At 52.0% G+C, this 110,709-nt stretch overlaps 6 protein-coding genes across 6 annotated transcripts; 1 reads left to right on the forward strand and 5 right to left on the reverse strand.

Annotated features, from left to right (window-relative positions):
- Positions 1-44,198: 44,198 nt before the first annotated feature.
- On the reverse strand, positions 44,199-44,741 carry NEUROG3 (neurogenin 3). Its single transcript, XM_050305686.1, has one exon. The coding sequence runs from the start codon at positions 44,739-44,741 to the stop codon at positions 44,199-44,201; it is 543 nt and encodes a 180-aa protein (XP_050161643.1).
- An 11,131-nt stretch (positions 44,742-55,872) lies between these two features.
- TSPAN15 (tetraspanin 15) lies at positions 55,873-72,902 on the reverse strand. The gene is made up of 8 exons (XM_050305680.1): positions 72,396-72,902; positions 67,606-67,791; positions 65,602-65,676; positions 63,617-63,712; positions 61,883-61,999; positions 58,767-58,814; positions 57,332-57,448; positions 55,873-56,884 (listed from the first exon to the last, which is right to left on the reverse strand). Exons 1-8 carry the CDS (start codon positions 72,489-72,491, stop codon positions 56,732-56,734), a joined length of 888 nt encoding a protein of 295 aa, XP_050161637.1. The 5' UTR covers positions 72,492-72,902; the 3' UTR covers positions 55,873-56,731.
- A 3,945-nt stretch (positions 72,903-76,847) lies between these two features.
- On the forward strand, positions 76,848-86,041 carry TACR2 (tachykinin receptor 2). The gene is made up of 5 exons (XM_050305694.1): positions 76,848-77,522; positions 80,868-81,062; positions 83,754-83,910; positions 84,457-84,653; positions 85,846-86,041. Exons 1-5 carry the CDS (start codon positions 77,125-77,127, stop codon positions 86,039-86,041), a joined length of 1,143 nt encoding a protein of 380 aa, XP_050161651.1. The 5' UTR covers positions 76,848-77,124.
- A 4,410-nt stretch (positions 86,042-90,451) lies between these two features.
- TYSND1 (trypsin like peroxisomal matrix peptidase 1) lies at positions 90,452-92,501 on the reverse strand. The gene is made up of 4 exons (XM_050305652.1): positions 91,507-92,501; positions 91,290-91,423; positions 91,018-91,203; positions 90,452-90,930 (listed from the first exon to the last, which is right to left on the reverse strand). The coding sequence occupies exons 1-4, from the start codon at positions 92,499-92,501 to the stop codon at positions 90,719-90,721; spliced, it is 1,527 nt and encodes a 508-aa protein (XP_050161609.1). The 3' UTR covers positions 90,452-90,718.
- Positions 92,502-93,810: 1,309 nt separating this feature from the next.
- Positions 93,811-98,657, reverse strand: SAR1A (secretion associated Ras related GTPase 1A). Its single transcript, XM_050305684.1, has 7 exons — positions 98,581-98,657; positions 98,155-98,229; positions 97,224-97,343; positions 96,677-96,742; positions 96,240-96,343; positions 95,590-95,721; positions 93,811-94,961 (listed from the first exon to the last, which is right to left on the reverse strand). Exons 2-7 carry the CDS (start codon positions 98,210-98,212, stop codon positions 94,845-94,847), a joined length of 597 nt encoding a protein of 198 aa, XP_050161641.1. The 5' UTR covers positions 98,213-98,229; positions 98,581-98,657; the 3' UTR covers positions 93,811-94,844.
- Positions 98,658-99,422: 765 nt separating this feature from the next.
- Positions 99,423-110,168, reverse strand: PPA1 (inorganic pyrophosphatase 1). The gene is made up of 11 exons (XM_050305682.1): positions 110,062-110,168; positions 109,819-109,883; positions 106,631-106,684; positions 106,075-106,194; positions 104,305-104,391; positions 103,902-104,028; positions 103,315-103,442; positions 101,766-101,851; positions 101,468-101,537; positions 100,327-100,366; positions 99,423-99,767 (listed from the first exon to the last, which is right to left on the reverse strand). The coding sequence occupies exons 1-11, from the start codon at positions 110,123-110,125 to the stop codon at positions 99,736-99,738; spliced, it is 873 nt and encodes a 290-aa protein (XP_050161639.1). The 5' UTR covers positions 110,126-110,168; the 3' UTR covers positions 99,423-99,735.
- Positions 110,169-110,709: the final 541 nt, after the last annotated feature.

A 110,709-nucleotide genomic window follows, 5' to 3' on the forward strand; every position in this document is an offset into this window, starting at 1 on the left:
AAAACCCACCAAAAACAAGCACTACAAAACCCACAACCATCCAAAATAACCCCCAACAACAACAACAAAAAAGAAACACCCACAACCAGTATTTTGTCATCTTTAGACCTAGGTTCACAACAGGTATCTCCAACCCTTTCTCTCTAATGGGCAGCTACACATACTTTGCTAGTAAGGTCAGTAATATTGAGTATTACCTACCCAATTTGGTATTTGTTTATAAAAAGTATTAAGTAGCCTATGGAGCAGAACAATTCCTGCCCGAGGAGCTCCTCTAACCCATTGTAGAGTTATAGAATAAAGACACATTTGATCCTTTGGGAAAAGGGTTATGAAAATACATGGAAAAAATGTACTGTCCACGCACAGTAATATCATGGCTGTTTTCAATCACTTGGTTTCCTACAAAACAAAGGGACTCACTGCACAATGTGAACTCAGAGCATTGGTAGCAGCGAGCAAAGTAAGGAAGAAGCAGAGTTAGCAGTATCTGGTTGGGGGTTTATATTTTCGTAACCCTAAAACGCCTGGGCTCGTTGCTGCCTCCCTCCCATCAGAGCCAAACCGGCTTCGTGCAGCCGCAGGGGTGGGAACCTGTCCCCGGAGCTGTGTGGGAACAACCGAGCGGAGCTGGGCTGCGGCAGGGGCGGGAGCCCAGCCACCAGCAGCTCCTGCAGAGGCGGGGTCAGAGCCTTCAAGGGAGGATGAAGCAAACCCGCGCTTTGCACGGTTTGGGGCCAACCCTTCCTAAAGGCCGGTCACCCCTTCTCCCGCACTCCCTGCAGAGGGAAGGCTTTGCAGGAGGACAGTGAGGCAGCAAGTGGTGGACACACAGTTAAGCTGCCCACGCTTCTCCCTGTGTTCTCAGCTAACCTCTCACCTTTTGTTCAGATGACGAGGGGAATGGCTCCGAGCAAACCAGGCTCTGCACCCTTCTTCGTGGAGGAAGAAACTTCTTTCTCGCAGCAGGAGCGTTTCACAGCCAAGAAGCATTTCACGGAGAGATGTTTTGCTTCTTTTCAGCAGTGGTTTAGGGTTTTTGTTAGTTGTTGGGTTCTTTCCTCCGTGTTTGGCTCTCGTTTTTAATGGGTTGTGTTCAGTGCCACTGCAGTATGCAGAGACAGTCATCTCTACCAGGCTGTTTTTTGCTGTTATCTTGGTTCCTGCAGAGCCTGGGTGGGAAAGAGATGGTAAATTGAAAGGAACAACATTGCTACAAATAAGAAAAAGCCTCCACCCTTACAGCACTATTCTCCAATATCTGGAAAGCCTAAAAATTCCCAGAGCAGCCTGAGAGAGATGTATTTTGCTCAGGACTGAGATGTGCCTACACTGGGAAAGCTGCTTTGGAAATTTGGTGAACTGGGAAACCCCTAGTGCAGAGTATCACTACGGGCCCTCAGCACAGCTAGAGCAATACAAAGCGTTAGTTGTAGCAAGGAGGTTCTCAGAGTGAACATTCAAAATCTGCTCAGCTGGGTGGAAAAATAGGGGTGAGCTTTGCAGGTGTTAAATCAGCAGGGCACACTGTTCTCCAGCACACGGCTGGGGCTCTGGGGAAGAGCTCCCCTGTTCCCAACATCAACTGCCCCTCAGCCCCTCGCTGAGCAGCAAACCTCCCTCTGGTAAGGCCAAGCTCAAGCACTGTGTGCTCAGTTAGTTACTTGTGCAGGAGGTGCTTGCCAAGGGGCACTGGCACATGAGGGACTGATAAGCCAGAGCAGTGATTTGCATTTGGATTTGGCATTCAACAGTTTGGTGTGAAGCTACTGCTGAATGCCTCCAGCCTCACTGCACAGCTGGGCTATCCTGCCTCCCCCTCACCTCTGACAGGTACAGAGTTCCCACTAATCCTCCACTGCCCATTTCCACACACATCCCTAAAATAACCCTTCGCCTTTGACAGATGCAGATTAGGCTCAAGCTGCCACCCACCTGGGACAGCCGGTCCACATGTGGGGTGAACACGTTGTAGGGTGAGCTGGAAACCCCAAAATCCTGCCTAGGGCAGGCCAGATGCCACGTGCATATGCAGAGGCGGGCAGAGCTGTGTCACAGCTCTGTCTAGGAAAACCAAACCCTACAGTGCCGGAGCAGGCGGGAATCCCTGTGCAAACAGCTGGGGAACCCACAGCAGCTTTGTACGGACTTTGAAGTTAATGAATCAGAACTGGGAGGACTGGGAAACCCAGACTAAGTGTCAACTGCACTGGAGGAAGCAAAAATAATGAAGCGAGGTTCCCCTAGAAGACTGATTGTTTTGGAGTCCAGAAGCGAAGGAGAATGGATAGAGCGAGCTCAGGAAATTGAAAACAACTTTGGGTAAATACTTCCTCTCACTCCAGCACTTGGTCTTTTATCAAAGCTGATTCAGACCCTGACAGCAGTGCACAAAGCAGTTCTGCTCCATCGTAATGCAAAAGACAGGCTCAGCAGACAGGAGGTTAGCAGCTAATGGAGCGGAGTCGGGTTCAATTTCCCTGGAAATTGCTCGCAGAGGAAAGCCAGGAGACAAGGAGCACTGCTAATGTCCTTCTGCAACTCCACTGCTTCCCCTGCACGGGGCAAAGCCCTCACTTGTGCCCTCTGCCTCCCACTCCACAGCTCCCTGCAGGTCCCCCCTGCACTCCAGTGTGAGGGAGAACAAAGCCAAAGCAAAGCAGAAAGGACACGAGCTGCCATCCCTGGGAGCAGATTGATGGTGTCAGGGAGCACCCACCACAGTTGCTCTCATAGCACCTGAGGTAAATCCTCATGGCAGGGTAGTTAACCTGCTTTATTCAAAGCAGCTCTATCAGTAAACCTTCAGCCACCTCTGGAGTCTCTTCCAGCTTGTTGGGATTTTACCTGCCACCAGGGGCTTGTCTCCTTCTAGCAGCATTGCAAGGGGACTATGCAAAGATGCTTTTCCATCCCAAAGGCAAGCTTGGCAAGACCAGTTCACACGATGGCTGCAGTACTCCAGGATGTGCAGTGGCAGTGAACTGCATCCCCATCAGCCTGGGGACGCAAGGGACATGTCTGAAGCTGAGTGCCAATAAATGAACTTGTTTTAAGAGAAAGGGTCCAGTTCTTCTCGCTTGGGACTCATTAAAGTCAATGGAAAAAAGCTCTTTTTAGCCTCCTTAGTCTTTGGCACTTGGGTCTCACGGCAGCTTGACGTCAGTGTAGTCACTCCAGATTTATGCCAGTCCAGAAAAAGGGAATCCATTGTGACAGGTCCCAATGAGAAGAGGGGAGAGCTGGGTCCTCTGGCCACAAAACTCAGTATCTACAGGGCAAAGCCAAGCCCCCATTTTCATCACAGGCATCTGAAACTGCATCATGATGCACTGTAACATTCTTCCTCTTTCTCCTCGATAAACCAGTGCTATCCACTTTGCGTGAGTGCTTCATACCTGCTTCAAATCTGAGAGGCCTGTTACTGATTACAAACAGCAGGGAGTAAAGCATATATGCTTAGTAGACCAATATGAAGTAGTAAACACACCTTGCAATGGCCCTTGAAGGACATTTGCCTGAAATAGTGGTTCACTTCCTTCAGGATCAAAATATTTTTTTTTTTTTAATTTGGCCATATGCTGCTACCAATGCAGTGAATAAAATACACTTCTCTGTTTAAAAGGGGTCAGCAGGGAGAGAGCATGGAACCCCTTCTTTGCAGGCATTGCTGCCCACCACCCACCTTGCAAATTACAGAATCATTTAGGTTGGAAAAGTATTCCAGGATCATTGAGTCCAGCCTATGACCAATCACCAGCTTGTCCAGCTAAACCATATCACTTAAGTGCAGTTCCAGTCGTCTCTTGAACACCTCCAGGAATGGGAGCACCAGCTCCCTGGGCAGCCCCCGTTCCAATGCTTGACAACCCTTTCGGTGAAGCCATCCTTCCTGAAACGCCCATCCTGCCCGTGTCAGCGGATGCTGCGATGGATCAGGGCAAAGCCACCACAACCTGTGTGATCCGCAGAGAGGTTTGCCTTTCCTGAGGGCTCTGCTGCACGTCAGCAAGGAGAGAGCTGCCTCTCACAGGCACGCCGGGGAACGCTGCCGGGCTGAGCACACAACTGTGCCTGCTCATTCGGAGCACGGGGGGTTAGCATAGAGGCTGAAATATCACGCCTATCAGCAGAGCCCTGCGGACAGAAAATAGCCGAGGATCTGGTGGCAGTTTCCTTTCAAGACGTACAGGAATAGCAGCACACATCTCTGCCGGATCATATGGACTGAATTCCTCAGCCCAGTTCTTTCAGCTTTGAATTCTTCTGCAAACCATTTTTTCCCCCCTTGGTTTGTTTGTTGTTTCGGGACCACGGAATTACCAAGAATGGTTTATATTGTATAACCACCCTGTCCTTATTGCATTTCGGGGAGGAGACACATCTAATTTGTACTTTAAATTGGCTTCTGGGTCAGACAGTCGTGCCTTCCAGATGGAAAATCCAGTTGCACGCACCAGCAGATATCCCAGTGCATTCAGGTCCCAAATCAGCTTTGTCCAAAGCATGCCCTGGCATACAATTTGGTTTTTTACAGCTAATGGTCACTTCAGTTCCTGGTGAGGCAGCATCGCTTTCCGTCACCTGTACCAGTTCAGCTTTCAGCCCTGCCTCGCTGTCCTGTTGTTTTTCCTAGAAGCCTATCCGACAGCTGCAGCAGCTTTGTAACTGCCAGATTTGGGATTGGTCTCCCTGGGAAAGTCCTTTCAGGTTGCCTTTCCCAAGAGTGACTCTCTCTGCTAGGCTTGCTCAACCTGTTTTAACACCACCCCAAATCAAAAACAATTCTAAGAAAGCAAACACCGTGCTGCTTTGGGATTTGAATGGCACAAGATCCTCTTGTCTCCTGCCAAGGCAGAATCAAGGATACGTTCAGCCCTGGTTTAGGTTACAGTCAGGGTCTGGCCAGTGGCACGTTACACACGGGACACTCGCACTGCTGACAGCCACAGGGTGTTAAAATGTTGCCTTTGACAGTGACAAGGCTGAGCTGTCATTTGCTTCGTTGGGGACTAGTGAGGTGAGGTGGCAAGTGCCTTGAGGCAGCCCCCAAACGTGGCTTGGAGCAGGTCTCCGAGCTGCCCTGTTCCATGTGTCCAGTTTGGGGAGCTGCTGGGAACAGCAGCTCAGGTTGAGATGAACAAACTTTACCTCCCAGGCAGTGCAACGCCAGGGGCTGACCACTTGCAGGGAAGCAGTGTTGGAAGATACCCATCATCTGCAGCAGTGGCTGGTGTAAGCTCACATAAGAGCTCAGATAGACAGTCTGGGGCTTCCTCTCAGTCCCCGTGACATTTTTTTGTCCTTTTAGCCTTTCTGTTGCAAGGCTGTGTGGCCTGATGGATTGACAATGTGGTGTTTTTCCCATCTGTGCCACTCTGCTGCTTGGTGGCCTTTGGTGAGCAATGAATGCCTTTCACTGAGTCTTCCTTCCTTCCCTCTGCAGGGAAATAAGGCTACTATAAGTTGCTTTAAGATAAACTACTGACCAGGGTCAAGGAAAAAAAAAAAAAGGATGAATAAACCATCAGCCACAAAGAGTTTCAAGCCAGAGTTATCAAACCCTTTCCGTGCAAGTCCTGAACCTCATGGTACCCACAAACACATCTTCCTGATCATCTGAAAAGGCTCCTGTCACCAGGCCAGTATTTAAAAGCCTGCTCACGTTCAACTCAAGCTGACAGAAGAACAACCATCCCATTGCAATGCCTCTGTGCCCTTCCTAAGTATCTTCATGTTTTCGGGGTCTCTGTCAGCCTAGCAACGTGCATGGGACCGAAATTACCTTTTTGGGGAAAGGCTGAGAACAAGCTTCCTTGGGGCCATCATCTCTGGGAGACCAGAGCTGCAAAGATCAGGTGAATGTCAGTCATGCTGTGGATGGGCAAGATCACTCCTGGAAGGTTTAGTGAAGCCCATGCCTAAAAGCCAGGGCTGCAGCTAAGAGCATTTGGGTGGACTCGGCCCTGATGGGCCTCACAGCAAGCACTGCCTTACACAAGAACACGACCACAGTGGCTGGCCTGGATGGAGAGGCTCAGCCAGGCACATTTCTTGTGTGGGAGAGCCAAGGTGTTGAGCAACACCCAGCAGATCTGCTGCCAGGTCTCCACTACACAGCCTAACAGTGCCCACGCATCTCCCGAGTCTCCATTTCCCAGTACCTCTTGTAGGGACGCACATTTAGCAAAGAAGTGTAAACCACCATCAAATCTGAGTGGTTGCACTTTACAGCCACTTCAGCTCCGGCCCAAACAATTACACAGAGTCCACAGTAGCAAAGACCAGGGCCGTATACTACTTTAAAGGAGTAGTTTGTTTTGGTTTCACTCCCCTGCCCAAATCTCTCTGAAACTGCCCTCTGTTTGTTTGGGATATTTGCAGGCATGCAATATTTCCCTGGCTGACTTCACATGGGACACTGTGGTCCTAACAGGCTCTGCCTTGGACTCCTGTGCTGCTGTGGCCAAGTCCTTGGACTCCTCTGCAGAGTAAATCAAATAATGTGTGCAAAACCAGACATGAAAAAAAGTAACATATGCAGAAGGACTGACATGTTAAACTATGAGCAATCACTGCAGGTGTGCAAGAGAGTTCCAGGGCTGATACTCAATTGCTGCACTGGATTAAATTTAAAAAAAAAAATAAAAACTCTGAAGGACCAGGCGGCTACACAGTAAGATCCAAGTCAAACTCAGGCAATTCCCCCCAAAAATTCACCTTTTGGAAAGTGTCAAAACTGCAGCGCAGTGAACCCAAAACCGGTCCTGAAAACTCCCAGATTGTAAACAGCTCCTCCCAGGCCCTGTCCCCTTTGATGCTCCCCTGACACAGGCCTGGGAGGCCTAGCAGCAGGGACTAGCAAGAACTGGTTTCTGAAAATATGGAAAACAAGTTTCCTGAGGGAAAAGAAAACTCAGGCTTGTTTCACTTTAAAGGTTTGTTTGTTTGGTGCCTTTGGAAAAACAAAAGAAAACAGTGATGGTTTTGATAAAAAAAAATATCCAAATGCAGAAAGAAATAATGAAAAATAAAGTATGTTTTTTGACAAAAACATATTGGCCAACCATGCTGCTGCATCTACGTCAGATGTGCCTCAGCACCAGCAAGAGTCCTCACAGACCATTGCTGGCAACAGTCACTGAAAAATCCCAGCCTGGCTTGGAGGTCATACCTCCACTATTTATATTAATTGTCTGCAATTTCTGTCAATGGTATGATCTCGGTAGCAGGCATATTTATCAATCTGTCAACGCTGAGCTATTGTCTGCCACACACCAGCTCTCTCTTCTTGCTCTGCCTTCATATAGACAGCAGCAGTCTGATACCTTTTTCCACTCCTGCCCTACCACGTCAAGAAGCATCCACTGGGGATCAAAACCTCCTTCTTTCAGGGAATTTATTTTGTAAATACCCTCATCTGACTGATTTCTTGGGGCTCCCCTTCCAAAGAGCCATGCAAGGGTTGCTGTGTGGAGCAGTGTTTGGAAGTGCATAGAATCACAGAACATAGCCTACAATTGTTTGGATTGGAAGGAACCTTAAAGATCATCCCATTCCACCCCCTGCCATGGGCAGGGACACCTTCCACCAGCCCAGTTTGCTCCAAGGTCCGTCCAACCTGGCCTTGGACACTTCCAGGGATCCAGGGGCAGCCACAGCTCCTCTGGGCAACCTGTGCCAGGGCCTCCCCACCCTCACAAGGAAGAATTTTTTCCTAATACCTAACCTAAATCTCTCCTCTTTTAGTTTGAAACCAGTCAGTAAGCAGTTAAGTATTGTTTCTGGTGAAAAGCCATGGCTGTGCTAACAAAATCAGTCCACCAAGTTGCCTCATTCTCCCAGCCTCACAAGGACAAAACCACAGTGAATGATCCAAAGAGGTAGTCTTCAATATCCCCTTTTAGCCCTAAACCAGCTAATCTGCACATTCATAAACTATATGTGAGTCTACAATACACCAGAGGGAGGGATACTTTTCTTGGCAGAGTTGTGTCTCAGTTTACATCACGATAGCAATAAAATTATGTTATCTTCATTTAACTTTGCACAAATCTATCAAATCCAGGCTATAGTCAAAACCAGTTGTCTCACAAAATACATTATCGGTTGCAAGTGCCAAAGCAACTTTTCTTCCCCCTTACTTAGACAAAACACATTCTTGCCCCAGAAAAGGAACACATTGTGGGGGTTTTTTTTACATGAAAAGAGAAACCTGTGAGCTTCAGCGCTAAACCTGTGTTGTCATCAGAGCATCTAGTGCCCTGAAACTGAAAACCCATCCACACACTTCCCTTAACGCTCTTTCAGTGAGGAAACCGAACTAAAACTCAGCAATGTGAACTGGGGTCCACAGGGCTCGAGCTGACACCTCGGGGTCTGTCACTTGAACCCAACAGCCACACAGATGAAACTCACTGTTCTGGGCTTGTTTTCCTCCTTTTCCTCGTATAGATGGCGCGACCCAAGCTCAGGCCGTGCTGCGCTGGCGGTGCCGAGCTGTCACCCACACGTCGCCTCAGCGGGACAGGGACAAAATGGCGGGCACGGACCTGCCCCTTCATGGCGCCTCCGCAGGCGGCAGGGGAGGACCCCCCACTCCTCCGCAATCCGCCGGTGCTCACAGGGCTGCTCCTCACTTTTTCCCCCCACCTCGTTCCTCTTCGTTTTCCAGCATTTTCCCCCTTTTTTATCTCAGTTTCCCCAGGGCACTGCACCAACAGGCTGTGAGGGCTGCAGATCTGGCACAGCTGGCTGGAACCGGCCATGCCTGAGGCAGTTTCCCGCCATCCCCCACAGAAACAACGCTGTTGCCATCCCTGGGCATTGCTGCCTCCCCTCACAGAGACCCCTTAACCCCTTACTCTGCCATCCCCGAGCAGTTTCCACATCTCCTCACAGAGATCCCTCAACCCCTCTGCCACCATCCGGCAGTTTCCACCTCTCTTCACGGAGACCTCTCAGCCTTCCCCAGGCAGTTCCCAACTCTCTTCACAAAGACCCCTCAGCCTAACTGACAACCCCTCTGGGCAGAGGGCACCTGCTCACCCTTGGTGGTCTGGATATCTGGGATAAACTGGCTCCTGTGCTCAAGGAGCAGCCCCAGTTCTTCACAGGGACTACTGAGGGCTGTGGCACGTCGCCTCAGACAAAGCCGCCATCTTCTGAGGGTCTCACCCGGCGCACATGAACATCCCCCGTGCTCGATAGACCACTCTCCCTGCCTCGGCCCAAGTTTCCCCAAAATGACAGAAATTAAGCTGTAAAGGCTACCCTTCATTTCCCCCCACACACACACTTCCATGTGTTTTCACTTCAGCCAAACAGCAAAAATACTTCCTGGCAGCTGTCTTCAATTGAGGGCAGGGAGGGAGGTGAGCTGTGGAGAGGAGACCCGTGGAAGAGACCTGCACTCTTTAAGCCTCTTCAGAAGGAGTAGAAGGGGAAGGGGGGAGGGAAGGTGTCATTGCTCCATTTTTGATGTTGATGATGCCAAGGACAGCCACAGGGAAGGCAGGCAGTGAGTGCCTGCACCGTTACCTCAGGTTCTGATGGCAAAGTCCGGGCATCCAGCGTTCCCTGCGCATGGCTGCTCCTGCTCCGGCTGCACCGAGGAGGGTCCCTGTGGCCGGCATCCGAGAACCTACGTAAGAGGTAGAGAAACTTTGCAGAAACCTGTCTGGAATAGCAACTCACTGACGAATTCCTCCAAGGTGCCCGACTGCAAGAAATGGTACGATGGTAAAGGTGGTTTTCTGCCTCGGGGGTGAGGAGGTGCTTTCACACACTGCTTCCCAAGCCTCGGAAACCACGAGTGTCCCTCAAAATGCCTCTTCCCTATTGGCAGTCTCCTGTACTAGGTCTGTAGACCCTGCTGGCAGCAAGAGGCGTAAGGTGATCCAATCTTGGCTTTATTCATGTTTTTCTGCAATGAGCTCTCACCTCTCCCAGGGATCTCTGCTCACTTCTGCACGCTAAGGTGAAGGTACTAATCAAACAAGGAGAATCCCTCCCACAATTAGCAGAATGGATACCGGTGCAGAAGCCAAACCTGGAACAGTAACCTTAGCAAACACCATTCTGGCTTCATCACAACACTGCTGCATGGAAAAAGCACAGAGGCAACACACACGTCCCCACTGCTGTGTACTCACATGCAAGCTGGAGAGCCAAGGATTAACCTCCCTGGCCAAAACCAGGAACGGGAGGCAGGAGTTGCAAGCAGAAGATCAGAGCTAGAAAAATCGGAGACCTCAGCAAGGTGGAGACCAGGATCCAGACCTGCTGCATGTCAAGGAGCACTTAGAGCTGGGTTTAGAAACTGAGCACTGGACAAAAACTCAACAGCTCCTCTCTGCTGGCAAGGGCGCATGCCATCACACTCCTGTGCAGAGTTGGCCTGAACCACAAGAGTGATATAAGATGGGGTGGTGAAGTATCACCTATAAGCAACCCTTGCTCTTAGAAGCTAATTTCACCTCACCCCTGTTCTCCACATGCACACATAGAACTTATATTCTTCTCTTCCTTATTTTCTTCTCTTTCCATCTGCAGGATGTGAGGTTTTCTCTTCAATATTACAACCCTTTCAGCAGATCCAGTTATACTTTTTTTCATAACCTCGCTGAGACATATTTAAAAGAAAGGCAAAACAAAACCAAACAACAAACAAAAGCCAACACCAAAACCCCCCAAGCCTCAGCACAAAGCTGTTTTCCATGGCATATCCTCCTGGTTTCCCTGTTCCTATCTACAAGAACAGCTTTTCTGCCAAAATCACCCTGTACCAAAAGCTCACATTTATTTACACTTGAAGCACACTCCTGCTGTGTTCCAGCCTCTGTGTTTAAGTACAATGGCATCGTGAAAAGTGCCTGACATTTCCAGAGAGAAAGCCCAGTAATTAACAACCATTAGAGCACCAGTTAATTGCTCTGCATGAGTTAACTCTGCACTTGCAATTCCAGAAAACCTCATCTCTCTTTTATGGACGGCCCCCACCCCCCCCCATCTATAAAAGCCAGGTCCCCCCAGCCCCCTCTAGGCCATTCCAACATTTTGTTTTCCTGAATCATGGGCCTGAAGGGCAAATGTCCTCACACATGTTTCATCATGCCATAGGAAACAAAATATCTCAACTGGGCACCTGCTTCACTTCAGTTCCCAGAAGAAACCCCCAAAACCACTAAAACATTCATCACAGTTGAAAACAGATACATCCACGTTCAATACTCAGAGCTCTGCCTGTGTGGGAACATCCAGAAAATCCCAATTTTACAATATCCTCTTCACCTTTCACCTTACTCCACGTCCCCAGCCCCATGCTGGGAGAAGCTGAGCCCCACCTTTCCACACAAACTCTCCTCCTTAGCCCTTACACCCACATGCAATCAGGAAAGTTGCTCTCACTGCCACGCTTCCCGGTGGTCCCAATTAATCCCACGGAGTCAGAACACAGCACGTAATCAGGAGCTCGCCCGCACAGTCGGCAACTGGGAGCCCCAGACACACTGTATTTATCTGTAAATCAAAGTGAAGCTAAGCAGCTCCCCAGCCCTGACAGCATTGGTGTGTCTCCCAGAACGTTTTACAAATTGTTTTTATGACATGCTTTGTGTCTTTCCACGTTGGACATGTTTACTCAAGGGCTTCTTCTGAAAAAAATGCCAAGGACTGCCCGTTGGGACCAGAATAAATTCAAGAGGATACGCCATCCTATTTATTTTTTTTAATCCACCTATAGCTATTGTGTTGTTTAAAGGACTGAGAAGAGTTTTGTTCCTGGAAAGCTTTTCAATGCTTTGATTTCTACTTTTTCCCCCTCTCTTCTTTCTCTGCAAAATGCCACTTGCAATTGCTGCCCTTTTTCTGCTGGGTGATTATGCCAAAACTTCTACTCAAAGGCTTTTGGCAAAATTTTGCCCTCAGATATGCACATTCAGCTGCCAGTGAAATTAGTGGCCTGTTTGCATGCAAGTCGGAGGAAGGAATTTGGCTCCATCGGCAGCATTTTCTGAGCGGCCACAGAGTGCACGCACACCAATTTTCTGGACCCCTGCTTCAGACACCATGGCCTGGAGGCAGCCAAATTCCCAGACCACTTCAAGTTGCATACCAAAATGTTCGCAGTGGTGAGTGGTGCAGGACGCATACCACAGCCCCCGGTGCTGGAGGGAGTGTAACACATCCCCATGACGTGCCAGCATGGGAGCTGCGTGCTGCCTTTGCTCTCCAGGACCTCACCACCTTCTTGGGCACAACCCAGCTCAGCTGCAGGTAGGGACAGCGTGGGTGAAAGCTGCTGTTACACATCAAAAATGTGAGTTACCCACACACTGAGGATCTCCCCGAGGTTCTGGTGGGCTCCTCAGTGATTCACCTCATGCAGGAGCAGCTCTCTTGCTTGCTTCCTCTGCTTGATGGCGCAAGCCCACAGGCTCAGATGTCACATCCCATCTGCCACCCCACTCAAAGGCAGAATTGCTCCCTGCCGGCAGATACCAATGGAACTCCGACATGGGTTCAACACCTATGGGACAGCAAGTGGGACACTCAAGACAGGCTGTATCCTCTGTAGCACTTGCAAGGAATTAAGCTGCTTGCTGGTGGAAGGAGGATTGGTTTCATCCTTCCTGGCATCTGGAAATGTATAGCTACTCTTCCACGATCTGCTCTCATTCAGGCTGGTACCTCCAATGGTGGCAGGACAGAGGACCCTCAAGGGTGGCTCCTCCAATTGTCTCTGGCAGGAAGGAGAGCAGGTCCCAGGAAGACTCGGGTAACAACTCAACTGACACTGTGCCCAAAAGTGGGACAAGGCCAAGCTCCAACCTTTCCCACAGACATATGTGCATTAAAGGGTGCCCACACATTTAAATACACACAGGCAAACATAAAACTAACATCCCTCAGCCCTCACTGATTCTAGTAAAAAGGAATTAGGACGGATGCTAGCCTTGTGCTTTGGGATCCTGGCGTGACCAAGCTGTTTTGGGGAAGTCTGACTCCTCCTTTCCCTTGCGTGCCTGGTGGTCTCCAAGGACAAGCCTGCTGCTCTGGGGAAATTGGGACGGAGGAAGCAGCGCTGTGCACGGCTGGTCCCCATGTTACTTCTGTTAGTGGCAATGAATGGTAATGAATTCCAAGATGGGTGGAGGGTGGAGGAATGAACCAGCCCAACATTAATCCCTTTTGTTCGTTCAGCTAACAGCATAATCTCCAAATGTCCACAGACAGTTCTTAAAAAAAAAAAAACAAACCAAAACAACAACAACAAAAAAACGGATAAAGAGCAAACGATGTAACATGTACGACTCATTTCCAGGCTGAAGGCCTTCCTCATATTTCTATCTGTGTTCCAAACTCATCAACCCCTCCTCCATGCTGAGACACAGGGAGAAAACAGCATCCCTCACCTAGGACCCAGCCAACATCCTTTTCAAACCTGATTTTTTCCTCTCTTAGGTTTTGGGAAACAACCTGAACATGCCCTGAACTGAGCTGTTAGTAGAGATCTCCCAGGTTAGCTGCTGAACTATGAATAAAGCATTTCCAGTTTACAGAAGTTACCTTTTCATCAATAAGGTTTCTTAACACCTCTGGACCATCACATTCTTCCAGAAAAACCCAAACAACTCAACAGTTAAAGGCTGCTAAATCTTTCAGTCATTCAGTTGACTTTCTTGGCCCTTGCCCTGCAGTTCCTGTTCTGCAATCTCCATGAAGCTGATCATTCAACAAACACTCCATGCCATCAACAAGAGCATCAGAAGGTGACTTTGTAGGAACACACGGGACTTACAGACCTATTTTAATAGTGCAAGAGTTTCAGACCTTCTGCCCAGGCAGTGCCCACAAGTGAACCTCAACAGCTTACCTTGATTCTTGACCTGGAAATAACTCTGTCCTTCAGAAGTCTCTGTACCTCAGTAAATGTCAGGGGTTCTTTTTTTGTACTGAACCTGTTCTCTGGCATCCAAGCAGTCCCAGTGGAGCTGAACGAAAAAAACCTCAATAAGCTGCTCAAATAAAAGAAACAAGTAATTGCCCCCAAAGGAAGAACCTTTCCAGTGTCACGGCTACACAGCACAATGATAAAAATGAGTAAAACTGGTCTCAGTCTCTGTTGACTCTTGAGACCTGGATGGATTTTGTTGCCATCACTTTGAACTGAAGGACACAAAAGACCTCATTTATTCTTCCTTCTTCGTTCCCTGCCATAAAAGCCAGGAAATGCAGTAATATGGCATTTCCAGTGCCATTTCGTTCTCTTTGTGCCTGAATTATTTTTATTTCCCAAGGCAAATGGAGAAGCGTGAGACAAGCGTCCGTCCTTAATTCCAAATTTCCTGTCGTTGCCCAATTTAAACCATAGATTTAATGTTGTTAGGACAACATTTTCTTCTATATGTCTTACTGTTGATGTTAACCACTTGCTGTTTATTTCCTACAGCAGCTGGGAACCTGGAAACATGTACCAAAAGGACTGAGTCACCTCCCTGTCGTCTGATGTTAGCCTTGAAACCTGGACATGGCTCAGTAAGGACATTCTTGCCTCCAAAACCAGAAGCCCCTCACCACGGCTGAACGTGGACCTTCAAAGAGAAGAAACAAGTAGCAAGGAGCCCTGCCAAACTGGGGAGGGCCAGACAGTCAGACCTTAATCCCACTAAATGGAAAGTGGATAGCCCTGGAGGGAGGGGAGCTCCTGCTGCTCAGGATTTCAGTCCTTTTCGGAGAACAAGAGCTGGCAAGGATGGGGGAGAGCCACTGCCTTTATCTCCTCCGCAGTTTACACTGCCAGCTGGAGGCGAGCCCCCCCGCAGCAGCCCCTGGCACCAGGCTGGGGACCCCTCCGTGGACTCAGCTTGGGTTAATAACATCCATCTTCCCTGGGAGCTAGGGATTTGTTGTGGAAATGCTGCCAAAAGAGCCTAACTTTGGCTTCTCTTCCCAAACATTTGTGGAAAGGCTGCAAAGCATCTGCTGGGACTCGATGCTGAAGAGAAGCCCAAGGCAAGCAGGGAGCCCTAACCCTGTTAGGATTGTGGTTCCTGCCAGAGATGTGGTGCAGCATCAGACCCTGGGATGGGTAGAAGGTCCTCTCCTTCATTCCCTCCTTTTTTTCTCCCCAAAATCTTCTTCCCAACAAAAAAAGGGGAAAGGCTAAGATCTAAGGGGCCCATAAGGCAGGAGGGGTGAGAGCTCGAGGATTTCTTGCTGCCCATTCCACTTTTGCACCTCTCCCTTGGTAAGGAGAGATAAGCAAGGCTGCAAGAAAAAATAGATAATTACCTTCCTATTTTTTTAGGGAAATAAAAGAAAACAAAGATGGAGGATATGAGGCTGCCAGCAGGAAACCAGGTCTTGGCAAAGTGAGGTGTAATGAACAGAAAACACCAGTCCATAGGGCTCTCCACAGGGGATGGTCACAACCGTAATGGAGCCATCAAAAAATTATTGTTTTCCTTACAGTAACACCTCAAGCTCAATTTACTACAAAGAAGAGAGAGCTGTAAAAGACTGGGAAGTCTCTTCATCCACTGCTGCTTCCCAGGGACTGCATGAGGCCAGTTCAATTTGCACCTTTTATCACCCCCGCCTGTGTTTCACTTGTTTGCAGGCATCCTCTCCCTGAGGCAATAAAACCAAAATTACTGCAGAAAGCAGAACGTGGAAACTGCTTGCTTGGAATCCAGAGGGGCTTTACTGAGGCAAGAGCTGCCAAAAAGTACTTGTGGACCCCTCTGCCCCACGCACCCAGCAGCCCCTGATGCCACTAGCACCCTTCACACAGCTTTGGGTGTCCATTCCCTGCACTGGAGCACTACAAGTTGAGCTCCCCCATTTCCATAAGTGCCCTCCAACCCATACATTTCCTTCTACCTCCACTTGAAAGCCCCTGCCCGACAGGAACCTGGAGGCTGAGCCCACTGACACAGAAAACTTACCAGTTCTACTTGGTTTTTCAGCTTGCAAGCTTTTTCCCACCTTTGCTGCTTGCTCTTGTCCTGGAATTATAGACCAGCCCACCAACTTACAGCCCATTTTAGGGCCCAGCTGCTAACCCAGAGAGCAACAAGCTCCTCTGTAAACTTTTTCCATCATTTTTCTTCTCCATTTCTGGGAGATAAGGGTCCACACACTCCCTGCCTCTCTCCCACCGCAGCACTGCCGATGATGAGAACTGCCTCAAGGAGCTGGTGCAGTCATCAGCCAGGATGCATAGCAACTGCATGGAAAGGCAGCAACAGGGAAAAATCAAGACTTTCCCAGGTGGGCTGATCAGGGAGGATTTTTAGGTGTTTGTGTTTAGATCCACAGGCAGCCAGACGCTACCCCCAGCTCACTCCAGCATGCCAAGGGCATCTTTTTGCCCATCATCTGCATGGTCCTGTATAGGTGAGAAATTAGACATACAGGCAGCCCTGCTTCTGTGGGCTGATAAACTGCAGCTCTTCGGGCTGCTGTGACCTGCCAAGCACCCCCTCCCTGACCCAGCACTCCTCTCCCACTCAGCTTTGCTTTCAGGAAAAATTAGGCTGAGTTTCAAGCAAACCTGGGCTGAGCTTCAAGTGAGCCTGAGCCAACTCCTGATTTATGCCGTCAGCGCATTGTTTGGGGTCAAAGCCATAAGACACATGGAGGCTTTGCCTTGTTTCTGCTCCAACCTGCAAGCACATCTGAGACACCCTGGCTGTGGTTCTCTGCTGGCAGTGGCCTGGATCACAGCACAGGGCAGGACTCAGCTGGGAGCAAGAGGCAGCAGGTCTCAGGGGCCAGGCTGGAGCAAAGGGTTAATGCACAGGATCCCAAGTCTGGCCTGGGCAGTTATTTCAGGGTCATGCTCCAGAATGATGAATTCTCAAAAAAAACCAAATCTCACTGCAGGGAAAGATGCTGTTAGTCTTAATTTGGCAGAGCTGCACCTTAGCAAGTAACCCTTTTTTGCCTGCAAGGGCACTGCACAAGTTTAGGTGGGAAATAGGTTTCTGGAAGCTGTAGAGGCAGCCAGGCTGGACATCACCCCTGGTTAGTGGGGTGCTGGGCCAGGGCATGAAAAGTAAAGCTCAACTAGGAGAATTCTTCTTCATTTAGGGACACTTTTGAGAATAATCGTATTTTACAGGTGCTGGAGTATCAGAGGGCCATCATACACGGCTGTCACTCCACAGGTGTAAGACACTAATGATATTCAGCTTTGCCCCTTTCTGTCTCCTCCCAGCCCCTTTTGAAACCCCTTTCTCCACGTCACTTCTTGCAAGGCAGGACAGAGGAGGCTTGCCCTGGGCACAAGGGCCCAGAAAAGCCTCTGACATGGTTCCAGAGCAAGGAAAGGGGTGCACATCCAGAGCCCCCTCTGTTCCTCACACGCTGACTGAGACTACTTGTACCACATCGCTGCTGCCAGAAAGGCAGTTCATAAGGCAGGAAAAGATGTCTCACCTCATAGCAGATCTCCCAGGTGAACTGAAGAGTAAGAAGAAAGACTTTCTCCTCTGGAAACCTCTATTCCTCTCCTACAAAATTCACAGAGAAAGGATTTGGCAACACAAACCCCCAAAACAGCTTGAATTAGCAATGGGAATGGTAAATTAAACAAGTATCAGGGCACTGAGATGCGAACTCCCCCCATTCTCGTGAATTTTAGCAGCAGCACAGGTGGGAAAATTGGCCAAGCTTCACAAAGAGCATCAGCTCCATGCCAAAATTCCCATACACAGGTGGCATATTGGTGTGACAAACAAAGTGCATACAAGCCACAGCATCAACACAAGAGGCAAACCGTTGTCTGCAGGGGCAAGCAAGGGGTCTGTACCTGCTTCCATGGCAAACACTGGCCTGAAAGTGGCCACCAAGAAGATGCCGTGGAGGCTGCCACCTCAGTGGAGGAGGACAGAGGAGAAGAGCTCTTCTCCTCTGAGAATTTTGCTCATTTCTGTGAGAAAGTTTAGCTTGCTGGGTGGTTGCATTTATATTGTGGCTGAAGGACTTGCTCCAAACTGGAGACCAGTAAGTTAAACAATCTCCCCAGCTTGTCTTTGTGCTACAAACATGTTCCACAGCGCTTCAGTAGTTTGGGCAACAGTGGGGCTGTGTGTCATGTATTATTTCTGTCCATCTGGAACACGCATTAACCACAAATAAGCAAATTTGCTTGTTCTTTACTGCAAAGAAAGAAGAGCCTTGCCAGAACAATGCTCATTTCCACCGATGACAGATGTTTTGGGCACGCTTGGGTACGGACAGCTGCGTGTGAACCAAGAGTCACCCTTCCCTTCCTCCATCCTGAGGAACTGCTGAGTCTTATGGGCTGAGATTCTGAAAAATTAGAGAGGGGGAAAAAATATTTTTTAAAATCAACCTTTATGATGACTCAGGCTTTCTGGATTTCTGACCCAGTATCCCCTGTGGAGTGAAGCTTACCCGGTGGCTCTCTGTTCCTCCTTGCCCTGCCAGTTTTTGCAGCTCTGGGCAGCTTGCAGGCGAGGTGGAACGAGCTGCCCAGAATGGCTGCGTGGTTGAGAATGGAGGCACAGGCACATACAGGCCAGGCCCCCTGCAGACCATCTGAACTGGTGCTTGGAAAAATCCCCAAATCTGGGGAACTGCAGACTTCCTCAGGTGCCAGCACTACGTTCTCTGTATCCATACTCGCCTTCTCCCCCTCCTTCTCACACACACACACAGACAGGCGGCTGCTCTCTCACTTCCAACCTCCCACACGAGCCAAGGGGGCCAAAATGAAATCAATAAATAACCACTGCTAGCTCCTGCATTTTCAAAGTGGCGCAGGGGGATTTGAGTACATGCAACTTTCATTAACCTCATTTAGAGTCAAAAACGTAACACCTTGGCCACCGCTCTGCAAACCCCGAGGCTTTGCTGCAAGCCACTGATGCTGGCAAGCCCTTGCTGTTTCTTTGCCCAGACCAAGGCTGGGGTTTGGGACTTTTTCCTGTTGTTTTGGGGTTTGGTTTTGGTTGTGGTTTTTTTCTTTTTTTTTAAAGAGGAGCAGTTGCCTTCCTGAATTTCTCGTCCCCCCCTACCCCGTATTGTTTTTGATGGCTGGTTTTATTCCGAGGGGATAAATCTGCAATCCAGGACCATCACAGCCCCATATGTCAAGGCTTCAGCACCAGGCTGACAAAGTGCTCCGTGCTTTACTGCTAACCTGTGTCTGCTTGGAAGGGGCATCCAGACAGCCCTGTTTCTTACAGAAGTTATCTCAAAAACTCATGAGCCAGGAGCTCCCGGCTCAGTGCAGGAGACGTTTTAGGCACAGACCCTGCTTCCTCTACCCAGGCTTGTACATATGCATGTGTTTATTCCAGGACAGGGGCAGAAGTCAGTAAGAAAATAAAACTGACAGGAGGTTGAGGCTTTGGAGCCTCTGAGACGCTGCCCCATTGGAGAGCGCATCCTCTCCATCATTCCACAAATCCAGGGGATTCCCACAAAGAGCTGCAACACAGCAAGTGCTGCCACCAGAACAGGAGAGCAGGGAGCTGCATCCCACCAGGGTCTGGCAATCCAAACACTGCTGCCTCCCAGCCCTACAGGCATTTGTCATTCCTGTTATAAACAAACCGTTGCACCAGGTAAAAACCAAGGCCTTGCTTGCTGCAGCAATTACTGCAGTCCAAGAGCAGAGGATTTCTTATTTTTTTTATTTTTCCAGCCTTGATAGGCAATGGAAGCAATCAGCAAATTAAAGCAACCCTAGTCTTCCTTGCCTTTTTCTCCAGCTGGCACCAAGCAGCTCTCCAAGCCCCACCTCAGTAGCACATTGCTGGACATTTACACCCTGATCACCCCAGACCTTTGATTGCGTATTTTTAGAGAAGCTTTAGATGATATGACAATTCTCTTCCTTTTTAGGAAGTCCTTTTCAAGAACACTCATTTCTAATTGGGGCTGGGTGCAGAAGAAAGGATCCTTCCACAGGAAAGTGCCTTCAAAAAGGCACCCAAAATGTTCAGCAACAAGCTTGGGAGGCAGGTGAATTGTTCATAGAATCCTAGGACGGTTTGGGTTGGAAGGGACCTTAAAGCCCATCTCATTCCACTCCCCTGTCACAGGCAGGGACACTTTCCACTGCACCAGGTTGCTCCAAGCCCTGTCCAACCTGGTTTGAACACTTCCAGGCATGGGAAAGCCACAGCTTCTCCGGGCAACCTGTGCCAGTGCCTCACACTAAAGAATTTCTTCCCAATGTCTAAACTACACCTATACTCCTTCAGCTTAAAACCATTCCCTTCTCTCTGGGGAACTGTTGCAGGGTATTCTTTTTACTTATTTTCTCTTATAATCTTCTAGGAAGAAGACAAAAAACCCATAAAAACCAACAAACAAAAACAACAACAAAAAAAACTCAGAGAAAATATTTCCTTCTTTAAAATAACAAAACAAACCTAAAAGTTTTTGTAAGAAAAATAACAAAGAAAGGAACACATACATGTAACTGAAAACGACACTTCAGGTAAAGACACTTCCATAAGCATTCACTTCCTATGGAAAAAAAAACCAAACACAAAACCTTTGTAAGACTTTTGTCAAAGTGTTTTTAAACAAATGCCTATTGTTTAGAGAAATTCAGCTGCACCTCGAGCAGTTTAGCACATGTGAAGAAAGTGTGCAGGCTGCTGGCAGAGCGGCTTCTCTGTCAGAGCACTTGCAAGGATTTAATATTAAAAAGAGCAGCTATGGGCTCTTTTCCCTCTCCCTCAGCATCACCAGTGTGGATGATGAATCCATGGGGCGAGCCAGTGGAAAAAGCTTTGTTATGCTATGTGTTAGATTTAAAAAAATTTAAAAATTACACATAGACTGGTTTTGCTCAATGAATGACTTGTCCTCGGCTGAAAGCAAAGCTTTCAGGTCATGCCTGGAGATGAGTGAACAAACCCCCAAAATCTGTGTTTGTACACATGGATGCAGTTCCATACACCTGGAGGTAAAAGAACAAGTCCATCTACGCAGAACAGAGCAACTGGCACAGGAAGATACACGGTGTTGTACACAGCTGTGGAGCAGTGGAGTTTATGAAACCCCATTTACTACATCCTCAGACACCTGGCTTAGCCTCTCTGGTGTCAGATACAAGTTGTACTCACATAGTGTTCCCCTCAAGCACAACATGGAGAGGTTGCCTTTTTTTTTTTTTAACCTTTTTCTGAGGTCACCCATTTTCCCCAAACCCTGAGAGAAGTGAAAAGGCCCAGAGATTTCTCCCTCCCTGCCCTTAGCTCAGGCTGAAGCCAGCCAGTGGGGAAGACACATCAGACACCTGCACACAGAAGTGCTGCTGTGATATCCCACTTCATTCCTGCAAGCAGACCAAACCCATCACCAGACACAACTGTGTGTAAACACAGTCTCTGCTCAATTATGCACCTCCATCCAGACACAGAGTGAGATAAATGACGCTACGAGACACTATTTGTGGTGCGGGAGCGCAGGTGAGGTTCTGCCTGGAGGCACCAGCATCCCCACACACCTCTCTCGCCATCAGCCTTCCCCTTGCATAGCACGGGATCTGCCGTCCTAAAAATAGTCAGTCGTCCGACAGCTGATCCGCACACAAAGGACCCTCCGTATCCCAGGAATTTCACATGGCTGATGGACAGGGGAGCAGCCCTGCTTTGTGCCCCGAATGCCGCTGTCAGCCCGTCTGTCCCTGCCCAGCACCGCAGCGTCCCCACAGCTGAGCTCGCTGCGAGCCCCGGCAGCCCCGCACGCCCCCGCAGACGCCTCTGCCCGTGCCCTGCTGCCGAGAAAGCCGGCGTGGATTTACACCGGCATGCACAAACCTGGGCTCTTATTCCAACACACAGGTCTCTCCATCCGTTTTCCTTCTTCAGCCTAAATCTGTTCTTTTCACCAAGTCACTTCGTGGTGGTGCTTTACAACTTTACATCCGTGCAAACTACTCAGGGCAAAACCTGCCTGGTGCAACAGCAAGCTAGGAAACAAACCCAGACCCCAAAAGGCACAAAACTGCCTGAAAGGCATCAAAGTGCTGACTCGGGCAATGCTATGAAAATTAGGGTGGTTTTGGAAGTAGTCAGCAAACTTGAAAAGGACTTGATGCCTGCTGGTGCATCACTCTTAATATTTTAGCATTTTAAGTACCCCTGTATTGCTGGTGCTGCTATGACAGAATATTATCACAACACCTCATCGTGGCCACAGCACCTTTAGGCTGCTGGTTTTGTTCCTGCCCTGAGACAAGGCAGGAAACAGGGTAGAAACTGAGCATCTGGGCACAGCAGCACCTGAAGGGGAAACACAGCCCAGCCAGGGAGGGAAACAGGGCAGGAAAAGCCCAGATGAGGCTGACCAGAGGGCAGGGGGACAAGCCAGGACCTCACACAGAGCCCAGTCCCCCTGCAGGAGCAGTGGATAGGGCTGGATAAGCCTCGACCTGGGGCAGCACATGGCAGGTATCACCATAAATTACCAGGGACAGAGCTGGGACAAGCAGGACACCATTTTAGGAGAGCGAGAGCCTTGTGTAAGAGCCGTCTGGGCAGGCAAGGCAGGAGCCAGCGGCTCCAGACTCTGGCTGAGGGGTGAGCAGATACCAGGTCCATCCAAGTGCCACCTGCTGTGACCAGTCAGCACCGCAGAGCAAGCCCACTGCAGATGGACAGAGGTCCATAACAGGCTGATAAATGCCTTATCTCATCATTACGTTATCCACATGCGCTTAAATCCCAGGGCACATTTCAGCGGCTCCCCAGCTGCAATTCCCCGCTCTCGCCTGCCAGGCTGGGCAGCAGAAAGGTGCGAGAGCTGCTCTGACACCAAACTCTCTTTGTTGTCTATTTATACCCTGCCCTCTGGAAGCAGCTCACTAGCGGCTGTCACTTGGCGTCTTATCTCCCCTCGCTTTGCAAACTGTCTCCTGGCAGCCCCACCGCACCCCTGCCGCCGCCGGGGAGGCTGCTCCCTTCCCACTCGCTGGGGTTTTGTTAAAAAAAAAAAAAAAAAGGCATCATAAGGCACACAGATTGCACTGTTTGGTTAAAAAGGCAGGGCTCGACTCTTCTTTATCAAAGGCATAAGGACTTGCCAGCAATCCCGAGATCCAAGCCGTGGCCTTCGTTTCCTTCCCGGCACGCAGAAGTTGATGCCTCCTGCTGCAAAAGTGGCAGGGCACTGAATAAAACTCATCACAGCGAACTCTGGCAGTCCCTGCTTACGTAGCCTTAGATCTCAAAGCCCTCTTAAAAGCATTTCCATAGAATGATCCTCATTTTGCGAAAGGGAAAACAAAGCACCCATGTACACTCAAAAGCCATGATCCCAAAGCCTTTGAGCCTGTAAGACATGAAGAGCACCAGGACAGCAGTGACTAACCCATGGATGCATCCCTCCCTTTGTATCCCCCTCTGGCAGCATTTGAGGCCTATTCTGTTCTGCAGGGACTTCCAACAAAACCAAACCACGTTCACCAAGCATGAGACAGCATTTGACTCAGTCCAGAGAGATCTCCCATAAAACCATCTCACCAGCAGTGGCTGGTGCTACGATGTGCCTTCACACAGGAGGCCCACAGTGGTACTGGAGCCCAGCACCACACAGGGACCTGTCCCAGGGAAGGACTATGGTGCACTCTGCTGGGAACCAGCCCTCTGTTAATCCCAGTTCAGGCAGCAGACAGGCACCGAGGCACCAGGACTTAGAGACAGGGGGTTTTATGAGCAGCCCATGTCTCTGCACCCCAGGGAGCTTCCAGCTGTCTTCTGGAGCCACTTGCAAAGCCACAAGGCCAGAAAGTGTCAGCTGGGGCTGGGGGAGCCCTCCCTCCACGGGTCTTGTTGCACAGTCAGCTGGTGGGGACAGAGGAGGGTGAGCAGGGCAGCCATGGGAAGCAACAGGGCTGCTGGCAGCTGTTTGTCACAGAAAAGCAAAATGGCCAAGGCAGGGAGTGGGCAGGGAGCAAAGCAAAACTGGGTGCTCTGGCCCAGGGGACGGGAAGGCAATGGGGTGCCAGGGACAAATGACCCCCCCACAGCAGCAGGGATGAGTGCAGGAAGAGTGGCCACCTCCCAGGAGCAGAGAATCATCATAGAATGGTTTGGGTTGGCAGAGACCTTAAGTATCACCCGTTTCCACCCTCCTGCCATGGACAGGGACACCTTTAACTAGACCAGCCTCATCCAGCCTGGCCTTGAACACTGCCTGGGATGGGGCAACCTGTGCCAGGGCCTCACCATCCTCACAGGGAAGAATTTTTTGTAACATCTAATCTATATCTCTCCTCTTTCAGTTTAAAACTGTTCCCCCCTTGTTCTATCACTATTTGCCCATGTAAAAAGTCACTCTTCCCTCTTTTTTGTAAGCCCCTTTAAGTACTGAGAGGCAGCACTGAGCATCACTGGGGACAGGCTTGCCATCAACCCAGCCACGACAGCCACTACTGCAGCTCCCCCAGCATCCTCTTCCTTTCACCCAGATGGGTCTTCTCTCCTCACTATTCATTCCTCCTGCCTCCCAGCTGCCTGTCCTCAGAAACAGACTGGAAATGTGGTCCCAGCTCCGAAAAGCTGCTGCCATCTCCTGGAAAGAGGCTCCTTCCCTAGAGAGTGGTGGCAGCGTGCTGGGGCTGCCGGGACACTTGCCAGAGGGGGCCTGTGGCCACTGGCACCTGCTGCTCTGGGGATGGGCTGATCCTCCCCTACAGTGTCACACCTCTCACCCCAGTGACCCAGGGTGATGGCAGAGAGCAGGATTGCAGGATTGTGCTGCAGAGAGAGCAGGGGACAAGGGCGGGGGTCACCCTCGATTTCAGCACAGGCTTCAGGAGCAGGAACACGCTCCTTCCCAGTAACTTTTAACCAGCACAAGCAACACTTGGGCACCAGGGTTTCCTTCTCCACCTCCCAACTGCAAAATCAGAGACTCTGAGGGAATGAAACAGTGCAGAATGGTTTCTCCCACACCAGGCACCAGGACCCCATCACTATCAGGAGGCTGAGGGGGAAATCGTTGCAACTCCCTGGGTCTCCTGTCCTCTGCAGCACCCCTTGGGCTACGCACAGCTACCCAAACTTCAACCTGCCACTTCCACAACTCCACACAGAGATAGCTGGCAGTCCCAGAAGCCTCTCTCTGGCACTGATATACGTTTTCATAAACACATCTGTCAAACAGGGTTGGGATGGCTTTTCTTTTTTTCCCCCCCTAAAAAAAACCAAACCAAAACAAAATCTAAACCATTCCTTCCTGAAGCCACCGGTCTGAGGGGTTCAAATTGCCCTCCCCGAAGAGCGGCGCCCGCCACAGCACAGCTGAAGGCCCAGGAGCTCCAAGCTGGCCCCAGCCAGCGTCACCAAAGTATTTATATCCTTTTATTGTGCTTTAAACCAGTGGGGAGAAACAGGTGCAGAGCTGTCTGTGAAACAGTGGCCAGCAACACTCCCCCCAAACCTCAGGCTGTTATGTACACCAGCACAGACAAACGCATGAGGGAGGACAGAGCCAGGCCTTTTAAATCCCTATCATGGATAAAATCAGTGAGGAGGACACACACCAACATACAGGAAAGATCTGATGGGTAGATTAAACTCTCACAGGCAATACATATGACAAAGGCACCCTGTTTCAGTCCATGCAGCCATTCAGAGGGGTCACAGCCAGCTGAGGACACCCCCACATGCCCAAGGGGGTCCTTCCTGGCTACTTCAGCAAATAAATCACTGCTGCCCTTCCACTGCCACCCCAGGAATGCAACCTTAGGGGGACCTGCTCTCTCAGAGATGCTCAGGACAGGATGGAAAGGCCATTTGTGGTGTACACAGAGCTTGGACAACATCTCTTACCTTGTTTCTCAGCCTGCAGTCCCATGGGGGTCTGCTGGGGTGCATCTGTCGTTCCTCTGCAGCGAGGTGGGGATGTCTCCTTCAGAATAGAACAATTCTTCTGGACACAGATCAGCTCTGCCCACTTGAGATTCTCTGAAAAATCCCCTTTTTTTTTTTCTTAGGAGGTGGTTGGTTGGCACCTATTCTTAGGCTACCCCCAAAGAAATCTCCTTTTGAAAAACAGTCATGGAGCTGCAGCATCCTCCAGGAAACTGGAAGAGAAGCATGAGTGTGTAGTTTACTGCCCTCACCCCGGGCAGGGTGTCACCATCTAACCCGCTATGAACCTGACCCAGACTTTCCCAAGGCAAAATTAAGGGACAAGTGAAAGACAACAGTAGCTTTTCAGCCTGAAGTCGGCTTGAACAAAAGTCAAGTGCCCTCACTGAGCAGATCAGCAGTGCCACTGCTCAGGTTGTGTTTGGGGACACCTCCTAGCCCTGTCCACCCAAAAACACATCAAGGGGACCACCAGGTGACATCTTCAGGTTCACAGCTGCCTGGCCACCCCTCACTTTTCCTTAGCACAGGTGGAGGGTGATATTAAGATTAGCAGTGTAATAGCCCAGTGCCTCAAGCCTGCCTGGCCTGGGGCAGCAGCGTTCAGTGGAAGCACATGGATGCAGCTTGTCTGGTTTTCATGGCAAGCACACAGGAAGCCTTGGATTAATGGATCCAGCTTCAGTACTTCACTGCTAGAAATCAAAGCTGAGTTTAGCTTTGAAACCCACGTTTTATGGGCAGAGACATTACCCAGTGCTGCACCGTTCTGTGTGACTCCAGAGCAGGATAAAGCCAGGTGCCACTGTGACAAATACTATTCAGCCTTTACTGAAAATGAGCCCTTTTCCTTCCCTTTCTTCTCGAGCAGGGGAGATCAGTGTCAGTGTCCCCTGCAGGCGAGCACCTCATAAATCTCCCCTTTGGAAAGCAGGGCAGCCCCGCTCGGCTCCCGGGGAAGAAAGCAGGTATTGTTCAGGCCAGGCTCAGGTGCACCACGGGGAGCGTCTGCGCCGAACCCGGCCGTGTGTGCCGCGGGACAGGCTGCTGGGACAGCCAGGGACTGCAGGTTCCCTCCCCCTCCGGGCTCCAGAGAATAGCGCTTCCAGTTTGCACATCGCTTCCAAGAATAACGACGCACTTTGTAACGTGTGAAATGGAAATACCGGCATCGGGTTCACCTCCACCGCTCCTCCTGCGCACACGACAGGGGTACACACGGCTGGGCGAAGCCGGGGGGGTTCCATTTCCCCCCCTGCCATCCCCAGCAGGACAGAGCAAAGCTTTCATAGCCCACTTGCCAGCATCCTTCTCCTAGACTTCGAGGCAAAGCTCCGGGCACCTTTCTGCCCGGGTCTGCAGATCTGTGTAACATCTGGCTCAGCAAGGGGAGACCCCACTCCCCTGTGTCACTGCCATGGGGAAAATGCTTCCTCTCCCATCACACGCCTCCCCTGGGAAACAAAAAGGTCGGGGGAACCAGAGGGAAATTTATGGGCTTCCCCTCCTAAAAGACTTCTCCAGATGGGTCTCCAATGGTGGAATTTTTTTTCCAGGTGAAGGGAGAGCGAAGGAGAGGAAGGGAGATGGATAAGGGCAAGACAGCAGGTCACATTTTTCTGCTCACAGCAAGCGCTCAGGCAGAGGGGCCAGTGAGTGGCCAGGCTGCTACTCCCCCTCAAGCCATGGTGGGCATCAGTTGTTGAGCTCTACAGGGTGCACGAAGCTTGCTCAGGCTCTGCACTCTCAGCTCACACCAGACCAACAGCAGAAATCCCCAACACAGCAGCCAGCAACTAGAGTTGCCCCGTGGAAAAGCTCCTTGTGCAAACAGCAATATTTTTTGGTGATTTGAAGCAATAACCCAACCGGGGAATAAGCAGCATCTTAAGGGGAAGAGGCACAGCACTGCAGAACACTCCAGTTCGGCCAGACCCACAAGCACCAGCCTTGCCAAACCCCAGCGCCTCCCTGGGCAGCAGGGTCAGGGGTGACATTATTTCAGTGCCCCTGCTTCTCATACCAGTCACCTGCAGGCAGCCGGCACAGCAGGACGTCAGGCATCGTCCAGCCTCCCCCGGATCGCCTGTCAGGAAGAGGAAATGCCGCGCATTTTGCAGCTGCTTGTACCTGCGCCAAGTCTAAATGCCACCCCTAAAAATACCCGCGGGCAGGAGAGCCGTGCCCCCGGCCGCTCACCCCTCCAGCCGGGCCACCGCAGCCGCGCGGTTGCTTTCGAATGAGGCAGCAAATTGTGAAGCAGCTCAGCGAGACCCACCCTGGGCTTTCGCTCCTCCCCAGAAGGTGACAGCCCAGCGTCACCCACCACAAGGCAGCAGCAGAGCCACGGTGACACACTCACTCTGGCCGTGGGCAGGAGTCAGCATCCCAGGAGCTGCTCTCGGCATCCACAGGACACCCCTGGGGCTTTGACTAGTGTTCCTAATGAAAATAAGCTCCTGCCATGCTTCTGTCTGATCAGTGGCCAGCCCTGTTTTGCTTTAGCCCAAACAACTTTGACCCCTCTGGCCAAAAGACCCCACAGGCACCCAGCTGGCTCCCCAAAAACCACAGCCTCCACTCCTCACTTAGAGACAGAGCAGTAGTACCTCCTACGGGAGCATTTCTCCCATGCAGAGCAAAGCTGCTCAGTTTGCATCAACATCCAGGCACAAAAAGCATCCCTCAGCCCCAGACAAGTGCACCCAGCACACCACAGCCCGGCCAGAGCAGCTCTCCTGATTAACTTTTTTTTTTTTTTTTGTAACTAAATAGTGCCTTATTTCCAGTTCTGACTTATTCTGGATAAATCAGGATGAAACCATCCAGTCACTAAGAATTACACCTTCCCATTTCTAGCTGCTTTTCTGCCCCCTAAGAGAGGCAGGAAGAGGTGGTTGGGACAGTTCAGGGAGGCATTAGGCACCCCAAAGCCCCATGACCCTGGGGGGACAAATGGAAGGGCTGAGCTGGGCGTCATCTCCCTGCAGCCTGAGGCATTCCTCAGGGGGATTTGCACCTCTCAAAAACTGGCACAGTCAGAGGGCTGTTGCGCTGCTGGCACTGGGCAGGGAGAGCTCAGCAGTGTCTCTCACCTTCCCTCCAAAACACATCCCTGCAGCTGGTGGTACCCACACGGCTCTCCCTGACATCCTGCTGAAACCAGGGGGAGTTTTGCCATTTGCTGTTAAAGCATTGCCACCTCCCACATGTCAGGGTGCTACGCTTCAAGAGCGCCCACACCCAGTGCAAAACACCCTGGGAGTCTTGCCAGGGGCATGAAAGGCAAAGCTTCAGCTCCGCAGCCCCTCTGAGGGCATCATCTGCAAAGGCAGCAAACCCCACCTCTGCCTGAACCCAAGGCACAGAACATGAACAACTTTCCTGCACAATTAGCGTAGGGAATTTAAGGGTTTAAATGTCAGGCTGGCTAAGCAGGACTCCACAGTGCTTATTTAGAGCAAAATAATGTACTTCCTTCTGTGCAACGCACTCCTGTCACCTCCTTGAAGCCACCCCGAGCCCTGCTTGGACATCTGGACTGAGCAGGCCCACCTGATGCCTGTGAGCATCCCAGGACAAAAGGCTTCTGTGAGGAGGAAGCGGGTGTCCAGGGGTGGGAGTGCAGAGGCCTCCCGGAGCACATGTACAGCTGCCCCAGATCCAAAGGGATGCACCAGCACGACGGGGAAAATTGATGATGATGAGGGAAGTCCATCAGGCTGCGTGCTGGCCCCGCAGATTGATGGCCTCTGCAACTAGCCACACATAATGGCCAAGTTCAGGCTGCAGTAGCCGGGAGCTGAAAGGCAACAGCCATAAATAAGCTGGGAAAAAGAGGGAAGACAGAAAGCTGGCAGGGATAAATAAATACTCATGCTGCAGCGGGGCTGGGGGTAGGTGTGAGGGGAAGGGCTGAAGCACCAGGATGGGATCCAGCCCACATTAGGATGGAGATGCTGCCACAGAAGTAGCTGCTTTGGGGTGAGATCTCCCCACTCAATAACACTGAGTTATTTCCTCCCCAGACCATCTTTCCATCCAAAATCACAGCCAGCTGCCAAGGGGGCCATGTCACACATCCTCCCCCAAAATCCACTGTGGGGGACAAGAGTAACCAAAGTGGCTCGGGACAGGGGATTTGAGGGTTATAATCCCAACATTACCTAAGCTCCAACTCAGTCTGATGCTTCCCCCCAGGACCTTCACATCTCAGCAAGTTTCTCCATGACTGACCTGACCAGCTTGGCTTCCCCCTTCACCTTCCCCAGCCAAAAGTACCTCAGACTTTTTCCCCCTTTCAGTTATAGCCCGCTAATGAATAGGGGAGGTGGGGGGAGCGGAGGCAACGGCGATGGAGTTTTCCCTCATTGTCCCCCATCTGCTTCGTTCAGGACAGTTACTCCTCTCCGGCATAAATAAGCCCTTTTGCATTTTGTTGTTGCTCTCTTCTCCCGTCTCCGCCGTTTTGTCAGGAAAAACCTTGCCCAAAGAGCCGCTGTGATTTACTGCTGCGTTAACAAATGTCAGAGCTCGGGAGCCTTGTAGGAACCGCTCGCTGGCAGCCTGCCTGGACAAACATACTAAAAGTCAACCCTGGCGTGGATACTTGAGGAATTAGTGTCCATACAAAGATGCATTAAATACAGGGAGAAAGATGGGGGATTTTTACAACGGAGGCTTGAAAGCTTCCTCCGGGCTGTTTAACATATGGTGCTTCTTCGCTGCACCTGCCCCTCACAAGAGCAGCTCCTGGATTCCCGTCCTTGTCACCGGACCCCAGTGCCACTCGAGTGACAGTTCCCAGTGGGTGCTGCTGGTCTGGCAGGGGCTGAGCCCACCTGCAAGGTGGTGGTTTGCACATTTGTGTTTCGACAGGTAAATTTGCCCCCAACCCTTTCTGTCAGATGGGTTTTGCTGGTGGTGGGCACATCACAGAGCAGCCCCTGCTGGGCCAGGCAAGGTTCCCCACTTGCTACCAAAAGTATATTTTTCAATGCAATACATAGAGGGAAAATAATTTTTTTTAAAAAGTCCATAAATCCAACGTTTTGCTCATGAAATCCTTACATCCAGCTCAGCCGTAGGGGAACCCATCATGCACAGGGTAACCAGGCAGAGAGAACCATTAGGAAAACAGACTCACTGGCAAAAATAACGATGTTTAAGAACTCTCAGCATTTCCTCAGTGGTTGCCAGCAGTTCCCCAGCCCTGCCTGTGTTGGCTGGACCATTGCTGCCCTCAGGCCAGGCCAGACCAGCCGTGCATCCCACACAGCCCCACCGCTGTTATTGTCGTTTGTCCAAATCCCAGGTGCTGCATTAGGGAGGAATATTTTGCATGCATGCTGCATGTGTGTTTTAAAACTTAATTCCCCCTCTACCACCTTCTGCTCAACAGATTTGTCCAGCATCACTGTAGAAAGCAGCCCCGTGCCAGAAGAGACACACTCAGCCTTGCAAAGCGTGGCCAGGCGATGTTCCTTGGCTGATGCCAAATTTCCAAAAAAACCCCAAAAACCAAACCCAAAGACAGAATATAGAAAAATATCATGTCCTAAAATTAAAAACTGAAATAAAATAAATACCCCCTGGGGCTCTCAAGTGCACAGAACATTTTTTCCAAGCAAATCCATTCCCATACATGCACTGCCTGGGGTGTGGCAGTGCATATGTGGGAACGGATTTGCTTGGGAAGGAGAGGTAGATGGGGAAGGCTCTGGAAAGGCATTTACATGAACTGATGTGCTGTAAATCTCCTGTATTAAGTGGGATATCATGACCCGCAGTAATTTAGCAATTTCAGAATCATCACACTGACCCAGCTGACACAATGTTACCTTAGTTTACCTCTACCTCCTGCCTCCAAAGCACAGCTCCTACCCACGAGGCAAGACTCAGAGGAGCACACTGGAAATAGAAGGATAACTAGGAAACCTCTCCTGGGTATTTACGCAGATGGCAGGCAATGGAGAAAGAGCTATTTCCCATCCTGCCTGCATATACCCTCTCTGAGCAGGGCCAGCAGAGGTGAAGCCGTCCTGCTTCCAGCCTGGATCTTGTGTCCTCACCACAGAGGCTGGCCTGCACAGGCACAGCCTGGAGTGGGAAAGGGAAGATCCAGCCAGTCCCACCTGCTCACACTCCCACACCACTGGCCTCACGTCTGGCATAGCTCACCATTCCCAAAAACACATTTGCTGGATGAAACCCTCGCCTTCCCACACCGTGATGACTTTTCCCCCACCCAGCCTCCTCCTACCAAAAAGCTGCTCCTCCATCAGGTGGATGCCAACGGCTCCGGAAGGGGCTTTAATCTCCAAAACAGCTGGGATGTAGGAGGCAGAGAGAGCTGTGAAACAGCCCTTCAGCATGGCAGGTGACCCATCTCCATGGAGCAGGAGCTCAACACTCTCCCCAGACTTTCACCCTTCCACACCAAGCTGCAGGAAGGAAAAGTACCCCCAGGCTGGGCTTAAATAAAGCCAGCCCATGGGTGTGGGCAGGCTCCAGGTGAGGCTGCCATGGTCATTAATGCCAATTAGTGCCCTCAACTAATTACTATCCCAGGGGTCCTGTCCAAGGTGGGGGCCTCAGGGAGTCGTCTTCCCCTGTGATGCACATACCCCTTGCATTGTGTTTCACTGTGCCTTGGTTAATCCCGCAGCCAGCCCCTCTGGGCAGTTGGCTCCAGAGCAGGATTAGTGCACGCAGACTTTGCCCATCCCCAAAGCGCAGGCCAAGCTCACCCTTGCTCTGCCGAGCATTCGCTGGCAGGCTGAGCTGAGCGGTAACTCTAGGGCAGGGACTCAGGGCAAAAAGCCTCTTTATTTGCCCTGCCAGGCCAATAAAGCTTAGCTCAGGTATGAGCCGAGTCCTGAAGCAGCTTAGGGAAAGCAGCTGCTCTGGCTGCACTTCCTGCTGCAGGAAAGCCCCGGCACCTCTGCGGGGCCGCCGGTCCCAGCCAGGTCCGGCACATCCCGGCGGCACCAAAGCCACCTCTCCACCCAGCCCGGGCTGACAAAGCCCAGCCTGTTCCTTGCCTTCCCACCGTGCCGTGCATCCCACCAGGCTCCCCTCTCGCTCTCCCGAAGGAGATGACTCCTCTGTGAATGGGACCCTGTTCTGCCCTCGCTGTGGGATGAGCGGGAGGGTTTCGGTCCCCGCGGCACTTCGTAACTCGGGGTTTTACGAGCCCCCAGCCTCTCCGATTCCGAGAAGCTCTAAAAAGAGACTTTGATTTCCACAGTCTGGTTTTTCTTTGGGAATTAAAATACCTTTCATCATTGCACGCAGCAGAGCAGAGTTACAGAAAAGGGGAGGGGAGGGAAATTAAAGTAATTGGGGGGAATTACTGGAATGCACAAGGCCTCTCTGGGCGCATCCCTGCCACAGCAAAGGAGCTTCTATGCCATCTCACTGTGGCAGGAAAAGCTCTGCCTGGCCAATAAGCATTTCTCAGCCTTTTGGGGACACAGAGAAGCCCCTCTGCACAGACCCAAGGTAGAGGTGCAGTGGGGAGCCCTTGGCTGCTTGCCCCCAAAACCCAGCTCGCCGGTTCGTCAGAGCCTTTACGAGCCCCTGGACTCCCACAGAGCAAGGAGCAGAGCCATTTAGTCCAGGTGAAAAAAAATTTTCTGCTGAAAAATAAGGAAAAAAACTACTTGTGAATGCTGACTGGAGTTAATAAAATCATGAAAGCCATATAAAGAGTAACAAGTGCTGAGAAAGGGCTCCTTAGCTTCTATTTTAATACAAATACTAGAGCAAAATTACACTGCTATGCATAGGTGACTGAAGTACACCCATCTCACTGATTTCTTTTTTCCAAACCAGGAAGGCTTTAACCCTGCTCAGCCAGCCTGGGAGCTCTGCCATGGTGGGAACCCATCTCAGGTTGTTCTGATGGAGGCCACATGGTTTGGCCCCAGAGAGCTGAGCCCCACAGCCAAGACTTTTTTTTAACCTAAATTTTTTAAGAATCTTTGTATATGTGTATAAAGACATAAAAAGAATTGGGAAAACAATCTGGTTTCTAGAAATATGAAAACACTGGGGCAGTGCCTGCCTGGCTGATGCCCCTCCAAGGTGTCCTAGAGGTGTCCTGGAAGAGCACAGGGCTCTGAGGGTGAAAGCAAGGCTTTACTCCAAAATGCCCTATGGCAAAAGCACTGCTTCCCAACCCCACTTCTGGCCTAGCCAAACTCTGTTTCCACTGGTGAGATTATCCTGGGAGGGGTTATACCAACAGTAATCATGAAGCCACGGGGTTCCCCCGTCTGTGTTTTACAGGGCTGACCTCTCCGGGGTGAAAAGTACAGCAGCCCCCTCCCCTCCCAGCTGCTTGGATTTTTAATTTGCTTTTGTAAATCCCTGTCCCTGCAGCAAGGCCGGGTCACCGCTGTAGCCCTACCTGAGCCGGAGATTTGGGTGTGACAGGGAGAGAGGAGCCGGCAAAGAGCAGCGAGCAGGAGCAGAGCCGGCACCAGAGGGGACAGACACGCTGCCCTCCCACGGGAAAAGCCATGTCAAAGCCAGGAGGGGTGGAAAGAGAGGCGGCAAACATCATCAGGGGACCAGCTCAGGCCATGGGAGGCATATTTTGCCTGTGCTAGAAGCAACGCATAGTCTTTCCCCCTCAGACGCCTCCCCCAGGTTTCCCCACACACTCACTTCTGCCTGGGCCAGCCTGCTTGGGAATAGTGCAAATGCAAAAACTGAGCAACTTGCCCAAGTAGTAAATAACTGGCTTAAAGTAAAGCTAAATAAGTAGCTTAAGAAGCACGGAGGGAGCTGCAAACTGTCCCGTGCAGTCCCTGCAGTGATGGGTCCTGACGGGACAGCCACAGCCACGCCATGGCACGGACCTTCAGGCCAGGAAATGGTCTAAATCAGGCTCCTTCCCTGCAGTATCCTGGGCTGCTTCCTGAGATATTATTGTTTTCCTTCACCCTCTTGATGTATTGTCCTGTAGCACATTCGGGGTTCCCCAGCGTGTGCCAAGAAGCCGCTGGCTGTGACGCACCAGCCTGTGTTTAGGCGGCTCCTTCCTGCGGGAGTTGGGAAGCGCAGCCCCCACCGGGGCTCCCCAGGGTTCCCCCACCTTCTGGTCCAGGGAGCCTGATGCATTCGTTTCTCACACCATCAAGGGGTGTGAAAAAAAATGACAATTTGAGGGAAAGGGGCGGGGATGAGCAGCATCTCTGTGGCCCTGGGAATGGTGGAGAGCTGTCTGCAGAGCAGAGCCCTGTTGTGCCGTTCCGAAATGTAAGCCATCCCCTGCGTTTTCCTGGATTTGGCCAAATAAAGGTAGGGACTGGGGGAAAAAAAAATAAAAACAAGCCCCACCTTTCCTCAGCCTGGTTCCCAGGCAATAAAAATACCTCGGAGCGGGAGCCCTGGCTTCGCAGCTCGGCCAGTGACGGAATCATGCGGCAAGCCAAGGCAGCAGGGAGCTCACCTGCATTGCTTGGCTTTGCTTTCCCATAGGGTGGATTTTGAGGATCCCAGTTCCACAGCAGCACTGGCAAAGGCCATTTGAGTAAGGAAATTAATGCTCCCATGGACCCATTCTCCTCCTCCTCCCCGGCCCTCCCTCCCACCATCCATTGCCTGCTTGCAGCGCTGGTGAACCCCTGCAAACTCCCAAAGCTCGCTTGGGGATCCTACACCCAGGGGCACATTTTTCCAAGCATCTCTCCAAATATATATGTCAGCAGCAGAGAGGGGAGGAGAGCAAGGGAAAAAAACCACTATTTTGTGAGCATCCATCTGTTTGCAGATCGTTAATTCTCCCTGGGGAGCCCCAGAGCTCTTTCATCTGCTTTTTGCTAAGTTTAGGTCAGGGAGGTTTTCGGGTGCAAGTGTGGTTCAGGGAAAGGCAAAGGCGCCCTGGGCTTTAGCAGATCACTGGGGAGGAATTTGGGCAGGCAACAGGAAAGCTCTTTCCCCGGCTGGGAGGCATCCAGTCAGGACAGAAACAATCCTGGCTGCTGGAGGCTTTTATAAAAGTAAGAATAGATGTTTACTCTCAGGAAAGCGAGGAACGGAAAAAAGTTATCAACACCATTGTTTGCTGCAAATAATTTCACCTTCTCCAGTCATACGATGCATTCAAAAAAACCCCTGCTCCTTCTTAGGTAACATCACATACCGGAGGCAACTACGTAGCACCTATGTAGCTGAGCTCACTCCTGGCCGTCCCCGAGGGCTCGGTTTGAGCCCGCCCCACGGCAGAGCCCGTTTCCCATCACCTCTACATTTCTTTCTCGCTCCCGGCACCTTGTGGCCAAGACAACCTGACCTGAGATCACGGTTTTCCAGACGAGATGTCCCTCTGCGGCTGCATTTAGGGGCTGACAGCTCTCTAACTGCCGTTTATGAAACACCCTGCCACAGCCCGGAGTGCAAGAAACTGCAAGAAACTTCTCAGCGCTCAGCTAAGAAACCCTTTCTAACACTTGCTGGCTGCAGCATCGTTTGCCTGGGGTCCCTCCCCCGGACTGTAGTGGGGTTTGGGGGTTCACGAGCAAGCTTAGGCAATCTCAGAGCAGCACGGGACCGAAAACCTCCCCAAAATACCGCTCTCTAGGCAGAAACTGTGATCTGTCCTTCTCTGCGACTTCCCCGGCTCGTTGCTCCCGGGGAAGGGTCCTTGCCGGTCTGAACCGTGGCTCACTGCTTTTCCCTCGGAGCGTTGTGGAGGGCTCCTTCCTCTCCCGATGTGACCCAGCATCGCCTCCCCTCTCCCCTTGCAGAACCCCCTACAACCCACAGTTCCCTGGAAAAGGCAGCGCTCCCAAAGCCCGGCATCCCGGCCCGTGTCCGGCCAAGGCCAAGGGCGCAGGATCCCAGCACCACCTCCTGGTAACGCGCAGCCCTGCACGGCCCGCGGATCGCCCAGCAAGCCACGGGGACCATCTGGAGGGAGAACTGCCCACACCCCAGTCTTTCACGTGTCTGGCCAAGCACGGGCATCTTTCCCTTCCCCCGGCACCGCGGGGCGGCTGCGGGCGCAGGACCCCCCGTCGCATCCCCCGGTGAGCGGCAGCTGCCTGCTGCGGGGTGAATAGCGGCGCGGCTCGGCCGAGAGGCGACCGAGTTTAATTGGAGATGAATGGGCACCTCCCTGCAGCCCGTGACATTTTCATTGCGGGCTAACAAGGGGAGAAAAATCCAATTAGGTAACAAAGGGGGTCCCTAATCGGCCGCGCAGCCCGGCGCGGGGCAGCCAGGACAGCACAGCATCCCACAGGGGAGCAGGGACAGACCATGGGAAAACAAGAAAACCGTCCAAAGGATTCCTCCTCTTGTGATATGGCAGAGGCCATACTGCAGGATGCCAAGTGCGCCCAAAAAATGCAGTTACAAAGTTGCTATTTGCACCCACAGGGTCTCTGAAATAAAGCTAAAGTGTCCCAACATGAGCTGGGCAGGGCAGGGCAGGGCAGGGGCATTTCCCTCATACAGAGTCTGAGGGCAGGGGTAAGTAACCTGCAGCCAGGAGAACGCTGCCCCTCAAAGAAAAGAGTAATAAAATTTGGCAGACTCCTCCCGTGGCACCCACCCAGCACCAAACGTTCAAGAAAACCCAGTTCCAGGAGGAGCAGGTAAGGAATGAACCGCATCAGGGTTCATTACCAGAGCAGCTTTTTCACACCACAAAAGGTTTTGGATAACTCTGGGTTGCAGTTTTCCCAGCAACAGGTGCCTTTTCACGGTTTTAACGTGTGCAGCCAGAAGTACCATTTATCTCCAAGCTCTGGTGCCTAAAGTGGGGGTGTTGGGTGGGATTGACAGTGGGGCTCATACACAGGCAAAACCCCTCCTGCCAAAATGCAGGGACACTGGGGCATCACGGGCTGTAGCGAGGGCATAGCAGCGCACTGGGAAAGGCAAGGGGGGCAGGCACATAAATAACAGCTGGGGTTTAAAGGAAGGGTGATAAATGGGAACTCCGCACTCCCTCGGGAATTATTAACGGTGGGGGAGGCTGGAACCTTGGCTTTGCCCCAGGAGCTGGGCTGTGTGGAGAAAGCCGATGGGTGGGAGCGGGCAGGGGGAACAGATGGCTGGGGGAGGCCGGGGTCCAGCCGGGAGCAGGGGCTCTCCACCGGCACAGCACAAGGAGCTGTGCGGGGGTACAGCAGCTGCATCTCCCACAGGACACAGCTGGGCTGCGTGGGGGGAAGGACCCCCTGTGCCCTCTCCTCCCCGGAGCCCCTCAGGTGCTCCAGCCACAGCTCCAGGTGGCCACCGCTGAGTATTGACCCAGCGCTATCTCAGCTCCCACCTTATCAGGGCAAGAGCCAGCTCTGGGCACCAGCACCTGCCCCATTAATCTTCCCCCTGTCCCGCAGGCATGAGGTCTCGGTGCCTGAAACAGCCTGCCCAGGGAGGGAGCGGGAGGGCTTGGGCCCTGGTGCCCAGCATGTGGGGATGATGGATTGGTACCTGGGAGGTGACAGAGAGAGCGCTTTTCTTTTTCCCTTCGGCTCTTGCCATCACCCCTGCCCTGGGGTGCGGGCAGGGCAGGTGCCTTTATACCTGGGCATATCCGTGGCAACTTTTTCCACTGAAATTTGAGCACTGGAGAGTGGGGATGTGGTGCCCTGAGGAAGAGAGAAAATGAGCTCCACTTGCAAACACAGGGTGGGAAGAGAGGAGGAGATAATTTCCTTGCAGTTTCTATCTGAAATAATGAGCTGACCCTGGGCGAGCAACCCACATTCCGCCCACAGAATTTTAGGCTGGAGATGGAGATGGGATTCCCCTTGCCAGGGCCAGCTCCAGGCAGAGCTGCACAAAGTCCAGGCAAGATCACATCTGAGGCCCCAGGAAAATGAGGTAAAGCGTCATAGCTCCGGTTTAAATGAAAACAAAGGGCAGCGATTCTTCATGGCTGCAGCTGCACAACTCCTGGCTGCAAGGGTTAAATGCAGTCAGAAACATCTGTGCGGGCCATTAAGCACAAAACCTCCAGTGTGCCCCTCAGGGAGGGAAGCCCCATGTTTTGACCAGGCAGGAGCCCCATGATGAAGGGGGCACTGAGGTGGTTCCAAATGCCTCACCCCCAGCACCCTGCTCTCACCTGTGCCCCAGCAAACACCGCTCTGGAGGGGCATGGAGCTTAGAGGGGCCAGAAAGCTGCCAGCAGGAAAATCTCACAGCCCTGCAGGTGAGAGAATAACCAGGGAGGCAGGGCAACCCAAGCAAAGGAAACACTGAGCTTTTGCCATAAAACCCACCCAAGGGCACTGTGTGTCCAGGAATGAAGAAAGGTGCTGGGGGTGCTATCATGCACCTCCTCCTGCTCCTCCTCTGGGAAGGAAGAACACCACTGAACAGTAGAAGCTGGGAAGAGTCTAACTTTCCAGCCAAGGACTTGGATTCACAAGCAGATAGGACCTGCTCAGAGGTTAGTCAGCACAGTCTAGCCCAGTTCCAAATATAAATGCACATTGATTTGCCCTTTCCCTCTGCACTGTGAAGTCCACAGCTCTGAAAGGGCAATGTGCAGTGGGTCGGTCGCGTTAGAAAGCAGTGCTGTCCCATCAGGCCTGTGATGAAAAGCCTCTGAGCAAAGGAGAGGACACTGTGGGCCATGCCAGTGTCTGCTCCTCAGGGAGCTCACCGCTTGGTTGATGCTTTTGCCCTCTCCTTAAAAGCCCCTTAAACCCTCAGGTTATGTCTCCTCTGACAGAGAAAGGCCCGTCTCTTTTGGTGAGGGCACCACATGAACCCCAGGCTAGGCTTGAAGGTGGCTTGGGGGCTCTGGGACACGGTGCCATACCCTCTCCTGCCCTCCCCGTCCGGGCAGTGCAGACACGATGGAGTTTCCCCCTTCCTTACACAAGCTCGGGATCTCCTTTCAGCCGTTCCTCTTTTTTTTGTATTGATTTTTAAAAGGGGGCACTGCAGCTTTAAAGAGCTTCCCAGACTTGCCTTTGTGACCGGAGGAGAGGGTGGGGTGGTGGCGGAGGTGGGGACCCAGAAGAATGAAATAAAGAGAAGTACAACAAAAAGAAGTTAAAAGTGTGAGTGACAAGTTTTCGGCAACAGGCTTCAGCCCCTGTGGGGTCGTTTGGGCGAAGAATGGCAACAAATGAACAAATGAGCTGGATTTTCATGCTTGGTGGACGGTGAATGAATAAGCATCTTTTAAAACCCTATCAGGAACTCTTTGGATTGTCATTATAGCTGAGAGGAGCGGGGCCGGGGGGGGGGAGGGAAGGCAGACTTTTGAAGGCTGATCATGTGAAAGAATCCCAATTCTTTGCCTTTTCTCTGCCGGCAAGCACGGCTACGCAGAAACGTGCGGCCAGTGCGGCCACAGCCGGGCATCCTGCCATGGCCCAGCACAGGAGCACTGCTGGGGGACACTGGGGTGCCCCGATGCCCTTTGGAAGAGGCGAGAGGCTCTGTTGTGCGTGGAGGAGCCCCCGCTGAATCCCAGTGGCGTGGAGGGGACAGGCATTGGTTTGCAGCCTCCTCCTCCTCCTCCTCCGGGAAACCTGACTGCAGTGTCAGAGGCAGACAATGTGAGAGGGCAGGAAGCAACTCACTTAAAGCCGTATTTAGAGCACAGAGTGGAGGCCTGAGGTCAAAGGAATTGCCCTGGGATTATGGGAATCACCTTCATTTTCTTGCCAGCCTTTAGACACGAGGGAGCCAGCGAGGAGCAAGGAGGAGGGGGATGAGTCTGTCGCTGAGGAAAGGACCTGGGTGTTTCCCCTTTCCTGGCCCTGACAATGAGCCTGGCCTCTCTGAGCCATGCAAATAATTTACAGCCTCTATTTTCAACTGTTTGTTATCCCCAATCCCCCATTTTAACCTTGAGCAGAACAGGGCATTGGTGAGGAAGCTGCAGGAGACTCCGTGGCCAGAGTTTGCTGAACATCCCCACAGATGGAGTTCAGCAGTAAAGTGCAGCCATGGGGGAGAGAGAGACAGGTATATAAAGTCTCCTTATTTCTGTAATAAATGATTCTATTACATACTGAGCAAAATCACAGAATTGTAGAATCGTTAAGACTGGAAAAGACCTTTAAGCTCATAGAGACAAACCGATGTTTAGACCATCTTTTTCTCCAAACAGAGACCTAAAACTGAATATTGGAGGCATGAAAACATTAGCTTGTAGTGAAAGGGGTTCCCCTTGGCTGCAAAAAGAAAAAAAAAGAAAGTTGAGTTCACCTGGCATGGGATATCAGCAACCAAACCTCTCAGGGCCCAGGCTAAGTTGGTTTTCAACCTGTTGCCTGCAAGTATGTGAGGGCACAAGCCCGTGCCTCTGAAACGGTCGTGGTCCCAGCAGCCACCTGTTTCTTCCACATCAAAAAGTCCGGAGGCCATTACAGCAGCCGTGGTTATAAAAGCCAGGCACTGGCGCTGGGACAGCCCCGTCAAGAGAAATGAGACCATCATGCACTAAACATAGAGAAAAGATAAATGGAAAAGGAGTCTTTCAGTCTTCATTATCAAGTTTCCATGGGTTTGCCAAAACCATAGCAACCAGTTCAAGCAATGATTAACCTAATAATGTGGAGGCAAAGGAAAAAAACAGTGCATTCAAGCCCCTAAAGAAGTCACTAGTTCTCTAGAGGTAGTAAATCTGCCTGCCTCCCCCCACACACACACATCCACCCCCAACATACAGCCCCACGGCTGGAAGACCAGAAGCATCCTAAGTCTCCAGAGAAAAGAATCACCAATGCAGTAAACCCCAGCTAAAGTGACCACTTTCTGAAAATACAGCTGTACAGACATCTTTGTGGACTTCTGTAATACCTGCTCTTCACTGAGCTCTCGTGCTCTCCTTGCTCCTTTTCTTGCCCATATCAAACCTGAGCTCTCTTTTGCAATTTTTTGCAAAAATGCTACTTTTGCAGGTAAATGAGTGTGTTGTGATCCACTTCGGTCCCACGGCACATGCAGATAGAGAGGGCAATGTGATACCTCCTGTAGGGAGATATCAGAGGGGAACTGGACTAGCAGGGAAAACATTAAATGATTTTATCACCCAAATAATGACGGTGTTTCGCCTGTGGCCACACACAGAGACCTTGGGGCACTTTGCAGACTGTTAGAGTGCGAAAACAATACACAATTCAGCCAGAAATGGGGGAAGGGGGAGGAATACTATTAGGTCTTTCATTCTGCCTATCTGATCTACGACACAGATAGATCACGTTCAGGACTATAACAGTACACACAGAGATAGGCACACAGCCTTTTCCTAGTCCTCAACCTTGCCCCATGGCCTGGGTTTCTCCAGCAAAGTGGGGACAGCTTCTCAAAGCAGTGAATAGGCAAAGCAAGGGGGCTGTGCATAGATGGACGGGTCTCAGGAGGCAGCAGAAGGAGCAGATCTCCAAAAAGCTGAGGTAGAAAGTGAGATCTGCTCACCTTGCTTGTCAGCACGGGCTGCCCTTGCTCCCTTCTCCCGGGTGCGTGGGGCACCTGCAGTTCCTCCCCGTGGGACAGTTTGTTGACCGAGGCTGGGTCAAGTGCACAAGTACAGGTCACCGCTTCTCCAAAATGCGCTAAACCCCATGTGTTTTCTGAGCTGCAAAGTGTCCTGTTAGCACTAGGGTCGTTCCCTTTGCCGCAGGACTGGGGGATGTCCCCAAGAGCCCACCTGAACGCGCAGCATCCCCCCTCCAGCCTGCGCCCGGGCTGACTGCAGCAGCTCCCAGGAGACACGCACCGGGAGGGGCTCCCCATCACGCCGTGCCGGGTAGGGCAGACCGCGAAGGCCGAGCCCCGTCGAGGGGAGCACCGCGAAGCGCCCCCGGCCCGGCCCGCGCCCGCCGCCGCCTTCAGCACCATGGCCAGAGCCCGGTGCGGGACGGGGCGCCGGGGCCGCCCCGCGCATCGCTCCGCGCACCCCCAGCACCCAACCCTCCCCACGCAGGGGGGTCTCCCCCACTCCAACCCGGATCTCGGGGAGCGGGACAGCACGGAGGGAGGGGAAGGGGGGGAGGAGCGCCCCGCGATTGCCGCCCCATCGGCGGGGCGGGAGTTGACGGAGCGGCGGGACAAGACCCTCGGGATGCCGGACCCGGTCAGGTTTCACTCTCGCCTCGTTTGTTGCGGTACGGGAGGGGGAGGTTGTTGTTGAAGGGGAGGTGTTTGTGCGTGAGTCTTTGTTTCCAGTAACCAAATTTCTTTTGTTCTACAAATTGCCTCAATAGCGTCTCTTTGCCGCGGGCAAACGGGCTCAGCGGAGAACAATTAGCATCACAATGGGCTTTTGGCCTCGCAGGCCGCTTTGTCTAGCGGCGGCCGCCCCGCCGGGGCACCGCGGAGAGGGGAGGCGGCCCGGCCGTAAATCTACCAGCTACAAATTGAGTCCCGGCAGGAGAGGGCCAAGAAGGGCTCGCGGGATTCATGCTGCTTCTCTTCTCGCCGTGCCGTGGGAGGTAGTGCCTTTCCCACCTCCTGTGCTTTTAACAGGCCTGACGTCTCCCCCCCCGCCTCCCCGCTCCAGCCCCCGTCTCAGGGCTGCAGGTTCCGTCGGCTGCCCCCGATTCCGTGCCTGCCCTGGCTAAACTCACCCCCCGGCAGGATGGGGTCGGCCTGTGCAGACGCTGCCCCGGGCACCCGCAGCGCTCCGGGCGCTGGAGCTCTGTGCCCCTGGAGCTCTGTGCGCCGGGGACGAGCTCCAAACAGCCCCGCAGCCGGGCACAGCTCACCTGGAAGGGGTGGGACAGGACCGGCCGCAGGCCTGTGGGAAAGGGCACCTGCAGAGAGAGGCCGGATTTAAATCCGCGCTGGGCCCCGACGGGCACACGCCGGAGTGCGCACAGGCACACAGGGCCCCGCCGCTGCTCCGGGCACACCGCCCGGGGCCCCGAGGAAACCCCCGCAAGGCCAGCCCTGCCCTCCCCGGAGCGGGCTGCGCTCGGTTGCGAAATCCCCGGAGAACCCTCGGTGGAAAAAACACGGCGTTGCACAGGTCTGACCGCGACACGGTTTATTTTTCCTCTTCTTCTTCTTCAGAAAAATCCAAAACACAGCCGGGGCTACAAACAGCTGGACCACCGCTGCTAAAAATACTCTTATATACAATATACATATTTGTTACGAAATATAATCAATAAATACCGATAGTGACAAATTAATATAATTTACCGTTAACGAGTACAAAACCGTGATTTGTTTTTGTCCGCCCGCTCCCGCTGCGCTTTTCAGCCGAGCGGGGCGGGACGGGACGGGGCGAGGGGGAGCGGGGCCACCGCCGCCCCCGGCGCGCAGCGCGGGGAGCCCCCGCCCCGCCAGCCCTTTGAAGGCCACAAGCAGGGGGACAGCGGCCGCAGGGGGGGCTCACAGAAAGGCGGGGAAGGCGGCGGGGCCGCGGCGCAGGGCGGCGGGCGGCGGCGCGGCGGGGCAGGGCGAGTCCCAGGGCCCGGGGGAAGCGGTGGCGGGGGGTGGCGGCGGCGGGGGGGGCTCGGGCAGGCTCTGCTCGGCCAGGCGGAGGCTCTGCGTGAGCGCCCAAATGTAGTTGTGGGCGAAGCGGAGCGTCTCGATCTTGGTGAGCTTGGCGTCGTCGGGGAAGGTGGGCAGGACGCTGCGGAGCGCGTCCAAGGCGGAGTTGAGGTGGTGCATGCGGTTCCTCTCCCGGTCGTTGGCCTTCATGCGCCGGCTCCTCTTCTGCTTGCTGAGCAGCCCCTCGTTCCGCGCCTTGCCGCGGCCCCGCCGCGCCTTCCCCTTCCTGCGGGCCGCCGCCTCCCGCGGGGCCAGGGCGGTGCGGGCCGGCGAGGAGTCCCGGCTGCCCGCGGAGCCCCCGCCGGCCGCCGGGGATGGGTCCTCGGCGCCGCCAAAATACGGTTGTCCTTCGTCCGGCGAGCGGTCGCTCTGCGGGGCCATCCTGCGAAGCCAAACCTGCTTTGGCCGGCCCGGGAGAGCCCTCTCCCCCGCGGCTGTGCCTGCTGAGCCCGGCCGAGGCTGCGGGACCAGGAGAGCGGCTCTGGCTGCGCGCCCCGCGCCGCTCCCCCCTCCCCGCGGTCCCTCGAGTGCGGGCAGGAGAGGTTGCGTCGCCGGCACACGACTGCCGTTAAGCCCCTATATATAGGGCCGGCAGACAATGGGGATTTCCCGGTCGGGCGGCGTGTGCGCCCCCCCGCCCGCACCCACCCCTTGGCACGCTTTTATCTTATCAGTCCGACGGGAGCGTGCCGGGCTCGGCACCGCCCGCCGCCCCGGCCCCACCACGCGAGACCCCGCCGGCTCCCACGCCGCGTGGTGCCGCGCCGGGACCCCCCGCCCCTGCCTACCCCCTCTCCCCTGGGACGGCCCCCGCCCCCCAGAGCTCCCCCGGGCCGAGCCGCCGACCCCGCGCAGGGGGGGCTGCACCGCGGCCGGGGCGGCCGCACGCTCCGGGTTCCGCGGGGATGTGGTGGTGGTCGAGGCGGGGTACAGGGCCCCGGCGGGGACAGGGAGCTGCCCAGCACCCAATACTGCCGCGGGGCAGCGCTGGGCCCCGGGGTGGCCGGGGACGCACGGCTGGGCCAGGCGGGGTCCCCTCCGGTGCCGGCCGTGAGGACCCCCCTGGTCCCGTTCCGGCTCCGCTCCCCTTGGCAAAGCCACAAACACTTCCAGCGGCTCTGGTGCCGCGGCGTACTCCCGGGATACCCCCTTCGACCCCTTACGGGAGCGAGTGGACCTCGCCACCTCCAGTCACCCCTCTCCTCGGCCCTGCAGAGCCGGGAACAGCCCCGCGCCCTTGGCGCATCGACCGGCAGAGCTGCGGGCTCTGCTCTGCGGGCGGCGAGCGCCGGCACCGGAGGGGACGGGACACCATTCTCCAGCCCCCACCCGCGTCGTGACTTTGCTTCCCCAAGGAAAACGGGGGCTGGATCCCGCAGGGAAAGGGCCCTTCCGAGCCTCGAGGCCGCCCCCGCGCCACCAGCCCGGCGCTGGGCCCCGGGGGGAGCCGCGCTGCCCACGGGGCTCGGTGCGCAAACGTGCCGGGGATTTTTGCGCACCGGCTGGGGCCGCCGGTGGGGAGCGGCCCGGGCCCGGGACACCTTTCCCCGGCGGAGGGCGAGGGGCCGGGGGCGGTGTGGCCGGGCTCCCCCTGCACGGCACGGCGTCCCCGGGGGTGTGGGCAGGGCCGCCGGGAGGGCGCAGCCCCGACTGGGCAGGAGTCCCCCCGCTCCTTCACCAAAGCGGCGCGGCGGATCCCGGCCGGGAATCCCGGGGCCGGGAGAGGCCGGAGCGGCCCAGTTGGGCCCCGGCGGGAAGGGCGACAGCTTCCCCAGCCCGGGCCGGTCCTCGGCCCCGCGGGGTGGCCTTGGCCGGCGCGGTGCGCGGCGGTGCGGGGCTGTGCGCTCTGCCTTTCCAGGAGCGCGGTGCGGCGGGCGAGCAGCCCCGCTGGGAGGGCGGGGGAGCGATGCCGAGGGGGGTCGGGCGCCCCTTCTCGAGGGGCGGCTCGGAGGGCAGCGAAGGATGAATAGGAAGGGCCCGGAGGGGTTGGGGGTTTTTTTTTGTGCCTGTGCAATTGGATGACAAAAAAATCTGGCGAGCGAGTTTCCAAGCCTCAGACTGCCCACTTCAAACGTCCTTCAAACAAAAGCTGAAGAGGAAAAGAAAGCCCCACCTGGTACCGCTGTTTGCTAAAATAATAATAAATAGATTTCGTTTAATAAATAATTACAAGAGATTGTAAAGTGGAGTGCTTTGGGAAGCATTAATCATGGGGCTGGGGGCAGACATCACCTGCTGGCAAACAAGACAACTTTATTGTTAAATCACCTTCCCACTGCCACTTTCCGATAACTCCCTCCCGTCGCCACAAAGCCCGATCGGGGATGTTTACTCATAGTTAGCATAACAAGCACCATAATGCCACGAACGTGATAAAAACCTGCGGGGGCACCGCGGCGGGCTCCCGCTCACACCTGGCCGGGCCGCCCGGCGCAGAGCTGGCACCCAACGGCCCTTCCAGGAGGGGCCCTGCTGCCGTTTACATTGGCCTGGTTTATGCTGCTTTATAACAGCTTTACTGCAATCCCTATCTCCCGGCCCTATTTGTCTTATTTTATTGAAAACATATGGTAACCAGAGCGGCCCCGGCGCATCCCTCGCCTGCCAGGCGTCGGGGACGTTTGGCGAGCCGGGGCTCGGCCGCAGCCCGCCCGCCCGCCCGCCGGGGGCTGTTTGCTCTGGAGAGGGGAGGGCAGATAAGGCTGGGCTCGCTCCCGATCCTGGAGGTGACCGTAGGGTCGGGAGACCGCCGGCCTCTCCGCGCCCTCTACCCACCCGTGGCCAGCGGTGCGCGCCCGCGGGGCCGGTGATGCGGCGGTGGCAGCGGCGGGCGCACGGCGGAGGCACCTGCCCCGGGGCCACCCCGTCCGTCCCCCGCTGCCCCGGGCTGGGGCTGCTCAGGAGGTACCGTGATTTGCGGTGCCATATGTCGGGCGGGTCGGCGGAGCAGCTGCTGCCCCGGCCCTACCTACCCGGCGCATAATACCTGGGAGCCGCAGCCCCGCGTCCCCCTTTGAGAGGGCAGCGCGGCGGCGCCGGGCCCGCGCCGCTGTTTTGTGACTTTATTGTGGCGCCCAACAGATGCACGCCGGCCTCCTCCTGCCCCTCGCCCCGGTGCGAGCGCGCTGCTCGGGACACAAGGAGCACAGATGCCAGGCGCAAGGTGCACCAGATGCCCCCCTTTGTGAATTCAAACAATATTTCTCCCTCTCCACCCCCCTCCTCCACCCCCGTCCCGCGCCCCCGCCTCTTCCTACAAGAACGAGAGGAGAAGGGGCGCAAAAATATATAAAAACACCAAACCAAGCAGGAGAGGAAAGGCGAGCCCTGGCAAGCGGCGGCTGGAGCGCGTCCCCAGGAGCCGCCCGACGGGGCGCACGGCCGGGCGCGGCCACGGGGAGGGAGGCGGCCACGGGCGGGGACCGGGGGTGCCCGCAGAGGCGCAAGGAGCATCCTCGGGAAGTCATTCCTGGTGAGCACCGCCTGTCCCTTCGATGGGCAGCTGAGGGGTGAGAAGTTCCAGAGCAAGCCAGTGGGACCAGTCCTCAGCATTTGTAACCTCGTCGTTCACCAAAATGTTCCCTGGGGCCAGAAGATGCTGCAAGGTCTGGAGTACCTCTGCTACGACAAGCTGAGAGAGCTGGGGTTGTTCAGCCTGGAGAAGAGAAGGCTCTGGGGAACCTTCCAGTGCCTAAAGGGGCTCCAGGAGAGCAGGAGAGGGACTTGTGACAAGGGCATGGAATGACATGACAAGAGGGAATGGGTTCACACTGACAGAGGGCAGGGTTAGGTGGGATATTGGGAAGGAATTCTTCCCTGTGAGGGTGGGCAGGCCCTGGCACAGGTTGCCCAGAGAAGCTGTGGCTGTCCCATCCCTGAAAGTGTCCAAGGCCAGGTTGGATGGGGCTGTGAGCAACCTGGTTGAGCAAGTGACATCTCTGTTCATGGCAGGGGGGGTTGGAACTAGATGATCTTTAGCATTCCAATCCAGTCCAAACCATTCTATGATTCCATGCAAGGAGAAATAAGCCCTGGGATGAGGGGATGCTGTCACTGCACCAGAGGAGGAGAAGCCCTGATAGAAAGCCCAAGAGTTTTCAGCTGTGCAATCCCACTCTACAATAAACATCTCTCTGTGCTTATGTGTCCTTAAAACAACCTGACAGGAAATGGCTTGATGAGGCTGCAAGAGCAGACAGCTGTTCTGACACTGAGACCTTTTGGGACAGAATGCAACAATCTTTAGCAATGCAAAATCCTGGGTTATTTCTGGATAGGAGAGAGGAAAGGAGCAGAAATACCATGAAGAGGAAAGTCAGGGAACAAATGCCAAGTAGAAAAGGGTCAGTTGGATACCGGGCTGTGCTGCCAACAGGTGGGTGCTGTGAAACCTGTTGCATTAAAGTATTTACTCAACCCTCCAAGCACCTGCCCAGGCAATGGAAGATGGTCCTAACTTCTCTGGGAGCCAGTCTCTTCCCATCATTCCCAGCTCTGCCAGGCTTGTTCTACTCCCCATTTGTGGCAACGGTTCCTTGCCCCAGCCTATCTCTCCTGCCAGAAAAAAAGGGTTTCTCCTCTGCCCTGATGACAGCCTGGGCAGAGGGGATGGGTTACACATCTCCCTCCCTTAGGTTTTCCAAGTGCTTTAATCTTTACAACCAAGTTTCTGGTGAGATCTGGCTGAATCCACCACCACCACTGCATTCCTCTGATGGCTGAATGAAACACATGCATTCAAGCCCTCACCTATCTTCAACTCATCAGCAGCTCCAGAGGCCCAAAGCAAACCCAGTACCTGTGTATCTGCCTGCATGGAAATCTCAAAGAATAACTGTAATCAGACATTTACTGTCTCCTCAGCTACAACTGAACATGAAGTTTTCATGACAGGACATCTCCAGCTGGCAGTGGTTGTCTTCAGCTACCAGTTGGACAACACAGACTCGAGGCTTCAGTATTCATTTGCACCAACTCCCTTTTAGCCACCAACAAATAGTTACAGACCGTGGATGTGCTGAGCTCAGGCTGCCACCTTCCTGAATGGCACTTCATTCCTCCAAGGATAAAAATCTAACTCCTGGCACTTTGATGCAAGGTGAGGTTATAAGCGCTGGTCGTACTGGCTCTCTCTGAAACTCCTCACCCCCCTCATCAAACAGACAGATGGTGCTTCCTGACCTCCAAAAATAACTAAAGATGTGCTTTTCTCTCTCTGATTTAGGGGCTCCACCAGTCAGATTTTGAACATACCAGAATGCACCAGAGAGCTGGCTTCTGAGAAGCAAAAAAAAAGTTGCTAAAAGCCACGAGTTTGGAAGGCAATCCCCCCATCTGGTCTGGAGAAAAGGGCAGAGGTGCCCTGATGGACTCACACATGGCACTAACCCCTCCCTCTCCAGAACTTCACTGAAGCCCTCAACATGAGACAGAGCAAGATGGAGGGCTTTGACCCTTTTTTTGCCAGCTGAAGTTGGTGCCAGGTCGCTGGGAGATGTGCCCAGCGTGGTGCAGGGGTCACTGCTCAAGCCAAACCGCTGCTGCCAGGAGGGACGTGACTCAGAGTTGTGGTGTGGGTTATTTTGCCCGCTGGCCCCGTGTACTTGCCGGTAACCGGTTCAGGATCCTCCCGTCGCCATTCCCAGCTGTGCCATCCACACCTGGCCACCTACAGTGCTGTGGTGACCGTCCCACAGGGCTGAATGTGCTTGCAGCCCCCACACCAATCCCAGCAACACTCCATCCCTGACCTGTGCCAGCCCGGCCTCTTCCCACCTCCTCCTTCCTTTCAGCCTCAGGAAGCATCACCCCTTCCTCTGCCCCAGCCTTGTCATCCCCTGCTCCCTTCCCCACATCTTTGTGCCCTTCTCCTGGCACACCTTGCACCTTCTGGGTAGTGTTGGTGCCTCATCCCAGCTTTCCCCATCTATCCCTGCCTATCCGCACACACCCTCTCCCAGCTCTTCACCCAGCACGTGGCTTAATCTGCCGAATTCCTCACCTTTGAATTGGAGCTTTCTCCTGCCCTGCACTGCTGCAGTGGTGGTGAGAAGTCAAGTTTCTATCCACCCAGGACCGTTTTCTTCCCTGAGTCCAGGTGTATAATGAACCTGGGGAGCCCAAAAGCAGCACAGCCCCTCCTGCCAGCCCATGCCAGGACCCCTGCAAAGGTGAGCAGCCAGCCTGACTTCTGTATCTCAGTAAGAAATTATGTATTTACAACGAAAAAAAAAATAAATATCCATGTATTTTCACACAAAACACTGCAGTTGTGACCCAGAATTTTAGCTGCAGCCCAGCTCTGCAAGACAAGGCACCACACCAACCTATACATGCGATTTTGGTGAACCCACAATCTAAACTCGTGCCAACAGGTTTCAGTGGGAGAAAGGCAACGATCCCAAGGCAGGTAACAGCAAGGAAACCTCCAAGCACTCACTGCCTGCGTGCAGCCAGAGCCTTGGAGCCATCTGGGTGGCTCTGCCAGCCCCAGCTGCAGGGAGGGGAGCTCAGGACCAGCCCTGCCCACAAAGCTGGGCTTGAGCACGACCTGAGGGGGATACTTTGGCCCATGTCATAAAGGGTCCCAGCAGCTTCCTGGGTCTTATCAGCAGCCTTATCATTTTCCTTCATTACTACACTTCTTCAGTCCTACTATGGCTCCTCCAGGCACCCAGCCCCAGCTGCGCTCAGGAGCTCCAGGGTTCCAGCATTTTGGGGGCGTCTCTGGCTCCAGCAAAGCCCCCGTGTTCAGGGACGCGTTATCTGACATCCTCTCATCGTCTGACATCCCCTCACTCTGGGCACTACGCCTCCCTCCCCCAGCTCTTCACCGCAATCCCCACCGTTTTCCACCATCATTTAAGTTTCTAAAGTAATTTCTTTTTTCTTTTTTTGTCCTTTTTTTTTTTTTTTTTTTTAAGCAAACCATCCACCATATGTTCTCCCCTGAAAGGGGTAATTGTTAACAGATCATTAAAACACCGTGGCGAGTGCTCTGAGATTCCTTCCCTCAGTCTTAAGCATTATCCCGTCTCTGTCACCCTTTCAATGCGGCTTTGAGGGCTCTGCTTTTCTAACTTCCTCCTCGGGGAGGGGCGAGGGGGGCGGAGGGAAGAAGAGAGAAAGAGCCACTAAAACGACCCTCTTCACAGCTCTCCTCCTTGCTTTTCAATGTTTGGTTTTTTTTTCGACATCCAACAATAATTAGGGTGGGGGGCTGGCGTGCCGCCGCTGCTGTCACCAGGCTGGGGGTGGCAGGGCCACATCTTGCCCCGTTCACGAGGTGCCAGGGTCGGGATGGCAGGATGAGGCGTGGCAGGGGTGCTGCAGGCACCCCGTGGGCACCGACAGCCTCTCCTTCCACTGCCGGGCAATGAGGCTGCTCAAACAGCACATCCCATCCATCCCCGTCCCTTTGTCCCTGCTCCTGGCATGGGGGGCGGTGGGATGACCTCATGGCACACACACATGTACCCTGGGCTGAGAGAGAGAGAGTATTCCTGGCAGAGCTCATTTCCTCAGGTGGATCAGATGCTCCCTGCAGCACAAATACATGGAAATAACCTAACAGCTGGCTGGGAACAGAGCTAAGCCCAGAGATGGAGCTGTGAAGGGGGCTTTGGACATTTCACCTCCCTTTCCTGAAGAACCAATGCTATTTTAGGAAATGCCAAATTATGGGAAGCTGGGGACCACTTCTACCTGAGCCACGGTCTCAGCTGAGGGAAGCACAGGCACAGCACCAGCATCTGCCCCCTTTGCTGGGACAGGAACCTTCCCAGAGCTGTGCCCACATGCTTCCCAGCCCCATGTGCAGGGAGAGGGAGCCTGGGAGGGCTCCTTGGATGAGCCAAGAGGACTTGCAGCTGCACAGTGACTCACCACCAAGAGAAGGGCAAGGACAAGACCCGAGTGAGGCAAAGGCACACTGCACGTGCCTGATTCCAGTGTGAGGGCTGCCAAACTCACCACGAACACCAGATGAGCAGCAGCAGTTCTGGGGTTGAGGGTCACCTCCTGCAGGCTTGTGCTGGGAAAGATCAAGGCTTCCAGAACTCACACTGAAGTTCCTTACCTGCATCGTGTCGCCTTCTGCCATGGATTCTGGCCATCCCTCCAGAGGGCCACGTTCCCTGACTCATCACAGCCTGCAGTCAAGCTTCAGGCACGGTTTGCACTGCTCCTCTGGCACAGCCACTTTCCCCAGCCCCGGCATGAGGCCCTTTGAATTTGCACTTACCCATCCCAGCCAAGGAGTGTGCAGGCCCTGAGAGCACACAACATCCACCCTGGGAGAGGTGGGCAGGAGGCAGCTGTCCCAGCCAGCAAAACCCAGTAATATTTGAAAAAACACAGGATCTTCAGAGTCCTGCACACAAATGTCTCCAAGAACTAATAGTCCACAGCAGCTCAGCAGCTCTGCCAGTGCCTGCACGTAGCTCCAGGGACCCCAGAGAGCTCCTTCCTCATCTGACACCCCAGTGTGTTTCCCCAGCACCCTCCAAACCCCTCAGGGAGATGCTATGCTTATTTTAACCCAGGAAGCTGTAGCCTCAAGCTGCTTTGCTCCAGACGGGGATCAGCCCTGCACGGATCCCACTGTGGAGTCCCGGAGCATCCCTGGGAGCGCTGGGGCAAGAGATGCTCAGCCAGTGCCAGGAGCTCCTTGTGCTCACCCAGGCAAAACCTCCCACCCCAGAGCCCGTGGGGCTGACCCACAGAAAATCTCCAAGCAGGGCTGAGCACCGTGATGGGGCTGGAATCAGCAAACCAGTGCCCAGTGGGATGAGGGAGCGTTGCCCTGGTGTGTGCACATCCCAGGCACACTGGCTCCTTTCCAGGATGGCAGCTTTCACCTCTTCATCAAGGACAAAACTTTCCATGGAAAAAAAAGTACCTCCTTCAAAGAGTATGTTGGAAACAGGCTGGAAACGGACAGGGCTCCCACTTTCCTGAGTGGATTTAGCAGCTGCCTTTGCCAAGGGCTCTTCCTGTTGCTGTAGGGCCAGATGTCGTCCCTGAGAGCTGCAGAGACACCCATCAGGCCTGGAGCTGAACTTCCCCAGCAGTACTTCCATCCCAAAAGAGATGGAGCTGCATCAGTTTTTAAGCAGCAGTACAATGGACTGAAAGTTAATTCTGACATGATAAAGGCACAGTCATCAAATGAGGATGAAAACCCAAAGCAACTTCACACGCCACTGATGTCCCTGGGGTCCAGCTGATCTCCCTGGCCCAGCAGAGCCCACAGGATATCGCAGTGAGTGGGAGCACCTGGTCCCTGTGGTGCAACACCTGCATTATTTCATGTCAAAAAGCAATTCCTGAACCCACACAAGAACCTTGGAATGATCAGCTGGTGCAGAAAAGTCATGAACCCTGGGAAGTCCCACTCAAGGAAAGGGCTTTAGGAACACAAATTTGCAAATCCCCTTTTAGCTAAATGGTTTTTTCGACCTTAAACACCGATTTCTTTTTTTCCCCATCGAGGGGAAATTAGCTCACCCCACCTCTGAGGCTGGTTTTCCAGGTGAAGGTGTAACCAGCAGCCGTATCCTGAGTGTCCCTCACAAACAGATGATAATCTCGGCAGAGGTTCGGGGCCAGCACAAAGGGGCTTCTTGAAGCAGGGCAGGGGAAAGGGCCGCTGGAGGAAGCCTCGTGCTGTGTGGACGCGCTGAGCAGAGATTTAATTCCAGCCAGGAATTCCATTTAACTCGTGCCTTGAGAGGTGACACATCCGCACCAGCAGAGGGAGAGCTGCTCGGCGTTTCTGCTCCGGATCCGTGCTGATTAAAGGGTTTTATCACGGTACCAGCAGCAGCACATACAGCACATACCGTGCACGATGCTCCAGCCAGGCACCCCAGGTCTGTGCCTCTGTGGCCTCCAATTATTTGAAATACAGAGGCAAAGCTCTATTTCTAGCTGAATGGCGATGGAAAGCAGGAGCACAAGGAGGATGAGCCCCGGGAAGCTCACAGTTGTCAGGGCGCTTTAAAATTACACACACAAAAATCCATAGTTCTGGAATTCTGCAGAGCTGCCTCAGTCTTTTCAACAGCAGGCAAGGAGCATTTTTTTTTTTTTAATCAGGTTAAGGATGCATCTGTGAGGAGCAGCCCGGCCAGGAGGACGGGGATTGAATTAGATCAGCATTCTTCACCCATTCAAAACCAACTTTCACGTCAGCTCTCTGGAAAAGGCAGCTGAGCAGAGAACTGCCGCATCTCCCTCCTCCAGCCACCTCCCAGCAGGCATCATCCTTCCCTCTGGTCACCATGGGGCTGTGAAGCCAAGAGTTAATTTCCTCAAATCTGAGGGAATGGGGAAGGGTCAAGTTTTTGAATCAACTTATTAAACTTCTTTGAACCAATTTATTAAACAAAATCACCCAGGCTGACGTCGTGATTGTCAGGTAGACACCGTTCCCATGCAAGCACTGTGTAGGATAACTGGGGATGGCTGAAAATTCAGTACAGCCCACAAATTTCCCTGCTAAATGAGAACTGCTCTCTGGTATTCCCAAAGACTGCCCTGGTTTTATTTAAACCACCCAAAGTTTAACCATGCTTCCATCACCTGGACAGCTTGTATTTCAAGCCACCACAACATTTACAAGACACCAAGAGTAAAGAAAAAAAAAAAAATCACTTCTGTCATCAAAGTAAAATTCCCACCTTCCCAGCTCACTCCACCACAAAGCACTTTCAGCTTTAACTTACCCATCCTTCTCCAGCAGTCAGCTCCGTCCTCCCAAGCTGCCCCTCCTTTCCCTTCCTCCCTTTGTACACAAACCCACCCTGAGAACGCACCTCGTTTCCAACCTTACCAAAGCGTGTCAATCAAGACAGACCCCGGGAAGATTTAGGCAACAACGACGTGGAGCAATTGGACCACGTGCAGGACCCGACACTAGAGTGTGCTGTGTAGGAAATAACGCCGCGAGATCTCCCTAGAAACCAGCAGGAACACCGAAGAAATGGATGAGTCCCTTCTGGGGACTCATCATTTCCCCCTGGAAATGCATAAAACTTCCTTGGAAGTTCCTGGTGAAGGCAGAGAGCTAAACAGAAAACACTGAATTTTGGAAAAAGGAAAGCAGAAAAAATGTCCAGGACAAGGAAATAAAAACAAAACAAAACAACAAAACAAAAACCAACAAACACAAAACAAAACAAAAACAAAAAACCACCAAAACAAACAACAACAAAACCAAAAACCAGTGAGGAGAGTAATATCAGATATTGCTCTATTTGTCTTAGTGGACTGTTCAGAAAAGCAGAGGTTTATATTCACAACATAAACCTGCTTTATTCTCTTCCCTTCTTTGGTTTATTTGAAGTATCAGGATAATTAGGGTTTGCATTTTGCCTGCAAGCCTGGCTGGGGCTGGAGAGACTGCAGAGAAATGCTCAGGACAAAGGAACACCAACAAAAACCCCAGAGCTCTTGGTGACTCCCAAGTATTGTCCCCAATTCACTGAGAGAAGCAGGCGAGGCACAGATGTTCAGCGCCTCTCCAAAAGCCCAGGCAGGCAGCACCACCCAAGCCAGAATCACAGCTCCACCTATTTCCACCTTGGGATCTCAGCATCTGAGGGACAGGCTTAGCTTACATAAGAAAATGAAAAACATATTAGACAAAATCTCTGTGGTTTGTTTGGTTTTTTTTAAGAAAAACAACTTACTGTTTTTATTTTGACAACAAAATTTAGAAACACTTTGACATACAGAACTCCAAAAAAACCCCAGAAAGTCATAAATCACCCAGTTAATTTACTAAAGAGGAAAGATACAGTACATCCAAAACTCAAAACATCTTGTGAGTTTATACAAAATCCAGACGGTAATAAATTGCATTAAAAAAATATATCAAGCGTTACCTGACTGATTCCACGTTGGCATCTGCCCCGTTATTCAAAGGCACAGAAAACTGAGCAATGAAAGCGATCGGCATCACATCCATCATTGTCAGTAAAGTCACCAAGATTAGCAAAAAACGTTTAATAATCACTGTGTAGATCCATAAGAAATCTCTCTTGGAAGGAGTAAGAAAATAAGGCTCGGAGACGACAAACCATTTAAACACGACACATCCCCAAGGCGCGAAAAGGCGCTTCCCAGAAACCGACGACGTTCCCGTCTCCCCAGAGCAGTCGCCCTGGGCTTTGTTTATCGCTCAGCAATCACTCAAAAAGAAGATTTTAATGATCCACAAACCCACCTCCCCGGCAGCGATCCCGCGAGGGCGCTGGGCCCTTGCTGGGGGCGTCTGTGGGCACGCCGAGGGCACCGTGGCACCAGCAAGCGCTGCTCCGGACCGGGAAGGGTTTGCCCGGCTCTCACCGCTCTCAGGGTGCCCAGGGTCACCCCGGGTAGCACATGCAGCAGCCAGCCTTGCCGAGCTCGGGCGCCGGCCTGCGCCGCGCGTCGTCGAAGAGCCGCTCGCCCAGCTTGTGCTCCGCGATGATGTCCTCCACGCGGGTGACGTACAGCAGGGACAGCAGCACGCCCAGGAACTGCCAAAGGAAAGGGTCTCTCTGCTCAGAGCTCACGGGCACAGCTTGCCTCGTGCTGCTCTCGCAGCAAGGCTTTACGAACTGCATATATGCACATCAGGTATATGGGCAGTGGTGTGTGTAAATATCTAACCTATCTATCTGTCTATACATTCACTTTGCGTATAAATGGGTATAAACGGATCGTTTTTTGTGAACTACTAACTCCCTGTCCTTTGGAGCGTTAGAAAATCTCAGTGGACACAGCCTGGGGAGGGAGGAGAGAAAAAAGACCCCCAAGCAAAAGAAAATTACCCCACCGAATCCTGCAAGGTGTGGCAGCAATGCTGCCAAATCACCAGAATGCTGCCTGGGCTTACCAGCTGCGTTACAGCAAATGGGATTTCACCTAGTGTAGCAACAAATCAGACGCTCCCTTCAGTGGGTAAGGCGGTGACCCCTCCCTACCTGGGGCAGCAGTATGCCGAGCAGCACTCCAGCCATGATGGTGTAGTTGTCCAAAAACCAGATCAGCACCGCGTTCGTGCACCCTCGGACGTAGATGACATTCTGAACGCTCAAGCGCTGCAAAACAGCAGAGTGAGAGTTCAGCAGGCAGCTCCACCGCTGTGTGACACACGTGGTGGTCACTCAGAATTCAGGGAGGCACATCTGGTTTGCCTTCCCACCTCTTTAAACCCACTGCGTTTAACAGAGACGTCATCACTAATCCTTCCATCTGTTCTTAAGTTGTTCCACATCTGCACAAGTTACCTTTCTAAACCTTTCTTTTTTTAGGTTGTTCCACACCTAAATAAGTTATTTCATTGCTTTAAACCTGTTTTTGCAGCCACTTTTCTACAAGAAATAACATCCAACTCTGATTTGAGACCACTTGGAAAGCAGAGAAGTCTCCCTTTAGCTTTCGTCTGTGCTCCTAAGCTGAAAGTACAGCAGTGGAAAAATATAAATTGTGGACCAAGTGCTTTGCAATAGACTCTAAAAAGGGCAGGAACAAGAGGGTTTGAGACTCAGTCCTGCAAGCTGTGCTGCTCCGTGACCCCAACCCATAATATGGAAAGCACTTGAGGCTGCAAAGGGTCCTAAGCAGATGAATGGGGTGAAGTTAAGCATATGCTTAAGTGCTCGGGGCATTGGAGCCAGGCTGGAGCGTTCAGGTGATTAAGCCGTAAATCAATTAACCCAAATGAAGACAAGTTGTGTGTAAAGATAACCAGTAATCCCAAAACCCAACAACCGAGGCCGGCATTGTGCTCCAAGTGCCTCAAATGGGCTGGGGAGAGGGGCTTTCCCAGAGCAGCCCCCCACACCAGCACTCCAGAGCCAGGAGGGGAGAACTCAGGGCAGATCCAATTACTGATTTCCCTTCTTAATCACTCTGCAATTACTGCCTCGAGCTGGCAGTCTCTACTCTGGAGTCACCAGGGCTATTCCCAAAAGGGAAAGCTGGAAGGAGGAGGCCCCATCCCGCTCCTGGAGGGAGGACAGGGCTGCCAACACAACCTGGGAAGAACCGCTCTTCTTCCAGGAATAACTATTGCAGGCCTAAAAATAAAAACCCCACTACTGGGATATAAAACACTTTAGAAACAGCTAAGTTGGCTTTACTAACACCAGTTTTACTCAGTGAGAAACTCTGGCTTGGGGAAGTTGTCATCAAACAAGGAATCGTGGAAAATATTGAGAAGGGGAGATACCACAATCAAACAAGATTAGCTTTTTTAATATGTGGAAGTTATTCCAGAAAAAAAAAATCATTTTAATTGCTGATTTAACTGTCTGGCAGATTGAAGCAAGGCAGAAGGCAACTTTATGACTGACCAAAAACAATGCAGGGAAGCAGCACCCTCTGCCACGGCAGGGCGGACAATGGTTACGTTACCTCTTGGTCGATGGTTTTGTATCCACACATAGTGTTGATAATGTCTGTCTGAAAAGAAAACAACAGATACAAACTGCAGCAGAAAACAAAAATCACAAAAACCATTATTTTTACTCTTCCTGTGTCTGCCCAGCCCATACAAAACCACAGACCAGGGTTATTTCCCAGTCCGACACCAGTTTCTTCCAGCAGGCCCAGGGTCAGATTTAGTCAGAGCTCTACAGGATTTCAGAGAAATGAGCACTGTCAGTGTGTCACAACACATTTGAGCCATATCTATCCAACAAAACCAGTGTGGCATCAGCATCAAAGAGAGCTACAACACAGCAGTTTCCACAGAACGAACAGCTTGGGTTTCACTTTAAAGCCTTAATAACTTAACACATCTTACTAAGAAAACCAGTGGTTAACATAAAATGGCCTTCATGCCATCACAACGACAAATCTAAGCTCAGAAATATCTAAGCTTCAAATAAGGTCCAATACTACGAATGCTTGTGTGAACATTTCACAAGACTGAGTTTATTACAATGTAATTTTATATACCACTACTTATATGAATTGAAAATTCATATATTTTTAAAAAGCACTGAGTGCTTGCATTCACCACAAATTACTAACACATTTCTTGTAGCCACGTAATATTTTTCTGTGGGTTCCAAAGTTTTACCTGGCCTGGCAAAGCTAACCTGAAAATACCCCCCTCACTTACAAATCATCCAAAACATAAAGCCCACCAGCATCAAAGAAAGCAGCGAACAAAGCCAAAGACATGGAAGAAAATGAGAATATGGAAATGAGAAAAATAAGGCAGAACAAACTGTGTGATTGATATGGTTTGGGTTGGACCATCCAGTGCCACCCCCTGCCATGGGCAGGGACACCTTCCACCAGCCCAGGTTGCTCCAAGCCCCGTCCAACCTGGCCTTGGACACTTCCAGGGATCCAGGGGCAGCCACAGCTTCTCTGGGCAACTGAATACCCCCTCCCCCAAAATTAAAACAAGATGTAGGAATGACGATTTCTAAACGCTGCTGGTCTCTGAGTGGGGTAGCCTGGCATCCCCAGGTCACCTTCCCAAGAAGGAAAAGAGGTGTTTGCCAAAGATGGAAGATGGGCGCTACAAAAGGGCAGAAACAGCAGGCAGGGTCGAAGTTCTTAAGCCCCCAAAATCTGGGCTCCCACCTTGAATAGACAACAACTGTACATGACCACAAGGAAGGCAGTCACATCGTTTCATTTGAAACCGCATTTGCCAACAGCACATCGTGGCATAAGCAGGGCTTATAGATGCAGCAGGGATAAATGCATTAGAAACAGAGGATTATAGGCATTTGGGACTAATTTTTACCTGCTACACTAGTGTAAGTCTTTCATAAATACTTTGACTTAAACACAGTTCCTTCAGAGCCCCCCCAGCGTGAGCCTGGCTCGTGTTAGCAGGAGGCTTTTTAAAGAGGATCAGAATCCAACCTCCAACATTAGCAGGAGTTTTCCATGACTACAAAGCCAATGAGTAATCACAAACCCTATCTGCGGCTTTCCAGGAAAGAAACCAGCCTGTATTTGGAAGCATTTGTCAAACATACAAGATTTATGCATCCTCTGGTTGGCTTTTTCCCCGAGGCAGCCATCCCTGCAGCCCGGTGTTGGTGTCACCCTGCCGGGCAGCGTCTGCGCCGCTCGGACTCCACGAGGCCCAGCAATGCCACGAGTGTGGCAAAGCCCTGAGCCCCAGTGCACTGCAGCATCCTTGATCAGCAGCCTGTGCTTAAATATGGAGTTTGTTTGTGATTTGGGTGGCTTCTCCTTGCCTTTCAATTCACCTCCCTGAGCTTAACACTTCACAAGCAGCCTCGCCCCTCCCATGTCCAGCTGTCAGTGAACCACACGGAGAGTGTACTCCCCATTTTCCCTCGGAGAAGTTTTTATTTTAGTGCTTTCCCTTTCCTGAGGGCAAAATCCTGGGTTATTCTGCTCCATGCAGCTGCAGATCAGCAGACACTACGTTCATATACACAAATATCTCACTCTCAAGCACCCAAGACTCAAAGCATAACTGTTTAGCTTTGGTTCCTGAGAATAAATCAAAGCTCGCCGCAGATTTAAACAGACCCTTTCTCACGCACCAAAAATGCGTAAGCACATGTAATAAACACCTTCACATGAGACACATTTCTCAGCAACACCTACTGACGCAGCCATTGCGTTTATTTTCGCTGTTTGTAATTAAACAGCCGTGCTCAAGGCAGATGTTGAGAGGGCAGCCCAGAGCAGGCACCAGCAGCTCTGCTGTCTCCTCTTACACACACTCAATTTTCTCTGTCTCAGTTTATCTCTGTTCTTTGTTCAGAACAAAGATAAAAAACCCAGCGAGGCAAGGATTATTGCCTGGGCTGGTTTTAAACTGAGGAACAATCCTTCATCAAATTCAACATTGTATATATCCCTCAAATGAAGGGCAATGAACTATAAAATTGAAAGATATTTTTATGAAACTCAATGCCTGCTCCTCCTGCCGTCAGCACCAGTTAATACCAGTTCATCAAAGATGGAGAAACTGGTCCAGACCACCCCAGTCCTTCCAGGATTTTAGAGAGTGGGAAGGCAGGTGGTTTTCAAGGACAGGTTAGGCCAGAGCAGCAGCCCTGGTCTAGACCTGTGCCCACAGGCATGCCCTGATCCTGAGGTCAGTTGCCCACATTTCTGGAGTAAGCTGGATGACGAGGTCACTCTGGGTTTTAACTCACACAGCAGCTGGTGCACATCACTCCAGCCCCCACCCACGGAAGCAATCAGGGCCCAGGCTTCCTGGCAAAGCTGGAGCAGCAAACCCTGGGGAAAACACCAGCAAAACTCAACTTCAGGCAGCTCTCATTCAGGCCAGCCATGAGTTCAGAGGAGCTCCCAAGATCCCTTCTGGGGCTGCGCAGTGGGGTCAGTACGACGGGGCAGAGCCAACACATCGAACCCCTTTTATTTTCTCCTTTTCAAGCAGTCAAGACCCACAGATCCATCAGGGGAGGGAAGGACCCATTTTCCTTCACTTCCCACCCCAGAATTCCTAAAGCAGCCTTTCTAAGTGAACCCCATGATGCTGAGGGGCCAGGACTTACCTTATTTCTGATGCAGCAAGTGTAGGGCACCCCACAGGCCAGCGGGCCCGGCGCCCCACAGTTGTGGTACACGTTTTGGGACCAATCCTTGTAATCTTCCCCACCACAGCACTTAAACTGGGAAAAAAAACAGCACAAAACTCAGTGATCTTCAAGGTCTTTTCCAACCTAAATGGTTCTACGATTCTAAAATGTTAAAGGGGAAGTAGGTGAAAAAATCCTATCTTGAAGTCTTTGAATAAGTAGAAAACAAAGTTAGAATAAAACAATTTAAAAAGCCCTGAGCCACCCAAAAAATTCTGTCATTATATCAGCAAGGCATGTATGAATGTACATGATAGACAGAATTAAAAAGAATTAAGGGTATAGGTGGCACTCCTCCATCACTCATCCAGCTGTAACCCGGGGTGCCAGAGCAAAGCACCGGTGGCTGAGTTCCACTTCCCATCTTTTCCAAGTTGAAAAATTATCTTTCCAGGTCTGGACATCACTAAGCAACACTTTTAAATTCATTCTATCTTGACCTGTAATAAATTCCCGCAGTTGTCTGAAGGATTATGACTACATTTCCAACTGGGTGTAAAAGACAAAAGCATTGCTATGAGGCATAAATCAATCTCACCAAAACATTAGGGGGTGTGATTTAGAAGAGCTGAAATCTGCCAAACAAATACTGTAAGTTTACGCTGATTTCATACAAATATTCACTTTATAATTTAAACAAAGGGAAAAGCAGCAGTTCATTTAATCAGTAAGATGTATATTGGCTGTATGTATCCATAATTTTGGGCAGTGCATGGAAACTTTAAAGCATTATGAAGTTCTAGTGACAGAATTTCCTCAGGATGGTTTGCTTTTGACAGACTTTCCATGCTAACTTTGTTTTTCAAAGCAGGCTGCCATCTCCATAACGATGTCCTAAAACACATGCAACACCTCCTAAGTTAATTTTTTTTTTAATCACTACTTGGCAAAGCCATGGACATCACATGGGCCCTGACATCACACTTCTAAACATTTTCTGCTTCTTCTATAGTCTCTGAACCGCATGGCAGAACTCTTCAATAACCCCATAAACATTTCAACAGACCAGCCTTATTAAAGAAAAAAAAAAAGGCTGTGAGTCAACTCCACGTGCCATTAAGTAATGCTCAGCTGGGCTCAGCAGCACTTCTCAAGTTTAATAACAGGTATATGCACTTCCACGGGCATTTCCTTCCACCAACCACCTTGTCAGAGAGCTCTCTGGGTGCCCTCGAGCGACAACACAACACGTTGTGTTCTAACAGCCTAAATGCCACCTCATTTCTCTTTATCCACAGTGCCTCCTGTTAACAGGATGCTTCTGAATCTCCTGGACCAGCAGAAACGCTGAGCTGCAAGGCCTTGGGTGGAATTTAGGCTGAGTTTCTCTGAGTCCAGCCGTGGGGTCTCCATAAGCCCAACGTGTTTGTAGGATCTGACCCTGAGCATCTGAGTGGCACCTGCCAAGGCCAAAGCTGCATTTTGGCCCCCTGTTTTTTATCAGTGACGTGGAGGGTTTTAAATGCCAGCTGGAATGCTGGGTGAGCCCTGATCTCAGCGACACCAGAACAGGGGCACACAAGATCCCACCCCTCTCATCACTGAGAATTTGATTATCACATCACTGGAAAAACCCAAAGCTGTCGCCAAGGACCCGCTGCATGCTGGCACCAAGTCAGTCCCAGGGAAAAAAAAAACCCAACAACAAACCTGCTTTTGAACAGAATCCATGATGTTCTTGAAGTCTAAATCATCATAGTAATTCTCAATTCCTCTTCTGATGTTATCGTTCAAAAACTTGATTGTCTGTAACAAAAGGGAAACAAGGTTCGTGGGTTGCACACACAGAAACAAAATCGGAACAGCAGGTTAAGGTGACAAGTGTAACTGCTGGAAACAAAAAGAAAAGGCTTTTTTCTTTAAGGAAAACCCAAACCCTAGTTAAAACCAAATCCTAGCTCAGCCCTGCAGGGCCCAACCATCTGTTGTTTCTTGTGGAAGCAGCCACACTGCTGGGTTTGGACTCTCCAAGCATCTCCCAGACACGGTCCAGCTATCCCCAGGCAGGATCCCTCCCTCTGGGCCCTTGGGATCCTCACCACCACCTGGGTGACAGAACAGTGGATCTTGGGTCTGCACCACAGCCCGAGCAACAAGAGCTGACTGTGTCACCACCACCTTCCATGAACTTTTATTTTCTGTGAATTTTCCATTAATTTGATTTTCCAAGGAGTCCATAACTGCCACATAAGGAGCTTTGTTTCACCTGAGGCAGAAAAAAAAAAAAAGGGTATCTGCATGTTTTACAGCGGGTTTTTTGAGAAATATTGGCAGATATAAGATGGACTCTCCTCAGCACGGCAACTTAGAAATTAAAGCAACAAATTTTCAAGATCCAGCACAATCACAGCACAGTAAAAACAGGGCCTAATCATAACCAGAATGTAACGACTTCCCTTTCAATCCAGCTGCTAAAATACCCAAAGCTAAAAATCCTTACAGGTCAGCAAACCTGAAATACAACCACTCATCTTCTCAGTATTACAAACTGCAACACTTACACACAAACCAGAACAAAAAAGCATTAGCACATCGGTGATGACAAACAACAATTTGCAGGACCATCCTGACTGGCCAGGAACCTCATTTAGACCCTACAGATCTGAGAGGGCAGTGGAGAAAGAAATGGGGGGAAAAAAAAATCAGCGAGACATGCAAGACAAACAGCACCTCAATAAAGGCTGCTACCCTAAGCTTTTATAAACACTTCCTTGTCCTCCCCATACTGACCCAAACTTCTCCATTAACCTTGAAAAACAAGGAAAGAAACCTGTCCCTAAGCACAGCTGTCCTGCTTTTGTCCAGCACGGAGTAAGAAGAAAGCACCAGCCAGAGACAACATAGCACTACTTCAAAATAACAAAAGAGTTATTATTTTTTTAATCTTTTTTTAAGTTGTTGTTGTTTTGTGGGTTTTTTTAACATCACATGTATGTATGGCTTTTGTGGAAAATGAGCTTGGTAGGATTTTGGGGTGGGGAAGGAACGTCTTGTTATTCAGCATCTCCTTTTAATGCTCATATTTTGCCAGACTAGAAAAACAAGTCAAAGCACAGCAATCTAGTACTTGCCATAGCGAGCACATTTATGTTTTAAAGCATTTCTAACTGAAAAGAACAGCATGCTGCTTTCTGTCTAGAAAAATCAAGGTTTTAATACAGTAATAGCGTGCTTGTGAATGATGGGGTCTCTTACATAAATTAATTATGTTGCTTATGGATGTGGGCAGGGAAAAGCTGCCCTTCAGGTTAGGTAAAACATTTTGGCCGCTAAAAAATAACCAAGTCTCCAAACCCACCTGGAAACTTCCCAAATCAGCAGTCAGACCCAGATGGCAAAACAGGAGAAAGCACTTTGTAATACACAAAGAGCTGGAAACTTGTTTTGCCTGTATTGCACACTCGTAGTTACCAGATTTCCTCCAAACTCTTTGATCTGGAATTCATCTCCAGAGCAGGAGGCAAATCCCACCCTCGCTGAACCCTGGAGGCCCTGAAAGGCCTGGACCTGTCTTCGGACCTCCATCGATTGCTGCTCAGTGACAACTTTAACACCTTTTATTTTGCACACCTGGAACTTCGTGGCTCTTAAGTCACGTTCTCTGTGAGATCCAAACCTGAAGACAAGGAGCTCACCTGGTTTCTGAAGATCAGGGCCACCACTCCACCGGTCAGCTCGATCAGCAAGCAGATACCAAGGATGTACATGAACTGCAGGAAAACAAGTGCAAGTGACTCATTAGACAGAACAAACCCCAATTATTCCTTCAATTAGCGCCCCTGAGTCTAACATTCAGTTGCCAAGAGATTTGGCTTCCAGCAAACGAGATGGCATTTTAAAGAAGATGATAGGAAATTGTGGGTGTGTTCTCATAAAACTCCGCACGTCACCAGAAAGCCATTTTTCCTCGCTTGAGTTATTCTGGGTTTTGCCCAATTGGCAAACACGTTGTTTGTCTGCTTTGAATGGTCTCAAAACCATTAGATATATTTATCATGCCAAGATACTTCTTTCCACAACAGCACCCCAGAGAAGCACACTGATGGACTGCTATGAACCTCACCAAACTTCATGTTTTTATGTCTCCTACAGAACCAGTGCTTACCTGTTGCTGCCAATTAGTGGGTGAAGCAGCAACCTTAAGATAATCCAAACCACCTTCTACTAAATTGCCAGCACTAAATCAAAGCAAAGTTCCAGGCTTGGTACCTTTTACTATGCTGCTGTACACATTTATCTGTGTGTGTATCTATCTACACATGCTCACAGATGCACTCACACCACACGTGCACCTGTGGCTTCTCATCAAAGCACGTGCAAAATACGAGTAACACGAAGAAATCCACAGCACCATGAGATGGCTGCAAAATACCAGCACCTGAAATGTTTTTCTAACCCTTCAGGCATAAAAGATGGTTGTTATGTGAATTTGGGTCTGCCTGTGGAACAGTGAACTTCAAGGGAGCGGAGTGTTATGATCCCTCGTCTGAAAATAACCCCTAATGCTCTCCTCTCAAAGCTGGTTTAACTTCTGTGTGCTCTATACCCAGTATCAGTGTCATGAATTCACCAGGCAGGTATCTTTTCTCCTGCTAAATCTGGAATCAGCCTAAGAGGCAGGAATCAGGGACCTGCTTTGTTAAATACCCAACCGGGTTTGCTACCAGAACAGGAACGGAAAATGTTCTCAGCATCAGACACGCCACCACACTCAGTGTGAAAGAAGCCTAAGGATGGGATCTCAGTAAAACTCCAGCATAACTTCCAAATCCACCATTACTTCTGGCTTTGATTGTTGTGGTCACCCACAACATACCACGTATTCAGCATTTCATTGGACTGAACTGGCATGACAAGGCCAGGCTGGACTGGGTTTTGAACAACCTCGTCTAGTGCAAGGTGTCCCTACTCATTCCAAGGGAGTTGGACTACATGGTCTTTAAAAGGTCCCTTCCAAACCAAACTATCTCTGATTCTGTGGAGGCGAAAAAGATGTTTCCCCACTTTATTTTTAATTAGTCGCACGTGCAACTTCCATCTGCAACCACAGCGTTAAGCAGGAATTCCCCTAAAATTTACTCTTTCCCAGGCACTGGAGAGAAAAACCTTGTCCCTTTCATTTCACCCTCAGGGCCCTTCTCTCAAATCCCCAAGCTACTCAGCTAGCCTTGTACCACACACTTCCACATCTACCCCTACATTCCGCTTCCCGGGGGAGGACAGGCAGACTCCAGCCACCACCAGACATCAGCCCGAGCCAGGATTTCCTTCTTGAGCTGCTTCCTCCAAGCTTCAAATGAGAAGCCAGTGTCAAATGGCATGTCAACAGCTGAGCTTGCACAACATACACACCGACTGACAGTAGTCAAGATTCCTGGTTATTTTCCATAAAAACCTTAACTACTGGGAAGTTGGTTTTCTCAGCGCCAGGCTCGCGCCCTCGCCGGTCACTGTCTGCTGCCACGGGCTGCTGCTCCCTGATGGAGGGATCACTGCCATTAAATTCAGATTTCATTAAAATAAAGCAACTTCACTAAAACATTTTTCAACGCAGACACAGTTATGGGGTGTGAATTCAGAGGGCACTGAAGAGCGGAAGCAAAGCACTGGAAATCAGGGATAAAAATCACAGCACTTACAGCTTGCAGAAGGCACAAGTTGTCCCTCAAGGAAGCCAGCACACCCACAAAGGACACCAGGAACATTATAACGCCCAGAAGTATTAAAATAATTGCTGGGGCTAGAAAGGCACTCTCTAGAGTTTTGTACTTCTGCCTTTCGATTTCTGCGTAAATCCCCACGGCGAGGACGAGGGCTCCGATGATCTGGAACAGAAACAGAGGAGAGCACGGATGTTATTCCTTCTCCCAGTAAACACAGGCGTGACATGTTGTGAGTGCACAGGAGCCTGGGACTGCTCACTTCAGGATTCATTATAAACAGAGAAACACCCAAAGCAGAAGTTCAGATAAAGAGAAGTTAAGAAAAAAACCATCAGAACTCAAAGACTAGGGCAGAAAAAGAGCTGTGTTGGAAATAAAAAAATCAAATTTATTCATTTCAAAAATATTTTAGCATGCTGGAAGTTAAACAAACTGAAACATACAGCACTGATTGAAATGTAACTTATTGCTCATCTGAGATCACATGTATTACATATATGAAAAAAACTGCCGTGGCATTAATGATCCTCCTTTGCTTGTCTGTTCTTCTCCCTGTGTATGTATAAATATATATATATATTTAACATAACAGTTTCTAAGCCCATCTGCAAACAGCTTATCCATCCCTTCATACCAGCTCCTATTGCATTTAGGCTCAGTAAACACAGCCAGGTATATCCTACACCTCCACCCCTACCATCAGGAGAAAGGCACTGGATTAAAAAAAAACAAAAAAAAAACCCAAAAAAATCCAAGTTTGAAGTTACTCTCACGTTCTTGAGCCTGATAAAGCCAGAAGTGAAATACGAAGAGACATATTTCATTTAAAAAGGCAAAGATACTTCCATCAAAATAATTAGTTAAGTCAAAATCACTTATTACTAAGCCTATGGCAGGCTGCAAATAGCTTTGAGTTATGCTGAATTAATTAAAATTAAAAATAGCCCACAATACTTAATCACGAAAATTGCAGTGGAAAAACTTTCCTGCTGACTCCAACAGCCAGACACATCCTCAGGGAAGAGACCAGATACAAATCAATCATTTTGGCTATGTGATAAACAACATTCCTCTTTCCTGACATGACATTTCCACGGGTCTGCTCCCTGCACACCGACCCTTCTTAATTACACTTCTTCATTTTTAATTTCACTTCTTAGTTTTGGATATGAACACGGTATATCCCGGGCAAAGGGCTAGGTGAACACACAACATGATTTACAAGAACGTGAGCCAAACAGCTGGAATACTTTTTTTAACTATGAGATGTCTTAAAATAATTAACAACATACTGGAAATCCTCGACGTTCTAGGGGAATGAATAATATCCCCAAAGGACAATATGTGGGGAGTGCCACCAAGTTGTCATTTAAAAAGCCAATTCTCAGGAGGGCTCACCCATAAGAATAAATACACTGAAGCTATTTAAAAAGCAACTTAAAATTTGATGGGAGCAAATTGAGAGTGACTCCCCCTCTGACAAATGCAGAAATTGTGCTGTAGTGATGACAGAAGAGAAAACACTCTGGGCAGATAACAGGTAACAAAATTTATAACTGTAATTGGTTTGTTTTTTTTTTATTACCAGATGGTCCATTTGCACTGCCAGTTTTATTCTTTAAAGAGATTGGAGGTTTGGGTAATACGTTATTGATTTCTTTTCAGGCAGATGACAAAATAAACAAATCAGTTAGAAATTTTTAAATGCAGCTCTAACAGCTGAGGATGGAGTCTCAGCACCACACAAACCTAACACAGCCTATAAAATTGGGGACTGTACTTGTACACACGACTCAGGAGTTCTATTATTATTATTATTGTTAATTTTTTTAAAAATTATTTTAAAACCCCAAAACCAGACTCTCCTGCAAACGCTGAAATACCATTAACAAAAGCAACACTAACTCTTGCCTAGAAAAGTAAAAAAAAACCCAAAACATTGGACATAAACCATAGCTATTAAAGCTTGAAGAGGATTATCAGAATTTCAGAAGAGCGCTGTTTCAAGACCAGAACTTTTACTGAACTTTCTTTTTCTTAACCATGGTTTTCTCATCAAAACATCAAATTTCAGAGTTTTTTGCTTGTTTCAGAGATTCAAAGGCGCCTGTGAGTAAAATACAAGGCACATTTCCACTTTAAAAACCTTAAGATACATAGACACACGTAACATCTCGTACACATCTCTCTTCACCCCTTTTCATTTGCACTTTTGCTCACACACCCTCCAAGATTTACGCTTTTATTATCTTCTACTTTTTTTTATGCATTTAACAAAAATCTTTTGAGCCTTTAATATGGTCAAACCAGCAGCAGCAATTATTTATGACAGGCAGATGTGGTAACCTAGCAGTCATCCCACCCGAGTCTCCTCTCGGCCCTTCCTGTGGCTGGGGCTGGAGACACAACTCTTATGTAGGGAACTCACTGATACAGGGGCTGTTTACATCCTGCATCCTTCCTAACAGCTCCCAGCTTGGCAATTCCAGCTGTGGACGCAGGAAAAATTAACTGGCCTTGACTCACATTAGATCAGCATCCACCAGCAAATACCAGGGGACTTCTCCGGGGCTTTTGCATGCACAGAAGCTGCTTTCCCAAGAGAAATCAAAAGCATTTATTTATTTATAAGCAGAGGTTTTAACCCTGTATTTACAGTACTTATTCTTAAATAAAGCAGCCGTTCAACACAGCAGCACCTTCTGTTTAAATTGCTGGGTTTTGCTTCAGCCAGGCGAGAAAAATTACATTACAGCTACATTCACCAGCAGAAGAGTTACCTGGAAAAGTTACTGGGATAACCAGTTTTTTAAAAAGTGCTGGCTAAGACCCATGAGAAGACACAGGGCCTGCAGCAAACAACCCCTCCGACACTCCCAGTGATGCTTTAATTTCCTCTCTGCGCTGGATAAGGCTCATTATTTAGTTCCTGGTGGTTTTAAAGCCATCCTGGGGATTCGAATCTGGGCGTTCATCGCTCGTAATGTACCAGAGAAACAGCTACAGCAGGGAGGGAATTGAATGAACTCAGCATCCAGCAGGTCAAAGCCCCAGACGGCCACAGAACATCACAAACCACCCGAAATTTAAGCAAGCCAATACTCCACAGCCAAACTTTTACTTCCACTTACACCAATTAAAAAACAAACAAACAAACCAAAAGAAACCAAACAAACAAAAAAACCCCATCAAACCCCCAAACTCAGCAAGAATAACACAGCTGAAAAGAGAACCGGGCGAGTGGCATTTACAGCTGATGAGATCTGCCTCGCTAAGCTGGAATGAAAGGGAATTTCGCGAGCGGAGCCCACAGGCTGCCCCTCGCACAATACGGGGCGTGTTCGGCCCCAGCGCCGGGATGATGCCCAGCGCCAGCCTTCCTTCCCCCGAGCTAAAGGCCAGCATTCCCATCCTTCCTTCCCCCTCCCGCAGCCCCCATCCCTCCCCCTCTCCCTCCCGGAGCAAACCATCTCCCCGGCGCAGCCGACAAAGGGAAGCTCTTGGTTATAAACAAGGGCAGAGCATTGAAAATCCACAGCGAGCAGCCACAAAGAGTAAATAAAATCCCTCGGGCTGCCTGAAAGGGGCTTTGTCCTCCGCGGGCGCTCCGGGAATCGCTTCAAGAAGGGCCCTTTCTCCGCCACCAGACGGAATGCTCGCATCCCACCACCACGCAGGGCCCTCGGTGCCCACGGGAAGCGAGGAGCAGACAACGAGGAGCTCGGCCCTCCGCCGGGGAAACGGGGGTGGGAAAATAACACTCCGAATTTCTCCCTCCCGAAACTCGCACCTGCGGAATGGAGGAACGCAGGAAAGTGTCGTGTCAGGAGCCTGAACCCGAGGGTTGGCTTGTCTGCTCAGACAGACAAAAGATAAGATATTCAAGATCCCCAAAAGCCTGAATTGCACCCGAACACTCCGTGTTTCAATCTTTTTTTCATTAAATCGTATCTTTAATCAGACAACCTACTATCAGAGCTGGTGGATCTAAAGGTCTCCTCCCACGCAGCGCACTAAAAGCTTTTATGATCCCACTTGGCAAACACCGTGTCAGACAGAAACAGGCCGGCCAAACAGGAGCCCAAGCAGCGTTGAAACTGAAAAGGCCAGAAAGAAATCCCGCCTGAGCGTCTCCGACATCAGCACAGCCCGGAGCCGGCAACACCTCAGGATCCCAGAGCCCGTAAAAGCATCTTTTAAAATCATGGTGCTTACAAAGCGTACTTAAAAAGAGCCCCAAGGGCTCCTTCCAGCACGGGGGGTGCCTGGTCTGGGTAGATTTGCCACATGTCAGGAGTCAGTGGTCGTAGCCTGGCCCCTGCGACTTAATGGCTTTCTCCAGCACCTGGATGAGGACAGCAAGTACCACACACCTGTAACTCTCTATAGCGTCGCAGCCTCACCCCGCCAAGGCTCGGGAGAGGGCTTATCCCATACACGGGTGAGTGACGTTGTAGGGCAAAGGCTCTATTTGCCCACCTCCCCCGGGGGAAAGAGCCGCGTTTCAATACGCGCACGGACGACTTTTACCTGCCCGACTTCCAACTCCTGCAGCTCCCCAACCTCCAAAACCAGTTTGTCAGTCCCTAGGGAAGGTCGGGGCGCTGCCACGGGTGTGACACCCGCCACCTCAGCCGCGGAAACACCCACCGATTGCCAAAGCCCGGGGCCTGGCGCAGGGGGACCCCGCTCCGTGCCCGGGCGGGGGGGACGCGGGACTGCCCGCTCCGAGCCGAGCCCCCCGCACAGCCCCGCCCGCCGCTCACCCAGAAGAAGGTGGAGTAGGTGATGAGGCTGAGCTTGAGGCAGAGGTAGGAGAGCCGCCCGCAGTACCGCGCCTGCTCCGGGTCCCCCGCCGCCATCCTCGCTCGCTGCCGGCCCGCGGCACCTGCCGCCGCTCCCGCCGCTCCCGCCCCTTCCCGGCTGGAGCGGGGCGGGCCCGGGGGCGCCGCCGCTTCCGGAGCGGGACCGGCGGGGACACACGGCGAGCGCCGGGGAGGGAGCGCCGGGGAACCTCCGGCTGCGGCTTTCTTCGTTTTTCCGCCTTTTCTTTTCTTTTTTTTTTTTTTTTTTTAATTCCCAATGCCGCCGGCAAACACGCCTGGCCGCTCGGTCGGGGTTATCCCCGCAGCCGGTTATCCCCTTTTCAGCAGGAAAAGCAGATCCGGCCGCTCCAGCGCTGCCGCCAGAGCCACGCGGGCACCCCCAAAACCTCCGCGGTCGCCGCTGAAACAGCCCGGACAAAAACACTTCGGTGGGAAGCTCCTGCTGCCGGGATTCTGGGTCGAGCATCCATTAAACACGGCAAAGCAGGGTCCCTGGGCGCTACACCGGCACGGTGGAGCAATACAGGGGCATTTACCTTTCGTTGTAAGACCCACGCGATTGTCCAGCACGTCCTGCAAATAACAACAGTTAAGTGGGCGTTTTGCACTGGCCGCTTTTTTTCTGCCTGCACCGAGGTTCATCCACGTCCCGCTGCTGGGACAGCGCTGGGTCTGGCACGGCGATCATGAACTGCAAACGCCGTTCATGCCTCCGAGATGAAATAAGCCCTTTCAAGCCCGCAGCGCCGCACTCCTGTCCCACAAAGGGCTATTTTTCCCCGGGGAAAAAAAAAAGTCTCATTCAAAGTGGCAGACAACTGTCACGGAGTTGGTTGTTGCGTCCTGGCCCGGAGCAGGGACAGATGGCGTTGAAAATCAGCGTCTGGTGTCAGAGGAGATGAAGTCAGGGCAGCATTTGTCCTTAAGTTACCTAGGAAAGAGACTGGAAAACCCCCGAGCTGTGTGCGTAAAACTGTGCAAGCAGTCAGTGACACGGCATTTCGTTAGGTCATACAATATACCAAAACCTTGTTTAGAAAGGCTAAAAAATATCCCTGGAAAATTCTGCTGTAAAAAGCACCATGGCTTTTCCATGCAGTGCTACATTCTGCTTCTGGGAAACAAATAATCCAGCCCAGGACCCATCCGGTAGCTCTTTAATGTTTCTGAAAATAATACAATGCCCCAGAGCATTCGTCCTCTAAAACGTCACAACTTCCATTTTTCAGACAGATTTGCAAATATCCCTGACACTTACCAGTGGTGTGCAGCCTGGAAATAACATCACATACCGTGGAAATAACATTAGAGTCTGCCACAGGTTCTTCAAGTCTCATGGGTGTCATCCCCATCCGAACATGTTCCTGTCACTTAGACATCTTCCTTGTTTGAGTATTTACTTAAATTAATAGTTTTGGTGTGACTTTCTTAATGCCTTGCCTTGTCATTTGTGCTGATTTCTGCAAATAAAATTTCAGGGCAGGTCCAGCTGGATGGGGAAGCTGATTGAAAGGAGTGTCCGTTTTCCTGTTGTTTTCACTCTGAACGGAGCCAATGCATCAAAACAGGTTCCTGTTATGAAACTGTATGAAAATAATTGACTAACCTCTTTCTTTGCCTAAATCCCAGACTTTGTACATTGAAATGACATAACTTCTGGGCACAGTTAGTACAGTTCAGCAGCAAACAGTGGTTAAAAGTAAGATGTTATGAACTGCCTGTGGTGCTGAGGGTCCTTCTTGGTTGTGTTCTCTCCCTCTCAGCCCAAGGCAGCACAGAGCAGCAGTTTTCCAGCAAGGAGTCTGGCATCTCTGCCAGCATTGAGGCAGATCCTGCATTACAGCATCTGCTCCTGGGACCATCCCATAGCTCAGCTACTGATGGTTTTGTTCGTATTAAGGATCAGTAACTTCCACATTTCCTCACTCATCTCCAGGGCTACCCTACCGGGGTTGTCCCAAGGACAGTCATCAAAAGCTATGGACTGCAGAACATTTGACCCAGGGAACAGGAACGCTGCAGAAGAGGAACTGAACCCACAGCCCTGCATCAAAGTGTGTCAGAAAGACCCAAAGCTTTTCAGAGCTACTAAGAGGAATTTTTCTGCTTCCTTCCAGCCCGTGCCTGGCTGATAAAGCTGCAGGCCAGCTGCACTTTCCCCCACCCAAGGTGGATGCTCATGGTCCTGCTCTCAGACCTGTTCCCTGGACAAAAGTTCTTCCTCTCAAAGCAGTCCAACTTGCAATACAATTAAACCCTCTACTGCCTGTATTACCTTGTATTATGTTTCCAAAACACAAAACATTTCTCAGTCACCCTTCCTGACCTTGCAGACCTGCATCTTTTGTTTGCATCTCTCACCCTTTGCTCAGACCTGGGATCAGTGACTCAACACAGGAACATTTGGCCTTGAACAATCCTGCCCATAATAAAAACAACAGTGAAAACAGCCAAACCCAAAAACCCTTCTCCCAGATAGTCCCCTTCTCTGGCATAACTCCAAAATCATTGGAGAGATGAGTTTTACCCCAGGCAAATGTGACTTCCCTGAAGAATTTGGAGCCCACCTTTATCAGAAATCACTCCAGTTTTCAAGTCAAAAGGTTGACAGCACACACTAAGTCACTGGCAGGGCTCCAGGATGATAACCTTGTCAATGCACAACCAGCAAAGGAATAAAAGGTGTGGGTGTGGATAAAGGAAAGCAAATCCCTCCTGACTTGTACAATGAAATATTGACCAAAGGGTGACTGTTCTCCGATTATCACCCAAGTAACAGATCAGGAACCAGGGCAGACGGTTCAGAAGAAGGTTCCTAGGAAACCTGGACACCCTGACCGTCTTCAAGTGGTTTCACCACTGGAAGGTCATTAAGTACAGTCCTTTTTCCAAGTGTTTGCTTATGCTTTGCTTTCCATGACTGATAAAGCACTTAAGCTGCGCTCTCACCTAAACATAGGGAGGGTTTTGCTCTGGTTCTCCTTGGAATTTGCAGAGATTTGAGAGGTGAAGGAAAAGAAAAAGTCTGAAGAACGCTATTATCTGGTGAATTCATGTTGCAAATCAGGAACAGCCCTCCTGGAGACTGTGTACAGAAAGTGAAAGGTCCATAAGCTGCTTAATGAGGCGTCAGCAGAAGACTTTGAAGAAGAGCCTGGAACAGCTTTGCAATGCATGCTGGAAGATATGGACAAGCGTGGTTTTGCAGTTCCTGGGTAGGGAAGTGAGTGGGATTGCCTGCAGGGAAGTCTATTGTGAAGAGAAGGAGATATTTAGTACCACAGGTGCTGATTTCTTACAAAACAACACTTGGGTAATATCATATCTGCTTTAAAGAGTTGCAGGGGTTAGGTGATGGGTTATCCCAAGGCTGCCTCCAGAAATTAATTAAGGAAGGAAAGAGTCCAGGCTGAGCTGGTTGAGAGGATCCTGAATGGATAAATACTGCCCTGTTACAGGAGAGCCTGGCACAAGCTGCAGCTCCAGGACCTGGCAAACTACTGCCCTCCCAGCACCCTGCATGCTTTCTGAACCCTGAAAAAAGGTTTTCATACCTGAAGCGCTTTCAGCTTCCAGGAGAGCAGGCACGAGCCAGTGCCAAGTACTCTTGGAAAGCTCAACCTCAGTTTGTTGTTTATGTTTCTGCTCTGAACTTAAGAGCTGGCAGCGAGCAAGAACCTGTGCTCCGAGCAGAGTCAGGGCTTCCTCTTCCCTGTGAGGACCCGAAACTTCTGCTGGTGTGAGGGCACCACATTTCTAGAGCGCACCCTGGGAAAGGGGATGCAGCCACCTAAAAAGAAGGGCCTTGCTGAATTGCATTAAATGCGGCTTCTCTCTTGCTGTGAGAGCTCGTGGCAAAACCAGGGAGAGTCCTGGAAACTCAAGGATTGCAGCACTGGTAAATCTGGCAAAGTTTACCTTTGCACTTATGCCTGTAAAATCCTGATACAGCAGCATGACCATTTCAGAGGTTATTAAAAACAGAAGGGGGGGAGGAAACTTCAAGTACCACTTTGCCACATTCCATTTGATGTCAAACTGGTTGTTTAGTTTTTCCCCAGAAGAGACTCCACCTCCTTTCAAAGTCCCCTTAAAACCTGTAGAGATTTTATCCCAGTGCGACTCCTGCCTCGCATTCAGCAGTTACACAGGGAAAGAGAAGCAAATGTCCTCAGTCCCGCTGCAGAGGATTCAGACACCTGGTTCTTTGGAAAAATCCCTGCCCTGGAAACGAATTTCCACTTGGGTTGAAGTGTTTTATGGCTTGATACTTCTATTTATATTTTCTTGGCCCTAAAAGTAATCTAAAGGAAGACACTGCTTGTCACTGACCTGGAAAAAACACTTTCCTTCCCTCCATCTTTTTTCTTCCTTTTCAGAGGAAAAAAGAAACTTAAGGGAGAGAGATGTTTGTTAGGTTTTGCTCTTCAAGTGGAGGTTAAAATGCCAGGGAAGAAGGAGGACACCCTCGGCATCGCTCATCTCCTCCTGGAACTGCACTGCACCCCTTGGAAAACAGGATGAGAGGACGAGGCACCTCAGCCTCGTGTCTTTTCAACAGCCCTCAGTTACCTGCACAGAAATTCACACCACCAGCATCTACTGCAAGAAAACGAGCAAATGCCAGAAGATTTTCCTTTACACTTGCATGAAGTAGAAAGCCACGGGCATGTTGCCTGTTTTTAATGCCAGCAACGTTTCACAGGCTGACTCCCTCGAGGACAGCGGCAACTGGACGTGGGTGACCCAGTTCACCCAGCCAGGGTGGAGAATTGCTCTGTGGGCTATCACCTATTCCTTCATCATCATCACATCCATCATTGGCAACGCCACCATCATCTGGATCATCCTTGCACACAGGAGAATGAGGACTGCTACCAACTACTTCATCGTGAATCTGGCTCTTTCGGATCTGCTGATGTCTGCTTTCAACACCATCTTCAATTTTATTTACGCCAGTCACAACGTCTGGTATTTTGGCGAGGAATTCTGCAGGTTTCAGAACTGGTTCCCCATCACTGCAATGTTTGTGAGCATTTACTCCATGACAGCCGTGGCTGCAGAGAGGTAAGAGGAGAACGGAGAAGACAAGGTCCAAAAAATCCACTGTAAATCATAAAAAAAAAAAAAAAAAATCACTGCAATACTTTGTGCAGTTTGCCCCTACATACCATGTCAGGGGCCTTATCAGCAAAGTGGGAGAAATACCAAACTATGGGGTTTGATGCTAATTATGATGTGATCTTCTGTCTTATCCCTGGCCTGAATCACACCCAAATCTGTAACTAGTGGAAGTGGCTGGTATTTTGTTGTTCCCACATTACTGACCATAAATTGTTTCCCAGTCATCCTGCAAACTCTTCTGTGGGTTTTAGGGTTTTTTATGTTGTTTGTTTTTTTAAACCATCAGAAGGATATTTCCAGAGAAATGAGAATGTGCCGTGGGACCCTGAAAGTATTAGCATCCTCAATCCTGCTGTGAGTCCAGCAAAACACCACAAATAATGGGAATTAGATCAGAAATGGCAGAGTCTGCTCCCATAGTTCACTAGAATGACTTATTCCAAGAGGGAGGGAAGTAATAACAGTGATTTTGTTTGACTTCTGGGGTAATTTGGTACTTTCATAATATTCTCTTCCGTCTGCCAATTCACGTTTACTTGAGCTTAAATTTGTGGAGTCTGACTGTGTTTACAGCTCATTGTTAAATAACATGGAGCTGTTTTTCTTTTTAATAGAAAGTGGCCACAAGTTCGTGGGAATTTCCTCTCTTACGGGCGATGGTGTGTACAAGAAGTAGAGGAGGTTAAGCTCCCTTCTAGGCTTTCTACCGTCCTTCCTTCCATCCTTCCTGTCTTCCCTCTGTTACTTCCACTCTCTGCCTGGCACCAGGAATATCTCTGCCTTTTCCATCCCGTGTCCTTGTCTTCCCTGGGACAGCCAGACCCAGCACCCAGAAACACTGGCAGTCCTTCACCAAACCCTGCTGTTGCCTTTGCAGTTTCCTTCAGGTTTCCTCTGTTCCTTATCAAGCAAGGGCACTTCCAGCTCCCTGGGGAGGGGAGCCATCCAAAAAGCTGTCCCGCCCCGCTCGCAGCTCGTTCACACCGGCACAGGCGGCCTCAGGGAAAAAAAATCAATACGCGTATCTCACCAGACAAACAAACTAGGAGAGGAATGAGGGCTTTCCCCCTTGTGTAATTCCCGCTGAAGCCCGCGCCGGAGCCGGGGACACGGCCCAGGACAGGACAGGACAGGACAGTGGCCCCTGCGGCCGCTGGAAGGAGCGCTCACAAGCGCAGGGATGGGGATGAGTGACGTGTCTGTCAGCCTGCAGCTGTCCAGATGAAAGCACCTATACAGCCAAAAATCTCTTCAGTCACGTGGCACGGACCAGAAAGAAAACTTGGCACCTCACTGCACTCACCATATTTAGCTGTTCTTTGCTTAGCCTTAAAATAGACCCTGCCACGGTCCCCTGGAAACTCGCCGCTTCCATTTATTGTTGTGAGGACTTGCCCACTCAGGCTCCGCTGTTTAACTTCGATAAACAATGTCTTTTGAAGCATTTTTTTTGTAAGGAAGGAGGCTAAGGAGTGACAGCTCTGGGTCATCTTGGTCTCTGTGGAAAATTCCCTGGTGATACTGGGTTTAGGATCACTCTGTTTCCCCATTCCAAGCTGCTCTGTGTCCCGGAGCAGCTCTTTCCCCTGCAGTGCTCCAGGCACAAACGTAGTTTATCAGTTTCCCAGTTAGCAAAGGCTCCTAGGACCTGTTTGGAAAGTGCACAAGCGTGCCCAAAATGGTGTTTTGTCTATATGGGGGGAGGACCAGAGAAAGGGTGCCAGGGCTGTGGTCCCAGCATCCTGGGATGTCACACGGAGCAGGGCACGGAGAGAGAGCACAGGGAGCATGAGCGGCAGGAGGGCAAAGGCAGTGCTGCCACACAGCAAGAGTGGCCAGGAGATCTCAGCAGGTTTGGTAAATCTCCCAACTTTAGCTCTCCTAAAATCCCAGCTCACCCCTGGCCGAGTGGAAAGCCTCCATTCAGCAGCCCTGTAACACTCTGACGTGGGCTGTGACAGCACAGGGACTGGAATCATCTATTCCCAGGGCTTGCCATTCTCTGAGAGCCACAGATGATCATTTCAGGCACTTCTGTGGGCAAACACCCTGGAGAATATTCCACTGGATTCCTCCCTGACCAGACTCGAGCACTGTGTAACACTGCTCACAACAAGCTAATGAAAAGTGAGGTGACATGAAAATTTTATAGCTAAATAAGGCTCTGCTGCCCTGCAACCCTGTCCTGCAGAGCTCCCTCCCACCGGCCTGGCCAAGGGACAGCACAATTTGCCATGATTTTTGCTATGAAAACTCGGAGGCAATAGGCATTTGCCACTCTGTTTTGCCTTTGTAACAACCATGACAAAGAACAGGGGAAGCATGACAAGAAATGCATAATTGATTATGTACTTGTTACGACACCGCGTGTTTCCACACAGGGAACTTAAAACCAGAGAGTGCCCCGGGGCTCATGAGTAATCCAAGAGTCAGAAGTGCTGTGAGGGCTCTGAGCAGGTGTGGGAAGGAGAGGTCAGCACTTCCCTTCCGCTGCAAGCACAAGTGCTCCGGCATTTACAGACAGGGGTGGAACAACACAAGTTTTCCACAGCTAAAAATCAGAGGGGAGAAATTCAGGGTAGAGGATATTCAAGACCCCAGTCTGCTCTTGTGATAATGAGGCATCAGAGATCAGCATACTTAGGAGGAAACACCATACTTGGCTGTGGTTTTTTGGGTAAAGAATTTGAAAAATTAATTTAAGAAGGGAAAAAAGAAAGAGAGAATACTTTTTACAAGGGCCTTGCATGACAGGACAAGTGGGAATGGCTTCACACTGACACACAGAGGACAGGGTTAGATTGGATGTTAGGAAGAAATTCTTCCCCTGTTAGGGCAGTGAGGCCCTGGCACAGATTGCCCAGAGAAGCTGTGGCTGCCCCATCCCTGGAAGTGTTCAAGGCCAGGTTGGACAGGGCTTGGAGCCCACTCAGGTGTCCCTGACCATGGCAGGGGGTTGGAACTAGGTAATCATTAAGGTCCCTTCCAACCCAAACCATCCTGGGATTCTATGAAAAATTCCATAAGGGAAATATTTGCAAAGACCACATGCAGAAGACGTAAGATGACTGCTTCCTCCCCAGACCAGAAGCATCCACCCACATGGGTTTAATACATCCTGCCCTAAGACCTTGCAATCATTCTCTTCAGAAAGGATCCAGTTCCATGATTTATGGCCTGGAACCTACCAAAATGTCTGTATTAATAAAGTCCACTACACAGTCCTTGCTCCATGTGCTGCACAGGTTACCAATGTAACTACGAAAGCCTTACCTACGTTTCTTGCAGGTACATGGCCATAATTCACCCCTTCAAGCCCAGGCTCTCTGCTGGCAGCACCAGGGTCATCATTGGGATAATCTGGCTGGTGGCATTCGGGCTGGCCTTCCCGCAGTGCTTCTACGCCGAGATCCTGACGGACAACGGAACCACGAAGTGCATCGTGGTCTGGCCCGATGACGTCGGATCCAAGCACCGGCTGACGTAAGAGAAACGATAAATCCCCCTCAATTGGGGCAGAAGTTCACTAAGGAAATTAATTCCATCTCAAACTGCTGGTTAGGGGGAGTGCTGGGAGAGAGGGGCAAGGGAATAGAGGGCTGGGCAGCCAATCTACGCTCAGTTAAAGCCAGCTGGGGGAAAAAGCTCCCAGGTGATCATGGTTCAGGATAAAGAAGGGCCATGTGCCATCCTGCCCTGCTTTGAAAACGGGTCATAAGATCTAGAAACCCCAAATACAGAGTTTGGTGGATTTAAGAGAAGCCAGTGCCAAAAGTCTCTAAACAAGCAGTAAACGCTGGTTGCGAAAATTTTGGATTTTCTTCCCCCCCGGGGCAGGAGGAAACTGGGCATCTTTAATGCTGAGAAGCCATGCAGTTAGTTAAAAATTATGCTGCTCTTTGTGAGGAGAAAAGGAAAATAAATCCTTAGAGGAGCATGTTTCAAACATCCCGAGGTTTTTTTAGCCTGATCTATCTGAGCACGCATCTGCGCTCCCAGAAGTTCCTAAGCCTCGCAGAGATTTCCTCCTGCTTTAAAACAAGATTGTTCAAACAGATGAAACAAGCCATACCCCACATGGAGGGGATCTGCTGTGATTACTCGTTATTCAAAGCATGTGATACACAGAGCAGTTTGAGAGATTTATCAAGCAGAACGTATTTATGCAAAGTAGTAATGGAAGAACTGCGGAAAAGGAACAAAGCCATTAATAAAGTGGAAACCATTTTTCAAATCAAAACCAAGTGCTAAACTCCCTGAGTTCACTCTGCACGCTTTTGCCCAGCTCCATGCACATTTTTCCTTGCTCAGCCCTAATCTCTGGCAGAGAGCTGGGTGCCTCCTAAGGTTAGTTATTACCAAACTAACAGGTTTTCACACCAGGTTCTTTCTGGGATCTCCAGCTGAAGAGCAGCAGCTCCTGACCACAACACATCATTCACTAACTCACTGCCCCTGAGCAGCCTCAGATCTGCAGGTGTCAGCACCTCTCCTAGAGAGGAATTTGGAAGCCACTGCTCCCCAGAAATCATACTGAGTGATGGATTTGCTGGGACAGGTGCCTGCAACACAGACCATGGAGAAAAAACCACGTGCAGCCATTCATGTGCTAGACCAAATAATGAGGGACAGAAATACTAAGAAACTCAAAGAAAACCCAAAAGAATGGAGAACTGAGTTCTGCTGTTGACTGTGGGTCCTCTGAATCCTTTGCAATTGAGTAAAACCAGCCTTCAGGATTTCTAGACTTCAGAACAAAGGAAAATCCTTTTCTGCGGGAAAAATGTGTATAATTATGATTAGAAACAAGTAAAAAAAATCACCCTAAACAATGCACTGTGACTGCCAGTGCCTGAGAAATACTGGGTATGAAGGGAATGAATCCGTAGAAGTTTAACCAGAATAAAGAATCTTAACCACAGAGGATTTTTTTTTTCTGGTGACAGCTTAACTTTGCAGTGAAGCAGTAAAGCTACAGGACTAAAAGTTGCTTTTTGCATGTCCTCAAGCTTAGCAAGAGGATGTAAGCTTACATTCTCTCCTCCTCCCTGGATGGGAACCCTAAAAGGGCTTTGCTGCACTCCACACACATCATTAGACCTCCAAAAGCGACACTGCTCTGAGGGCAACTGGAAAAGGAGGAAGACAGGCAGGGACAAACTTGCCACATTTCACAAATACAGTATTTTTCTGTATGCAGCCAGTGCTCTGGTATTTGCAGCCACCCCCAAGGAGCAAACACCACCGAGGGCCCCCAACACCCATTTTGCCAGCACTCTCAAAGCAGCTGATTTGGGAGTAACCCCAGAGCTTTGTCATACTGAGAAAGACCATTTGCACCCACCCAGCCTTTTGGGGTCACTGCCAGCGGCGTGTGCCAGAGCCCTCCTGCCTAATCCCAGTTTTCACACTGTTTATGTTAATTTGGCAGCTGCTGTAGCTGAGTGAGCAGGTTGTTCCCTTCCCATAAATGGTGCTTGCTTAAAATAATCAACCCCCAGCACGAGGGAACCAGCAGAAGTTTGTGGGGTAACATGGAAAGCTGGGAAGGGCTGAGGTAAAATAGGAGATGTCAGTGCTTTCAGCTGGAGCAGTAACCATTAGCCTGTTGGTGATACCTAAGTGTGCAGACAGAGTTAGAAACAGAAACAGCCAGCTACACAAAGACAGGCAATATTCCTTCCCCACTCTCTGCATCTTGGTGCACACTGTCAGCAGCCTTTTGCTGTCCCCGATCCAGGTTTTTTCCACTGTTGCCACTGTTGCATTCATCAAGTTCCTGTATAATTTTTGGACTATTCCTTTTCCATTCCTGTGATTTGAAGGTTGGTAGTTTCACAGCCACGAGTCTCAGCCATCTCTCCCTCCTGACTGCAGTGGGATAGCAAAGATCAGTGCAGGTGACCACAGACTGTCACCCTTTGGTGAAAGATAAGTTATGTTACTCTGTCTTGAAAGAGCAATGAATCCAGCCCAAGGACTCCTCATCACACCACAGGAGAGATGAGGTTCTGCTGTTTACAGAAGTCTCTGTAACAACGTTTGTAGTCAAAATTTCTGCTTTGTGGCTGAAGTTGATGGGAGCCAGCCACGCATGTCCAAAAGACAATTCCTGAAAGAGCCCTCCGAGAGCCATTCCGACTGTGAAAAACCCTGCTTGTCCTTCTCTTTCAGGTACCACATTGCTGTGATCGTGCTGATTTATTTGCTGCCTTTGATGGTGATGTTTGTTGCATACAGCATTATAGGAATCACTCTGTGGAGCAGCGCAGTTCCAGGCAACCACCTCCACAGGGTCCGCTATGAACACCAACTTAATGCCAAAAAAAAGGTCAGAAGTGAAACTTAAAATTAATTCCAAAATGGAGCTTGCGGGTGGTACAAAATCTCGTGGGATTGGGCACGAAAAGTTAACAAAATATTTTGGGCTGGGGGTAAAGAGCATCCCCCAGCAAGTTTGAAAAAAAAAAGGTGATTCCTTCAAGGAACAAAGGCTCACAGCACTCCTCAGAGAGTAGAGCCACGTGTTGCAGGATAAACCAGGGTAAAACTCCTGACAGGGTGCAGAGGTTTCAGCATGACAGCAGTGTTCTCATTTCCCCACACATCTCTCCGTCGGAGCTGCAAGCAACTCCTCTGCAGGGATTCCACTCGGTGCACCAGGAAACATTTGCTTTAACTCCCTCCCTGTTCCCAGTTTCCAACACCAGGGCTGGTTTCTTTGCCGTAGCAGCCCAGGTCTACATTCCATGCGTTGCACTTCCTGAGGGCAAACCAGATCCAAAACAAAAGCAGAACTTCCCATTGCCCCAGAAAGCTCAGACAATCACCCGGAGTGACAATCACCCGGAATAACCCCCTGGTTTTGTTTTCCCAGTTTGTGAAGACCATGGTGGTAGTGGTGGTCATTTTTGCTGTCTGCTGGCTGCCCTATCACATCTACTTCATCCTGGGGAGCTTTAAGGAAGACATCTACCAGCAAAAGTACATTCAGCAGGTGTATCTTGCAGTCTTCCTCCTTGCCATGAGCTCTACCATGTACAACCCCATCATATACTGCTGCCTTAACCAGAGGTGAGTAGTGTGCTCGTGTGTGTGCACAGAGAAAACAAAAACCTCAGCCTGAAAAAGCATAAAGCTCTGGAGGTGAGAACAGCTGGGATTTTTCAACTGCAGTCCATGCCCTGAGTGAACAACTTATTTTATACTTTGCTGATAATGTGAGATGGGGCACACTCTGAGTGAGATTTTAACTCAGCCCTCAAGATTTTCTGCCTCGGGATAAAATGCAGGCAAGCCCATGTAAAATCAGCCACGTTTGCAACCCAGTTCCACACGCAGACTATTCTACTTCCAAGGGAGGCGTCTGTAATCCCTGCGGTGCATCTGCTGAGCTCACGCTGGGCTGGCTCAGCCACCTGCTCCTCCCAGGCCACCCCCCCAGCACAGCCCTGAGCCTCCCCCAGTCCCGGGGAAGCAGGAGCAGCCCAGGGGGGTCCTGCTGCAGGTCCCATCTGAGCACGGACGAGGGAGTCCCCACGAGGCAGCAGCTGGGAGAGCACAACCCCATCGTGCCAAAAGATGTCCCTCTTGCTCTGTGCTGGTGTGTCGGGATGCAGAGCGTGGGAGCTGCTCCGGCTGCCCGTGCATCTTCCGTGCCAAATCCTGCACCCATAGCCCGCCTCTCCCTTCAGCCTGGCTGCATGCAGTGAGTTCCAGGATGACCAAATGCTCAGCTCCAGAGGGACGCTGAGAGGCTCGTTTCGAACAGCACCCTGCCTGTAAGCTTGCAAAAGAAGACAGTTTTGCAGCCCATCTAGCCAACCTGTATTTAACATGGAACACCTGGACACGCCCTCTCCCTCCTCTCTCAGAAAGCAGACGGCTTCCTCATTTAATTATTCATGTTTTTTTTAAAAAAAAAAAGCTTCCAGTGGGTAAAAACTGGTATTTTCTTCAGGTGCTCTGTGTCTCTCAAATGCTGTTACCAGCATGGTCAGCCTCATCCACTGAGCACATCAGACAGCCTGCCATTTCACTGATCTTATATATTTACTTAAAATATATGGAAATCTGATCATAAACTCCTATTGCACCCCCCTCTGTGGTTTTATACATTTAGCTCTCCACCTCACTGCTTTGATTGCAATAGAAATTATTTTATTTCCATGGTCATCCACAGGTAGAACCGAGTCACGAGTTTGTTCATTCTCTGTGCAATTAAAAAGATCATTTCCCCACTGAATTTCTTTTCTCACATTCACAGGTTTCGTTCTGGTTTCAAGTTGGCCTTCCGGTGGTGTCCGTGCATAAAAGCAACCGAGAAAGACAAACTGAAACTTACGTCCCCCTCTCTTTACCAGACAACCCTCAGGAAGTTAAGAACAAGAAGTTTCAACACAGAAACTCAGCTGAATGAGAAAGAGGAGACATCATTTACCCTCACCCGACTGAAGCTCTGATTTCCTCCTCCCTGGTTCTGGCTCTATCCTCACACACCATGTCAGAGCAGCAGATTTGCAGAAGCCCAAGGCAGCTCTTTTTTTTCTGGAGCAACTGTTTCCTACAGGACTTCTTTAGATGCCATCAGTAGTAAGAGCAGCCTGCTTGGTAACGCTTCTGACCATGTAGGTCCAAATATCACCCAGCTGTGGACGTAAGTTTGGATCTCCCTTACATCAACAACCGCGATACAGAACAGAGATCACGCCCGTGAGGTCAGAAGAGCAGCAGACCTGAGGCAGTGCCCATCAGTGGAACAGCAATTATTCTCTTCCACATTATCAGCAGCCAGGTGTGGGCTGGCCTCTGGTTTGGTCAGTGCTCATGGATCCAACCTGAATCCTTTCCCTCCTTTTTAGTCCTAACAGCACCCTGACCCATCCCTCTTTTCCCAGATAGTCCCTTCATCTTCTCTTTCCAGACCTACCCCATATTTATTCTCACTGCTCTTCTCTTCTCAGATATGAAAATAAAGGCTGAAACATGTCATCTTCCAAGCCTGAGGCATTATGTGCAGGCATGCAAAACAGGAGGAGCTGAAATATAAACATTACATACGAGTAATACAGCACTTAATACTGGTGTGCACCTCATAATCACCTTCACCTCTCCCACAGGTTTGTAAAGAATATCACAGAGCCAAACCTTAGTAATTAAAAAGCTCCTATAGTGCCAACAAGATCGTTATTTGAAATAGTCCCCTTTGCTCTGTGAAAGCAAAACTGCAAAGTGCTGCCAAGCTTAAATTCTCCAGTAAATCCAGAGAAAAGATTTGTGGCTTGAACTGAAAGAGGACTCAGGGATATGATTTTCCAAGGCCTATTTAAATACAAGAACCCGTAAATACATCTTCCTTGTCCACTTCTCCACCTCTCTGGCTACTGGGGAGAACAATTATGTTATGCAAAGGCCCAACAAACTTGTCCCACTCATGGGACAACAAGAGCCCGGGGCTGTATGCCCTTCTGGAAGAGTTCACTATTTTATGTCATTCCAGCAGGTGGTTTCTGGTACAGATGTTACCTGGCCACCTGCTCCTCCCAAGGCACCCCCTGTGCAGCCCCTGACAGGCACCAGTGTCTGCTGACAGCTCAAGGCACAATCTTCCTCTTGTTCGGTGCAGAAAGCAGAGGGTGATTTCTTCAGGTTGCAAAAGGAATTCCCTGTGCTCTGGCAGATCCTGAGGTTTCATCCCGCAGAAACAACAGTTCCGGGAGCAAAGACACTCAGAGCCCCTGTTACACTGGAACGTTTGAAGAATCTCATTTCTAAGGCAAAGGAATGAACAAAAAGCACAGAACGGGGTTCAGAAGTTCAGAAACACTTTATTTTGCCTTCTGCTATTTTCTTAAGAAAACAAAACAAAACAAGGACTGCTTGTTTTAAAACTCATTCAAAAGGCTTCTGAGAGAACCCCCAGAGGAGGAAGGAGCAGATGACATTACAACAGTGGTATGCAAGTGGTCTTTCCCCCAGGAAATATAAGATTTTTGTGTCCATATTGCAGTAATTACATCTTAACAATTAAGAGGACTGTGATTTTATTCACCAAGCCTAAAAGCTTTAAGAAAGACATCTCAGTCATTGCTTGGATAACATTGGAGACATTTCTTCAGACAGTTATAGCGTGTGATTCACTTGGAACAGTTTCCTAGGGGTAAGAAGTAGTCTGGAAATGAAAATCCCACCAGGTCTCCCTTTGGAAAAGAACTGCTGTGTCTTATCAAGTACATCAACCGTGGTCCACGGTAGGAAAAGTTGCGCTGTTAGAAACACAAACTCACTCCCTATTTGTTATGAGCTGGATCCAATAAACAAAACGACCTATGCCAGCATCTCCAAAATTCACAGCCACCCTGAGACCAAGTTTAACTTCCACTTTTCATTCCCCTCTACCCTGCCCTGAGCCTTAGCTCTCAGTTGCCAAAGAGCTCCAAAGCCAGGTGCCCAGGCACGGCTCACACCACCCCTACAGCACTGCCCTCAACGAGCAGGCACAAGATCTGCAAACCTTCCAAGCAATTCAAATGCAACGTGTCCCCTGTGCCCAAAAAGCTCTTCCCAAAGCACTAAGCCACCAGCCAGCAGCACCTCTTCCAGAAAGAGCCACTAAACACCGGTTCACGCACATCAAAAAAGTTTAGTATTTTCACAAGTATCACGTAACACTAGTACCAGTAACACCAGTAAAAGGTTTAGGTGTGTTTTTGAAGATGCTGCGGAGCTGAAATTATTTGGTTCATTTTTGGATCACCAGATAAATGGGGAGACGTTGATACCTGGTTTTGTTTTCTTGAAATACATCACACGCTAGAATAGACCAGAAACGTTCCCAGATGGACAGCTCTGGCTCTTGCATTGTGACTAAAAGGCTTTAAAACTCTTTCTGCAGCTTTCAAAATGAAAACAGTTACACAAGAGCAGCACCTGAGGAGATTTTTCACTTCACCGCGCTGTCCTGAGCTCAGCTCAGCCCTCCAGAAGCCGCAGGACGGGTCATTCCCCGAGGAATGCGGAGCTCCCCATGAGACCCCGCACGGAACGGGCACCGAGCGCTCCCCAGCGAGCCCTGCCAGCCCCGGGAGCCGAGCCGAGCCGAGCCCCGAGCCGAGCCCCGAGCCGAGCCGAGCCGAGCCCCGAGCCGAGCCCCGACCGCCACCGCAGCCCCCCAGCTCCTCCCGCCGGGCCCCGCACAGCTCCGGGGACTGCCGGTCCCGCCGCGTCCTCCGGGAACACCGGGAGAGACCGGGAAAACGCGGGGGGGGGGGGGCGGGGGAAAACCCGGACTGGATTTTTCCCGGAGTACGGAATGGGGGAAAACCCGGACTGGATTTCAGCCGGAGTACGGAATGGAGGAAAACCCGGACTGGATTTCGGCCGGAGTACGGAATGGGGGAAAACCCGGACTGGATTTCTGCCGGAGTACGGAATGGGGGAAAACCCGGACTGGATTTTTCCCGGAGTACGGAATGGGGGAAAACCCGGACTGGATTTCTGCCGGAGTACGGAATGGGGAAAACCCGGACTGGATTTTTCTCGAGTACGGAATGGGGAAAACCCGGACTGGATTTTGGCCGGAGTACGGAATGGGGGAAAACCCGGACTGGATTTCTGCCGGAGTACGGAATGGGGGAAAACCCGGACTGGATTTTTCTCGGAGTACGGAATGGGGGAAAACCCGGACTGGATTTCTGCCGGAGTACGGAATGGGGGAAAACCCGGACTGGATTTTTCCCGGAGCACGGAATGGGGGAAAACCCGGACTGGATTTTTCCCGGAGTACGGAATGGGGGAAAACCCGGACTGGATTTTTCCCGGGGCACGGAATGGGATTAAAAAAATTTTTAAAAAAGGGGAAAAAAAGGAAAAAAAAGAAAAGAGTCAGCCCTCACGAACAAACAGCGGCGGCTGCGCAGGCCCGGCAGTCGCGGCCCAATCAGCGCTCGAGCGCGTCCGTCCAATCGCAGCCCGCGCTGTCCCTGCGGCCCCGCCCCACCCGCTCTGCCCGCCCGACCCGGCCTGGCCCGGCCCCTCCGCTCGCCGCAGCCCCGGCGGGCGCTGCTGGGGCCGGGGAAAGGCGGGGGGAGCTCCGCGGGCCCGTCCGGGAGCTCTCCCGGGACAAGGGGAAGGGGGAGCGGCGGCGGAGCCTGCGGGGACAGCGGCGTTCTTGGAGACGGGCAGGGCGGGGCCGGGCGGCCAGGGGGCGGGGCCAGTGCGTGCAGGGGGGCGGGGCCAGCACCATCCCGCCGCGTTTGGCTCTGGGCTTTGGGGTTCTTTTGGGCTCGATTTAGGTGCGGGTTTTGGGGGATTATGCACACTGTCCCGGGTCACAGTCCCGCCCCAGCTCGCTGCACCTGCTGCGCTCCCCGCACCCCTTGCGCTGCTGCAAGGGACATCCCGGGGGGCTGCAGGACAGGACAGGCCCGGCCCGGCCCCTCCGCGCGGCCCCGCCCGCCGGCGGCGGGGGAGAGCCCCCGCAATTTCACGCAGGACGAGCAGTGGCTCTCTGCTGACGTGGTGCTGGAACTGACCTCCCTCCTCAGCGCTGTGCCCCCACTCCAGCTCCTGACTCTCTCCAGGACCCCAAGAATATGCTCCCACTCCAGTGTTGGACAGCCTCCAGGACCCCAAGGATATGCCCCATGTTTTCAGTTCCTGACCCTAACCAGAACCCCCGGACCCAAAATAACCTCATCCCCACTCCCACAGAGTCCTGAGCCACAGCAGGACTCATCTGCCCTCCCTATCCTGGACCCCAACCCTAACACCGACCCAGTCCTATACCCCTGACCCAGAATATCCCTTGCAGAACCTGTTCTTCCCCTAGTCCAACCCACACCCCAGCCAAGACCCCCACCACCACCCCCCACAGCCGCTCAGCACCACGGGACACCAGGGCCTCAACTCACAGCATTTATGGCTCAGGGGAGAAACTAAAACAATACAAACCCCAAATCTCCCCAATTTGGGCCTGTCAGCAGCTGGCAAAGGCACTGTGTGGTGTCCCTTGCCTCAGAATGCCCACCCTCCACCGGCTCTGTGGGGTCCAGGCGCTCGGGCCCCACAGTGAAAAGGGGCTGCAGCAGCTCCACCCCTGGCACCTCGGTCCACGGCACAAGCCCCCTGGGATGGGGGGGTCAGAGCTTGCTGGAGGGTCCTGGCTGCTGCTGGAGCTTCCAGGCCGCCCGCACCCCCTGTGCCGCGCAGTTGAGCCCGGCGAAGGCACCGGGGTCACGGGTGCGACGGTACCGCACCACCAGGGGCTGCAGGACCGTGATGGGGATGCAGAAGTTGAGGTGGGGGTAGGTGGCCCCTGCACTGTTGTCCCGGGTGTTGCTGGCCACAATCCCTGGCAGGGAGAGGAACGATGCCCACGTCACCGGGTCTGGCCAGGGGGCAGCCACGGGACCCCCTCCCCACTGCACCCCCGGCTCACCCATGAGGCACCCGCTGCGGGAGGAGAGGAGGGGGCCACCGCTGGAGCCCCCGTGCACGGCGCAGGTGGTCTGCAGCATCACCGGCTGCCCCTCCACTGCCACCACGGCCGAGAGGATCCCCGCTGTCACCGAGGGGCCGCACACCCGCCCCAGGGCACCGAAGCCCACCACGCTCACCTCTTCTCCTGGGGGCGAAAGGGGGAGGCAGGAGGTGGGTGCAGAGGGGGTAATTTCCCCCCGCTACACCCCGCGTCCCCCCCCCGTCGTTTACCTGGGAGGAAGGTGTCTGCCAGGCACGGGGGGAGGAAGCCTGGCACGCTCTCCTCCAGCTCCACCACGGCCACGTCAAAGGGGGACGACTCCTCGGTGGCAAACACCACGCGTCCCCTGAGGTCTGCGGCATCCCTGAGGACAAGGCAGACGAGATGTCATAGGGGGGGACTCGCAGGCCCGGGGAGGGGGACGAGGCGAGGCGCGGCCGCGCTCACCGTCCAGGGCCAGCTGCCGGCGTCACACGGAGCGGGGTTCTGGCCATCACCACGTGCCGGCAGGTGAGGAGCATCCTCGGCGCCAGCAGCACCCCGGAGCCCCACGTCGCGCCGCACTCCACCAGCGCCGTCCAGCCCAGCGGGTCCCGCCCGCTGCTCGCCGGCACCGCTGCCACCCAGGCGGGCACGGGCGGCACCGCGACCGCGGCCTCGCCCAGCACGGCGGCGCTGCCGCGCAGGATGGCGGCGAGCGAGCAGAGCAGCGTGAGCCCGACCCACTCGGCGCCCTTCCAGCACAGGGACGCGGCGATCACGGCCACCACGCGCGGCCCGCCGGGCGCGGGCACGAAGGCGGCGCCGCCCTCGGTGCCGGGCAGGCAGCGCGCGTCCGTGAGCACCAGCGCGTTCTCCTCGCCCGCCAGGTTGCTGACCACCCCCCGGCTCAGCGTGTTCAGGAACAGCTCGGGGCACAGGTCTCCGAAGGGGGTCCCGCAGGCCAGCAGCGCCTGCCCCTTCCGCAGGCAGCCCGCGCTGCCCCGCGCCGCCCACCCGCCCGCGGGCTCGTCCAGCGCGGGCACCCGCAGCCAGGCGAACCAGGGCAGCGCCCGCGGGTCCGCACCGCCACCCTCCTCATCCTCCGCCGCCGCCCCGAACCGCCACCGCTCGGCCGGCCCGAAGCCGCGCTCCAGCGCTCTGCGGAAGGGCGCGCAGGGCACCAGCGCCAGCAGCCGCGCCCCGAGCTCCCAAGGCGCGCCCCGCTCCCCGGGCACCAACACGCGGGGCCGCGGGCACGGCCGCAGCGCGCTGGGCGCCAGCGCCGCGGGGCTCTCCCAGGCGGCGGGGCCGGCGCGCAGGAAGGGCGCGAAGGGGGCGGCAGGGCAGAGCACGATCGCGGGCCGGCGGCTCAGCACCACCCCGCTGCAGCCGCCGCGGGGCCCCGCAGCCCCCGGCGCGCCCCGCACCCGCACGGCGCAGCACGGCGGGGCCGCCGCCATCGCGGGCACCGCCGAGCCCCGCCCCCCGCACCGCCCCCCGCGCCCATTGGCCGCCACGCAGCCCCGCGCCCTCCCCATTGGCTGCGGCGCGGCGCGCACGTGGCGGACACGCCCCCGAGGGACCCGGCAGGGGGGTGCGGGACCCCCGGCCCGGGACTGACACCGGGACCTTGGCCCGGCATTGACACCGGGATCCCGGCACGGCACTGACACCGGGACCCCGGCCGGCATTGACACCGGGACCTTGGCCCGGCATTGACACCGGGACCCCCGGCACGGGACTGACACCGGGACCCCCGGCACGGGACTGACACCGGGACCCCGGCACGGGACTGACACCGGGACCCCCGGCACGGGACTGACACCGGGACCCCGGCACGGCACTGACACCAGGACCCCCGGCACGGCACTGACACCGGGACCAACACCGGGACCCCGGCCCGGGGCTGACACCGGGACCCCGGCCCGGCATTGGCACCAGGACCCCGGCCCGGGACTGACACCGGGACCCTGGCCCGGGACTGACACTGGGACCCCGGCATGGCACTGACACCGGGACCCCGGCCCGGGACTGACACCGGGACCGACACCGGGACTGACACTGGGACCCCGGCATGGCACTGACACCGGGACCCCGGCCCGGGACTGACACCGGGACCCCGGCACGGCATTGACACCGGGACCCCCGGCCCGGGACTGACACCGGGACCCCGGCCCGGGACTGACACCGGGACACCCAGCACGGGACTGCCCCTCGATCCCTGCTTCCCACGGCAACACCAGGTCCCCGGTATCCAGGGACCCCCATGTCCAGGCTTGCTCTCCACCTTCCCGAGGGCAGCATCTCCTCCGGGGGCTCACTCGCAGCAGGAACGAGCATCAGACCTCCACCGCCACCACCAACAGAGGTATCAGGACCGGCAGAACCACCCTGGGAGAGACAAAATCCCCCCAAACACCAGGAGCCTGAGCTGAAGCTCCCCCCCAGCCCCTTCCTGGTGGTCTGGGCCTCAGCAAGGGGTTGTTACACTAGAGCAAAGCCCCTGTGACCCACCAACCAGAGGTGACTCTTCCATCCTGCCCGAGTTTCACTCAGTGGCTGCACCACAGAGGTAATAGAAAATATAGAATAAATAGAATACCCTGAGTTGGAAGGGACCCACAAGGATCACTGAGTGCAGCTCCTGGCCCTGCACAGGACACACCAAGAATCCCGCCGTGTTCCTGAGAGCGTTGTCCAAACCCTCCTGGAACTCTGCAGCAGCTGTTCCGACCGCCACAGCAGGGCCCAGCCAGTGCCAGGCCAGACTGAGGCTCCTGCCCCCTGGGAGGAGAAAGACACGTCTTTATTGAACTGAAAATGAGTGCCAGACAGTAATGAAAGTCCAGACAAAAGAAGTCCATCGAGAGTATAAAAGGAACCGGTTTAGTCTACATTAATAACCTCATGATATGCAAATGTCAAACACCTCCATGCTACAACAACCAAAACAGCTTTGTGGTTCTCACTGCAATGGTGCAGACAGAGGACCCGACACCCTCAATGGGGGGGTCTGGCCTGAGGGGGAACCAGGCAGCCCCTTCCCACTGTCAGTGAGCGCCGGACACCACCCCCTAAAACCTGCACCGGGTGCTCCTCTCCAACTAGGAAAAAAAAAAAAAAAAGAATAAAAATCCCTGTAAACTAAAGAAGCTGGGATTGCACACCTCAGTCCCAACGGCACGTCGTCGTCGGTCAGCGTGACACAGCACAGCCACCCTACAGCTCAGTTAAGCCCAAATGCTATGTTTATTGAGGACTTCTAATATCGTGATACCTTGGTTCAGTAATTCGTGAAATACCTAAATACCGTTAAATATATTTTTTAAAAAACCCTAAGCCAGACTCTGGACTAAACAAGATGAACGTTAAACTAAAAAGTTAGGAGGGACGCCGCTTACATTAACACTTTTTCCTTTAAAAAATATAATTGCTTTTTCCTTTTCGTTTTTTTTTTTTTTTTCTCTTTTTTTTTGTTGCTGTTTTTTTGTTTTTGAAGTCAATTGAAACCACAGTGGTGAGACGTGCTCTCTTTTTCAGCTGTTACGGTGCAGCGTGCAGAGTTTTGACTTCCCAGACCGGAGCAGCACCGCTGCCAACTGAGCCGACAGGGACAACTCCTGCGGAACGGCGCTGCCTCCCCCCGCCGCGTGGAAAAGAGTGGTGTCACCACTGTGCCATAAGGGCAGCCGGAAAACCAAGGAGTCTCTTGGTCAGCGCGGTTGGAAAGCCTTCCGCGTTCTAATAGAAAAGTCCATAGGAAGCTGTGAACGGGATCAGTCCAGAGGAGCCGAACTCTCGTGTCAGTCAATGTACTGCGATAGCCAGCGGAAGCCCTCGCCGTAGCCTTGCCTCTTGAGCACGCTGCACATGAACACCTCCATGGGGCGCGCGTTCAGGTCCTTCAGGGGCACGTTTCCCTGGGGAAATCCAAACGGGAGTCAGAGCCGCGCCCCTGGAGCCCTCAGGGAAGTGCCCAGCGAGCCACCACCATCCAGGGACGCCCCTCTTGCAGCCCCCTGTGTTTTGTACAGCTCTGGCAGTTTCAGATCTTGCCCGAGGGCATCGTCAGCGTCCAAGCGTGGAATGGTTTGGGATGGAAGGGATCTTAAAGACCACCTTGGTGCACCTCCCTGCTATGGGCATGGGCACCTTCCACTAGCCCAGGTTGCTCCAAGCCCCAACCAGCCTGGCCTTAAACACTTCCAGGGATCCAGGGGCAGCCACAGCTTCTCTGGGCAATCTATGCCAGGGCCTGCCCACCCTCACAGGGAAGAATTCCTTCCCAATATCCCATCTAACCCTGCCCTGTGTCAGTGGGAAGCCATTCCCCCTTGTCCTGTCACTCCAGGCCCTGGTAAACAGTCTCTCTGCATGTTTCCTGTAGGCCCCCTTCAGGCACAGGAAGGAACCATCATCATTACTATTGAGAGAATCCTGTGGACAAACTCCCAGTGGGAGCTGAATGAGTTTCTGGATGGAGCCTCACTCTGCAAGGAAAACAGGCGAGCCCTCACCTCCATATCCAAGGCCTGGATGCCTCCCTACCTTTCCCGTGGTCTGCCCATAGAGCCCAAAGATCTCCCGCAGTTTCTCCTCACTGATGGCCTCGGGTCTGTCGATTTTGTTACCCAGGATAAGGATTGGCACGTTGGATATTGTCTCGTCTGTCATAAGGGCCTGAAGGGCAAGAGGGAGCAGGAGTTGAGCAGAGGCAGTAAAAAAAGAGCTGTTGCTGGAAGAAGGTGGTTTTGTTTAAGCTCTGTGGCCAACAAGGGCTGTTTTTTTGGTGATTCCATGCTCCTGGGGAGGACTCACAGAGTCATTTAGGTTGGAAAAGACCTCCCAGCCCACCGAGTCCAACCTGTGCCCAGCCCAGAGCACTGAGTGCCACGTCCAGTCGTTCCTTGGACACCTCCAGGGATGGGGATTCCACCACATCCCTGGGCAGCCCCTTCCAGTGTCTGCCCACCCTTTCCAGCAAGAAATTCCTCCTGATGCCCAACCCAAACCTCCCCTGAACTCAGGAGCCTGTGCTCCACACAGAGTAAGGGCATCCAGGCTTCTCATTGGAAGTGCCAATCCAAAGCATTAGACTCTCAAAACACACTTTGCACAAGTTCCAGCTCAAAAAAAGGACTATTATTTGTAATTCAGGGTCTTGGGAAAGGGGGGAAAAAAAGAGAAGCATTATTTACATTAAGCTCAACTTTGGATTCCATAAGCCGTGAGTGATCTGCACAGTCCACCAGGAAGACAATCCCGTTGATGGCAGGCAGGTAGTTCTTCCAGACCCGGCGAGCTGGAACACAGAGGGACAAACACAGCCCCATGAAAACATTGTGCTTTTTTTGTGCATTAAAAAAAAAAGGGAAAAGGGCAGAAACCCCTGTTTAATAACTTCTAGAAACTCTGAAAGATCAGCACTTCAAAATAAATTCATATTGGAGTCCCCCACACCTAAAAATACTTCAGGCACAACGGAGCACGAACTGGTAGTGCTTCCTTCCAAACAATCCCACAGACAGGAGGTTCTTTCCGTGCATTGCTCCATAAATAAGCCCAGGTAGTGAATAATTAGGCACTGTTAATTGCTGATGCTTGTCAGTATAAATTTTTGGTGGTTTTTCCTTACCTTGTTCATGTCCACCAAGATCAAAAGTCGTGAAGGTCATTCCAGCAATCGTCAGCTCCTCTGATGCTGAAAAAAGGGAAAAGCCAGGGATTCAGGAAAATAAACAAGCTGTCACAGAATTCCTTGGGGATTTGCCTTGGCATCACATATGCTTCTCCAATAGGGAATTCCCTGGATTTCCTGCAGAATTCAGTGACTGAAACAGAGCTGTTCAATAAAATCATGAGCGGGAGAAAAGGATTTCTCCGGCCTCCCACTGAAGCCTTTTCATCTGCAACGACTATCATTTACTGTGCTTTTCATCAGGAAAATTCTCCTTCCCCATGACAAAACCCTGTTGATTGAACCACAACAGTTCCTGGGTGTTTTATCCTTCAGAGGAAAACACAAATCCATTCAGCTCGGGCAGCTGCAAACTCAGCTGAGGTTTTGAGACCCTCAAAGCCCCAAGGGCAGAGTTTAGGCCACCAAGGTGCCCTTCCAACACCACGTCCCCAAAGTTCCAGAGGAAAAGCTGCGCCGGGAGGCTTTTCCCAGAGAGACTTACTGGGATGTAGCGTGGGGACGTGCTGACCCAGCCTGTCATCTTTGAGCATGTGCAGCAGAGTGGTTTTCCCTGCGTTATCCAGCCCCAGGAACACCAGCTTTCCAGACTTCTTGTACAGACCTGCGAGGAAGAGGAACGAGGCAAGAGGAAAACTCCAGTGGAGCTGGAACACTGCTGTTTTTAGGGAAGCCCTTCTCCCAGAGCTCTGCTGCCACCTGTGCACGCTTCCAGCAGGGAAAACACAACGCAGGCTTTTCCCAAGGCAAAGCATGCTCGTGTTTACAGCAAGGGGCACCCCCTAAGCTTGTCCTTCTGTGAATATTCCATTCCTTTCCCCCCGGCACTTGCCAGAAGAGGAGTGTGCAGCAAAGTATTATGGGCTGTCTGATGCCTCAGCAGGGTATTTTGGACGTGAAAACTGAACAAACTCATAAAATACAGCAGCGAGCTGCTCGGGAGAAGGGGCGAAGCAGGGCAGAGCGTGCAGTTCCCTTCGGATGAGCTGATTTTGGCCGCAGGAAAGCTCCCTCAGGTTTCTCCAACGGGATTTCTCCCCATCCCACCCCTCTCACCCCTCCCTCCCAGGGGTGCTGGGGACAGCGGGCACCCCATCCTTCTGCAAGGAGTTTCTCTGGAGCTTCCTCTGCCTGGGGCTGAGCAGACCCAGCTGCCCCCGTGCTTCTAAAGGGCAAGAGAAACACACAGCGGGGGCCAAATGCCTCCAAACGCTCCCAAAGTTTCTCCTCATTAGTGTAAAAAAAACCCCTTTATTGCCGTGCAGCCTCCCCACCACACTTTACCCTGTCCAGAGCTCCACTTTAGGCCCCCCAATCCCTAATTCTGGGGGGATGTGGGCACCGGGAGATGCCAAACCTAACCCGGGGCAGCCGAAGCATGGTGCGGGGAGGGGTGGGGGACACCGTGGCATTACCTAAGAACTGCAGGACGCTGCTGAAGCCGTTGTAGAGCCATTCGAAGATGAAAGACATCGCTGGAGATGAATCGCCTGCGGGACGCGGGGAGAAGAAAAACCCCCAAAACGCCGGAGTTACGAAGTGAGGGGGAGGGTGGGGTGGGGGGTGATGGGGGTGATCGAGGGCCGGGAGTGGGGCGGATCGGGGGCTCAGGAGGATCGGGGAAGGGGCACAAGGAACGAGCCGGGCCCGGGGGTGCGAGGGCGCTCCGGCCTCAAGGGCGGGCGGCGCGGCCTGGCCCCCGCCCCGCCCCCGCCCTGCCTGCGTGTCACCCCCGCGCCGCCGCCGCCGCCCCGCGCCCGGCCCCGCCGCCCCGCCGGGCCCCTCCCGCGCCCGGCCGGCTCCCCCGCCGCCCCCTCGCCGCCCCCTCGGCCGCCGCTCACCCCCGGCTGCCCCCGGGCCGCCGCCACACAGCCCCGTCCGCGGCCGCCGCCAGCGCCCCACGGAAACGCGTCAGCGCCGCCCCGCCCGCTTCCGGCCCCGCTGGCTCCGCCGCGACACCGCGACACGGGTTCGAGACCCGCCCCAGATCGGGGGTACCGGGGTTCGAGACCCGCCCCAGATCGGGAGGGAACGGGGGTTCGAGACCCGCCCCAGATCGGGGGGTATGGGGGTTCGAGACCCGCCCCAAATGGGGGAGGGAACGGGGGTTCGAGACCCACCCCAAATGGGGGGGTACGGGGGTTCGAGACCCGCCCCAGATCGGGGGGTACGGGGGTTCGAGACCCGCCCCAGATCGGGGGGTACCGGGGTTCGAGACCCGCCCCAGATCGGGGGGTACCGGGGTTCGAGACCCGCCCCAAATAGGGGGGGAAACCGGCTCTGAAACTCCCCTGCCACCCCACCCTCTTCGAGGAACAGGCCACTGTGACACCCCATAAACCACCCCCCCCACACACACACCCCATCACAGCCCCCAGAGGTCAGGACAAGAGGATGTGGTCTTGAGGTTTTAGGTGGGACAGCGGGAAGAATTTTTTTTTTTTTTTTTTTTTTTTTCCACGGAAAGAGCGGTTTTAAGCGCTGGGAGAGGGGTCTGCCTGGGGGGAGGTGGCAGAGGCACTGTCCCTGGAGGTGTCCACGGAACGGCTGGATGTGGCACTCGGTGCTCTGGTCTAGTCGGTGACCACTCAAAGGTTGGGCTCCTCTTCCAACACAGATTTCTCTTCCAACCTAAATGACCCCTCGGCCCCAGGGAGGGGAAGGAGGGGGAACGCCACGGCAGTTGGATTCAGTAGTTTTTTTTATTTCTAGCATCCATACACGTACCGGGTTGAGCGATCTCCCGCCATGATTTTAGAGCACACCGCACGACCACGCGCAAGCAGGGTGTTTTGATTTCATAAATTAATGTCTTCTAGCCTTCACTGGACCCCAGCACAGCCGACACGTCACTGCTAGGTGCGTAATTCTAATCAGCAAAGTTACAGGCAAGGTCTCCTGGTGGACACTGAAGCTATTTTTTTTTCTGGGCTACTCCTGCACGTGGCAGCTCCCCGGTGGGAAGGACGCGGCTGCCTCAGCGCCGTCCTCGGAACTTAGTTTTTCTCGTAGTAGAACCACTTGTCAACTGTGTGGGGCAGAAAAAAAAAAGGAGTGGGGTTAGTCCTCTGTGAGCCTGACACCTGGTTCTTCAGGAGTCACGTGGCACTCTGTGTGTGTGTGTGTGTCACCCCCAGCTCAGGGGCTGCTTCCCGCTCCTGCCAACAGCTCCACAGCACGGCAAACAGGTTCCTGCACAGCCCTGTTTACATGGATTTGTTTTCCCAAGGGAGTCACCCACGTTCAGGCTGCCATTAGGAGCATCCACGACTCACTTCAGGCAAGGACAGCAAGCCAGAGCTAGCTCAGCTTCCCACTGGCTCAGCTGACCCTTTTCACCTGGGACTCCCAAGACATCCATTTTCCCACCGGTTTACTCCCCAGGAAGGGATTGGAAGTGACAGCCTGGCTCCTCTTCCTGCCACGCAGCGGTGGGCTCTCAACACCCTCCTTAGCTCGGCCCTTAGGCCTTGCTCTGGCTACAGCAACACCCAGATTTCACTTGAGACCCCCATTTTCCTACTGATAATTCCTCCGAGGAAGCCCCAGTTCTGCACTGGGATGTACAGGCGGGTTTTGAGACTCACCTTCGGGTGGGATCGGGTTGGCAGCTTTGCCTGGCGGTGCCTGAAACAAGAAGGGTGTTTGTTATCAGAGAGCAGCTGCTGACCCAGGCTGCCCTTACACCACGAGCTCTCCACACACCGCTCAGGGCTGCACCAGTCTTCCCCGAGCACCATTTGAGATCCTGTGGCAGCCAGCGCTGATCGGCTGTGAGGGAATATCTGAGCAGCATCCTGCCATCCCCGCAGCCTCCCCATTCCAGAGATGCCCCACGTGCCAGAGGTGCATCCATAAAAAAGCAGCTGCAGTGCCATCTGCTTCCCACCAAGAGCAGTTACCACTCCAGCATCTCCACAGGTGCAGGCAGCTGCTTTTTTAATAAACCTACAACGTGAAGGGGGATTAGAAGCGCCAGGCACTGGGAAAACTCTCCTCTGAAGAGCTTTCAACAACCAAAACCAGAGAAGGGTCCCTGGCTGGTGACACTCCCTCCACAAGGGCTGCGCTTCCAAAACCACATCAATTAAATTAGGATGCCACCAGAGGATACCAGCACTTTAAAAACAAAGGTGATGGTTTTAAAAGTCTCTCAGAGGCTACAGAGAGTTTCTTGGGTTTCCAGTAATGTTTCCATACACCGAGGCAAGATTTGCATTTTGATTTTCCTGTCCCATTCCTCTAAGCCCTTTCGGGTTGCCAACAGCACTTCACAAGCCTATGGAGATGCAATTAATTCCCGAGGCTGGACAGGAGTACTACACAGGCAACATCAAGCTTTCCATTCCTAAGGATGCAAAGTCCCTGGCTGCAAGGCTCTGGGGAATCACCCTCTCTTTTCTCAAAGAGAGACCTGCTTGTGAAGCTCTTGGAAGGCCAAATATTTATCCGCCCTCCAAACAGCTGACAGCCAAGCTGTGGTTCACAAGTTCAGCCCTTAACACAAACTCTGTTTGGGATTCCATCTCCCGGATGACTAAGGGCAAGGAGAAGCCTCTGGAGGAACGTCTGGATTGCTCCCCCTCCACCCCGTTTGACCAGGCAGGGGTGCTGCGTTCAGTCACCCCAAATATTCTGAGCATGCCATGAGCCATTCACACGGAGAGGGCAGTTCACACAGACTGTATCATTTTTTCCCGGTGTCTGGGTGCTCCAGTTTGTACTCACTGCATCCACAGTAGCTTTTGCACAGTCTTGGCCGCAGCAGAAGGGGCTGTCAGACACCGTCAGGTTCGTGCTAGAAGAGAGAGGGGCCTTGTGAGAACGTCCAGTCCCAGTCCCTACCCCAGGAGTATTAAATAATGGAATATTAAGGATCATTGTTAAAGCTGCCAGGTTGAGGTGGAAGGCCTAGAGGGGACAGCCAGCAGCTGACAGAGAGCATGGCACCACTCAGGAAAGGGAGTTCTGGGGTTGTTTGTCCAGGCAAAAAGAAAGGTGCACAGTACCCTGAGCATGCACCTACCAGTTGATCTCCCCCCCGTCAGTTTTCTTTGCTATTAAAGCTTTCCAGTGCTCGTGAGTGCCCTCGATGACGTTCACAGCGAAAGCCTGAGGGTGGAGATGAGAACAAACACCACGTTACGTGGCAGCACTAGACCATTTCCTCCCGACTGCCAGTCACACAGAACAATATTTATAGGCTGATTGTAGATAGTTCTGACTGTGGAGGAGGCTGAAAGACACCTCCTCTGTCGCTGGGCTGTTCAGGAAGAGCAGCAACCTCCCAGTGCACCACAGCTGAAACAACCAGCATTTTACAAGGAGAATTGTTTTGCTTTCGAGATGGGAGGATACACCAAGGTCACCGAGCGAGCTGGAGGCCAAGAGAAACTGAACACAGATATTCCAGTCTCGGGCCAGTGCTGCTCCATCATAAAAGCCACCTCCACCTCACTGCTCCTCCCACTCAGTTTGTCTCCAGCAGTTGCTGATCCAGACCTATCCAGGAGCTCTCCTCCACTCCAGACAAATAATTCAGGCCAACAGGAAGAGGCACGCAGCTAATCAAGCTCTGCAACTGCTTAAAAATGAATTTGATTCCAAGCATATCAGCTTCTCTCCTTAAGAATGAGTAGTATATGCCCAAGCATTAGCCTGCCAGCTAGAGAAGGAAGCACACACAGTTCTTTGTTAGCATGAACACCAGCAATAAATATCCTGGTTTGATACCCTACAGAGCCAAGTAAAACACTGCAGAACACGTGTGAGGTTCTTTATCCCGATTTTCCGGTTCCCTTGATTCTGGTTGCACCCATCCTGAGGGGCAGTGAGACGTCCCAGCCCAACCAACCTAGTGCTGTGCTACAGCCAAAAGGGACAAGCCCTTTGTGACTTCTGTTTTCTTTCCCAGACAGTGCTGTGGAGGAGTTCCCCTCCTCTGCACCAAGTCTGGAGCTCCAGGAGTTGAGCTACCCCAGTAACCCCCTCCAGGCACACCAGGACAGGCAGTAGGAGTAGGGAGGGCACAGAAGCAGGATTTCACCCACTCAGGAGCAGCAGATGATCTGATCCAACCCAGGGGATAGTGCTGCCAAGGCAGAGCCTTACTCAGAGGGCGTGAGGGAACACTTCACGCCTGAAGGAAGAAGTGCTTTTTAACTCCTGAGTTAAGTTTAACTTGCACCAGGTTGCAGTGGAACAAAGCCAGTGAGCAAGGGAAGCAAAGGGTGGTTGGTGTCGAGCTGCTTTTGCTCCAGAGCAGGAGAAAATAAACCCAGCGTTTTCCACCCTGGCTCTGACACGGAGGCTCCCAGCCCTGAGGTGATCCCTCACGAACGACATCGAGAAGAAAAACTGACAATATCCAACAGCACCCCACGCCTTTTCTCCAGGTATTCCTGCAAGCTGCAAACAAGCAGAGTGGTAGGCTGGAAAAACCGCAGGATGACCGAAGTCAGCTATCGGCAGCTCCGTAAAAATCCACCCTCTCACCCACCACTCGCTCGTGTCCCCACACACCCTGAGCTCGGTGTGTGGACAGCGTGCCTTTGCAGGAAGACAGGGGATCCTACCTTGTCTTTAAATTCCCCGTTAAAAGCAAACTGGTTTTCTGGCTTTCCATCGGGTACTTTGTATCTTCTGAACCAGTCCACAGTGGCTTCCAAGTATCCAGGCTTCATCCTTCTGACATCATTGATATCTAGGTGAGCAGGTTTGTTAGCCAGAAACAGTAATACCCTTTACTTAGCTCTACCCACTTGCTCCGAGCTGTCGCCCTTTCAGCCCCCTCCTCAAGCAGCCCTAAGGCTGTGTGTGTCCGCACAGGGAAGTTAGTGTTTCATCCTCACACTGCATCCTGATTGTCCCCAGGAGCGTGGACACATCTAGCTGTGATCAGAGACTCGGAGGACAGGCTGGACAGCCACAATCTGCTTCAGAGTGCCAGGCTGCACAGGGGACTGACAACATGTGACAAACAGCAGTGAAATGTTTTGCTGTAGGCCTGATAACGTTGTGTTCTGCTGTCCCTAAAGCACCACACCTGATTAATCCCGTGGCACAGAAGGAGCAAGCCTGCATCCTGGCTCTTGGAAGTCTCCCACAGGCTCTCTTGGGAGAAAGGGAAGCACTAATCCTGCTCCTTCCTCCTGTAACTCACCGTTATAGCTGTCTGCTTCTGGGTCTTCCACGTTGATAGCAATTATCTTCCAGTCTGTCTCTCCCTCATCAATCAGCGCCAGCGTGCCCAGCACCTTCACTCTGATGACTTCTCCCCGGGAGCAGACCTGCAAGGGCAAAGACCTTGGTGTCCTTGCTGGTGTATCCAAGGAATGCACGACAGGAAGCTGTGCAAGCAGTGGGGTACCACGAAATTAGGTCTCACTTATCAGCAGCTCAAAAGCCCTGGCTCATCTCAACAACAACAACCTTCAGAGGCAGCGGAGGGAAAGATCACATCATTAAGGTGGAGGAGGTAGGAAATGAATAATGTCTCTGGCTAATTGACTCTGGAGGCATTAATAGCACGTTTCAGAAGACAGTTACCCTTTAGAATGCATTACCTTGCTTCCAATTTCGCACACATCGATGGGATCGTTATCTCCACAGCAGCCGGTATTTTCATCCTTGTGACCTGGGTCTTCCCACGTCTGAAAAAACCGACACCCACCGTGAAAAGTCAACCACACCTGCGGATAAGAACTTCCAAACAAAAAGCAGGTTTGTTTCAGGCGTGCAGTTGCCTGGAAGATACAGATGATGGCCCACTTCACACTCGCTTTCAGGACTGGTGGTTGGGCTACTTTTTCACTTGTGCCTGCTAAGTTTGAACCCCAGTTAAAAGGTCTTATCTTGCCAAGGGTCAGCTGCTCCCTCCTACCGACAAATCTTTCAACAAAGCTTTTTTCAACAACTTTCCAGACTTCCTCCTCTGTTCCACAGTTGCCTAAAGGTGAAGTTCACGTCTATAAAGAACACTCGGTGATTTGGCTGCCTGCCTGTTCCTCTCCCTATTCATTTCTTAACAGAAGTTTCCTGAACTCCAGATAGCAGTCCAGCAGAGATGGAAGACAGACAGGGTGTATTGTTTCCTTTTAATTAAACAATTAAAATGATAAGAATGCAGAGCCCCACACCCTGTGCTGCCCAGTGTCCCACCTCACCCACAGTGATGAGTGTAAACTGAAAGACAGGACTGCAGAAGGCATTTTGACTCCAAAAACAACAGATTCTGATCAGGAGCAAAAGGACTCCATGCCCAGTTGCATCATAAGGGGCATCTACCTCCAAGGTGTTGAGATATAAAAAGAAGGAATGCCATTCCCAAACCTCTGCATGCCAGGACAGGACTAGTACAGTAAAGACCTCGTGATGGATCCAGAGTGTTCCAGGAAGCTGCAGTGACACCTGGGTGGTGCTGAAGGACCGTTCAGGACCGTTCACAATCACTACCACACACCTCTATAAGAAAGTGTTAAGCTCCTGATGCGAAACCAGCTTTGATCCACTAACACAAGACAGAGCAAAGGCTTCGAAAGATGCAACTCTGCACAAAGAAATGGGCTCCAGAATCCATCTGAGCAGAAAACAACTCGAGTTTGAGAGCCTGTGTGAAGTCACGTAGGGACAGCGCTCGGCACGTGCTGCTATCAAGACTAGAATCGCCAAATTCAGAGTGTTTCCTTGTGATCTGACACCGCCAGTTTATTTCTCTGAAGGAAACCCCAGCCTTGGAGAACATCAGGGGCAAACAGCCTTCCTCCAAGTGCCCCTTTATCTAGCAGTCCCCAGCCAGTTAAGAGCACTGTGTGTTCAAATGCCCCTATCTGTCAGTCCCACCTTGCCAGTGGCTTCTGAGAAAGCACATCTGTGCAGTGCTGGGTGTTGGCAAGAAGAATCTTCCTTAAAGATTCAGCCTAAATCCTGTACCACTAGGATAAAACTCGAGCTCTTTGTGCTCCACCAGGCAGGAACTGAGTGCCTTGCATTGCCAGATGCACGGTGACAGCTTCCTTCGCCCGAGGACCTTCCAGCTACTGTCCAGCCAAGGAGAGGAGCAGCACAGCAGGCACCTCACTATCAGCAGCTGCTCATCCTCTGATGGCTCGTTTATAACACCAGCTAGAAGCCCAACTCTTGGGATTTCTGCTTAAAAAGACCCCTGTTCTCCTGACAGGTTCTCTCTGTTAGCAGGATTATGTATCCAGCTGCAAATGCCACGTTCCAGGTCAGACTCCTCGCTGACCGTTTTTGCTCATTAATACAGTGGCAATAACAGGCATCCTCCCTCCTCCCCACCAGAATGGATGAGCCACTAGGATGGATCACAGTACCTGTGGGATAGCACCGTAATTCCAGATGTAGCCCTTGTGGGGAAACACATTGGCTACGTAGCGCAGTTTTCCTTTCTTCACATCTTGCTTAATTGGGTTTAAGGGTTCCTTTGTTGCAATCTGAAAGAAAAGTTGCATAAATCCCTCTGCTTTGCTCTCTATGAAAAAAAAAAAAAGTGATGGGGTTTTTTTTAATGGAACTGACAAGCCAAGACACCAGGAGCTGACCCTGAAGCCGCCAGCAGAGACTGGACAGCTCTGTTTTCCTGTTGCATATCCTGGGATATAGTTTTCAGCAGACTCCCAAGCACCAGAATCACATGGGATTAAGAGACATAAAATGCTGCTTTAACCAGAAGCCACAGAAGAATACCCAGGCAAACTTCTGCAATCTCAGCCTCCACACCAAACCTCTAGCATTGAGCAAGTACTGAACAGGAGAAGTTACAAACCACTCTGATTCTGGAGGTGGGATTGAGAAGGAGAGAATCAGCAAAGCCAAAGGTTAAGACTTAGTCAGCTCAAGCCCCTTTGCTAGGAACTGTAACGTAGTTACCTCCATTTTAGCATTTGTCCATCGAGGTACTTCCACAACCATGTTGAACACATTCTGAAGAAAGCAAAACACCAATGAGTGGGAAGGAAGACCACACTTTAAATTAGGAAACACATACCAGCCAGGTGCCACGAAACCCTAAGTCTTTTCCTGTGTTGTTGTTTTGTTTTTTTTTTCCCAGTAACATTATCTCAAACATTATCACTCAAAGCTGAATCCCAGAAAAGACCCCAGCAAAGGCCAGACTGAGGTTACCCACACATTCTCCAGGTTACCCACACATTCTCCATCAGCTGCCACCTACAAACATTCCCATCACATTCCTAGGTTACAGAACAGCAGGTTAAATAAACTGAAGACAGCTGCATACAAACTATCGTAGACACAACAAAATGAGGTTTGGGGCATATTTATTAAGTACAAAGTGCTTCACGTTCCAGCAAGGGTCGCTCTGGCCGTCTAGAAAAGATAAGACTGACAGGAACAAGCCACCTACTTAATAATGTGGGGATCTATGTACTGCCCCGAATGACCGAGGACATCGCTCCCAAATATCTGTCATGATGTAGGGAAGGATGCCCTCTCTCCAAGCTGACACTCCTATAAAAGAAGACCTCGTTAGTGGCATGGTGTGAGCATAAATGTGTGGGAGGAGAAATGCAGAACCACATCTTCTTGCAGGATTTGGTTTACAGGTGACGCTTGAAAACACCTCCTTGTTGATCCCGCTGGGCTGAGAGGCCTCTTGAGAGCTCAGGGTCAGCCTCCTCTTCCAGAAAAGCCTTTCCACACCTGAACCTTAACATCTGCTGTTTTGAAGAGATTATGGCTTTTTAACAAAAAGTCAAACCTTGCTCCTCCCTAACCTGGACAAAGGTTTCTAATCCCCACCTTAAGCCGCATTAGCACGGCAAAGTCCCTCGAACCTGCGTTGCGCCATAATTAGACCGATATTGTGCAACAAGCACTGCTACATCACTGACTCTGCCCACACCCTGCCCCTAGCAGAGGTTTATTACACCCCCTTAATTGCAGGGGTCACAGCTCATCTGCACTTCGCAAGGAAGGTACACCCTATTTTTACTCCTAACTCGAGGAAAGGGACAAGGCAGTCGGATCAGGCTGGGCAGGGTGGGAAAGGTGACGTGGAAAGGCTCTGCAGGTAGGGAAAGGTGACATGGAGCTGCATCTTTGTAAGGCCTGGAGTTCCAACCGACACAGCTGCCTTGGCCTGAGACACTCAGTGAGCAGCCCAAGGTCGTTCCAAGGCATGCAGGTACAGATAAGACCAGCACACCCCAGCCCCAGACCGGAAAAAACACCCTGCAATCCTCTCAGCGTCTTAGGAGTCCGAGGATAAAGATCAAGGAGCCCAGACAGAGCGAGACAACCTTTTGCTCCCAGCTGGGCTCCACAACAGAGCTGGCAACCCACCTGCTCAGCAATGAGTCAAACCTCAGAGCCACAGAGGGAGGCCTGATGCGATCAGCACCATTGTGCAACTTGGGGGACTGCGACCTTCAGCGCCTGGGACTGTTTTCTCTGAATGACTTGGCACAGAGGTGCTGGCAGCAGCCCCGTGCTCCTCAGGGAACACCAGTAGCTCGGTTTCCCCTGTTAAGCATTACCAGCCCACGGAAATCCTCCCCATCCCCGTGCTCGCTCCCCTGCTCTGCAAGCACCCGCAAAGCATGGGATTATCCGGATTTGCCTCGTCTGAGTTACCTTCCAGACACCTGCACCGAAAACCGCTTCCCCACTCGGCCACAGGAACTGCTTCACCTCTGTCCTCGATGACCACAGGCCATCATCATTCCCTTCTGAGCAGCCAAAAGCCACCTCAGACTTCCCAGGGCACCTCAGGTAGCTCCATCACCTCCACCTCAAGTAGCTCAATCGGCTGCTATTTTTTTTAAGAGGTTCATCTCTCAGCTCTGAATATTCCTTTCCTTTCCCAGAACCACTCCACGCTTCCGAATTACACCTCTGTCTAACGAACATTATTAGCTCATCCACTGCATTTCTCAAGCTGCACAGCTTTTTAATACATATTAGAAGAAGAGACGAGCTACAACAGCAAGGAACACAGTCAGAGAGCTCAAGGTACCAGTGAATACGCATTCAGTGAAAAATGAATCACAACCATTTTGGCTTCCTGGAGCTGGGGCTTTTTTGGTTCAGAGCAGCCTAATTTGACTCGCAGCTGGCTGCTGGAGGGACGTGAAAGCCCTGCAGCACTGCACGGGGCAGGCTCTGAGAGGCACGAGGTCCCAGGAGATGCTAAAGCAGGAATCCAACGTCCTTACCCTCTGTTCAGTGTTGGATTATACTGCAGGCAAAAAGTGGCTGCACTGCAGTCAAACCCCACGCCTGAAATATGCAGCACCCACAGGAATGGACGTAGATATTACAGCTGAACAGAAAAACGCCTTTTTTAACCCAAACCCCTTTATGGGTAAGCTCAAGCCAACCACTCACGTCTCAGATGCAAAAACGAGAATGAGATCATCCATTCTCTTCTCCTGGGTCGCTCCACCCGAGGCCAGGGCAGCAAGAAACCCACTCCCTGCACAGTCAGGCGATGTCTCCCTTAGGTGCTCCTGTGGTGTGGGGAGCTGGGACCCTCCCCCGGGTGTTCCACCCCTGATCCCTGGGTGTTTCAGGATCCCCTGGATGTTTCAGGACCCCCTGGGTGCTTCGGTACCCACTGATCCCTGGGTGTTTCAGCATCCCCTGGATACTTCAGACCCCCGTTCCCTGGGTGTTTCAGGATACCCTGGGTATTTCAGGACCCCCTGGGTGTTCTAGCATCCCCTGATCTCCTGGGTTTTTCAGGTTCCCCTGTTCCCTGGATGTTTCAGGACTCCTTGGATGTTTCAGGACCCCCTGGGTATTTCAGGACCCCCTGATCTCCTTGATTTTTCAGGACCCCGATCCCTGAGTTTTTCAGGACCCTGATCCCTGGATGTTTCAGGACCCGCTGATCCCTGGGTATTTCAGGACCCGCTGATCCACTGGGTGTTTCAGGCCTCCCTGGGTAGTTTTTCAGGACCCCCTGGGTGTTCCAGGACCCCCTGATCTCCTGGGTTCTTTAGGACCTCCAACCCCATAGTTTTTCAGGACCCCCTGATCCCTGGGTATTTCAGGACCCCCTTGATGCCCTGGGCGTTTCGGGACGCCCCTCTTACCTTCCCGGCGTCCGCGTAGATGGGTATATCGTGGAAGGGGGAGATGTACCGCCCGGCGGCATCCTCTGCAAGGCAAAGGGAGAAGCGGGGAGGTGGGGGTGGAAAGGCGAGTGAGATGCTGAGCGACGCGCGGGCAGGACCCAGCGGGCGCGCAGGGGAGGGATGCGGGCGAGGCCGAGGGGTGCCCGGCAGGCTGTCCCGGGGCCCGGCAGGCTGTCCCGGGGCGCGGCGGGCGGCACTCACTGAAGAAGAGCCGGTACTCGGCGCTGTGGGGCGCGGCGCGCTCCTCCACGCTGAACCCCGACATCGCTGCGGCCGCTCCGCGCCTGCGCCACACCCCGCGCCGCGCACTGCGCAGGCGCCGCCGCGCGGCCGGGACCGCCCCGCGCCACGCGGCGGGAACGGGATGGGGTGGGATGGGATGGGGTGGAATGGGAGAGGGATAGCATGGCATGGCATAGCATGGAACGGCCGTACCAGCGCGGGGTGGCACGGTCCGGCACGACGTGGCTTGGCCCTGCCCGGCACGGCCACAGCGTTGCGGTGGTGCGCGGTCTGGCGTGTGGCCGCGAGAGGTGGGGATAGCGTGTGTAACAGAAGGGTTAACTTTGTTCGTAAAGTCTTATGTGTATGAGGGGGTCAGAAAGTTTTCGTTGTAATTAAACAAGAGGAGTTTCACAGACAGCTTGCTAATCAAGCAAGTGTCAATAAACAACTGATAAGAACTGCACCTTTTCATCTCTGACAAATACCGGACTACCACTTACCCAGCCACCGAACTCAAGCCACAAACAAATTTACATCCGAAAAGCCAATGCCAGACACCACTTAACATGTACTTAAGAACCACGAACGTGTGTAAAAAGAGACACTGACTTCATTTCGGTGTGT

Source organism: Myiozetetes cayanensis, unplaced genomic scaffold (assembly GCF_022539395.1).
Source record: "Myiozetetes cayanensis isolate MyiCay16 unplaced genomic scaffold, myiCay2020 scf10, whole genome shotgun sequence".
NCBI classification, from domain to species: Eukaryota; Metazoa; Chordata; class Aves; order Passeriformes; family Tyrannidae; genus Myiozetetes; species Myiozetetes cayanensis.

What these genes read in the sequence shown, in the direction of transcription:
- TYSND1 (XM_050305652.1), bottom strand. Translation starts at nt 92,501, where the DNA reads ATGGCGGCGGCCCCGCCGTGCTGCGCCGTGCGGGTGCGGGGCGCGCCG. An exon ending in CCGGCAGCTGGCCCTGGACG is followed by an intron (nt 91,424 to 91,506) that starts GTGAGCGCGGCC and finishes CCTTGTCCTCAG; the next exon opens with GGATGCCGCAGACCTCAGGG. An exon ending in CCGCAGCGGGTGCCTCATGG is followed by an intron (nt 90,931 to 91,017) that starts GTGAGCCGGGGG and finishes TCTCCCTGCCAG; the next exon opens with GGATTGTGGCCAGCAACACC.
- NEUROG3 (XM_050305686.1), bottom strand. Translation starts at nt 44,741, where the DNA reads ATGGCCCCGCAGAGCGACCGCTCGCCGGACGAAGGACAACCGTATTTT.
- PPA1 (XM_050305682.1), bottom strand. Translation starts at nt 110,125, where the DNA reads ATGTCGGGGTTCAGCGTGGAGGAGCGCGCCGCGCCCCACAGCGCCGAG. An exon ending in TCTACGCGGACGCCGGGAAG is followed by an intron (nt 106,685 to 109,818) that starts GTAAGAGGGGCG and finishes TGCTTTCTTCAG; the next exon opens with AATGTGTTCAACATGGTTGT. An exon ending in CAACCCGATCCCACCCGAAG is followed by an intron (nt 99,768 to 100,326) that starts GTGAGTCTCAAA and finishes TGCCCCACACAG; the next exon opens with TTGACAAGTGGTTCTACTAC.
- TSPAN15 (XM_050305680.1), bottom strand. Translation starts at nt 72,491, where the DNA reads ATGGCGGCGGGGGACCCGGAGCAGGCGCGGTACTGCGGGCGGCTCTCC. An exon ending in ACAAAACCATCGACCAAGAG is followed by an intron (nt 57,449 to 58,766) that starts GTAACGTAACCA and finishes GCTGTTTTGCAG; the next exon opens with CGCTTGAGCGTTCAGAATGT. An exon ending in TCGGCATACTGCTGCCCCAG is followed by an intron (nt 56,885 to 57,331) that starts GTAGGGAGGGGT and finishes TTCCTTTGGCAG; the next exon opens with TTCCTGGGCGTGCTGCTGTC.
- SAR1A (XM_050305684.1), bottom strand. Translation starts at nt 98,212, where the DNA reads ATGTCTTTCATCTTCGAATGGCTCTACAACGGCTTCAGCAGCGTCCTG. An exon ending in CGTCCCCACGCTACATCCCA is followed by an intron (nt 96,743 to 97,223) that starts GTAAGTCTCTCT and finishes CCCTTTTTTCAG; the next exon opens with CATCAGAGGAGCTGACGATT. An exon ending in ATGGGCAGACCACGGGAAAG is followed by an intron (nt 94,962 to 95,589) that starts GTAGGGAGGCAT and finishes GGATTTCCCCAG; the next exon opens with GGAAACGTGCCCCTGAAGGA.
- TACR2 (XM_050305694.1), top strand. Translation starts at nt 77,125, where the DNA reads ATGTTGCCTGTTTTTAATGCCAGCAACGTTTCACAGGCTGACTCCCTC. An exon ending in ACAGCCGTGGCTGCAGAGAG is followed by an intron (nt 77,523 to 80,867) that starts GTAAGAGGAGAA and finishes CGTTTCTTGCAG; the next exon opens with GTACATGGCCATAATTCACC. An exon ending in AACTTAATGCCAAAAAAAAG is followed by an intron (nt 83,911 to 84,456) that starts GTCAGAAGTGAA and finishes TTGTTTTCCCAG; the next exon opens with TTTGTGAAGACCATGGTGGT.